Below are 144,179 nucleotides of genomic sequence, written 5' to 3'. Positions count from 1 at the left end.
TAAAAGAACACTGGTTCAATTTTCTGCTGTCATGGTGCTACCAGAAACACAAGTACTGTCTCTGATCATGTAACACATCTGTCTAAAAAATGTTCTGATGGCGAAAAAAATTGAAGGAGGCACAAGTGCTGACACACGTGAAGGATCACATGATAGGTGCACAGGTAAGGATCTTTGTTTTTAGCAGTATTACTGGTACTGCAGCCTGAGTCTTAAATGCTAAAGTTTCAGCCAGTCTTATGACTTATAATCATTAAAAGGAGTGTTTATCATAATCCAGCAGCAATATTTTTCCCTTAATTGAACTGATTCGTGGGGCATGTTGACACAGGTCATTTACAGGCAAAATGAAGTCAGTATTTTCGTACTGGTGTAGCTAAATGTGTGAAATTCCGTTCGTTAACAAAGATCATCATCAGGAATATCAATTCCAGTATAATTGTACAAGTACAATCCACCTGCGAGTTTTCTAAGGTATTGGTTGGAATATTCAACACAGACTTGCTGTCATTGTATTGAAGCAAAAAGACTTTGTATTATGTCATAGAGCAGTGTTTACATTTAAGAGTAAAAATTATTTTCTAATGTAAGTTTGGACCTTCAGACCACAGTCTCCTTTCTCTGAAATCCTGAGACTGTTCATACGCCTGTAATCTATCTCACAAAAAATGTTAACCTACTGTTGCTCACCAGCCTGGGCTGCGGCACCAGGGACGCTGTTGCATCTTCCGCAGCCAGGAGGAAATGGCCTGCCTCTTGTGGGCAGGATAGGTACCTTGAGTTGAGTGGTTAATTAGTAGTTCATTAGCTCAACTCAGTCCAGCTGGATAGGAATGATTAGTGCCATAATTCCCCCTTTTTGTTTTACCATTTTTTCTGTTTTCACAAAGGCTTTAAGGTGAGCAGAGACCCGGCCCATTCATCCAACTCCAGCACACTTCCCTTCCGCGAATACCACGTCGGGGCTTGCGGCTTTACCTTCTTCTCCGAAGGACTCTCGCTCGAGCTCCCGGCTCCGGCTCCGGCTCTTTTGGCTCGGGCTCCTTAGGCTCGGGCTCTCGGCTCGGCGAGGGAGTCGGGGCTTCCCAGGGTCTCATCGATGTATCACGTCGGGGTCACCAGTTGTTGCTCACCAGCCTGGGCTGCGGCACCAGGGACGCTGTTGCATCTTCTGCAGCCAGGAGGAAATGGCCTGCCTCTTGTGGGCAGGATAGGTACCTTGAGTTGAGTAGTTAATTAGTTCATTAGTAGTTCATTATCTCAACTCAGTCCAGCTGGATAAGAATGATTAGTGCCATAACCTACCTTTCAACCCTTATCTCCATGTGGACTGGGATAAACCTGTCATACTTAGAAGAATCACTTGATGGTACCCCAGCACATCATTGTACCTCTGTACACTTGTTTTTATTACGGTTATCTCAGTTAATATCTCTTATGCTACCACTCAAAAATTTAAAATCTGAGTTTACCAAGTTCCATATACTAAAGCAATGAGAACCAGTTCAGTTCATCCATCAAAGATCCATCTCAATGTGATCACAATTACTGTCACTAATTAGAATACAAAACTCAGGATTCCTCAGTATTTTGTCAAATCTCAACCACTGGCCCAGCTGCTCAGTTGCACATTCATTTCTATAGCATGAAATACAACATTGTGCAATTTGCAGTTTACTAACAGGCTTGAAATAGGCTTAATCCTAACATTTACAGTTAATAATTCCAAGAACAAAAGGTAAAAAGGAGGCACTGTTAATATCTACTCTAATCTTTCATGTAACACAGGGAACATGTCTTCTGTGAATAAATTCTTCACTGGACCACTGTGTGACTTTCAAGGAAAATACCTAGTGTTCATTAAAAATTTGGAGAGGCTGTCACAACTCTGGGTAAATTGTTACTGTAATCAGTCACCCAATTGTTTACTGTTTGCAAGCAAAACCACAAAACAAAGCCACCTGACATTACACTTTCAAGTGTGTTCTTAGCATGCGGAGATAAATAAGGTCTGTATCAAGTATAGATTTTCTAGGTAACTCTTAAGGCTTAAATCAATCCATTAGTAGCTACCAGTGCTGGGCATACTCCTACATTATGCAGCCTAATGATACAGACAGATTTGCCCTCACCTGCTGTGATTCATGCAGTCCAGTCAGATAGTACAGTAACATTATTCAGTAGAGTAAGGGTATAATCTACAGGTAAAAACATAGACAAATTTCTCTGTGCTACTCTGAATCCTGATTATGGACCCCAGCAGTAACAATACTCTGCTGTTACTTCTAATTTTGATATACGAGTGTGGAAGGCCTCCCTGAAAAGAGAATGAAAAAAATTCTAAGTCTGTGGAGGGCACTATTGCCAGGGAGAGCAAAGGGCAGGGCAGACACCATATCTAGCAAAAATGAGCTGCAGCAAGGTAGTCTCATATTGGTCTTTCTAGCATTGCCTTCTAAAATGCAGCCACATAACAAATGTTTTTAGTAAACAAAATAATTTTACTGTTTCTTTGATGATCTTCTTGCACTCAGTTCAAGTAGGTGAAATGTATACGCATTTATATACATATCTGCACATACACACGTACACTCTTCCTTTCTCTCTCTCTAACCAATATAAAGAAGCAGTTTATTTCTAGGCTCTTTTTCTCTCAATGTATATTGATATTCTGACTCCTATCATGTGTAGAGTTTTGCTGTAATTTGAACACATTTTATAAAGACTGCGTAGCAAAATCAGCAGACATCTTATGCAATTCAATTTTTTTCTCGTCACTATGCAATACTATGATGAGCAGCTATGCATATATTTTGGCTTGTTAACTAGTGTTGCTTTCCCTGTTACTTGACCATTCTCTCCTGAAAATGTATTTTCATTGCAGAATGCCAATGTCAGTATTTAGAGCATATCGTACTCCTCAGTCTTTAAAGACTACCTCTTGAAATTAGCAAGAATATTACACCAATTTCAATTTCATTAAAGACAGTGTTAGATTTTAAAATATGTAGTATTAAGGGATGCAAATATTTTCCTGTTAATTAGGAGTCATGTCACTTCAAAATCAACATTCGATTCCATGAGACATTGGAGTGTACTTGATATGGAGATCAGTTCTGGTGTTTGTAGGGTTAACCTCCTGAGTCGTGACTACTTGTAACTGTCAAATTCTCTCCAAGGATAAATAATTAAAGCTTCAGGAAGAATAAGCACACAGGAAGCGGTGGAGATTGGATGTACGTAGGTGTTGAGGGCATTCATTTTTATCCAATCGCTGAATAAAAAGCACATTATTCATGCAATCTTGTTCATTCACGGCTACGTGACCTGCACCACAATAGAAGACTGCAGCACCTAGTGCTGAATTGAGCTGTGTTCGAGGCAGCAAGGAGAGGACTCTAACAGTATCAGCACACATGAGCAAAACGCTACGCTGTAGGTGTATACACAGCCTTTGGTTAATGCTATAGCTCTTATGACTAACGCTGGAACAACATGATGCTGTTTCTTGTGGGATTTTTTTCTTTGGGTGCAATAAGAAATACCAAATATTAGCCTGAAAGTGGAATGACTTTCACTTTCTCTTCAGCTTAGATCCCCCACATGTGTTATTAATGACCATTTCCAGACGAAAAAAACCCAAATCCATAACAAGCAACAAACAAAAGTATTAACTAATTTGCAAAGCAAAAAAAAACAAAACAAAACAAAACAAACCCAAAAAACCACACCAATGCATTGTAGTATGTGTGGTACAAAACTTTTGAAACAAAATATTTCAATAAAGTGAACAGTGACAGGTGTAAAATCTACAGCAAAGCAAGCTTAGCTGTGAAGCTCAAAAAAACCTGTTGTATGTTCCTGAGGGTTTTTAAAGCACAAGAACAGCTCCCAGCTCTGAAATAGATTCCTTCGCCTCCACATTCCTATTTCTGTCCTGTGTTTACTCACTGCGAATTCTATCTTTGCCTTGATACCTGATATGCTTGTTAACTACTCTGTTAATTGTTTACTTGCTTGAATATTTGTATACCACATACAAAAGGTGAAACTTAAGACTCCAATGAAAAAAGAATCAACCAATAAACACTAAAAAATCAGATATCTATAATCCCATTTTAAGGACCATGGTTACTGGAAGACAAGGCACCTGCTAAAAGTGTTCATATCATCTCCCACAACTACCTACTCACTACGGCATTTTTAAATACCAGATTGGTTACATCATTCTTAGTAGCAGATGCTACAGCTTCATATCTTATACCCAAGCATAGCCACAACTGATGAAGGTTTTAACTCTCATTTATCATGAAAAATAATGATCCTTTAGAAAGGCTTGAAAGCTGACGAATTCCCTAATGACAAATTTCAATGTTTAAAATGTTACCAGAATAAAAACTCATTTTATTTTGACATGAAAGACAGAAGCCATCCAAAAACACTGTCCACAGATTTAAAGCATACTGGAATGAGGGAAATTGATTACTTTCTTATCACAAGCCAAAAACGAATCTGAAAAAGAACCAAAGTAGATCTATAAACTACAAACCTTGTTATTTAAATGTCCTTCCTTGGAAGGATAATAAAATGCTGTATCTGCATTAAAAAAAAAAATGGATGCATAGGAGAAAAAGAATGAAGGTTCTCACTTACAAATTAAGAGTAGGAAAAGAGAAAAATCATATACAGGCAGTCAGGAAGAAGAAGGTGAAAGAAGGAAGAAGAAAAAAAAAAAAAAAGATCAGACCAGAAACATAATTTAGCAAGAGACTTTGCAGAAATTTGGAAATACATTAATGGCTGTAATAGGACAAGTTTAATTTAGAAATAATCGGTAAACATACTGAAGTCCTCAAAGAAAAACAGGGGTTTTTGCCCTGGACAGAGCAAGTAGGTTTCTTAACATAGACTTTGTTTCTTGAAAAGGAATAGTTCCCTGCTTGCAAATTGCAACAAAGCATTAAAAAAATTATTGGAAAAAATTCATAAAACAAAACAAAGTAAATGTCATACTTCGTTACTCAGAGAGCGTGAAGAAGCTCTCATAGATGAGAATGGTCTTTTCAAAAGCACTGCTATCAGATACAGAATTAGGAATCAGTATGAAAGTTCGGATAACAGGTCACTCCTCCACCTGCATTAAAGCTAAGGAGAGCGCTGCAGAGAATTTGAAATAGCAAACTGAAAATGGAGAAGTTTGTCCTTTGTGCTCTTTATTGGTCACCACCCTCTTCACTGAATCTTCAGTAAAAAAATATATTGTTATAGTAGGAAACATGAGATACAATTATTCAAAAGAACATAAAATTGTCTGATGTCCCGATGATGTAGTACTAATGGTTACCAGTGCCTGACATTTTGAAGGAAATTAATCAACATATTGATAAATCATGTGATATAATTAAACATTATTAATGTTGCGATCTGAGATTACCTAGCTACTAGGTAAGGTCACGTCTGTGTGATGTTAACAACCGTGCGACACTACTCAGGAGAAAAGAATTTTCTTAATGTTAGCAAAGAATATAATATTAACCTCCCTCTACCGTTTCAAAATTCCAAAATTATTAACTGGAATGAAAGAGTATCGCAAGACTAATTCTTCATTTATCATGACCGGGTCCTAAAACGCCAGTCATATCCAAGCGAGGTTCATTTCAGGGCTTAGCCCAAAAGAGGTTACTAACTTGGGAAAAGGGCACTGCTGACACTGCTGGAGGCCAGGTTTTTGACTGCGTATTTTATGGAAAAGAGGATATTGTCTCAATGTTACTGGCATAGATGAATAAAGATTTTCAATTTTAAAAAGCTGGCTAAGATCAAGCAGCTTTTATAATTCATGACTGCGATTTGCAGTATTTGTGAAAAATAATTTCCTAGATAGTAAGAGGTTGATCAACACAAATATGTCTTTTCATTCAACAAATGCAAGGTGATGAATTGTTCCATTCTTTGTTGGTTTGAGACCATCTAAAGAACCTGAAGGTGGACAAATCCATGGGACCTGATGAGGTGTATCCACAGGTCCTGAGGGAACTGGCAGATGAAGTTGCTAAGCCACTATCCATCATATTTCAGAAGCTGTGGCAGTCTGGTGAATTTCCCACTGACTGGAAAAGGGGAAACATAGCCCCCATCTTTAAAAAGGGAATAAAAGAAGACCCAGGGAACTACAGGCCAGTCAGTTTCACTTCTGTGCCCGGCAAGATCATGGCACAGATCCTCCTGGTGACCATGCTAAGGCACATAGAAAATAAGGAGGTGAGTGGTGACAGCCAACATGGCTTCACTAAGGGCAAATCCTGCCTGACTAATTTGGTGGCCTTCTATGATGAGGTTATGGTATTGATGGACGGGGAAGAGCAACTGACATCATCTACCTGGACTTGTCCAAAGCATTTGATACTGTCCCACATGACATCCTTGTCTCTAAACTGGAAAGACATGGTTTTGATGGATGGACCACTCAGTGGATAAGGAATTGGCTGGATGGTCGCACTCAAAGAGTTGTGGTCAACGGTTCAATGTCCAGATGGAGGCCAGTGAAAAGTGATGTTCCTCAGGGGTCAGTACTAGGACCAGTGCTATTTAACATCCTTGTTGGTGACATGGACAGTAGGATTGAGTGCACCCTCAGCAAGTTTGCAGATGACACCAAGCTGTGTGGCGCTGTGGACACGCTGGAGGGAAGGGATGCCATCCAGAGGGACCTTGACAGGCTGGAGAGGTGGGCCTGTGAGAACCTCATGAAGTTCAACAAGGCCAGGGGCAAGGTCCTGCACGTGGGTTGGGGCAATCCCAAACACAAGCACAGGCTGGGTGGAGAAAGGATTGAGAGCAGCCCTGAGGAAAAGGACTTGGGAGTGCTGGTGGATGAGAAGCTCAACATGAGCCAGCAATATGCGCTGACAGCCCAGAAAGCCAACCGCATCCTGGGCTGCATCAAAAGAAGTGTGGCCAGCAGGTCGAGAGAAGTGATTCTGCCCCTCTACTCTGCTCTTGTGTGACCCCACCTGGAATACTGCATTCAGCTCTGGAGTCCCCAACATAAGAAGGACATGGAGCTGCTGGAGTGAGTCCAGAAGAGGGCCACAAAGATGATCCGAGGGCTGGAAGACCTCTCCTATGAAGACAAGCTGAGAGAGTTAGGGCCGTTCAGCCTGGAGAAGAGAAGGTTCCAGGGTGATCTAACAGCAGCCTTCCAGTACTTAAAGGGGGCCTACAGGGAAGCTGGGGAGGGATTTTTTACAAGGGTGTGTACTGATAGGACAAGGGGCAATGGCTTTAAACTGAAAGAGAGGTGATTTAGATTAGATATAAGGAAGACATTTTTCACTCAGAGGGCCGTGAGGCACTGGAACAGGTTGCCCAGAGAAGTTGTAGCTGCCCCATCCCTGGAAGTGTTCAAGGCCAGGTTGGATGAGGCTTTGGGCAACCTGGTGTAGTGGAGGGTTTCCCTGCCCATGGCAGGGGAGTTGGAACTAGATGATCTTTGAGGTCCCTTCCAACCCTAACCATTCTATGATTCTATGATTCTATGAATGAGATCTATGAATGTTTGCTTGGAAAGTTCAGATATGTTAATGAGAATTCAGTGTGTCTAAAATAGCCACAGAAAGTCATCTCAAGTATAATTATCGCATCTCAGCAGAAATGCAACGTGACCATAAACAGCACAACTGTTTTTATCCCACCCATATATAGCACATGTTTCTGACACGTTAATATACAGATTGCAGGTGGGAGTTTCCAGGTTCGAAGCTAGTTTTGTCACTGAGTGGCACGTCCCTTGAGTTCGTTTTCAACACACCTAATTTTAGGCACTTAGTGGAGGGGCTTAAGTTAGAAACCTAGTCATGCTAAACTCTCTCTACAGGCTATGGAAAGAGACAGTCAGCGGTAGAGGGCTGATTAGATTTACTGCAGCTGAATTACATTTAGTGAATGCCTGCTCAGTAATTCAGACTGAAGCTATCTGCATATTAGCAGTTCAAATGTTTGAATAGCATTCAGAACAAACAAATTCCATCTTATCATTAAATGGGCTGTATACTTCTCTCCCCTAATTCAATCTTCTCATTAGCTGTTTCTGTGAAAAGTAACTCGGTGGCCTTTAAATTATCATTCCTTCCTTATTTAATATCTTTTTAAAGGGAGAATTCTTCCTCCTTTCTCCTTCCATTTCCTCAGGTGGCAAGTAAGTAATAATCTGCTCTCTATGACAGTAGCACAACAGAGTTGGTTTTGTCTGATAACAGCAGGTGGGTGAGCAGCCTGTCCACCTAACGGCTTAGGATACTTCAAAAATACCAGTAACTCCCAAATACTTTGAATGGTGTTCAAGGATTTTCTGTTCTCACACTCAAAACCTTTGCTCCATCCCACATGCTATTTAGCAAGAGGAAGCCTGATACCTTCATCATTATTTATCAATTTTACTCCAAAAAAGCAAAATCTCTGAGAAAGAACTTGACAGTTACTGTTAAACATTTTTACAAGATGATACAGCAAGTCTTGGAAAATGGTAACAGGAAAAATAAGGGCATTTATTGCCTTTCCCATTTCAACCATCTACAATTTAAAAATATGAATACAGGAAGCTATCCAGTCAGTGTATATAACGTAATGGTACATTTTCTGAGCCAAATATACTTGACTAAATAAAGGCAAAAACATGGAGTGCAACTGCAAAAATAGAATCAAGCAAATGTGAAAAGAAAAATCCAACAAACCCAAACCTAGCTGAATTTTAAACATCTTTAGATATAATTATCTTCTGATTGCTAAGTTACAATATACATTTATTTAAAAAAAAATTGTTTCAGAAAAAAAGCTTATGTCCTGGGAAAAAAAAAAAAAAACATATTCCTACAGATTCAGGTCTACATACCATCATAGCTGCTCAGATAAATCTACCTACAGAGCCTTCCTCAGTACCAGTTTCTGCATTATAGAAATATCATACATAAGAGACACCAGGTATTTACTTTTTATATTAAAGAACCTGTTGTACAGGCTATATGCTATCTTTTTTTTTGGCGGGGGGAGAGGGGGAAGTCATGCAACTTCTCCTTCTTCATTACAACCTGTGAGAATCTGAAAGGCAACTCAATAGACTTATTCTCAATAAGTCTTGCAGGAGACCTTTGTATCTGCACAGGGCCCCACAACATTTATTAGAATTTATTGCAGATGTATATAGATATAATACTATAAACATTTCAGAAGAAGTACTATATTTTCCTACTTGCATTGTGAGAAGACAACAAACCTTTTGGAGGTGAAGTAGTATATAAATGAATAAATTAATGAATAAAAACACATTTCATGCAAGTATAAAATGTAATGATATTGCAGTTATCCCCTTAAATCTTTTACTACTCACTATTCACTAAAATAGGATTTTCTTTGTAGAATATTGAGGATAAAGATCCGAAGCAAGCAAATACATGCTTCTCTTATATATAATACTTTTGAGGAGCCAGTTAAGTCCCGTGAAGCTCATTAATTAACAACAATGAGCAAATAGTGCAAGATTATAGGAATCTTTCTCGTTTACTCAGGCAGCTTGTTTTAAAGTCAGCAAGTCAGGATGTCTAGATTAATTTAAAACCAAACTGGAACTCTGCTACCATTATCTTCCTTCTAATTATCATCATCCTCACTATTCGTGTTTCAGTGACATATGTCAGGGACCATAACACCATTATAGAAGATACTGCATGAAAACAGAAAAAAAAAAAAACAAAAACAATAACAACTCTGTAGTCCAAGAAAGTCCTAGAAAACCTACACCTATGCTGCCTCAAATCATAAATCTTCTTTCAGCACTGAGGAACATGTGTGCTAATATGTCATGCCTGCAGCAAAGGCAGCAGTTAATACTCAGTGCAGGGCATAACAAGAGTGAGAAGGTGACCAGAGTATCTCCAGGAACAGAACCAAGGTGGTGTTTTTCCTAATCTTAAATGGAGGAGGAGAATTGAATTCAAGGAACCTATTCTGTCCCTGGCAATTATTTGCACTGGGAAAATACTAGACAGTTGCTTTCCCAAATAACAGGTCTTGAGCATGTGGTGGCATGCATGATTGCACTGGAGCACTCCTGGTTGAATGACTAATATGAACTTGATCTCCTCCCCCCTCATATTTTGGAGCTGCAGAAAGAGACATCCTCCATAATGCCCAAATATAAATGGGGCAGATTGAGATGCAACAATTGAATGGTAAGGCACAATCAGTCACAGCTACAGCTCTCACTTAGAGTGTCATAAATATGACATCAAACTATCTCAAAAAAACTGCGATCGTGCTTACCAGATGCTAACAACATCCATTTCATTTAGTTTTGCCTTCTGTACAGTGAAAAATATTGTAATTTTGTAAGAATTACTTTTAAACTCATGGCTCTAATTACATTCTGCCATTTTAAAGCGCTTGTATACACATTTAATACTTCCAAAGGTGTTACGCTGAATACTGAAATTCTCTGTTCATTCACAGAAGAGATACAGTATTAATAGCCAATACAACAACACCTTAATGTAAGACAAGGTTCAAGCTATTGTTTTTCCAAGTTAAAATCTGAAGTACATTTATTCGGTTACATTTGTAGTGTTGCAAAAAATCCAGCTTGTTTCTTTCAATCTATTTCATGCAGCAGGAATAATTCTGACGGAACCAAAACACATGTTGAAGAACTGCTGATTTTAGACTGAGCTCCAGACTCTTCCCTCAAGTCTTCATTTTGGTCACCATAATCGTGAAGCAAACAGAAGGACAAAAGTAATTTGATCCTCTCACTGACTTTTCTTGTTCTTTGAAGTGCCACAGTAGAGTAAGTTCAACACTTGGTTACTGGATTGTACAATCCATGTTGCAATTTCTATACTCTCATTTAAAAAGAATTTCATCTTGAACAACAGCTGGAGCAAAACATATCCTTATCCTGTGACAAGTTGAAACTGGAGCATAGAAAGCATTCCGTACTGACAAAGCAGTATGTCTTTAACAAGTATGTTTTAGTTATAAAAGCTCAATCATATGATTGACTATATTAAAAAAAACCACGACGTATTTAAAGCCTCACTACCTAGCTCATCTGCTGGAAACATCACGAAACTGACACTTGGTAATGCACTTTGAAACTGGGCAAAGTGATGTAGTTTGGCGGTCATGAGGAATATGTGGTTTGGAAAATATGATAAAACTATGGCTTTGTTTAGGCATCTCTATCAGTCCTCAATGGATTGGAGAAGCCTTGCTACCAGTCAATACCCTTTGAGAAGATATTTTCCCTCTCACACCCCACCCCCATCTACAGAAAGGAGCTGACTGCATTAACAAACTGACTCTATGAAAATCTTAAATCACCACATTCCCAATGCTCATATTAAGTCCAATTGCTCTATTTAATTTTGCCTTTTGAGAAAGTACAATATTAAACACCCTGAAGGTTAATTTTTTCCACTCTTTCTTTCTTTTTAGGGTGAGGGCTTAAATAAGGGGATAGAGCTTCAAGTTAAGTAAAGGCTGTTATTAGTTGTTACTAATTTACAGTAATCGACTTTGGTTATGTACAGATAGATCAATGAGAGCACATGTTTAACTAACAGATGATACATTACAGGACTGTTTGCTTTAATTTATCATCAATCATATGGAACATTTTTATAACAAGTTTATTTTAGCATTATTCCATTCCAAAATTCTTCACTCAAATCTTTTTTTTCCCTTGTGGCTCCATCTGCTGATTGAAAAAATGTTACAAGGTACCATGGTAACGCTTGCTATGCTGTAAGACATATTGAAGAAAGTTTTCAGAGTCCTCAGGCATAACTAAGACATACAAAAATGCATGATAATGTCAGAGGAACACTCCAGATACACTATTTTTGGATATTTCAAAAATTTCTTATTTATATATATTGTACATTAAAAAATTATAATACACAGAGAGTGGAAAAAGCATCCGTCCTTAGAAAAGGCAATTTTGTATTTCACAGATGCAACACAGGATGGGTGCCCCATCCCTGGAAATGTTCAAGATCAGGTTGGATGAGGCTTTGAGCAACCTGTTATAGTGGAAGATGCCTCTGCCTGCAGCAAGGGTATTAGAACTAGATGATGTTTAAGGTCCTTTCTAACTCAAACTATTCTATGATTCTTCCTGTTGCAAACCCACTCTGCATATGATAGTAATATATAACAGTAATATAAAACAGTAATAATAGACTAGTGTCACGTGAATCTTTCCAAAGCACGGGGACTTGTTTCAGATTTGTTTTGCCATTATGCATACATACAAAATGCTAGACAACACAGGGCCTTTGAAATCCGCTTCTTTCGACATGAAATTTTTTCTCTCTATCAAGACCCAAATTCCAAGTATAACAATGTCTACTCAAAGCATAATAATTTTTGTAAGCAGCTTTTGTAAAGCTGAACCAAAAAAACTGACTCAATCTCAGATAACAGTTTACCTGGTATTCTGAAACACGCCCTCCTTCCTCCCAGTTCTGTTTCTGGTATCTTCCCAAAACAGACTTGTAAGTCTAAAACCCAAGTACATTCTCAAAGTTTTATGCATTTTATGGGTTTTTTAAACACTACTGTTCCAGATTTATATCCTTACCACACTGCAGTTGCAAACCAAGTGCAGTGACAATATTTATCCCAGTGCTTTCTAAAGACAGCTGTAGGATTTGATAGTAAAGTTATGGTCTATTGGAAAGCTACACATATCAAAGACCTAGCAATGCTCTTAACTGTACACATTTGTAAGGCAAGTTATCTAAGCTGAGGAGGCTGAAAGGGGTAGCTCTGTCCAGGTTTGGATGAGTACGGCAACCGTGTCTTGCAGATTACAGTGCTGCAAGCCATTTCCACCACCCACCGTAGTTTCCACAAGAAATAAGTTGCGGCACATTTTGGGTAGCCCTTGGTCTGCACTGTAGATGGCCTGAGAGCCCAGGAGCTGCATTCTGGCAGGCACGTCCCACAGGCATAGGTGTCTCTACAGTGCCACAGTGCAGATTTAGTCAAAAACGTGAATCAAGCTTACGCATCCGCACTCCTGCCCCTGCCAAACGTTGGCACTGCAGTGGTTATGTTACCAAACATCTAATTCCAGAATGCACGCAAACAGACAAACGAACAATATTTTTCTGTCTTCACAAAGAGTCAAGCTGGTGTTTTCCATAGCCTTTACTGTTTCATCTAAGATTAAAATCAGCATGGTCAGCAGTAAGTTTAAGGAGTTTCACAAAAAAAAACAAATCAAGAAAATATTCATAAAGTCACAGCTACCAGCAGTATTTTGAGATACTGTGCCTCATACAACCTCTGGCCTGAGGTTGAAGTCAGGGAGAGTCACACAGACACCAGCTCCTTGCTGTATGATAGGTAGGATGAGTGAGACCAGGGAGTCAGGAGCGGCAGAGCTGCGCTGCAAAGGCAAGTGATTCCAGCATCATAGAGGGTAAGGTGAGCTGGGAAAGAATTTGGAGGAGAGGGGAAACTAAAATCCCACTAGCTTCTCTGTGAGCTGGCGCATAGTATTGGCAGGGTTTGAACTTACAGTAAAAGACAAAAAAGGAGGTATTACAGACATGATAGTTTTAAGACACGGCTGAAAAATGTTAGAGTCGGGGAAAAGCAAGGACCAACAGCTAGCTCCACAAGAGAAAGGCCGCTGGGGCCCAGTGTGACCATGCAGCCAGCAGGTCCAGGGTCTCTGGCCAGGCAGAGGTATGCCTGTCACACAGTGGGCACTGTAGCTTGGGCCAGACCCAGCTGCAAGCAGCTCCTGCAGTCTGGGGTTGACCCTGGCATGGTCTCCCCACAGCACTGCCTGGGAACCTCTTCCCACTATCACCCGTGGGAAGGGGCTGCCCTCAGCTGCACTGGCTCTGTGCTGGCTCTAGTCCCTGCAGCCAGCTCCACCCAGAGCCGGAGCACTTCTACAGAGCTGGAAGTATCAGAAGACACAACTATATAGGAGAATGATTTCCAAGTCTGCTGTCAGTGAACATTTAGGACCTCTGATGCAAAGATTTTGCCCCAAAATAAAAGTTTTTAAAAATGATTTTACAAAGAGGGAGCCTTAAGACCCAATAGTTTTAGCCTGCATGCTTCCCCTGCAGCAATGATAGGTTATCACGGGAGGAACAGCAAGATGCAGGAGCTGCACTCCCTGACTAATCTAGCAGAAGCTTGAAGTTTGGTGTATTCCAGCATGAGAAAAAGTTCGTAACATACACATAATTTTCAACTGTGTAATAAAACGTAAAAAATATCTGACTACTATTGTGAAACAGAACATTTGCTGACTTTCTACTGCTTACTTAGTCCAAAATCTGTTGAGATGACCAAAGACTTTTCACTGATTTCAGCGGACTCTCAATCAAGTCCACAAGAATGGTTAACAGGTGGGAAAGGAAAATCCCATTTTTAGCACATCTGCAAGCTGGTAAAACAGGACCTGGCTCAGTATCCATGACAACACTGCTGATGTGCTGCTAAAAACAAGAAAAGGAATTAAGTTTTAATACCTCTAAAGCCAGTTGAATGAGTTTTTATGTGTTTCTCTTCTATGAATTTGCTGAACATTTTTTTTAAAAAAAAGGTAAGTCTATATATACATAGAATCATAGAATCATAGAATGGTTAGGGTTGGAAGGGACCTCAAAGATCATCTAGTTCCAACTCCCCTGCCATGGGCAGGGAAACCCTCCACTACACCAGGTTGCCCAAAGCCTCATCCAACCTGGCCTTGAACACTTCCAGGGATGAGGCACCTACAACTTCTCTGGGCAACCTGTTCCAGTGCCTCACCGCCCTCTGAGTGAAAAAAGTCTTCCTTATATCTAATCTAAATCTCCCCTCCTTCAGTTTAAAGCCATTGCCCCTTGTCCTATCAGTACACGTCTTTGTAAAAAATCCCTCCTCAGCTTTCCCTGTAGGCCCTCTTTAAGTACTGGAAGGCTGCGAAAAGATCACCCCGGAGCCTTCTCTTCTCCAGGCTGAACAGCCCCAATTCTCTCAGCCTGTCTTCATAGGAGAGGTCTTCCAGCCCTCGGATCATCTTCGTGGCCCTCCTCTGGACTCGTTCCAGTAGCTCCATGTCCTTCTTGTGTTGGGGACTCCAGAGCTGAACACAGTATTCCAGGTGGGGTCACACAAGAGCAGAGTAGAGGGGCAGAATCACTTCCCTCGACCTGCTGGCCACACTTCTTTTGATGCAGCCCAGGATACGGTTGGCTTTCTGGGCTGTAAAATTCAAGTATGGCAAAGCAAGACTTCAGTCAAGGACAGTTTTAAGATAACTGAAAAAAGGCATGCTCTCTCCTATGTTCTTGTAACTGGAATACTTTAGGGTAGAGGCAACTCCTTTCATTAGACAAAGGGATACAGCTGGAAAAAAAGGACGAAGTTTCAAACTGAGGATATTTCCAACATACGCCAGTTAGAAGTGAAGTCATCTGAAGAAGTTTTTTTTGTATCAGATTTGCAACATGGTCCTATGAACAGCAAGGGTGGGGCAAACGCAATGCAGAGATGAGTCTGAAGAATGCCTTTAGTCTGAGCGGTAGAAAGGACAGACTGACAAAATTTATTTCCAGGTAGAATCTTATTCCCATCTATGTTACAGCTGTTAAATTATTTTCTGTATAGATACTGCATGTTAGTGTATAATGGGAGAGTTTAGCTGGTGAGTATTTTGCTTCAGATGAATGACTAAAAAGCTGATTGTTAGGAAGATGTGGGTTAAGCACTAAGAAAGTGAAAATATGTATACTTCATTGTGAGTGAAAAAAAAGAGTTCTACCTGCCAAAACAAATTCAAAGTTCCATGTATCGCTTGCAACAGACTGACTGTTCTAGTATCTAAAATAAAGAAAGAAGAGAGTCAAGAGGTACACTGAAAGCTGAGAGATATAAGAAGAGACGAAAAAAAAAAAGATAGAATAAGCTTGCAAAACGTAGGATTCAAAATCATGGAAAAGAATTCAAATAGCTATTCAGTGCAAGGAAAATATTTGGAAATATGTGAAACTGAAAACGACCACTGGAAAACAACAAATCAGATGAGTTTCTATGAAATAAGGCAATAGACTTAGTGAAGTTCTGGGGTAATACATACTCATAGGAGCAGAAAGAATTATATAATCCCAAAAGATGATAGGCAAAATCAATCCAGGAACAGTGTATTTTGTTCAGCACATGTTTATCTCACAGAAGAGTGGTAAATAGTGCTGTGAACTCAAGCTATTATAAACTGTTTAGCTACATTTATTGTATCATGGATATGATGATAATCTACATATCCAAGAAATACTATTAAATAAAACCCACAAGGACAAAAGAAAAATTCAGGCTGAGGGAAAGATTAGAATATATAAGCAGAATTCATTGTTCCCAAAGTTGTTAAAAACTAAGTTCTGTTTAGCTGCAATGAATGAAAGAGTTCATTCAAAATGCCAGGAGAAGCCGACACCAATTAAATGTCTTGCATTTGATCCTAGCTCTACCAAGTAGCCCAAAAAGGCCTGATTCATCGCTGAGGCTTCGGTGTCACCCCCAGAACAGAGGAGGGAGGGGAAAATCTGTCAGATGTGTGGGTGGCTTCTCAAAATGGGGTATCCCTACTGCCTGACAGGACAACTTTTTAGGTTTCTAAGGTAAGGGAGTGGGAAATCCGATCCTTTGTGTTTATTCTATGACATTTAGATCCTCCTACCTTCCAAACCTTTGTAAACATTACTTACCGTGACACAGGTATTAATCACAAGAGTGCTATTCTTTGAGATGAAAATTTAAGTGCTCTTTGCCCATTATCTGCAAAAATTATCTAATCATTCAGTGTTCTTCAAACGGTTAGTGCACCAGTTAATACTGTCTTAGCCAAAAACTGCCAAGTACTGGCTTTTAGACCGGCTTATCATTTAACATGAAATCAGTGAGCCCTCCAGTGGCTATTTTAAACCTTACAATGTTACAATAGGCATAAGAAAAACTATTTGTATATATGTGGTTTATTCAGATTCCATTCAATTTCGTTTTAATTCAGGCACCTCCTACTACTTTAATTAAACAACACTTTGTAACAACCTATTAAAACACTTTATAATACTTGCAAACAGATGGATTTTCAGCTCATATACATCTACTTTCCCTCCTGTGTATGTACAAAATTTACAAGTGATTAATTTTAAACATTTGAGTAACTTCACAGAAATCAACAAGGAATGTTTACCTAAGGGGAGGGGAGAAAAAAACGGTCTATGCATTGGGCTCAAACTCAAAATCCTAGCCTATAATCCTCTAGTATATAAATACCACCTCTGGAAACTACAAACATATGGGACAATGAACAAATCATTCCTAAGCTCTTCCCCTTACAAAACCCAGGATGTTGCAGATTTAACATAAAAAAAAAAAAAAAAAGCTTGTTCTTATAAAGGAACTTGTTCAGCCATGGAACTCCTTGCAACAAGATACTGCGGAGACAGGATGTTTGGCCCAATGACAACTGGAAAATTCATGAAACAAAAATCCACCTGGGCCTGTTATTTACAAAGAAATCCCTCATCAGTAATCCCTAGAGTCTGCGAGTAGTCTGGGAACATATCATCACATATTTCTCTGACACTTACACTCTTCCATTATAGAAGGCATCCACTACAGAAAGCTGCAGAGATATGTTTAGCTCAAAGGACCTTTTCTCAGGTCTTGCACTGACACATTTCAGTTTAAACAAAACCTCTACTCAAACTATTTTAACCCCTGTGTCAAAAATATCCAGTAACTGAAGAACTCTGAGATTCCACTGCAGATTTTTTGCCATTGGTCCACTTTGAGATACTACGATGTTGCACAACCTACAGGAAAAATCTGAGCTGGATTGTGCCTCATATGACAGCATCTTCTTCTGCTTGTGATTCTCCAGTCATTATACAGTATCATTCTCAATTTGTCATATGAGCATTGGTTGCTATGGAAATCTTCATCTGCTATATTCAGCTTTATTGATTTTGTTTAACATAGGAATACTTTAGTGTGGCTCCTTTTCAGAGCTGAGCTGTAGTCTTTAGACAAGGTTGCACAGAAAGAAGATTAGAGAGAATTAAATCTCAGTGAAAACGACACAGACCAACACCAGCCTCCAAGCTCTGCTAGGCTGTGAATGGATCGCAGACATTCTGTATTTCTACCTCCACTCTGCAAGTTGGGCTCTTCTATGACTTGGGAGTAATTTATTCAAGAACGCCTTCAAAATGCAGTTCTTGAGTCAGTGCAGGTACTGGAAGGAACATGGATCATAACTGGTTCTATCTTTCAAGTCAATGTATCCTCTCTCAGATGGAAAGCCTCAGTAATTCAGCTAGATTATTTTCAACACTTACACTATCTTATTTACAGACAGCTAAACTATCAAATAGCATCATTCTTCAGTCTCTTCAAGATCTGGTTTACATTTTTGTGAAAACTGAAAAACAAAACAAAACTAATTTCTTCATTAATTGAGGGGAGGTTAATTAGCACACAAATAACTCCATGCTTATGAAAATGTTTTTCAAACTGATATAGGCAGTAAATCCAAACTGAAGTATCTACATTGAGGTAAACTAATTTCAAAGATCAAGTCTGCAAAGACAAATATTGTTCATTTTACACATATGAGTAGCCAGATTAAGTCTGGAGGATCAGTGTTCTGACAATTACTGGGGCTGCAAAATACTAGGCAAATATCCTCTAAAGCCAGAAAATAAAATCACAGTCAAATAAGAAGTTAGTTTACTGAATATCAGAACTAATTAAGACTGGTTTTCTACTGACTCATGGTTTGTGAATAATTGGCTTTGTTGTCTCAGAAGGGATGCATACCAAACACTGAAGCATATTTAGCACTGATGCATTAGTACAAAGTCTTTTTTCCAATGTAGATTCTTTTATGTCTAGTAATGTATGGGTTTAACTATAGTGTAGTCCCCCATCAGAGTGTTTCTACTCTGTATGGCCACCAGTTATCATGAAACTGGCAGTAATTTATTTATCAACATTTCTGTTAAGTTTGACCAAACCAGCCAATAGGTTCAAAAGCTGATTGAGGATCAAAACCAATGGAAAGTACAATTGTTTAAGCCTTGTTTCCACAGGAAAAGCACAGATAACAGTTCATCAATATATGTTATGAATGTGATTCACACTCAAATTATTCACAAATTATTAACTGTGCATATGATTATGACTCATGAAGACAGCACAAAAGGTTCCTTGACTGTGATCTTGCTGTTCTATTCAGGAAGATACATTCAAGCATTTGACATTAGTGTTCTACAAGGACATGTTTGAAAACAGAACTGCAGCAGAAGTACATGTAACTTAGATTTTTCAAATATCTCATATAACTGAATAGAAAAAGCTGCTGAGAATTATAACCAGAAATTGCTATGCCACACCACAGATGGAAAACTTTGCATCTTCGTCTTCTATCAAAAAGCACAGAAAATATTTTTATCCACCATAACTTACATCCTGGATTCTGTATACGCAATAGTGAGGTGCACATAGGTCCTTCATTATGACAGATTTTTATTTATCACAGCCCACATAACTCTGTGGATGGCCTTGGTCTCAAGCAACAGGAGGATTTAAATCTGCTCCTGTCTAGATACACAAAATCATCCAAAAAGCTCTATGTTCATAGTTCATGTTTAGTCCTGAAGAGGCTCTATGCTGACTACAGTCATGTTATTCTCATACAGAACGCAGATTACTGCTGCTCAAAATTATACATGCCTGTGTAACAGCTACAGAAGACAGACAGCGAAGCTCAAGAATACCCTCTTCATGCTTTTGCAATTTTAAATTTTTATCTTGTGTTTTAGTAGCAAGAGCTAATTAGACAGGGCTTTGAGCATGAGCATGCTTTCAGCTGGGCAGCTCCAGTGTTTCTCTTAACAGACCTGTGCCCCTGAGGCTATGCAGAATCCTTTTCAGTCTGTACTATGGCAAACCTCTTTGATATATGCTTCGATATATGCCTTCAACATGGTGAGGCATGAGTGTATGGAAAGAGCTAGTCAGCAGCTTTTCTCTTTAATAAATGTAGGTATTTGTGGTTTCATTCACTTCTGACATGGTTCAGAATCTTCAGAATCAGGATCTGGGTCCACCACCTAATAATCCTAATTCCAGAAACTAACTTATTTGAATATGAAAATGTATCACAATTCAAATTAAAAGGTCAATCTAGAGCACTGGAGGAAAACAAAAATTACTTTTATTCTACAGCTTAATACCAGTAAAAGTTACAATGGGAAGGTGTAACTGATGCAATCAGAGAAAGCAGGTCTCAGAGAAATCACTGATCAGATACAGGACCAGTCATACACAAAACATTCCTGCAGAATGTATTTTTCTCTAAAATGTTCTTGTTCCAGTGACTTTAGATAATTAAATTAGGTACTGGTAGGAAATGTTTCCGAAAGCCTGCCCCAAAGCTACCTTGACAAAGTTTAAGCACTTTTGTTCTCTCCACACTGGATACAGAACAATTTATTCCCTTCTTTGCAGTGTGACTGTCACAGCCTTTGGGTGTAACAATATTCTGAAGAAAATGCTGAAGAGCCCTGTTTCACACAGTATCACATAGCATGGCTGAGGTTGAGGTCATGACCTGTGGAGGTCATCTGGTCTGACATCCCTGCCCAAGCTTCTTGCCCTTGACCATATCTACGTGACTCAAACATCTACAAGGATGGACACTCCAGCAGCTCCCTGAGAAATCTTTGCCAGTGCTCCCCTCACAGTAAAAAAACGTTTCCTGATGTTTAGGAGAAACCTCCCATGTTTCATTTTGTGCCCATTGCTTCTGGTCCTGTCACTGGACACCACTGGAAAGAGTTTGGCTCTCTCTCCTTTGCACCCTGCCTTTAGGTTTTTATATACATTGGTAAGTTCCCCCCAAAGCTTTCTCTTTTCTAGGCCGAACAGTCACAGATCTCAGTCTCTACTCAGAGGAGAGATGCTGCAGTTCCTTCATCATCATCAAAAGTAACAGTTGTGCTGCCTAAAACTATGCTGAAAAAAAAAAACATACTCTGTTTTGAATATTCCAACCAATACCTTAGACAACTCGCAGGTGGATTGTACTTGTACAATTATACTGGAATTGATATTCCTGATGATGATCTTTGTTAACGAACGGAATTTCACACATTTAGCTACACCAGTACGAAAATACTGACTTCATTTTGCCTGTAAATGACCTGTGTCAACATGCCCCACGAATCAGTTCAATTAAGGGAAAAATATTGCTGCTGGATTATGATAAACGCTCCTTTTAATGATTATAAGTCATAAGACTGGCTGAAACTTTAGCATTTAAGACTCAGGCTGCAGTACCAGTAATACTGCTAAAAACAAAGATCCTTACCTGTGCACCTATCATGTGATCCTTCACGTGTGTCAGCACTTGTGCCTCCTTCAATTTTTTTCGCCATCAGAACATTTTTTAGACAGATGTGTTACATGATCAGAGACAGTACTTGTGTTTCTGGTAGCACCATGACAGCAGAAAATTGAACCAGTGTTCTTTTACTACAAAGGCCCAACAAGGAGAGGAGACAGCAGCGCACCACAGGCAGGGGACAAGCAGCCAGGGGACGCAGAATGTGGAGAAGAACGCAAAGGTTCTAGGAACTGCAGTGCCTCTTACCAAATCCTGGCTAGTTGCTCCTTGCAACCAGGAATGTATTTACCATCCTCTTTTGCTGGGCAAAAATGTTTGTAAGCTGAGATTTTGTCCACAAACCCCGTGCAGGTCTGCACGCACCATTGTTTGCACTCTGAGCCAATGGTACGGAAGCTCTACAGACGCTACTGCCTTTCCAGTGGTGGGAGAAGCCATGTCTGTGAAATAGCAGAAGTCCAGCGTACCACTGTCACCAAAAATTCGGACAGAAACTCTCTAATGCACCTGGCACTGCAATAAAGTAATGCCTGCTTTCTAACGCTACAAATTGTGGTAGAGAGTTTCTGTCCAGATTTTTGGTGACAATTTTGGTGACCCAGGTGGGACACTGCTCCTGAGACTTGACGGATCTGCCGGATCGAGAGCTCTCCAGTGCGCACCGAAGGATTTTCAGGGAGATCCTCTGGTGGTGTGTTCTGGTAAGTCTGGGTGCACTGTCTCTGATAATCTAGTAATATACTATAAGACACTACTTTCAGGTTAAGAACCCCTCCGTAAGCCGCGATGTGAGTCCCGTGGGAGAAAGGTTGTGTTTGGAGCTCTGGGTATGTGGAATCTGGAAGTTCTATACGTTACTACGGGGACGCCTGGAGTGTAAGGACATAACGGGGCTTATTAATCAGGAGGCATTGCATGTGGATTGCTGCAGCTTTTGGTAGTACATGACCTGATGGGCGTAAAACACCTGGAAAAGCACAGGAGTGGATTCGAGTCCCTCGGAAAATTTATGGTACAGTGGAATTCACTGGAATTGACCTGGAATCTGACACTTGAGATTCTGTTGCAGGAAACATGTGCCTGTTTTGGAAATTCTGAAAATGGGTTTGGAATCTTCATCAGAGAACGGAATTTTGAAAAATTCTCCCTTAGGTTGTATCCTAAGGAACTAGAAAGATCTCGGAGGCGACAGGCTAACTCACACTGTACTCTGTTTTGTGTCCTTGTGTTATACTCTGTGTTTCGTGTTGACTCCCACTCCTACCAATTTGATTCATAGAATCATAGAATCATAGAATGGTTAGGGCTGGAAGGGACCTTCAAAGGTCATCTAGTCCAACCCCCCTGCAAGGAACAGGGATATCTCCAACTACATCAGGTTGCTCAGGGCCTCGTCCAACCTGGCCTTGAATGTCTCCAGGGATGGAGCATCCACCACCTCTCTGGGCAACCTGTTCCAGTGTTCTACCACTCTCATGGTAAAAAATTTTTTCCTAATATCCAACCTGAATCTACCTCCCTCTATTTTAAAACCATTACCCCTTGTCCTATCACAACAGGCCCTCCTGAACAGCCTCTCCCCATCTTTCTTGTAGGCCCCCTTGAGGTACCGGAAGACCGCTATAAGGTCACCCCGGAGCCTCCTCTTCTCCAGGCTGAACAGCCCCAACTCTTTCAGCCTGTCCTCATAGGAAAGGTGCTCCAGCCCTCGGATCATCTTCGTGGCCCTCCTCTGGACCCTCTCCAGCTGGTCCATGTCCTTCTTATGTTGGGGGCTCCAGAACTGGACGCAATACTCCAGGTGAGGTCTCACGAGGGCAGAGTAGAGGGGGAGAATCACCTCTCTCGACCTGCTGGCCACACTCCTCTTGATGCAGCCCAGGATGCGGTTGGCTTTCTGGGCCGCAAGAGCACATTGCCGGCTCATATTGAGCTTCTCGTCCACCAGTACTCCCAAGTCCTTCTCCTCAGGGCTGCTCTAGATCCATTCTCCGCCCAGTCTGTATTTGTGCCTGGGATTGCCATGACCCAGATGTAGGACCTTGCACTTGGCCTGGTTGAACTTCATGAGGTTGACACGGGCCCACCTCTCCAGTCTGTCGAGGTCCCTCTGGATGGCATCCCTCCCTTCCAGCATGTCGACGGCACCACACAGCTTGGTGTCATCGGCGAACTTGCTGAGGGTGCACTCCATGCCACTGTCCTTGCGCCGACTGTGTTTGTTACATTTGTCGACTTTCTTATTTCTATATTATTGCTTTTATCTTGTAAAGGGAAATAAACATTTGGCAGAAGGGGGGATTTTAAAGAAATCTCCCTTGGGATGTAATCTGAAACATTGGAAAGATCTCAGGGAAGACCTTCTCACAAAAAATTAACAATATTGTCATCATTGGTGGCTATAGTATATTTAGAAGAGCCAGGAAACGTGGCCGATGAACGGCACTCGGAAATCTCATAGTCTTTTAAAATTAATGCTGTTTTGTAGGCGAGAAGGAAAGTGGAATGAGGTCTCATATATGGATTTGTTCTTTACAGTAATGGCGCAATGCTTACATGGAGACCAGTGTCAAGAGGTGTCCCTCAGGGCTCTGTTCTGGGTCCAGTGCTATTCAACATCTTTGTCAGTGACGAGGATGACGGCATTGAGTGCACCCTCAGTAAGTTTGCCGACAACACCAAGCTGTGTGGTGCCCTGGACTCATTTGAGGGAAGAGATGCCATCCAGAGGGACCTTGATAGGCTTGAAAAATGGGCCAGTGCAAACTGCATGAGCTTCAACAAGTTAAAATGCAAGGTCCTTCACCTGGGTCGGGCCAATCCTAGGCACAAATACAAACTGGGCACAGAGTGGGTTGAGTGTAGCCCTGAAGAGAAGGATTTGGGGGTGTTTATAGATGAGAAGCTCACCATGAGCTGGCAGTGCGCTCATGCAGCCCAGAAGCCCAACAACTGGGATGTATCAAGAGAAGCGTGGTCAGCAGGTCAAGAGAGGTGATTCTCCCCCTTTGCTCTGCTCTTGTAAGACCCCACCTCGAATACTGCGTCCAGTTCTGGTGTCACCACCATAAGAGAGATATAGATCTGTTGGAGCGTGTTCAGAGGAGGGCCACAAAGATGATCCGGCGACTGGAGCACCTCTGCTACGAGGACAGGTTGCGGGAGCTGGGATTGGTCAGCCTTGAAAAGAGAAGACTTCGGGGGGACCTAATAGTTGCCTTCCAATACCTGAAGGGAACTTACACAGGAAGGCTGGGGAGGGACTTTTTACAAGAGTGTCCACTGATAGGACAAGGGGAAATGGGTTGAAGTTGAAGGAGAACAGATATACATTAGATCTTAGGAAGAAATTCTTCAGTACGAGGGTGGTAAGACTTTGGAATAAATTGCCCAGAGAAGTTGTGGATGCCCCTTTCCTGGAGGTGTTCAAGGCCAGGTTGGATGGAGCCCTGAGTAGCCGGGTCTAGTTGAGAGACGTCCCTGCCCATGACAGGGAGGTTGGATTAGATGATCTCTAAGGTCCCTTCCAGCCTATGCCATTCTATGATTCTATGATTAAGAAAACTTCCAGAGCGGCAGAGGGATAGTGGATATGTTCCATAGGACTACGGTATTGGAATTAAAAAAAGAAAGGGGAAATTAAAAATTGAAATTAAGATTTGGAGTTGATGGTTGCTCCCTGACAGAGATGGAGAGATGCTGATAACTATGATGATATTGGTAATGTGCAGAGGGTATGTAAAATAGTGGTATTAGTGATAACGGTGTGACAGGAGAGCAGAGTGTTGTACAGGATGCTGTCAGTCTGGTGGCAGGATGAAGTAGAGAAAAAGAAGAAAGAGAGAGAAAAGCCTAAGGATAGAAAATTGTAGACGAGCCTGTTAGCCGCTACAATAGGAGACGCCTCCAACAGAGGAGAAAGAATAAAGTTTAGGAGAAATGCTCCTAGAGGAAGAAATCAAGGAGATATTCCTCTACCCTCGGGTAACGCCCCAACTGGGCAGAATCAGTAAGTATGAAGTAGGGAAGTAGGTCATAGGAAAAAGGATTGTCCGAAATTGAAGAATCAGGGCATAAGATCACCCAAAAAGGGCGTCCAAACACCTGAGGCAGACTTACTGATGATGGGAAATGATGATTCTGAATGCGGGGGACCGAGGGTGAATTTAAAAGCCTCCCCAGCAGATCTACTTGTTCCAACACAGCTGGGGAATGGAATGACTAACTTCTTGATTGGTACAGGGTCAACCTACTGGGTAGTGACGAGTCATCAGGGACCTTAAGTAAATTCCCTATGCCAGTTGTTGGGGTCATGGGAAAGACTGAGGTAAAACTCTTTTTACGACCAGTGGAATGTAAAATTGGGAAAAAGGTCTTCTATATGCTTGAATGTCCAGTACCTCTCTTGGGTTGAGTGGAAATAAAATGTACCTCTCTTTTGTTGAGTGGCTGGAGAGCTGCCTGGCGGAGAAGGACCTGGGGGTGTTGGTTGACTACCGGCTTGATATGAGCCAGCAGCGTGCCCAGGTGGCCAAGAAGGCCAATGGGATACTGGCGTGTATCAAGAATAGTGTGACCAGCAGGAATAGGGAAGTGATTCTGCCCCTGTACTCGGCACTGGTGAGGCCGCACCTGGAATATTGTGACCAGTTTTGGGCCCCTCGCTTTAAGAGAGATATTGAGCTCCTGGAGCGGGTCCAAAGAAGGGCGACTAAACTGGTCAAGGGGCTGGAAAATAAAAACTTATGAGGAGTGGCTGAGGGAGTTGGGGCTGTTTAGCCTGGAGAAGAGGAGGCTGAGGGGAGACCTGATTACAGCCTACAAATACTTGAGAAGGGATGGTGGGGAGGTAGGGGAAGGGCTCTTTACATTAGTGATGGGTGACAGAACAAGAGGAAATGGGTATAAGCTTAGTCAGGGGAGATTCAGGTTGGACGTTAGAAAGTATTTTTTCTCTGAAAGGGTTGTCAGCCACTGGAATAGACTGCCCAGGGAGGTGGTTGAGTTCCCATCCCTGGATGTGTTTAAGAAAAGGGTGGATAAACTACTTAGGGATTTGGTTTAATGGGAGATTAGGGACGGTTGGACTGGATGATCTCTAAGGTCTTTTCCAACCTAGAAATCTATGAAATCTATGAAACTGATTAAAGAAATCATGAGCACAAATAACTTTTTCTAATAATTCGATTCAACTTCATATCCTAGAAAATAATGCTTGGAGAGCCCAGCTGTGCCTGTTAGAGGAGAAAGAAGCTGAGAATCCTGAGGCACCCGAAGAGATTCTGAACGCTGTTATTCCTCCAGTCTGGGCTATGAAGGCACGCGGGAAGAGAAAAGCTGCAGTGCATTTGACTGGGGATGTCTGACTGAAGAGGCACCAGCAGAAGGACTCACCAGGGCTGGGGTTGTCAGCACAGCCTGTGTCCAAGGAAGGTAGGCGATGTGGCAACGTGCAGGTCTTGGGCACCCGCAGCCTGATGGCTGCTCAAAGGGCTTGGGCAGCCTCACACTGGTACTTGGAAGAGGGAGGCTGGGAGAGCACAAGGGAAAGATCTCCTCTTGCAGCAAACCAACAAGGGCTGCTGCTCTGGCTGCAGCAAAGCAGCAAGTCATAAGAGATGGTAACCCTACGTTAAACAAATTCATTGTACAGCCCAAGAAGTTCTCCCCTGGACTTTCGTGCACTGCTGAGACAGTGTTGGAAAGCATTGCCTACAGTGGGTAGCCCTTTGGTTTTGGGAAAGAAGCAGCCCCTGGAAAGCATCTGGATGTTTATTGGATCCAACAGCAGAGAAAGCACAGAGCTCGCCACACCGTTCTGCGGATGCGCCTGTAGGTCCGGCGGGGCGGGCGCTCCCCTGCGCTCGACAGGCCTCCCTCCCAAGAAGTGCTGGGTGTGGGAGCCTGCTGGGAGGAGGGCTGCGGAGCCGCACGGCGCGTCTGCCCTTGATGGCTCCCCACAGGCCCCCTTGTGCCAGCGGAGGGGGTGTCGTTGGTGGCTGAGTGGTGCCGCTCTGGAGATGGGCTCCGGGACCTGCTCTCCAACCCTCTGGCAGCCTCGGGATGAGGGGACCACATGCTCTTTGTAGTCATTGTCCGCTTGCTCCAAGTGCAGGAGCATGTGGAAAGGCTGCCTGCAGAGCAGGCAACTAGCTCTCTCTCTGGCCCAGTTCTTGATGCAGCCAAAGCAGAACTGATGGAGGCAGAAGGTGACATAGGCTATGTCCTCCATGTCTCCCAGGCAGATGGGGCACTGGGAGCGTTCCGCAGCCTCGTCCGGCCCTGCCGGTGGCAGCTGGCTGTGATTGGCCAAAGCTATTCCTGGGCATTTGCCAGGGGCTCCTTTTTGGAAAAAGGCTGTCCAGGCTTCCCCTTCAAAACAGGCTCTCAGGCGCTGCTACCGACTGCCCGTTCTTCCAGTGCTTCTGCCTGTGGCCAAACAGTGCTGTGCCTGCACAGTTTGGGGGTGATCCCCTTCTCGAATCGAGATATTGTTGGGGTGGGAAAGGTAGAGGAACAAGTTGTCTTGATGCAACCCTAAATCACCACCTTTGGACCCTCTCATCTCCCAGCAGCCAGTGGCCGGCATCAGCTGAGTTGACCTGGGACCTTCGGAGCTGGAGGTACCAAAGCATGAGTGTTAAAATTCCCTAAGCAGACTGAGTGGAAATAGAGAACTTGAAATCTGATGTCTGAGACTCTGTTGCAGGAAACCTAGGACAAAGATACAAAACACAAAATTGAGAGGTAAACGCGGCATAGAAAAGGGGATGCCCGTGGCTGAGGTGTTCTTGACCAAGATAGTCGGCTAATATGGGATCTGTTTCCTCTGCCAAAGTACCCCCTTGTACTCTATTAGGATGCATCTTGAAACACTGGGAAAAATTTGGAGGGTTATTGTAAACAATGGTGGCCAATATATAAATTAGGTGATGGGGAAAATGGCCTGACTCGGGATCTTTAAATTCTAATGTTGTTCTGCCATTAATACTGTTTTGTCGAAGACTGGATAAGTAGGAAGAAGTACCCTAGGAGGATTTGGTTTCTCCTTTGTGAAATGATCATGAGACTAGAAAGAAATGTAAATCCTTGGCTAATGGTTCTAATGGTATACTCGAAAGTGTGCAAAAGAAACAGAGACAGAGGCATTTTTCTGCATGTGCTACTGGGAAAGGGTATGTTAACGCTGTTATTCCTCCAGTCTGGGCTATGAAGGTACCTGGGAAGACAAAGGCTGCAGTGCCTGTTAAAGTGGAACTCAAACCTGATGCCAGACCAGTAAGACACCATGAAACTGGAAGCGAGCTTGGGGTTAGAATCTAAAATATGGACTTCTGAGAGACTATCCATCTTAATACAATACTCTCAGGAGTACCTGTTGGTGCAGGATTTAAGAGCAATCAATCAAACTGTACTTGATGTACACCCTGTGGAACCCAATCTGTACACGTTACTGTCTGCCATTTCACCTGTTTTACTGTGTTAGATCTAAAGGACGTTTTCTTTTGCGTTTCTTTTGTGTGGACAGAAAGTCCACAGTTGTTTGCTTTTGAATGGGAAAGCCCAACCACTGGGCGAAAAACGCAGCTTTGTTGAACGAGGCGACCTCAAGGATTCAAGAATAATAGTCCTGCCTTGTTTGCTAATGTGTCGGCTAAAGAACTAGAATGCTGGCGAGATAAGAGTTCTTCTCTTGATCTTTTACAACATGTGGATGATATACTTCTGGGAACCGATACAGAACCACAGTGTAAAGAAGCAACTAGCCATTTACTAAATTTTCTGTGACTGGCAGGGTACTGGGTATCTAAGAAAAAGGCAGAGGGGATACAAAAGACTGTTACACATCTAAGATTTGATATTGCGCAAGGAGAAATGCTGGGAACCTAACGAAAGCAGGCGATATGTCATACTGCCACTCCCCCACAGTCGAGGAAAGAATTACAGATATTTTTGGGGAATGGTAGGACGGTGCAGGTTGTGGATACCAAATTTTAGACTGATGGCCAAATCTTTTCATGAGGCCATAAAAGGGCCAAGGATTTGGAAAAATGCATACTCTTACTAGTGTAATGGCCTGCATACCCCTCCTCCAAGCAGCCAAACAAGTAGTACCAACACATCTAAAATTTACTAAAAAATCTTAACAGTCACATTACTAATCTGTTTGAACTGGTTAGGAGTACTATGCAGAGAGGAGGGTGAGGATAATTTAATTTTGGCTTCGATCCAAGGATTTGGAAAAATGCATAATCTTACTAGTGCAATGGCCTGCATATCCCTCCTCCAAGCAGCTGGACAGTCCATGGCATGGGGAATAATTCCTGTAAATCTACTTTTGTCAATTTGTGAGGCATGAGTAACATTCACTTCTTATTAGTTCATAGTAGTTGCTTTGCTTATGATAGTTTGATAAAAATAAGTTGTGTGAAAATGCTGTACAAAAGCCACAAAAGGTGAGACCCATCTAAATTGGTAAGTCTCAAAGAGAGGAATTGTTACTCAACAATGAAGGGGTAAAACTTTTGTGTAGGAACTTCATGAACAGTTTAGCAGGCGGTTTGCACATACCTAAAGAATACAACAAGATGAGCATCCTTGAAGCTGCCAGGAGTGATTAGGAGGGAGACTCTTTATCAAGAACTGTCTGCCCTTGGAGGGAACATCCCAGAAACGGCATAAACATTGTTATCATGTTTTTCTGAATTGTGACCATGTGCAGGAGTGACTTGGGGAACAGGTAATTCCAGCAGGGGGAAATCGCGACCACTGACTCATGGACCACCTACCCTAAACATAACCCAGACTCAAAAGAAAGGGCAGGAGGAAGAAGACTGAGCACGGGAAGTAAACTACATGTAAAGCCAGAGAAAATTAACCAATTGTTTAAGAGAATAACAATGGGTATACAAAGATGCTATGAATATGCACAATCACAGTGTGTAACTAAGTTTCTGTCCAGGGGCCAGGTGTCCATGCCAAGAGGAGATAACCCCTGTGCACTCGGTGCTGCAATAAAGTCACGCCTGCTTTCTGACACTGCAAACTGCGTTAGGGAGCTCCTGTGCGGATTTTCCGCGGCTTCACGAGTTCACAAAACCTTCCCGCCCCAGGGTAAGCAGTAGAAAAGCAGCACCGGGGCACGGCACACAGTTCATTGAAGACTGACGCTCCATTAGGAGGCCGGAAGAGGCTCCCTCCTGCTGCCCGCCATGAGCAATCCCCTGGACGCTCGGGAATACGGCCCCTTGTGGCACGAGGGTCCCGCGAAGCAGGTCCCGGGCAGCGCCATCAGCCACCGCCGGTCCCTACTGCCGCACCTCGGCCCCTTCTCCCCTAGTACAGCCCAGAAAGTGCTGGAACCGGCCAACCCCGACCCCGTCCCCGCGCGACCCATCACCGCGCCCCCGCGCCCGCCCCCCGGTAACGCCGCCCCGCCCCGCGCTGCGGCTCGCCCCCCTTCCCGCCGCGCTCCCAACCGCCACCCCCTTACGTAACGCTCCCCCGCAGCTCCCGGGGATTGGTGCGAGGTCACGAGCGCTCGAGTCACGCGGCGGCCGGGTGGGCGCGGCGGCGCGGCACGCTATTGGCTGGGCGGGCAGGGCCAATGAGAGTCGAGCTGCTGGATTCAAACGGAGCGGGGCGCGGAAGCGGGCGGTTAGTCCGTGGGGTTGTCCGTGAGGAGGAGCCGGTCCCGTCGCTGCTTCTGTTCGTGCTGCCGCTGCCGCCCTCGCTGCCTCTCGCCATGGCCCAAAAGCAAATCTACTATTCTGACAAGTACTTTGACGAGCAGTACGAGTACCGGTACGAGGGCGCGGGAGGGCCGGCTGGAGGGAGGAGGAAGGCGGAAGGGAACCCGGAGCGGGGCGGCTTGGGCCGGCGCCTCTCCCGGGGCCTGTGCGGGTCCCTCAGTGAGCGCGGCTCTGGCTTCTGTGGGGACGGAGGGGCTCAGGGCCTGCGGAGAGGGGCCGTGCCTTGCCGCTTGTGGCGGGTTTTCGCGTCGCTTTCGGTTGGGGGCGGGGGGGGCGGGCGGGCCGTTCGAGCGCCGGTCCGGCCGGCCCTTCCCGGGCGATCGTTCGGCGCGCGGGCAGCGCGAGCCCCAGCCGGAGGGCGCCGAAGGGAGGCGGGAGGCGAGGCCCGCTGCGCCTGCCCCGCGGAGCTGCTGCGGCGCCGGGAGGGCGCGGGCAGCGCCGCCGCCTGGGAGCGCTCGGCCTCTGCCGACGGGACCCGGATGGCGGCGGCCGCGGAGCGCGTGGGGGCGGGCAGCCCTTCCGCCCCGCCACCGGTCCCAGGCTGGCTTCGACGGCCGAAGAGTCCTCTGGCCCCCACGCCTCAGTCGCTCAGGTGCCGCGGGGAGCTCAAACCGCTCTGCCCGGAATGTGCTACACAGCCAAGAGTAGCGTCTTGCGCTATCTCAACTCGAGCTCTGAATGTGGATGAAGCATGCAGTTTGATTAACGCATCAACTTTACAGGCAGTTCGTAAGGCCACGTCAAAACACAGTACTGAGAAATGTAGTTCGTAAAGCCTTCGAGACAGTCCTCTATCTGCTAGTTTTCAAAGCAGTGCTACAGCACCAGTCAGTTGGATTATAACTGATACTGTTGAAATTCAGTCCTCTAAGCTTACTGGAAAGCACTACTACAAATTCGGGTTTTCTTTGCTCTATATCGAGGCCTAAGCTGGCTCTTATGATCGCAAAACCACAAGATTGGATGCTTTGCTTTCTATTGAGTGATAAAGAAATGTGGAGAGCAGGCTGTGTATTTCTCCTCAGCTGTCAGATCAGGCTCTGAAGTGGTGTTAGTGTTCTGTCTTTATAAACCAGCACTGTAGTCTCTGGAAAATATATTGTTGGTTGCAAAAGTCAAACAAGAATGACTTAACCAGCAATTCTAAAAGTCCAAAGTCCTTATTTTTCAAATAGCTGATGTGACAGCCAATTGCCAGAAACACATATTGTCATACAAGTAGCATGATTGGAGCATGCAGGGGAATTAATCTCTTCTAGGAAGCAGATTGACTGTTTCAATATACAGTTGTGTTACAGATGTAATGTTTAGTAGACAAAGTGGTTTTAAAACTAGGTTCTGGGACAGATGCTTCATCCAACTAGTGGTATCAGTCAGCACGATAGGCTTGTTTATAGGGTATTCTGGTATTCATAATTGAATTTGCGTACTGTCTTTCAGTGTAGATCTGTGCAAGTTGCCTAGTGTACATAAGCATTAGTGTATGTAATACGTTTAATTATTAAACCTCTACAGACATGTCATGCTGCCAAGAGAACTTTCAAAACAAGTGCCAAAATCTCATCTGATGACTGAAGAGGAATGGAGACGACTTGGTGTTCAGCAAAGTCTTGGCTGGGTTCACTATATGATCCATGAGCCAGGTAAGCACATCTGAACACTATTAGATGAATAAAAGAGTCTAAAATATCAACTGTGTGGTGCTCAACTGGAGTGTGTTGTGCATAATTGCTCCTGCTGTGGAATCCAGCTGGAATTCACTACTGAATGTTTAGACTCATCTTTATCTCCTTGCTATTTTAGCCCTTTGTCAACAAAGGCAATGTAACAGCCTTTATTTTAAACCTTCATATCTTGCTCCCAGAACTGCAAAATGCTAGGCTTGTCCTAGGTATGACAAAACATGCCAGATTGGAAACTGTTCCTACCTCTGCCTACACAAACAGACTTCTCGTGACCTCTTGAGTAATGTTAGTATCTCAGTGACTGAAGCAAACTTTATGCAGCAACATGTCTTCAAATCATAAAGCCAACACACCCACTTTTCATACAAATAGATGCTCATGTAGACAAGGTCCTGTATTAATTATCTGAAAAGTCTACAGTATAGTTTGAACTCTAGTTATACAGCCTGCTAAAAGCAGCACTTAAAACCAGTCTTTCAATTAATAAAGTGTGAAGCCCTAAAACTACCAACTCGGATGTGCTGAAAACATCTGTTCAAGATACCTTTTAGTCAAGCCTGTCAATGGCTTAAGTAACTGCTGATAGGTGAATTGCAGCAGCATGAGGTTCCAAGTTTATGAAGAACCAGGTGAAGAATTAGTGTAACCTTCCTATGTTTCCCTTGCCTGGGCATCTTTGATACTTGAGGCTTTTTTTGGAGGAGTTAGAATTAAGTCAGATCAATAATAACATCAGCCAGCTGTATTAACTAAAGTGGCTTCTGTTGGTGCTTGTCACTATGTACCAAATGTCATCAGCAGTTTGTTAGTCTAAGTTACAGTAACAAAGCTCATGGACTAGCCTAATGTAGGGGCACAGCGTTAGTACTGATACAAGCAAAAAATACCCTGTATCCAATACTTCCCTCCTGTAAGCCTCTTCAGTTTATGATGCTGCCAACATTTGGTATGAAACTTTCAAACACACCCGTTTGTTGTAAGGTTACTGCAAAGCTGGTCTGCAAGTATTACACATGAGACCATATCTGTGGACTTGACTTCTTAATCTGTTTATTATTTGACAGCAAGTTTCAACTATTGCCCAAGCCTTCTTAAATGGAGGAAATCCCTGTAATCAAGACTCAGGTGACAGACTGACGCTTTGTTCAATTTTATTTCCACAGAACCGCATATTCTTCTGTTCAGAAGACCTCTTCCAAAGGATGAGCAGAAATGAACCATTGTCTATAAATCTCCTCCTAAATCTGCTGCAACTATGTATATGAGTGTATATATGTCAGTAGTATTCAGTGAATACTTTAAAGTGTACAAAACATACATCCATGCCTGTGCATGAGCTGTATTATTCACAGCAACAAAGCTCAGTCAAATGCAATTGCAAGTAGGCTGCTATGGTGTTCAAAGAGTGAGGAAGTTTTCTTTTCTGCTAATGTAAGTGCCTATCTGACATTTCAATTAATTTTTTTTCTTAATTTTGTGTATTACATGTTCTGACTGGATGATTGTTTGCTACCTGTGTTCAATGACCTTTACACTCAGCTTTTCTGCTGAAGTGCAGCATGTTGAAATCCAGTCGCTCACCTGTTTAGTAGTAGGGATAAATAAATAAACTCTATTTTAATGCTTTATAAAACCTAAGTGTCTAGAATTCTAATTCAACAGACAAAAATATTCATTGTCTTAACATGTTAAGAGTACCTACTTCATAAAAAAATGAACTTAGTGACTGTATTTTGTTTCTCTACGAATTATTTTGCCCTACAGGCCGAAGTTCCTAACCTTGATTTGAACTGGGATCTGCAGGCAATCTGAAAAGAAAGCTGGCAATGATACGTAATACTCAGAGTAGCTTCTAACATGCTCAAATTATGGGACTCTTGATGTAGGTTATAATGAGATGAATTATTCTGTGTTGACTACTTGTCATCCTACTTATCATGAGGTGTCTGGTGATAGGATGCGAGGGAATGGCTTAATGCTGTGTGAGGGGAAGTTCCAACTGAGTATCAGGAAGAAGTTATTCACTGGGAGGGTGGTCAAGCACTGGAACAAAATCTGGGAAAGTGCTGGTGGCCCCAAGCCTGTTGGTGTTCAGCAAGTGTTTAGACAATGCTCGTAGATATAACAGTTTAACTTTGGAGTTGCCTTGTGCTGAGTCAGGAATTGAACTTGATCCTTTTGAGTCCCTCCCAACTTGGCATATTTTATTATGACATGACATAAACTTGTCTTAAGGTGTTAAGCAGGACTTAATGTCATAGAGATTTTTATGATTGTTTGATTTATGTTAGTAGTACCAGTTTATCCTTCTGCCACAATCTTTTTAGTTAAGCTTTAGCCTGCACTTCCTGTCTTGCATCCCATTTTTCCTGGGAAGCTAGCTTGTACTCTGTGTAGGCAGTAGGGTTTTAGAAGTGGTGTTGAAGTAAACCAAGTGCTTTTCACTTGATAAAAGCAGCTGCTGCTTGTAGGACGGTATGAACTCAGTTTCCTCACCATATAAGAGGTCAGGGATACTACAGTGAAACTCTGATCAGTCCTTTTCTTAGGAAGCTGTGTGCCAGCAATGGCAAGCTGGTAGATGGACTTGATCTGACAAGTAGTACATTGCATCAAAATGATCACTGTGGCATCTTGGGACCCTGTGCTAGTAGCCATACATCAGATTTTTCGAAAAGGTGCATCAGTGTATTCGGTGTTTGAATAACCATGTAGTACCAGTGGTGGTGCCTGGTTCACTTTGAAACGCGAGCTAGCCTAACGTCTGCGCAGTGCTTGGAAGGCCAACAAAACCGGGAACAGTTGCATGTAGCTTAGCTGATAAAGTGCATGCAGTCAAGGCTGTTTTGATGACAGACAGAGGTGAGTAACCTGCCAAATCTGGTGAGGAAAACAACCCTTATGGTCCTTCCTCTAAAGCTGCTAGAAGTTTCTGTCTTAGTAGTGGTCCAGTGATCTCCATGCTGAAGTGCAAGAATTCATGCTTTTACCCCTTAAGTCGGGTGCTCCAAGTGCCAGCAAGCACCTTAAATAGAGGAACCATCAGGATGAGCCCTGGTGAGCTGTGCTGAAAGCCACGTTTTCCCCCAGGAGTCTTCTTGGCTGTTGTCTTTTGACGCCTCAAAAGGCTTTCTGCTCACCTGTCGCCTTTCCGGTGTCTGTGCCCTTCTTTGGGGGTCGAAGATCAGCTGCACATCCCGGCTGGGCGGCTCGGGCAGGGACCCGACTGTGCCTGTTCCCCGACCGCTCCGTCGAGGCCGCTCTCGGCACGTGTGGTGCCGTAGCTCCCGGCTTTCTCCAACAGGCAGCCGCAGGTTAGGTGACAGCTGCAAGCGTTTGCTGTTTCCTCAGAACACTGCGCCGGGCTCGGGGCAGGCAGCCCACCGGGGACACGGCCCGCCCGCCACCGCCCCGCTCCCTCGGCGGCGGCGACGTCATCGCGGCGCGCCGCTGCGCCGAGCCGAGCCCGGGGCGGCCGGCAGCGCTGCGGGCCGCGGCGGGGCGGGGGCCGCGGCGCGCCCGCGCCATGTCCGCGGAGAGGCGGCCGGGCTCGGGCCGAGGCGGCGAGGTAAGGGCGGCGGCAGCTCCTCGCAGTCCCCCGCTCCCTCCGGCCGGTTGCGTAACGGGGGTGCGGAGCCGTCGCCTCCGCCCGACGCGGGAGCCGCGGGCGGCCTGCTTCGGCCCGCAGCGCCTCCGGGGCCCGCGGCCGGGGCGGCGGAAGCCGAGGTCTGCCCGCGCAGGGGCGGCTGCGTGCGGCCCCGCCGGGCCGAGCGCTCCGTCTGCCCGCGGGCCGCCGCCGGGGCGGGGCGGGCGGCTCGCACCGCGCCTGGAGTCGGCCTCTGCTCGGGCCGGAGAGCAGAGCCCTTCCCGAGGGGAGAACCACGGGGCGAGCCGCTTCCCGGCGCTGGGGACGGGGAGCCCCTGGCGTTGCCGCCGGAGAGCTGGAGTGTGAATCCCGCGTCTCATTCAGAGAGCGGCAATGCCGCCGGGACGGGCGGACATCCAGGGCTTCCGCGGGCGCGTCCGCGGGGTCTGACCGGCAGCAGCAGCGTGGCGCTGCGTGTGACGTCGTGTCCTGATCAGACCAGGGGGTCTTTAGAGTTAGTGATGAGCCTGCAGTCGCGCTTGGCTCCTGTGACAGGCTACGTGTTCGGTGAATGAGGTATTCCCGGTGGATGAGGTATTCCCAGTAGTCGTTCAATAACGCCTTGCTTTGATTAACTTCCAAGCTGATGTTTTTCGTATACCTTAGTGGGCTTCACTGCGCGAATTCCACGTTTTGTTTGTTACCGTTGCAATTGGTGTTCGTTGTGTGTTCGGACCTGCCTAGTAAACTCAGAAACGGAAGAGTTTGCAGTTAGTCGTAACTCACTGTAGGCTGTTGGAGCTCTTTAAATGTTTATGGTACAAGTGGCTGCTGAGCCGCTTGAGGGTGCAGGGGATCCAGTTCATGTGCTCAAGCATTGAAATTGGGGTTCAAATGTTGTTAAAAGCCTGGTGTGTTATTCGGTTATTGAAACTGTTTTTGACAAGTGAAAAATTGCACTTTTCTTGTAGTGTGTTAGTTACCCCAAAATACGCAATCAGCCATAGGAATGACTTGTGACGTGTATTAGGGTGAGTAAAGCCGTGTAACACTATAACGGCAATAAATACTTTGAGTCTCATTTCAGTGTCCTTCCGTATATACGTATCCAGTTTAGGTCGATGGTAACTCAGAACAAATGGAAAATCTGTCTTAGTAGGTTTGTGTTGTGCCAGAAACGAGAAGGCTGTGTAATTAAGTATTCTTTGCAGACAGACTACCTTAAAATACAGATGTACACAAAGCCATTATTGCTACATACTTCCAGAGTTTGATTTTATGGAAGTGCTAGCATAAGTTGGGAGTTTTATTGCTCAAATCCAAATTAAGAATTCATATACTAGCGTTTACTCCATCTTCAGTTAAGCAAGCCTCTGCCCTTTCTGTAACCGACCTTTGTGAGTACTTAATGATAAATGTGAGTATAAAAGGAAATAACTTCCCAGAGTAGTCATGTTTCTTTCAGAATTCCTTGGGTTTGTTTCTCTCTCTTCCTCCATTTCCTTTTGGTAAGCTTTATTGTTTTGCATGTTTTGTTAGAAGAGAGCAAACTAACACTTTCTTACAATAATTAAGCTCATGAGGATGAGTATTTTTCACTTATAACATTAATCTCCAAATGCATGTAGCCAAAAAACGTTTTGTTTCTCAGGGCATCAAGTTGTCAGCCGAGGTCAAACCGTTTGTTCCAAAACATGCGGCGGTAACTGTGGCATGGTCAGAACCCTCAGAAGCATGTGTCTTTCCTAGGTACATAACTACATGCTACCCATTTGTTCAGGAACCATCTTTGGATAAGTATGTATATTTTCTGAATCTTATTCCTTGGGGGATTTTAACCTTCTGGTTTCGGAAGTTGAGTACTCTTACAAAGTCAAAGCTCGGATACGTTAATACTCTAGTGGTAGAAACGCTTGTGCCTTGTCTTCATGATTTACACTTTTGCATTGATGTTCTTTGGGCATGTATCTGGTACCTTGTCTCTTGCTCCCAAAGGCCTGTATTGTTACAGAGCGTTAAGGAGGATTTCTTGGTCTGTAACAATGAGTGTGACTTGTTTGTGCTTTGGAAGGAGCTGAATCCAGTCCTTGGGTGAAAGAATGGTTGTGTTATGGTAAGGCTGTGGTAAATGTAGCCATGTAAAAGGAAGAGAAAGGTCCTTCAAGAAGGTTTCTCATGCTGTAGAACTTTTAAATAATGTATGGGGCTCCTCCTGGATCTTCTCTCCACAACTCATGCATCTCCAGAAAGGCAGTTTGAAGAGAATGCTACAGGTTTCTAAAAGTCTTTTTCTTATAAGGCCTGAAGAAAAAGGCATTGTGGTAGTATTGTTAACCCCAGAGCAAGCTAGAAAAAACCCTACCTAGTAGGATAGGATATAATCAAGTCTTGTAAGAATCTTGTGATGTTACGTAGTTCTCTAGTTGCTTCTCACCTTCTCAGAACTCTAAGCATTGGATTAATTTCGCAATTACTGTGAAGTTATTGGTGCAACCAAACAAGTTCAGTTAGAGCCTTAGCGAAAGTTCTTCACTCTAAGTGGTGAGGCACTGGAACAGGTTTTCCAGAGAAGCTGTGGACGCTCCATCCTTGGAAGTGTTCAAGGCCAGGCTGGATGAGGTTTTGACAACCTGGTGTAGTGGAAGGTGTCCCTGCCCATGACAGAGGGGTTTGAACTAATGATCTTTAAGGTCCCTTCCAACCCAAACTGTTCCGTGATTATATGATTGTAGGCCTTTGTTTTATCCTACAAGAAACCTCAGCATTTTCAACCCATTCTGATTTGTAGTCGAAATTTAGCATTGAGGTGAGTATGGCGTGTTCTATGCGTCAGGAAAAACACAGCATTAGCATTAAATCAGTTAGCATTTAAAAAACCTCAGCAGACGGCAGCAATATTCTGACAAATGTTTTGTCTTATTGGGACTGAGCCATAGTTATTTTTTCGACTTTCATTTGTTGCTTTTCTTCTCTGTGTGTAAATTATGATTATAAGAGTTGCTTTGACTGTGATCTTACAGAATTGCAACAGGCAGTAAGAAATGTGTTATCTGAATTCTCTTGTTTTGATGGGAAAGTTTGTCTGTTTTTTCTGTTATCTACCCAGGATTCAGAGGTTGACACATTTATAGTGTCACCTTTATAGCTTTAAAAAAATAAATGCAACTTTCTTAAGCTGAGAAATTTCCTTTCTCCCTAATCAAATTTGGATCTCGGCTTATAGTTTCTGTACGAAGTGTAGGAGGAAATTGGAAAGGAACTTTGAGTATACATTTGAAGGAAAAAGGCATGCCCCGGACATTTTTTCTTTTCCTAAGCTATGATGATTAAATGCAGGTCAGTTAATTATTATCTTACAGTTCTGTGTTGTGTTTCATACATGTCTTATACCCCATAACATGCTGTACTCCTGCTTTGTTATTGTGGCATTTTAAGACAGGTCTTACTCTTTAATGTTTGCATTTTTGCAGTCAAGCTTGTAATGCATGTCATGTAGTTAAACTGTGCTTTTTGGTTTGTTTCACAAGAAAAAGCCTACTGAAAATAAGTACAAAGAGTCTTGATAAACAGAAACAAGGACTATAACTGCAAAACAGACTAGCTTTGAAACTTGGAAACAGATAACATCTGTGTTTTAAAATATTTGCTAAACTGCATGTTTTCCCAAAACAAAATTATTTTTAAAGCAGTCTATAGCAGTGAGTAAATACTTAATTGAAGTAACATGGCACAGTTTTCTTTTGAAATACAGCTTTCTTGTTAAACAATTCCTTCAGCCAAGGAATGATATGTTTATCTAGGCAACAAATATATGCTGAAGATTTGCCCCGGGATGACTTCTCATCTCTTTCTCAATGTCCATTACATAGTGTTCTGGGAGATCCTGCCTTCCGTGAATACTCCAGCTGCTCTTACTCACCTGATGTTGTTTCAAATGTATATCCAGTAGCAGGCTCACGATATCATTCTAACAACTCAACACAATACAATGGTTCAGGAATAGTCAGTGAATCTGCTGAGCAAACGTATCCAATCAGACAAGAAAGTAAGAATCTTTCAAAGGTGAGCAAATACATGTTTTGAAAAATTAAAATTAAATTCTTATTTTAAATCAATCTTTCTAAATGTGTGGTTCATTTTTTGCAGTGAATAATCACTCTCTGTTCTTCTAGTGATAATGAATGGCTTTTAAAGAGGATGGTAGTAATGTGCCCAACTTCAAAAAAGTTAATGGAATTCTACAGTTCAAATTAGTACAGTTTTTCAAGCAGTATTTTTGGAACATGAGGGGAATTTAATTCTTTTTCCTCAGATAAAAGCATCTAGGAGGAAAATAAAAAAAAAAACAGCATTCATTTGTGAACTATGCTTTCCTTTGTTCACTATTTGGCCTTGGGGAGGATGAGAGGAAGGGCTTTTTTTGAGCCCAGGGGCAGCTTCTGTGAACCTGAGTTGAGAGAGACCTGGTGGCTGTGATCAGCTGTATGGCTGATAAGTGGTGAGACCACATCTGTCATTTAAGGATTTCCAAGACCTGCTACATGAAGAAACCAATCCACAAGAGAGCAGGAATTCATGTTGGTCTGGAGAGGGAGGAAAGGTTCCTGTTAGAAATGTTCTCTTACAGGCAAAAGTGAAACAGATGTTGGTAAATGTGTTCTGTCATTTTGTATGTGTGCCTGTTTGGGGATAAATTTTCTGAAACTTGGATAATATTTTCTTGCAAAAATAGACAAACTCCTCAAAATATAAAAATCAGGGAAAAAAACAAATGTATCTTTAATCCATTTCCTCTGTGGTTACACATTGTATCTCTTGGATTTGTAAGGCTGTTGTTGTTTCCAACAGGTTCAAGTAATCTGTTCTCCAGTCACATCCTTCTGATGGACCTTACTCCCTAGGCAGAGACCTGGTAACTTCACTGTGGTCAAGCCTGTGTAGAGGAAGTTGTAAGATTAGGTCCTAGGCATGCACTACTAGACATAAGATACAAAGGCTAGAGACCTAAAATTCGTACTTTTCTTGCCAAGAGAAAAATTAACCACTGGAGGTGTCTGGGGAGATGATTAGCTCAGTTTTAGCACAGGTGATGTAATGTTAAGAAACTCAGTGTAGCTCCAGGGAAGAGTTTTGTGATCCTTGTAGAGGCTTGGTCTGAGCTGTGTACTGTTTGACACGTTTTGCCGTGGTTCCCTGTTGTTTACTGTTTTTGTGAGCATGAAGAGAAATAATTGATCTTTGCAGCTTTGCATTAATTTGATCACATCTGCTAAAGCTTTAGTGATTTAGCTTTGGAGGTCAGGAAGCGCCTTCTCCTACCGCCAAGAAAATAACGTTGCTGCCAGACGTACTTGGAATTTAGGTCAGCATCCTGTATTCAGAAAGAGTTAAGCCGCTCATCTAGGATGATACATAGGTGCAAGTCTCCTGCTTGTTCCTTGCCTGCCGTACTGATCCCTGAGCCCAGCTCTGCCAGACTATGTATGTTTCTTGCAAGAATCACAAGGCTTTCAGGACTTGACAGTGTAGGTGAATGTCTTTCCTTTACTGGGATCATATAGGTGTATCTTTCATAGTTGCTTTCTGTCTGCTCCAAGTGTTTTGGATGTTGTGACATCAGTCTTGCCTAGTTTTGCCCATAATACGTAGTTCAGTCAAAAGGTTGGAATGCTTTTAAGATTTTAGCCCTCTTCTAGAGGAAATTCAGTTACAGAAAATCATATTAGATCATTTAAGACCAAACAATTTTAAACTATTGGAAATGCTCTGATAAATGACATCTTAAAAGTACAGTTGTCTAGAAACTTATGGAATAATTCCTCTTGCTTGGGCTATAATATGTGCTAAAACCAGCACAGTTAACGAGGCAGATAAAATTAAATAAATTTCTAACTGGCTGCTCCTGTTTTTATTGGTTACTTGTGGTATGGTATACTAACTATTTATGTCGTATTAAATTGAGGTCAAGCTCCAGAAGCAGAGGTAGTTAACTGTAACTCAAGGCAAACTTGATGACTTTACAAATTCGAAGTAGTATCTACTAAATATGTCACAAATACTTGCAGCAGAGGAGATCAAAAGAAGGTGAGAAAAAAATAGACAAGAAAAAGCATGATGGAGATGACTCGCCTGTCGGAATTGTGAACAGGACTTCATTCCAGACTTCCGAGTGCAGCAGAGATTCTGTGAAGCCAGGTACAAATGTGTTGTTTGGTTAGAAATACGTCAAGTAGATGTAAAATGGTTGACTGTGCTATAGCCTCCAGCTTGTGACCATGTTTCTAAATCCAGAATAATTAAGGAACAGCATTTCTTTCCTGTGGGACTTTTTGACAAGGGATGGTGACTTGCGTCTTTTGCTCATTGAACAAATTTGTGTGAATGAATACGGAAAGTTTCCTAAGCAAGCATCTGAATTTACAGTTGCTTGTTGAGTATGTGTTGTGAATACATGTTGATTATAATTGCTAGGCTGTTTTTTTAATACGAGCTATGCATAACAATAGTTCTTGTGATGATTACTGTAGTTTTGTCAACTAGTGTACTCTAAAACATTCCTAGAAATGAGTAGAACAATTAACAAGCAAGCTAATTATTGAGACTTTACATGCTTTATTCAGACAGGTTCCATAAAACTACAAACAAGAAGTCAACTCAAACTCCAAAAACAGATCCTCTTCCTGTACCCGCATTTGAAGCTACCATTCTGGATTTCCACAAGTCACAGAGTTTGGGAAGCGGTGAAATATTGGATGTAGAGCATAGAAGTGGACCAATACGTTCAGCGGAAAGTAATGTTATGTGCCTTAGTCAACCACAGATGTCTCTTTTGTTGAACACAGAGGTTAGCTGATGCTTTCATGTTGCAGAACTCATAAAACTTGTCTAAAGTTCAAGCATTTCTGAATGCAAGTATTTTGCATTCAGTATGGTAGTTTAAGACCTGTTTAAGTACCTTGCGAGCAAGGAGTTTTACAGTTCTTTTTCTGAATGGTGGTGTCAGTGCTTGCTGTCTCCTCTTTTGCCCTTTCTCACTATTCTTTCCTTGTCTGTGCTGCTAGTAGATAGGGAAAAGCCAAGTACTGTTAGAATTTAGATTGGTACTGCTATGATCTGGACTTCTAGCTTGCCTATACAACGCACATATGTTCCTGAGGTTGCTTAACAGCTGCTTGTTTTCACTCTCACCTTGAAGAAACAGGTAGGCAGTCACTTATCCAATACTTTTAACAGATTAAAAAAAAAAAGTCTGGAATATTGTATATAATTGCTTTGTGCTAAAGTATAAAAATGAGAAGCTGAGTTCCAGAAGGAGGAAAAAACATGTTGAGACATAAGTGTTTAACTTTATCCTTCTTCTTGCTTTCCTTGGTTCCCTGTTAGTAAATGGAATACTGACACTTTCAGCAGTATGTCACAGATATTAAATCAGAGTTTTCAGCAGTGATTAAAGATCAATAATTTTGAAGGATCCAAACAGCATAAGATTTCCACTGCCTGTGAATGGAAAACTGCCTGTGGTGGAAAGACCTTTCTGCTGTCACTTCAGTTTCCTTTTTCATTGCTAGTTTGAGTTTGTTAATTGACTTTGGCTTTAATGTAATTGGGACATTAAAATGTTTTCTTATTCATTCTTTGAATCATTGTTTGAATGCTTTTGTAAAATGTAAGAAGATATCATCTTGCTTGTACAGCAGTGGAGAGGCATCTTCTTATATTTTGTAATGGTATAGAGTTGAAATGATGGTGCCACTAAGAAAAGCAACAAAAAAAAAGTCAGGCTACAAAATTCCCTGCACCTTTACGTGTGCACAGATTTAGGATTTGTTTGAATTTATGGTTTTTTTTATGTTTAGCTCTGTTTAGGTTGGTGATTTTAGTCCTGCTGTTATGATACCTGACTGTCTGTTTTACAGGACGATACTTTTCTGGAAAGCAAAGCTTCATCAAAAACTGTAGATGAAACAGTAGCCAACTTAATTCCTTCTTCATTTGATGGTAGAGGTAAGTTTAATTTGGAAAACTAAAGTGTTGTGAGGAGCCACTGATGTGTGAAGTGAAAAAGGAATTAAACAGCAAGCAGTAATGCACATTGATTATTGGGAATATGTTGAGTCCTTTTCAGATTTTTTTCAAGAATAAATGAGAGGTAAATACTTGGTCAGTCTTGATAAGCAGATTTGTTTTAAATAGCTGGCAGTCTAGAGTCTTGTGTGTACCTAAAAATTATTCTGTTTTATACAGTATATTATATATAACATATATATATAATAACATATATGTTATTTCTGTCAAGTTTGTTAAACAAAAAAGGATAGCTGTGGAGCTGTGGAGAACTGTGATTCCAAAATACTCCTGTTTTTTCTTTTGTTTACCTCTTGTCTGGCTGTGGGGATGCAGAATTTATTTTGTTTAAATTGCCACAAACTATCAAGTGTCTAGTTTCAAGTAAGTATTTAAATTTAATTGAAATACTTAAATCCAGAACTCTGTGAAAAAAGGTTCTGTTCGTCAGGACTCAGTCTTGAAGACGTCACATGCATTATGCATTGAATTGTCTAAGTGCCACTCACTGGCTGTATGCACAGACACAGACCAGTCTGGACAGTTCGGTTCTTATCTTCCCGCTGTCAGAAAGGACAGGATAATCTGCTGAAGTGCCTTGAAGGGTCTTCTAAAGATAAACATTCCAGAAACTTTAAAGTCATCTGATAGTGTTTTTTCCTCAAACACTGTCCTCGGTTCCTATCCCCTAGAAAAAAATAGCAGTTTGTGGTGGGTTGACCTTGGCTGGTGGCCAAACTCCTACCGAGTGAGAGCTGCTCACTCGCTCTCCCTCCTCAGCAGGACAGGAGGAGAAAGTAAGATAAAAAAGCTTGTGGGTCAAGATAAGGACAGGGAGATTACTCACCAGTCACCCATCATGGGCAAAGCAGACTGGAGTTGGTGAAGATTAATTTGTTGCCAATTGAAAATAGGGTAGGATGGTGAGAAACAAAACTAAAAACGCTTTCCCCCCACCCTCTCTTCTTCCCAGGCTTAACACTACTTCTTTATTCCTGACTCTTCTCCCTTCACCCTGCCCCGAGTGGCACAGGGGGATGCAGGTTGCGGTCCGTTCGTAACAGCCCCTCTCTGCCGCTCCTTCCTCCGCAGGGCTGCGAGGGGACAGCCTGCTCCACCATGGTCTTCTCCAGCGGCTGCAAGGGAATCTCTGCTCCAGCACCCGGAGCACCTCCTCCCCCTCCTTCTTCACTGACTTTGGTGTCTGCAGAGTTGTTTCTCTCACATTTTTTCCTTCTTCTCCCTCTCACAACTCCTGCACAGTGTTTTTTACCCTTTCTTAAATGCGTTATCACATATGTGCCACAAGCATCGCTGAGGGACTCAGCTGTGTCTGGCGCTGGGTCTGTTTTGGGGTTGGCCTGGGGCTGGCAGTGTCTGTCTTTTCACAGAGGCCACTCCTGCAGCCTGCCTGCACTACCAAAACCTTGCTATATAAACCCATTGTGCTACTTAATTGTTCAATGAAAGTTTTTCTCATTCTTAAAGAAAACACAGAATTTCTTCTGTATTTGCTGCATTTTAGGAATATTTACAAAATTAATTAAGTGTGAGTTCTTTCAAAACATTAATACTTCTGAGTGTAGTAGTGAGTGACATTCTTGTTCACTGAGGCACATTGGAAAGTCTTTCAGCTGGTACATATGTCTGTAAAACTGGGAAATTTTTAGAACATAGAATATACTGATGGGGCCTTGTATATGAAAGCTGTATGACTGAGTGGGATAAATATTTAAGGAATTTTGTATATAAATATAGCAGACGTTAATTATTTTAAAGAAAAATAACTTAGCAAATGAGCATGGAATTATTTGTACACAGTTAGTATGACACGATATAGATTTCCAATTATAATTTAATTGGGCTAAATGTGTATATATATAATGCTGGATAATATACGGAATAGTTACAATTCTAGAAAGCTTTCTGGAGAAATTAAATGTGTGAGTGTCTTATTTCAGTCCTTCCTGAGAAGGAATATGACTTTCTGCTGTATTTGCTAGTCCTCGATTAATTCATTACTGATCCTTTTTCTTTTGAATATTTGAAAAATATTTTTTTAATATAGTTTTTTTTTCCCACCATGACATTTCCTGAAACACTTGCAGATGGCTCTGCTCAGCCACACGTGTCTTGGGCCATGGTACTTTCACAGCCCCCAAGGAAAGTTGTGTCATCACCAGCATCTGAAGGTCTTTCCAGAGGCAAAGGGAATCAGGATAGTGAATCAAAGGTACTTGCAAATTGTCTGCTCTAAACTAATTTCTATCCCTGATTGATTGTCTCTCTTGATGTGAGACATTGCCATTTTTTTCTTAGGCTCTGTACAATGTATACTTCTAATGTAGCTTTTAAGAAGTAATATAAAGTTACCTTGTCCTTATTATAATTTTTCTTCTCTAGTAGTGGAAAACAATAACAACATGTCAAAAAGACAGTGCTACTCTGGCAACACAAACATCCGAAATAGCTGATTTGAATACATTGCTTTTAGGCAGGACTTTTTTCAGATTCCTGACCCTCAGAATGAGACATGAAACATGGAACTCTTGCGTTGTTTGGGTGGATGTTTATTCCTGAGATCTCAGTAGTCCCAATGCATTCTGACAACTGTGCAGTGTGCTTCAAATGAAGAGTTTTTGCAGTAGCTCTGAATTTCTACAAGATCTTGAATTTCCTTGTCCACTTAATGTCCTAGCCTGGATTGATTAAGATACTCTTTAGTTGTATAAGCGTGGTCATTTGCATTTATTTTGGTAGGTGGTATTGAAATAAATCAATTTCTAATAGTCATGCCTCATAATTTTTTTCAGCAGTCAGAAACAAAAAATGATGCTAGTGAAACTGAGCCTGAAGAAGGGTCAGAAAAGAAGAAAAAAAAAAAGAAAAAGAAGAAAAAAAACAAGTCAGCCACTGAGGTAGAGAAACCTCAAAATGAATCTACTACAATACAGGAACCACCAAGGATTGAGGTACAGCGAAGAGTATTTTGTTGTTGTTTTTTTAAGTGTTATGAGCATATTGGAAGACCAGATGTTAGTCCAGCTTTGTAGAAATTTGAGTTCAAATCCCAGTTGTAGAGGATGTTGGTCCAGGTCCATTTCAGTTGAGATATTTGCCAGAAGTTACTGGTAGGAAACTGTTGTGCCTTTTGACTTACCGCATACTCATGGAGCACAGAGGAGTGCAGAAGAGACTTAGGAGTGAATTTGGAACGAAGCATCTGACAGTCTGGATGTTAACAGGTAACAGTAAAAGTCAAATTTCCTAAATTAAAAACTCTGTAGTAACTGTTGCAGAACGCAAAGTGCGCAAGGGACAGGGAATAGGCAGGATATGTTAGCATGCCACTATTTTAAAGAGTGCGGTACTGGTATTACAATTCTACCCATCTCATGTCTGAAAGCAATTTCTGTGTAACACAGTTGTCACTGCTTACATTCCTGATTGCTAATTCCGGGTTTTTTTTTAAATTCATATAGCTCTAATATGCATATCAATATCAGGATACTTTTTAGTGTCAGTATCATGAAGGCTTTAGACTCTCCCACATTAGAGAATTGTTGTATGGTCCGTGGTTTGACAGTGCTTCATTGAAAGCCCAGTATTGTACAGCACTATGTACATGTGTTGATTTATATATTTGATGTAGCATACATACATGATGTTCAGTCTGTGAAATGATAGCATAAGAAAGCCTTCCTGGCTGGCTTCTGCTCTGTACGTTTTAACATGGAACACGGAGCAGAACTGTGGCAACACATTCTTTTCATTATGTGTTCATTGTCCTGGAATGGCACAAGAAATGACTGTTTACAGATGTCGCGGTTTTTGGACTGAGGGTCGAGACAAGAACCGAAAGGGAGCACCCACCAACCATGGTCTCGGGCAAAACATGACTCAGGCTTACTTCTTAAAACGAAATAATTTATTAACAATTACAAGAGACACAAGGGAACAAGAAAACCGGTTACTTGAGAGGAAGAAGAGAAAACGAGGCCCGATCTTAAAACAACACCTCCCCACCCCCTATTTTCCTTTCGTTCCTGGCTCTGCCTTCCCCCCAGCGGCGCAGGGGGACAGGGAATAAGGGAGTACAGGTCAGTTCATCCATGTTGTTCACTACCGCCTCTTTCTTAAAGGAGGAGGAGTCTTTACACCATTTTTCCCTTGCTTCGGTGGATCCCCTACTCACAAAGAAAAAGTCCCCAAACTTTTCCAAAGTAAGTCCTGCCCGCAGGATTGCAATCCTCCCCATGGATCGCACCAGTTCGGGCTTTACCAGTCTCGGCCTCTTAGGGAGCTGCTGCCACTCGCGTCGGCGTGGGTCGTCCCACGGTCTCCAGATGCCTCCACGACCTCGTCGTGCATTCCATGCCCCATTATCAACAGTACCTGGTCGCGCATCCCCTGCTCCACGACCTCTCCTGGGCTCAGGCATCTCCTTCCCGACGTGGGTTTCTCCACGGGCCACGAGTGGGTCGCTGCTCCGCCGAGTACACCCTGGCTGCAGGGGGGCCGCCTGCCATCTCACACCGATTTGCAAGGGAAGCCTCAGCTCCAGTACACCTCCTCCTGCTCCATCTTTGCTGACCCGGTCGTTGTGGTTGTCTTCTCTTAGATATTAATCCTCTCTGGGGAGCTCGGCCCGGCGGGCACCCCGGGAGCGGGGCGCTTACCGAGTCCCCCATGCGGCTCCCCGGCGCCATCTTGAGCACATGGCGCCGGCCCGGGCCCGAGCGGCCGCTCGGCCGGGAGCCGGGAGCGAGGGCAGCGCCCTCCTGCTCTCTCCTCGCTCCTGAGCCAAAAAGCCCTTTCCCGCCCCTTTGTCCCAACTTAAATAGGGCAATTCGCAGAGGCGCCGCCTTGGCTCAACCTCCCCCGGGGGGGATGGGACTCAGGTCTGGTGGCACAGGGAGCAAATCCCCTCCCCTGCCACCAGAACACCCCCCCCCACATCAAACTATCACAACAGACCTCTTTGTTAGAGAATTATGGTTGCAAGCAAAGATCTGCAGGTTCTTTCCCTCATGAGAACATTTTTACTATTGCTGCCATACGATGTCTGACCTGCGAATGACTTACCATCTAAACAGAAGGGAATGGCAGGAGTCATGGAAAATAGTAAGAAGGTAATGGGACTATTGAAGACAAAAATGGGAAAAGAAGGCACAGAATCTTGAAACAGGACACATGCATTGCACTGAAATCTGTGGTGTGGATGCAGCACCTGTTCTGGCAGTGAGGGACAGCTTTCAGACCCTCATGGTTTACTGGGAGTGCTTGCATGCTCTTCAGTTTGAAAAACAGGTGAGATGCTTGTATGATGCTCTTGGAATAGAAGAGCACGAAAAGATCATACACATGGAACTTCTGGGCACTCAAGTTTTAAGAAGGTTCTGCTCTGTGCAGCAGCTCACAAGAGCAATGTATCAGATTGCTTACTAGTTTTATAAAAGTCACTCTTTTATAGACACTGTTAATGAGCATGAATGGATGCATTAGGGAAAAAGTAATCCTGTTTTCCATACCCAGTGATAGGCTCTCAGCTTAGTATTTTACCTGAGGGGAAAAAAAATTGAAGCTGTTATTGGTAATCAGGTCAGTGCTGGTAGTACTGGTCAAACATGCAAAAACTGCTGGGAATTACTAGGAAAATAGAAAAGAAAATGGATTATGACGATACATAAATCCAGGACGTGTCCGATCTAAATATAGTATGAATTTTTTTTACTTGTGTTTTCCCCACTCCTTTAAAAATATGCATACTTGAACTAAAAAAGACAGACGAAAAGGCTCCAGAAATAATCAAAGGTGTGAAGCAATTTCTGCAGGAGGAAAGACTGAATGGACTAGGACTTCTCGGTCTGTAAAATAGGTGGCCAAGTGGGAATCAGCATTGATAAGGAAATAAAAAGGGAATTATTTGATCTTTCTTCTATTTTTGTTTGATGTTCTCTGGTTTTTATAGATGGTAAGTTAAGAGCAGATATAGAGAAGTGTGACATCACACTGAGTGCTAGATTTTAATTATTCGTTTTGCTACAAGATGTTGCAAATGCCAGAAATTTATTTGAATTCAAGAACTGATTGGACAGACTGAAATATAAATTTATTCTAGTGAGGGCTGTTTAAATGTGAAGGTGCTATCTCCGGTTCAAGATGTCCGTAAGCTGGAAGAGTGTGTTTGTGTAACATTTTTCCCTTTCTTGCCGTTCGTTGTCTTTTGGCATCCTTTGAAACTTCTTTAAAAATAGGTCATCGAGTGAGGTGCATCTTACCTTCTGCTAGAGCTTTCTAAGCTTGGGCTTTTTCTGTGAAGTCTTTCAGGCTGTAGAAGTGTTGGCGTGTTGGGTAGTGTAGTGTCACCGCTAGAATGGCCTCTCAGAAAGTGGGAGGAGAAGCAACTGAATGAAAAGCAAGCTGATGGATCAGGGTCATTATCATTGAGATAGTGGATATGTGGTGACCAGTGTAGAGAAAGCTTCAGCCTGCCTGGGCTTAGTCGATCCCGGATCTGGGTAGTGTATCCATTGCTAATGAAATTTACTCCAGTGTCTAAGCCTACATAATCACTTGAGTGATTTATCTGTTTATTTCCATACTGTAGTCAAGAGTTACTACCCTTTGCCTGCCCTTTCTGTTCTTTACCACTCACACATTTAAGGCAGAATTGCACAGCTGGAGACTTCACTGGAAGAAGAGAGAAGTTGTTTGCAAGGCTGTTAAATGGTCTGAAAAACACTCCTTTAGGAGCCATTTACCCCTAATCATTTGTATCTGCTGACAGCAATAACAAGCTACTGTTGGAAGCCTTTCTCTTGTAAGCTCTTTCAGCCCTGAATTAGCTGCTGTAGATGACTTCACCGTTGTAGTGCCGATTATAGTTGGTGGCACTGCACTTGACTTCTGAATTTTTGCACAATGAAACGAATTATGATTAGTGTAAGCAGGCAGAACATAGTTTGAATGTAGAAAAATCAGTTTTGAGAATATGGACTTGATAGTTCTTATAAAATCATCTTCTGATTTATTTGTTTAGGATGCTGAGGAGTTTCCTGATCTGACAGCTGCTTCTGATAGGAGAAACAGGCTAGGATCTCAGAAATCATCGTTTGCTCCTGCTGTCAGAAAGCAGCCCGCAGTAAGTAATCTTATGACATTATGTAAACGTTAAGACAATAAGCAGGAAAAGACTGCAAGTTTTACATGAGACTAAAAGTAGAATTCTTTTGACTAAATACAGATGCTTATAAGGTGGGCCTGTGCCAGTGGCAATCCCCTTAGGCACTCTGTGGACAGTGAAGAGCTACTCGCTGTGTTCAGTAGATTCATATAATTCCAAAGGAGATGCTTTTTTGGCCTCTGAACTGCTGCCTCAACTCTGGACTACTAATTCCAATATAGAACCTGTTGTGGATGCTGAAAGTCAGTTGAGATGAATTGTGTTTATGATAGTTTATTTTCCTACAGGTAGTGTTCTAGTTTAATTTCGCATTTCATAAAAATAATGCGTTCAGCCTTTGCTGTTTGTTCATCTAATCAAATTTCAAGGACATCTGAACAGTGTAACTCTTTGTTCTCAAGCTGTGCAAGGGTAAGAATTCGAGTGTAACGTCAGTTGTAAATCCAAGCTTTTTTTGCCTTTTTTTTTTTTCTCACATGAGCGAAACAAATTCCAAGGATTAATTTGGAAATTCATCCAGTGTGGGAATAACTCCCAAACACAAGTCACAAGTGTTGGAGATACGATTGCTCTTGCAAAGCAAATAACGTAAATAAGAAAGGTGAAATTCCAGGTTTCTGTTTCTTTGAAACTAATTTTGCTGCTAGGATTTTTTATCCTTGGTTTTGTTTCACTGTGGATATTGGTGCTTTAAAAAAACCCAAACAAAAACTAAACCACAGAAAACCAGAACCCTTGTTTGCTTTGTTTGAGGCAGTAAATTGCATTGACAGGGAGGAATGAGCAGCAAAAGGCACAGTAATTGCTCCAACAGGATTTGTTACAAAGAAAGTGCTATACGGACTTGCACCTTAAATGAGATAAACCTTTTAGCTTTGCAGGCGAAAGTGGGGTATAACCTCTCAAAGCTCACGTAAGTTGTAGCAATCATTAAGCCACTCATACTCCTCTGTAACAAATATTTGAAGATGAAGCTGCCTTGTTGATTTTTTTATTCCAAATCTGAAAAAAAGAAGGAAATCATAAGTATGGCAGCCAATAGATAATTACACTTTTAGAAGGCCGCAATAAGGTCTTCCCAGAGCCTTCTCTTCTCTAGGCTGAACAACCCTACTCACTTCGCTTTTTATCACAGCAGAGGTGTTCCAGCCCTCTGACCATTTTTGTGGGCCTCCTCTGGACCTGCCTGAACAGATCCATGTCTGTCGTGTGCTGGGGTCCCCAGAACTGCACACTGGACTCTAGGTGTGGTGACAGAGGAGTAGAGGGAGAGAATTGATACCTGAAAAGGAAACTGAACTTTCCAAGACTCGTTTTAGGGTTTTAGAAAGCAGGTATTCTTTATTGCAGCGCTGGGTGCACGGGGGATTTCTCCTCCTAGCGTGCACACCTGGCTTCTGGACAGAAAATTAGTTATACACTACAATCATGCACAGTTCATAACATATTTACATCTTCTTAAACAGTTGGTTAATTTTCTCTCGCTTCACATGTAAATTACTTTACATGCTCAGTTCTCTTCCTCCACCCCTTTCTTTTGGGTCTGTGGTGTATTTAGGGTAGGTGGTCCGTGAGTCGGTGGTCGCGATCTCCCCCTGCAGGAATTACCTTTTTCCCCAAGTCACTGCATGTTCACAGCTCAGAAAAACATGAGAACAAAGTTTATGCAGTTTCTGGGATGTTCCCTCCAAGGGCAGACAGTTCTTGATAAAGAGTCTCCCTCCTAATCACTCCTGGCAGCTTCAAGGGTGGACATCTAGTTAGTTTCTTTAGGTATGTGTAAATCACCTACTGCCTACTAAACCCTTCATGAAACTCTTACACAAAAATTTTAACCCCTTTATTGCTGGGTAACAGAATCACCTCCCTCAATCTACTGGCCACACTTCTTTTTACGCAGCCCAGGATAGAATTGGCTGCGCATGTCCAGTATTTTGTCCATCCCCAAGTCCTTCTCTGTCAGGCTGCTCTCAATCCCTTCGTCCCCGAGCCTGTAACGATATTGGGGATTGCCCCGACCCAGGTCCAAAACCTTGCACTTGTTAAACTTCATGAGGTTCACGCAGGCCGGCTCCTCAAGCCTCTCAGGGTCCCTCTGGATGGCATCCCTTCCCTGGAGCGTATCAGCTGTACTACTTAGCTTGGTGTCATTCACAAACTTGCCGAGGGTGCACTCAATCCCACTCTTTGTTCCATTTGAATTTAATATCATAGTCACTTTACTCTTCTCCGTGTGTCTTTAAGTATTTTCTCTTCCTCCTTGTTGCCTTTTGTCTTTAAATTTCAAAGATCTATCTCCCTGAAGACACAGTGGATGGAACTTCAAAGGTGGATGGACTGTCAGGGAAGCAAGCTTCATCTTCCTTATTAGAAAGAAAGAAAATGCAGGTAAATGAATTCGTGTTTGAAAAGAAGTTTACAACTCAAAATGACAAAGGAAATTAGCATATTTAAATATAAGACTAAGTACAAGCTCATCTGCGATTGTCTTCATACTTTGTCATTCAAACTTTGAGATAAGTGATAAGGTCCTCTTGATTAGAGGCACTCAGTGGTAGTAATTGCTACCCCCCAGTTTGGCATACAGTGTTTAGGGAAAAATACTAGTTTTTCATTACTTTGTGTGAGTTTCAGGTATCAGGAGTTTTTCTTTCCCCTGTCTTATTTGATTGTGTCATAAATCCAGTCCAACCTGGTTGTCTTTAAGAAGTTGGTAACCTCTTAAAAGTGTTTCTGCCAGATTAAGACAAAGAGGCAAGGAGATCTGCTTAGCTTGGGGCAAGGAGGAGAAAATGGCGCAACAGTGAGGTCAGTAAGTCATTCCATGTTGCTAAGTGGGTTCTGGCATCGCTCTGATGCAAGATGTGATCCTAGGCTTGGAAGGAGAAGGTTGTATTCCTCAACCCTATTGTAACAGCTATAATGAATTGATCCTCCAGGATAAGACTAAGTACAAAATCTGTGAGTCATTTCTGTAACATGTTGTGCTATCGCGGTTGGCCCTTTTGTAGCCTTTGCTAGACTATGCATTTGTAATCTTTTTGTGTTCTGAAGCATTGAATGGGATGCCAAGTGTGGGACACCATTTTTGCCTTCTCTTCAAGGCAGATGGTCTCTTTTTAATGGAGATAATGATGTATGTGTATTGCAATCACATAGCCTGCGAGATTCACAGAGTAGTTTTTCTGTACTTTTAACAAAACTTTCAGTTCTAGTAAGCCTTTTTTCTTTTTCAAAGATAGGTGGCAGTCTGACCGAAGTGGGAGCCTGACATAAAGCACCTCCTTTTATTAAAGACTTTGTACTTTTATGCTTTATTCTGGTAGCTATTCAAAAGTTACTTGAACTGTTTCAGAATTTTTATTTTTCGCATTAAAGTTGATGTGTATTTAAAGATCAAATACTTTCATTGAATCAAGTTAAAAATCAAAAGTATCATGGGTGAAGATGTTAAGAGTGCGCACATTTTACAAAATACAGTCTTTGCATTTTGAAATGGAGAGCATTACTAATTAATACTGAACTTGTTCAGGAAACATCCAGAAGCGGTGGTAAGAAGAGTCAACTCCCTGTGCAGTTGGATTTGGGTGGCATGCTGGCAGTCTTGGAGCAGAAGCAGCAAACAGAGAAGTCGAAACAGTCTTCTAAACCTGTAGTGCTTTCAGGTATTGGTCACAGTGAAATTTCTTTTCTTTCAACCTGAGTTGATTTTAAGTATTCAGACATTAAATGTAGCCTGATTTCTGATCTGTAATGATATCATCTCAATATGCAGGCAGCAGCACAGTTCACAAGATACAACAGAAAATGAAGGTTCTTCTAAAAAAATTTTAAAGAGCATGGCAATCTGAATTTTTTGGAGGAAGACTCAGAGGAAGAAAAGTCTTCAGGACAATGATTTGTAAAATAATACCTCTTGTGGTTTAGCTCAGCTGGCAACTAAACTCCACACAGCCACTTGCTCACCCTCCCCCATTCCCAGGGTATGGGGAAGAGAATTAAAGGGGAAAAGGGAAGGAGACCCATGGGTTAAGATAACAACAATTTAATAACATAAAAAGTAATAATGATAGAATAATATATATTTATATAAAATCATATACACAAGCAAGTGATGCACGGTGTAACTGCTCACCACTCGGTGACCAAGGCCAGTCCCGTCTCCGGAAATTATCTCGAAACAGAGAAGTCCTGACACCGCAATCCCTGATGAGTGAGAACCCCAAAAAGAGAATGGGAGAGAAAGCACGCTCTGAGAGTGCAAGAGAGTAAGAGCCCTTGGAAGGGCAAAAGCCCTTCTTTCCAGTCTACCCTCATCTGTATACTGCGCATGACGTTGCACGGTGTGCAATACTTCATTGGCCAATTTAGCACTCGATCCTGGGTCTAAATTCAAATCATAAGAGCAATTGTGGGCCCGTTGTCCTGGCCATGCTCCCCTCCAGCCCGTTGTGCTCTTGCACACATTGCTGCTGCAAAACATTGGAAGCTGAAAGGTCCTTAATGTCTCAGCGCCAACTATAAACATCAGTGTGCTATCAACATTCTTCTCATAGTGAATCCCAGCCTAAATCCAAAACACAGAGCTCTTCTAGCAGCTAAAAAGGAAAGAACTAACTCTGTCCCAGTCAAAACCAGGACAATACCTTATATAAATGAGAGGTGATAGCATATTTGTCAAAGAAAAATTTCAAATGTTTGTGGAGGTTTTCACATTGTCTTAAATACGTGTGTTTCTGTTGTGATATGAACCTGCAGGAAGGGGCTATGCAGTAACAAGGCTTTCCTAAGCTGCTGTGATGGTGGAAATCTTAGAGCTGCAACTTCAGTGAAGAAGCTTCTTTGCGAACACTGGGTTTATATGAGAGTCAAACAGCCCAAGCCAAAGGATGAGTTGTGCTGTGCCATAATTGTGAAATTATTGCTGTTAACAAAATGCTAGGTTTTGGTGATTGGGAGAATCTTTCAGACCTTGTGGATGCATAGCTAGGAAGCAGAAACAAATAGCTCAGTGTATTTTTTTATTGCAAGTCAAAATTTATCCTTGGTTACGTTACTGCATTACATTTTGCATAAAGAAGCATGATGTTTGTTAGAATTTAATGGTGATAAAATTTCTCTCCTTATTTCAGTAAAGATTTTTTTTTATTATTTCAGAAAGTGCTAATCAAGAGAGAATTAATCTTACAATGTTTAATATGACAGTTGAGCTTTTAAATAAGTTCAGAATACCAAGCATCAATGAGATTTTTCCTTCACTAACTGAGAGAACTTGTAAGATGCTTTTTTTAAATTAATTTTTTGCAACGGATCTCTTTTTTGCATTTGAGTCAGTCAAACTCAATGCTGCAGAGGTGCTAATAACCAGTTTTGTTTCTGTAAAATTATACAGTGCGTGGATTGGTGAGTAGATGGTGAAGTACAAAGGTCTGGGTCACAATACCTGTTTTCTAATACTAAATTGCCTGTGTCTGATTCAGCTGCAGAAGAGAAGTTGGTGTGTCACGTTCGTATCCTGGAAGTATGAGTCAGATGTTACCTCAGCTTTATACTCCTTTTTTAAACATTCAGTGCACCCATTAAGTTGGTGTGTACCAAAACGTAACCTGAGTCTCTGAAGTGGCATTGTGCTGACCTCTTTAACCAGAAGAGAAGGCAGGTGAATAAGAAGGGCAAGGAATGTGACTGCAGACAAAGTTACTTTATTCCTTACTTACTACTTCATTTGGTAAATAACATAGGGATGGAACAGCTAGTAAAGCAGTAATTATTCAAATTTAAATTACGTTTTGGAAATGCATCAGTCATGAAAAATCACACAAATTGTTAAAGCCATCAAGTTCAGGAACATGATAACTCTGTGAATTTGAAGTGAAGAGGTGATGTGTCTGTGGGATGTATACTTATGTACTGCTTCAATTCTTGTAGCCACCTATGCGAACTCACTGCACAACGTTCTTGGCAGTGTTCTCAATTTGCCTTTTGTTGCACAGAGACAAAAAAGTTGCTTCGGAGCAGTTTTATGAAGTAAACTGTTTATGCTAATAGTACTGTATGTGGTTTTGGAGGCTTAGCATATAAATACTTTATAAAACAAAGCTGGTTTAAGACAAGCCGCCAGGAGGTTTGAGTGTTTTTCAGGAGAGAGATTGCCTGAGGCACAAAGGTGTCAAGCTCATTCCACTGATACTTATGTCATCCTCGTCATTGACTTGCTAATGTAACCTGGTTTATATTGCAGGTAACTGAAGTTTGACAAAGTGCTCTCACAGGATACAGCAGTTCCTACTGATAACAAATTGAAGAGAGCGAGTAGTTCTTAGGGTGTGAGGTCATGGTTTGGAAGGTCCGAGTTCAGTGACTTGGCCAATCGTTTAAAGCTTCTGTGCTCTAAACTACCTGAAAAATGCCAGTAAAGTGGACATCTCCTGAGAGCTGTGCTGGTTAAGCAGAAAAGAATTAGCTGTAGCTTTGCATTACTCATTACCCATCTGCAAATGAACTTTATCCAACTTCATTAAGGTGCAACAACTGGTAGGAGTAAGTGCTGCAGATTATTTACAGCAATTAAATCTAAAATCTGTAATACTGCAACTCAGTATTTATCTTAACGCAGTACAGAATCTGTGGAGGAGGAAATGCTGTTACCATAAAACATGGAGATTCCTGAAGGTTTGCCAAGCCGACATGGTGTGGTGTTGGAGGTAGCTTCGAGTGCAGTGTTTTGCCAGATGCTGCTTTTGAAAGTTGAGGGACAGAACTTGTGATTCTAGTTGTATAATACAAGTGGAGGACATGTCGGTCTTTTGGGAGGAGTATCTTTATGAAATAACATTGTTTATTTACAGGCAATCCTGTGTCATTGTTCTTAACAGCAACACAACACAAACCTAATATGTGGATACAAGTCTTAATCCGGTCATTAAACTTACATTGATTCTAGTTTAGGTACTTGTTACAGTTGTCTGATGCAGATTTTTTTTTTATTTTTAATCGCAGTTGGCGGTGCCATACCATTGCTTTCTAAAGAACCTGCTACAGCCACAAAGAGTCACCGGTTAAACCAAGGAAAAATGCCTCATAACCCTTTGGATTCCAGTGCTCCTTTGGTAAAGAAAGGGAAACAGAGAGAAGTCCCTAAAGCAAAGAGACCAACACCTCTTAAAAAGGTGCTTATATTTTTACTTTAAATGGTGCAATATAGGCTAATGTAACTTCAATATTACTCTGAGTCTGTTAAACCCTCTGGTATGCAGATCTGCATCTCAGCATCCACTTGTCTAAATTGAATTTTAGCTTTCCTTGGTTTAAAAAAGTGGAGAAGGGGCAGAGAAGAGGAGAGTCTTGCTAAGCAGCATATACAAATTCCCCCCAAATATATTTTCTTACTTAAATCACTTGATAGCTGAAGAAGTGCCACTGAAAAAGTGTCCACATGTCATTGGTACAGGGGGACATATAAAGAAATCTTACTTGGTTTGGACAAGAGATGCTTACTTGCAGGACTGGAGAGAATGGTTCAAACAAAGGTAGTATTTGATGTTTCTGTGCTCTTCCAAGCCTGAGCTTCAGCTGATTCTGCAGTAGCCTGCATTAGCTCCACCTGACAATTTCTCTCGTATCTTCCCTCATTTCCCATTCATGTTGCTTCTTGTCATGTATTCTGTACAGCGTATTTTGAGATACCACTCCATTGCTAGGTCACTTTTCGGTCTAAAACAATTTTTACAGAGCTAGCGAAGGTAGTTTAGTGGTCATTCTGTGCTGCTTCATTGAATTAGAGAACTGTACAATATAAACAACGTGTAACATAAAACAAACTCTGAGGGCTGATGCTAATTACTGGGTCTTCTGGCTGTTCTATCTTCATGCCATCAATTTTCCAGAGTAGGTTTAAGAAGACAAAAATGCTGTCTGTGTAATATCTGTGTTCTCGGTATGGTAGGGAGCTTATTTTTGTTCTGTGTTCCTCTTTGACAAATGCACATGGAGAAATTTACTTTTGCAATTACATTCTGTGATGTAATTAATTACAAATTTTGGGTAGATTAACTGAGCTAGTGGTCATATATACCATAACTGCTTCTTAGCAGCTATGACAGCAGGGAAGGAAGACAAGTTTCAGGAAACTGATTATTGCCTTCACCTAGGTAGCATGTTTGGATCCAGGGTATGTCCTACTTTCCTTCCTTCCATGTACCATATGGCTTAGCTATCCATGGTAATTTCTTCTCCTTTCTTCAACCAGCAAATTCATAGACAGCGATCTATTAGACTGACTCGAGATTTTTAACGGGAACACGAGGGAAGTGTAACTGCACATAAATATGTATAGATATAGATATATAGGTATGTTCTTGAATGTTTGGCTGAGTTTGCTACAAATCAACAGTCTGAAGAAGAAAGGTAAAGAGTGAGACTTTTTCAGCTGCTTCTCTGCATTGAAGCAATTTGTCACTTTAACTTCAGTTCTGCCCTTGTAGTTGGTCTCTAGTAATTATTTTCTCCGCTGGTAATCAAGGAAAAATTCCTTTTCTACGTAGATTTAGGGACTATCTTTCCTTCTTTTTATGTGCAAATTGAAAAAAAAAACAAATGTTGTAAACTTTGATAGTGCTGAACTTGTTTATGAATGGTCTACATGTACGCACTTTGTAAGAGGAACTGTTTTTTTAGCTATGTGATGTTGAATTGATTTGCGTTTATATATTTATTTTTTTTTTAGATTATTCTGAAAGAAAGAGAACAACGAAAACAGCAACACCTGTTAGAACAGACAGCAGTACCAAAAGATGAAAATAATACTTGTCAGTCTGCAGAAAATATTACTGAAGAGGAAACGCTTCTACAGGATAGTAAAGCAGGTATCGTTCAAGAGAAGGGCATAATACAGTATGTAGATGGAGATGTAAGAGCGAGCACACTACTCTCAAAAACATGTACCAAATACTGCCAAGTTCAGAATTTTCCAAGATTCAGCTTGGGCTTCTCTAGAGTTTCAAGTGTGCCAAAGCTAATAGTCAATGTAGTTGAGTAATTGGGCTTCTGATGAGTGTTCCACACTTCTATGCCTGTTGGATTTCTTGTGTGTCATAATGAGAGTCCCTGCATCTCTCTGGCAATCTGTTTAAAAAAAGGTAGAATAATAAAATCTAAAAATAAAAAAATGTAGGACCTGTTCCCCTACTACCTCAGACTGTTGTAATAATGAAGTAATGAGTCTTCAAGACATATTTAACAAGTTAGTCCCTTCACAATGCTTTTTGGTCTGTCTGTTCATTGAAGTATCTTTATTTACGATAGCTGTTCCTCTAACGCAAGTTGCTGAAGGGTTTCTGGAGAACACAGGGATCAAGGACTCTACAGAAGGTTCTATGACTTCAAAGCAGCTAACCTCCAATCTTCCAAAAATCCATAGTAGGAATTTTAGAGAGTAAGTATTGATTGTATCGATGTCTGGTTTTCACCATATGACCAATTTTTCAAATGAGATACTTCAGTTGCATTCTGTGCAACACTAATGGGAGTTTAGACTGAAGGTTCTGATATTTTTTTCAGTTTTTCTGTAAGCTGACATACAAACAAAGATATCCAGATAAATAGTCTGTATATTGTAGTAATTCTCACTTCAAAATGCATGTTCCTTGAAGGAGAAAAAGATCAGGAAATCATTTGAGGCTGAGGAATGAAAAGGAGCTGCTCTTAAAGTATAATTACCTTATTTTAAACAAATGGAGTACCAGCTTAATATTTAAGAAAAAGAGCAGTACACCTTACTTAGCTTTAGTGTGTTTTCTGCTGCCAGATCAAATGGGAAAATGTAAAGAATGTGACTAGCCAGACAACATTTTCATGTGGTGACTAGGCATAGAAATAAAGGGAAGATTTATGGGTTATTATGTGCAAACACTTTTAGTTTTGCTTAAATGGATGTGTATACATGGTTCCTTATAAAAGAAGAAATAGTCTTTACTGTAAGTGAAGACATCAGAGATCCAGTCATGGCAGTTTAAAACAGTTACTTTAGGTAAGCAGCGTTTTAACTTTTAGTTTTCCTCCCATAAAGGTGCCACTGGCCTTTTTGCAGTTCACGTTGTAGTAAATGTTAATATTGATACAGCCATTCTTTATCTTCCTGATGCTATGTGTTAGCTCTAATTTAACTTTTAATTGCATTAAAAATTAACTTAATTTGTGTCTATGCAACACTGTTTTATGAAAGCAGTTTGGACTGAATATGTACAGGGCAACTCAGTCTGACCTATTCTAGGATGCAGACCATTCAGCAAAGCTTAAAATATCTTGTGTCTTTGGATTAGGTTTTCAGTGTTTGAGTAGGCTTGTCTTTGAGACTTAGAGAAATGAAATGGAAATACTGAATAAAAACTCCTGTAGCTTAAATAAAATTTTGAGATAATTGTGCCTCTAAGATCCAGGATAGATCTTGTGATCTCTTCTCATAATCTTATGTGAATTTGCCACTTGGCATCTTTCTGTTGACTGTGCGCTTGAGATATCTTTAGTTTTTCTCTTTGAGACCCTTCTTTACTGAACAATTCTTTGTGTAAAAGATGGGAAGTAAATAATTTGGAACCTTGATCTTTCCCAGGAAATACTAGAAGTGCACCTATTTTTATCCTTTTCTTATAAACACCACAAGGCTGTTGTCTGGTAAGTGAAATAGTATGACAGTCAAAAAATATGAACCTGGGGAGGAGAAATTTGATCCAGATCTCCATCTTTGTTATAAGTAGCCTTGTATTTGTAGAAATAAATCAGAATTTTATACTTTCATCATTGCACTTCAATTTATATAGGTCAAAATAAATGCCCTCAGAGCAATGTTTTAATAGAAAAACATATGCTCATATGTGTTTATTGGTATAAAAATTACATACATAGTTTTATCATACGTTTGTGTATGTATTTTTAGTATTGTTTCATAGAGGAGCCAGATACCACAAGTAACAAAACCTGTAAGTTCTCAGACACTCTGAAAAAATCCTAAGTAAATTTTTGTTTTCATGTATATAACAAGTGTGTTTGAAGTGGAAATAGGAAAAAAGACAATGACTTAGAATATAAGGTAAACTGTTTATATTTTACATATTACATATTTGTGTGTTACGTGTTTGTAATTTTAGTGTTTTTAAAATTTGATTATTTCTTCCAGTTATTGCAGCCAGGTACTTAGTAAAGAAGTTGACAGTTGTGTGACAGATCTCTTAAAAGAACTGGTTCGTTTCCAAGATCGCTTGTATCAGAAAGACCCAGTAAAGGCCAAGATAAAACGCAGGCTTGTTATGGGTCTTAGAGAAGTTTTGAAACATCTGAAGCTGAAAAAACTGAAGTGTGTCATCATCTCTCCTAACTGTGAAAAGATTCAGTCAAAGGGTAAATAAGCTTAAAAAAAATTTTTTCTTTAATAAAAAAAATGTGAAAAAGCAGACTCAGTATACTGCAGCAGCACTGTTATTGGAGGAACTTATTTGGGTAACCTTTGAAATCCAGTCATATAAAGACTCCTGCCTTGTTCAGATTGTTTCCTGCTGGGCAGCTGAAGCATGAACTGAGTCAAGACCATCTGGGCTGGGGAAAGTTATCTGAAAGTGGGATCTGTGAAGTTACTGATTTGCAGTGCAGCCGCACAAAAGATTGCACTGGCACAGCTGAGAAGAGACGAAGGTTGCAGAAGCCAGGTGTGCCACCACAAGAAGTCCTTCTGTATCAGTCTCTTTTAGGCGACAGACTGACAATAAGTTGTCAGTGATAGGTTGTTTAAAAATTGTTGTAATTACTGTCATTACTTTCTGTCAACTCCTAAATAATTTCTTAGCAGCTGGGTCTTTCTTTTTTTAATACTAGATCAGACTATACTACACATATAACAAAATATGGAACAGTAGCAATGTAAGGATACTGCTAATTCAGAATTAGGAAAAAAATGTCCAGTTCTCCCTTAAAAACGGAGATATAACGCTATTATTGAGATCCATGTATTTTCTCCTGTGAACTCCTGTAATTTCAAAACACAGCCATCACCTTGGGGTATTCTTTGTCTTATTTAACAGTACTGACCTTTAGTTACAATCCGCTTGAATAGTGTCATTCTGTGCTGATTCTCTTGTCTGCTCCAGGTGGGCTGGATGAAACTCTGCACAACATTATCGACTGCGCCTGTGAGCAGAACATCCCCTTTGTGTTTGCCCTGAATCGCAAGGCCCTGGGCCGCTGCCTGAACAAGGCAGTGCCTGTGAGCGTGGTGGGGATTTTCAGCTATGATGGGGCTCAGGTAAGATGGAACACGTGGGTTCGTGCTTTTGGTTTAGCTTTACTTTTCACCTGCAAGGGGACAAAAAAAATACTGTGGCTTTAAGGTTTTGTTTGTTTTGCTTTTGCACACTTACACTCTTTATCACTCTTTATTGTCAGTGGCTTATATGGCAAATTGGTTTTAGAAGTACAGCCACTCTGCACTGTTCAAAAAAGTAGTTAAGCCATCTCTTCCTGACGTCTTCTCCATCTAGATCTCTTTCGAAAATTTTTTTTTCAAGAGAATTCATGTTTTTTTAAATGCTTATAAAGGGTTTGTTTTTTCTGTCTGTGTAGGTACTTAGCTGCTAAACTTTTATATATGAACATACATGTTCTGAATAAGGAATATTCATTACAGATTTTCATGGAGATGTTAAAATTTCCTGTGTGATTTAAGCTGTACTAATATTTTATATTTCCATAGGACCATTTTCATAGAATGGTACAACTGACAACAGAGGCCAGAAAGGCCTACAAAGATATGATAGCAGCTTTAGAGGAAGAAGCTCAAGGAGGACTAAGAGAAACCAAACCCAGCATCCTAACCACTGCATATGAAAAAAATGGCGTATCAGAAACTGGTAAAACATCTTCCAAGGACTCAGATGAGGATGTACCAAATTATAGTGAGTATTCACTGGCTTAGTTTTGGTTCAGTTTTCATTCAAAGTGCTCTTCAGTTCTACCGTTTTCACTGAAATAATGACACCTGACAATTTAGTGGTTAGTAAAGGGGGAAATTCTGCTTTTCTGTTATTTCCCCCCGCCCTCCTAATTTTATAAACCTGCAGTCAGCTCTTGCTGAGAAAGTCTTAGAGAAAATTCCTCTCTGAAATCCACTGATGACAGGTGGTACTCATTGCTTTATCCAAGAAGGTTTAACAGAGCTCCTTATTATTTCTATTTGTTAAATATCCTCTAAGTTAGAATTGCATACTCTTTAACTATGGTGGACTTAAGTTTTGTATTGAAGCCTGTTTGAGGTGGATCTTCCTGTCCTAAGGTGTTCGTTTTGTAAAGGCCTTCCACTTTTCTAGAAACACATTCCTCCAGCTCTGCTCATACAGTGACCAGACAACAAGTTATCACAGATACTAGGCAACTTAAAACTTCTTCGAAAGTTTTGAAAACTTCTGAGTTTTTTTTACAGTTGGACCCACCTTCAGAGTTAGCCTTACTTGAGCAGGGGGCTGGACACAAGGACCTCAATGGATCCCGCCACTCCTAAAGTATTCTTTCATGTGTCGTTTGATGCTGCGTGGTGTACGTGCCAATGTGCCAACTCGTCTCAGCACTTACTTTGAGGAGGAAGTAGAGAATCAGTGTGATTTTTCATTTTAAGTTTTCCCTCAAGTATTATACAGTAACTTATTTGTTGTTTGTTTGTTGTTTTTTTTTTTTTTATTCTAATATTCCCTAGTTAAAATCTGGAAGAGAAAACTTGAAGAAGAGTATAACCCTTACGCATTGGAACTGGAAAAGAGTGCAACTGCTGACACGGTGATAGTGGATTTGGAAGAACATCAGTAAATCCAGATCTAAGTTTATTGGGGGTTTAATTATTTATTTCTTTGGACCCCTAGGAGGATGGTATCAAAATGAAATAGTTTAAAAATATCTGAGGGTCAGGTAAGAAAGCTTTTCTGAATCCCTTTAAGCAAAATACACACTGGAGCACATGAAGCATTGGCTAATGCTTCTATGTATTTGGCTAGTTGCTATAGCAGATGACAACAGCAAATTGCCTTAGCCCTGAACCACTTGAATTGGCTTGGCATACTTTAATAGTTTTATTGACTAGCATTGATTTGTTAGTGATACAACATACCAAAAGAAGTTGCTAGAAGGATAACTTTGTTTCAAAAGAGATTCCATGAGCCGGAAGGTTGGGGCTTGCAGGGAGTTGCTGTTTAATTTTAACTGTTGTTTGAAGAACTTAATCTGTTTTTCAGTTGTGTGGTTTTGTGTTTTTTTTTCTTCTAAATGAACCCGCTTAGGTGGGCAGGCTGGCATCGATGTCACTCCAGTCAGCTTGATTGAAACTAATTAAGGAAGGCCATGATGACAAAGTTCCCAATTAGTTGGCTCTTCTGTGTGGTATTTTGTTCTTCTGGGATCATACAGCAGGAGATAGCATGGACTGCAAAGGTCTGAAACCCCTGAAGTGAAATTGCTCTGTTTAGAAATTGTGTAAAGTTGATTAAATGTACCATGATAATGTTTCTGATGCTACAGAGACTAGTTCATGATAGGTCCTGCTTTGAAGTTAGAGGATATTGAAGGACAGCAAACGTGCAAGCCTGCTAGCCTATCTGTACCTTCTCTATGCCGACAGACTCCTTATTTTGTCAGTTTGGGGTTGTGTCAGTGTATATATGTAAGAGTTTTTGATCAGTCTCAGTTTGTATCTGAGGTAGGGAAAATTTTTATCTTATATAATAAATTTTTTATCTTAGAGGAAATAAAATGTGTATCTTTAGAGAAAATAAAATTTAAGAAACAAAATGTGCCCATAGTGGTGGTGGAGCACCTTGGTGGGAATGTCCTGTAATAAATACCATTGTTTACAAGTTGCAGACATAAGAAGATAAACCTAAAGAAAGTAATCAGAGGATGGACATGTAGCTTCTGTCAGCTGTTCTGAAAGGTGATATAGATGCCATGTGCTATTGCTAGCATCTCTTAAGCATGTCTAAGTGCTTCACCACATTGAACATTTGAGGTGCAATACTTTGGAAAGTAGCTGCCTTGTGAAATTAGAAGTGATATAAAAACTTTAAATTATTTTGAAATCCAAACAATTTTGGAGAATGTAAATTGCGTAAAATGTTACAATATATGGATAATATAAAGTATAGTTGTGATTTAAGTGCCCACCAGAAGAGTTTAATTACTTAATGATACTTGAAATGTCAGTTTTGAGGAAGAATATTGGTCAGGGAAGTCAGCCCAGCCTTAAGTTGAAGTGCACAGTTGGTCACTAGTTATGATGATGATCTTTTTGTACTACTTTCTTCTGATCTTAAATGGAAATTGAGGGTGAAAGATCCCAGTGATGAAAAATGGTTTGGGCCAGCAGATATCCTTGATCCAGAGGTAAGCTGTGGTTTATTCATACTTGTGCCACTTTGATACATAGCTTGAACTCTGAAACTGCTCAGCCTAGTTGCTGCATGGAATGGGGACCAGTTGGTGAAGATCACATTAACAGCTTTTTTTTTGGCCATATTTTCTGTTTTATCTTACTGCAGAAGAGCATGAAAAGGTACTTTGGAAACATTACAGATTGTTCAAACTCTTAGGCAGTTATTTCTTGTTCTTAGCATGTACAAAAAAAAAAATACACTATAAAAGGGGTCACAGCTGTGTACATTAATTTTGGTTTAGGCTGGCAGGCAACTAACACAGCCTCTGGCTCACCCTCCCCCACCCCCACAGGATGGGGAAGAGAATTAAAGGGGAAAAGGGAAGGAAACTGTGGGTTGGGATAAGAATTCTTTAATAATAATATATTAATATTTATGTGTATAATGATAATAATATATACAAACAAGTGATGCACCCAGTAACAATGCCTGTCCCATCCCAGCAAACGATCCTAAAACAGGTAAGTCCCAACACCATGATCCGAGACGAGCAAGAGGCCCAAAAAGAGAACAAGAGAGAGACAGCATTCCAAGAGAGCCCTCAGAAAAGGAAAAGCCCTTCTTTCTGGTCAACCCTCATCTATATACTGGGCAGGGTGGGGGACAATATGGAATACTTCATTGGCCAGTTTGGCCTTCTGTCCTGTGTCTAAGTTCAAATGATAAGGGGAGTTGTGGACCCCTTATCCTGGCTGTGTTCCCTGCCAGCCTGTTGTGCTCCTGCACACTGGCAAAAACACAGGAAGCTGAAAGGTCCTTGCTGTCTCAGTACCAACTCTAAACATCAGTGCACTATAGCCATTCTTGTCATGACAAATCCCATACTAAAACCAAAACACCGAGCTCTTATAGCAGCTAAGAAAAAACTAACTGTCCCAGTCAAAACCACAACAAAACAAAATATAGATGTTTTTTCAAAGTTGAGCTAAGCAAAAAATCCGGCAATCCTTTTTGCACTACTTTGCTGCAGAGACAAGGCTGAGCTAGGCCCATCTGAAACTCTGACCTCATTTTTACAAAGGCTGACCTTCCCACTCAGCATCACGGATCTGAAGTCTGCTCCAAATCTACTGAACAAATAGAGGAGGGGCAATTCAAGAAAAGTCTTTTTATAGTTGTCCCTCAGCCATGAAAGATGTCGTAGGAGAAACACACTGAGGAAAATAGTCCCTCCAAACATTGGTGTCAGAATTCTGCATCAGCTTTAATTTTTGATTGGCAATGTGAAAAATAGGGAAAACGGTTTGCATATGAAAATTTTTGCCCTGCATGTGTTGACTACAAGGTGAGCTGGTATTGGGAAAAAAAAAAAAAAAGGATCATTCAGAGTGAGGAGAATGCGTTCTTCAGTGTAGGAAACAATCGTCTAATTTAAATCTTACAAGTTAGGGGATAATTTGAGGATAAGTATGAAGTTTTCTGCTATTGTTAGGATCAGCTGTCCCCATGGACTGAAACTATAGTGATTCTTAGGTGGTGTCTTGCTTCCAGATTGTTGAAAAACATTGAGAAGGTAAGACAGAAAAATTTAATTATGCTTCAGGCTTTTGTTTATTAGATGCAGAAGGACAAAACTCTGAACAGCAACGCAGTAAAACAATTTCACTGTGGAGTAAGTAGGTCTTCAAGTTTTCAATCTGCATTTGTTCACTAGGAGTATGTGAACTTGATGCAGTTGTAGTCTTAGAATTCATTCAACATAGAATCTTTTAAAGCTACCACAGTTATCTCAAATATAGAAGAATAATTTGCAAAAACTAAAGAGTCTGCTTTAACTTGGGTGCTTTGTAATCTATCTGTGTTTTGAGCGTTAGTCAGGAGTTCTTTGTTTGGTACAGAAACTTTATTACCAAAGGAAATGTGTTTGAACAAATAAACTTGCTGACACCAGAAAGGAACGCACTTCAAACTGGGAACAGACTGTAAGGGTAAACACGTTAAAAGAAAACAAATGGGCCAGTTAAGTGCCTTTAAATAAATGTGATCCACATGTTATTATTAATCTCTAAATCATATGCCAAGATCCTCAAGACCAAAATCAACTGAATTGCTTAATGAACTCAAAACAGAAGCAACACATCATGTATTACATTGTTTGAGCAGCACAAGTCGTACTGAGACCACTTTTGTTCTTCATTAAGCTGAAATAACTGGCATCAGAAAACCTGAGATAGTTCCAGCATGGCGTGGGTGGGCTCTCTTGTGGCGTGTAACTTATTCTTTGGTGCAGTAAGGGCATCCTCTTCCACCTCCAGCTTCAGCTGATTCTTCTGAATATCATTTTTAATGCCAGCACTAGCACTAATAATTACCTCTTTAAATGCTGTAATATTAAGAGGGCTGGATATTCTAACTTGCATACGTTTTTCCTTCTAGCCTGTTGTTCATTATTTGTCCGTTAGAGGCTGTTTTTCTTGTTGCAGCTCTCCTGAAGAAGAAAAAGTTCAGAATGATGTGTTAACATTGCTTTAAAAATTAAAATGGGGTTTAAAGTTTGCCTGTACTAACTGTTCCACGTGCAACAAGCACATGTCATATCCAGAAGTTAATCAAAAGTACTTTTTATTCCAACTTGGAGAAAAACAGTAAAAGCTAAGCATGGAGTTGTTTGTTGTTTTTTTTTTTTAAGGAAGGCCAGCTTTGATGAACAGTACCATTTATGAAGTCCAGTAGTCTCTGCAATCCAATTAGTCTATAGATGCGATGAAATTAATCTACTATGTTCAGTATACACAGACTTTGGGCAGGACGAGATCTACTGACTGATTAGCACTTCGTTAGTGGACTGAAGGAGCAAGCTGACATAACCGTAATATGTGTCATAGATGAAGCAGATTTTACGGCTGAGAGGGTCGAGAATGATGACGTTTACAGAAACACTAATCACAAATGTTATATAAATACATTTGGTTGCAGAAGCATCATAGGCTATTTGTAAACTGAGGACTGTGGTGCATCATGTAGAAAGCACTGTAGGAGATATCTTTCCCAAAAATTCTTACCCATGTTTTCCTCCAGCTTTGCATCATCTTGTCATGTTCACTGATGGCACTTCTCCAGATATCAAACTCTTTGGTCCATCCATCCTGACCAGTGCTATCTGAGAATTGTACATGGGATGATTACATATCTAAAGTAAGATGGCATCTATTCAGTTGCAATACTTCCTGTGGAGGATTGGGCTAGAAGGAACAAAAGCCACCATCTTGTCCTTCAGCTTGCTCTGCCTCCTCTCATGTTATTTGGAAATAAGTTCTATGCGAACCGTCAGGTCTCTTGCCCTCTGCAGCAAACTACAGCCTCCAGAGTAAACAGGTTCAGTGCCTTTATCTGTCTGTGATTCGAGGTCTAGAAAACACAACCTGCAAGTTAGAGTTTAAACCCATCTAAGAAGCACAGGAATGCTCCAGTTAGATCGTACCAAGCCTGGGGAGAAGAATGACATGATACAGGTGACTATGTCCAGTTTGTAATTTCCCCATTTTTCAATAATGTTACATAGTTATTCTTTATTCCATTGAGAAATTAAGAAGGGCTATTTTGCTGGGTCTTGATAAAATTCTAGTTGTAATTCTGTCTGCCAGATTTTCTTGCAGAGTGCAACGCTGTGGTAGTGACATACACAGATGCAGTATTTTCTGGTTTTCCTTCAGGACACTAGCAACAGCATGTAATGCTTTTAGAACACAGCGAAAGCCTCCCTCTGTTTTACATTTACAGTAGTTTTGTTGAGATGGTCTTCATTCTGTTTCCAAGCCTGACTTCAAAGTAAGTGGAATGATGGCAAGACAACTTGTGTAACTCGTACTGCCTTTCTCTGTCACTGAAAAAAAGAAGAATTGAGCTCTTCTTGACAAATTAATGTTTGTTATTAACCGGCTAATTAAAAATAATTCACTTTTTTCTTCACTCTGCCAAGAAAATTCATACTATGTCATTTTCATTGCTCCTGCTGTCTTTTTAAAGACCATTCAGATGTTCTCCAGGCCTGGATGAGTTCTCAAAATCTAGTTGCAAATGATGCTCAAGTTCCATTGGTCAGTTCTGTGTACCCAAAGATCTTGCACAGCTGCTGAATTCAGCTAACTGACCTCCTGCCCAGTTAGTGTCCAAATCAAGAGGTAGAAACTGACCTCACCCCACTACATGTCATTTACAAATAATCTGATTTTTAAAATCCTGCGTGGAGGGGTTTATCTTCACCATCTGACTTGCTTGGCATTAAAGAATTTTTCTACATTACCCTGTAGAGTTCTGGCAGCATACCTATTTTTATCTCGCTAGTACTCATCTGACTTCCAATTTGTGTGCATTGGTTAGCAGTTTTGGTTTCGTTTCTAAATCATTACTGCTAATTTGCAGGTTAGTCCTTTGTGGGAGGGGGTAGAAGGTGGCGTTTTTATGACTCTCAAACCTTTTCATAAACAACTGAAGTGGATACTAGTACACTAAACAAGAGTTACCATCTTCAGATATGCACGTTTTATAGGTGAAAATTACAGAGCTTTCCTCCTATCAGGGTCAGGCTGAACATGGCATACATTCCAAACCAGCCTACCTTTATCTTCCACTGTGATGTGCACTTCTGATGTTCTGTTCCCAACTTTTGAGATGAATGAACATTTATATTCTGTATTTTCTGATATTGAGTCTTTCACCCAACTCAGAACATGCACTCTGCCATCACACAGCATATGAGATTGCTCAGTGATGCATGCCTTCATCTTCTGTCCGTTCTTCTTCCAGACAAAATAGGAGTCATCTGGACCTGTAAAAACATCAGTCAGCTTATTTTGTAAGAAAATACAAGATGAGTCTTTGAACAGAAAACAAAAGCCCAGGACCTCAAGATTAGGTTCAAAAGCATAAATGGTTTTAACGTTGATTACTGATTTTTAACGTAAGATTGTAATGTTTCTTAGGTTCACTCAGCTGAAATTCAGGGTACCAAAAACCTGGGATAGAAAGGAGCTAGCACTAGTAATTTAGGTTCAGGCCAAAGCTGTAAATGAGCTCATATGTATCAAGGAATTCTGTCTGGCTTCTCACAAGGGGGAACTTACCCCACAAACATGATAAGAGCAGATGATGAACATCAGCACCATTTGCCTATACAATTTCATGTATATCTAGGCCATGTTACCTACTGCTGATCAAGCTAGCTTCTGGTACAAAGATGAAACCATCTGAGACATGCCTTGCAAAATCTGAAATAAAGGCCAAGAGGGGGAAAAAGTTCCAGAACTCAGTGTGTCAAAGATGCTGGAAGTAGCAATGAAGCAGCAGAACTGGAAAAAGCACAGAACCATTAGTCACACCAAGCAGTTGGGCAAGACAGAACTTGGAAGAAGCCTGGAACAACAACAAAGAGCAATCTAATCTTTTAGCCTTGTTGCTGTTATTCATCTTAACCTGTGAGGACAGAACTTGAATAAATTAGAGATTGACAGTAGCCCAGAGGACAGAACAGCTGTTCCTGGAAAATTAGCAAGGTTGGCTGAAGTGTATTTGGCAGTATCAGACCCTTTTCATTTAAAAGACAGGCAGCTGGGCCAAGCTGAGAACTTTGCAGTAATTCTAATGTTTATTTCTCCCTCGGGGCCTAGGATCCAGACTAGCCTTAGCAAGAGAGGATGTAAAGAGAAATTTCATAGAATGTTAGGGATTGGAAGGGACCTCAAAGGATCATCTAGTCCAATCCCCTTGCCTGACAAGGACCACCTAGATCAGATCACACAAGAACACGTCCAGGCGGGTTTTGAACATCTCCAGAGAAGGAGACTCCACAACCTCTCTGGGCAGCCTGTTCCAGTGTTCTGTTACCCTTACTGGGAAGAAGTTCTTCCTCATGTTTAAGCGGAACCTCCTATGTTCCAGCTTATATCCATTTCCCCTTGTCCTGTCATTGGATGCCACTGAGAAGAGCCTGGCTCCATCCTCATGGCAGTCACCCTTTCCATATTTATAAACATTAATGAGGTCCCCCCTCAGTCTCCTCTTCTCCAAGCTAAAGAGACCCAGCTCCCTCAGCCTTTCCTCATAAGGGAGATGCTCCACTCCCTTAATCATCTTTGTGGCCCTGCACTGGACTCTTTCAAGCAGTTCCTTGTCCTTCTTGAACTGAGGGGCCAAGAACTGGACACAGTACTCCAGGTGCGGCCTCACCAGGGCAGAGTAGAGGGGGAGGAGAACCTCTCTCGACCTACTAACCACAGCCCTTCTAATACACCCCAGGATGCCATTGGCCGCCTTGGCCACAAGGGCACATTGCTGGCTCATGGTCATCCTGCTGTCCACCAGGACCCCCAGGCCCCTTTCCTCTGTGCTGCTCCCCAACAGTTCAGTCCCCAACTTGTACTGGTACATGGGGTTGTTCTTACCCAAATGCAAGACTCTACACTTGCCCTTGTTGTATTTAATTAAATTTCTCCCCGCCCAACTCTCCAGCCTGTCCAGGTCTCTCTGAATGGCAGCACAGCCTTCCTCATTTGAGGTACAAAGAAACTAAATTATTTTTGCAAGTATGTCTTAAGAGAACAGGTAAACTACTACAGAAGTCAGCTTTTACCCTAAGCATTTAAGATTGCAAATCTCTAGAAAAGATTTGATTCTAGGTCAATGTCCTGAAAACTAATTAAATTTTAGATAATCATGCAAGTAGACAAAAAAAAAGTGGTCTTTACATCTGTGCACTTCCTCAGCATGTCACGTTAAATTCTTAAATGGTTTGGAAATAAGACTAATATACTACAAATATGGAGACATAAATTAGTAGCAAGAGTAAGGGTGAATGATAGAGAACGTGATCTAGTTAAAGCCTGGTAGAGTTTATCTCTGAGAGAAAAAGGGAGGGAGGGAACTGGCACAACCTCTCCAAAGACTGATAATAGCTTTGACAAAGTGGAGAGGGCAAGCATGAACTGAAAACAGCTAGGCTAGCACACACTCAGTTGTTTTTTTTTTTTTTAAAAAAAAGTGTTTTATGGCTGATTGTACTCATTCCACACTTACCAGTAGATAGTTACATGTCACTAAAATCATGGGAAGTCTGGAACCAGGGACAAATTATTTCAGTAAACTAATGCTGAAGGTGGAATTTGGACAAACGGGACGAATAGTCAGTAAACACAAGTACAGCAGTAAGATAGAGATCTCTAGGTTAAAAAAAAAGGCTTCAAAGAATAGAAACCTACCTTCAAAAACACTCTGGATTGTAATTTCTAAAAGATGCCACAATAAATCTGACACAGCATTAATACAGAAATGAAATTAAGCTATAATGTGTCTTTTCCCATGGCAAGGGGGTTGGAACTAAATGATTTTTGAGGTCCCTTCCAACCCAAAGCATTCTATGATTCTATAATGTATAATGTTCACAGAGTTCAAGCTGACTTGGAGAAATCAAGACCAACTTGACCACAGTGAAGACTGGCAAGATGAGGGAATACTTCAGCACAAGCCTCAGGATAAACTTTTCCAAGCATAGAAGAGTTACTACTCCAGCATTGTAAAGCTAAAAGCCAGGTGCTCAAGTAAAGCCAGAAGCTCTCAAGTTTTACTTGCAGTAGTTCAAGCCATAACACATGGGGACAGGGCCATTACCTGACACCCTGAGCTTGAAAAATGCCATTTTAGGGCCATGCAAGGACATGGTATGTTCAGTGCAGGACGCTTCCCTAAACCAATCCCAAACGTTACTATTCACGCCAGAGAACCGGCTCTGTTTTCTGATGCTAAAGATCACAGTTGTTCTGGAAATCTGCCAAAAGCTCAGTTTAGACACACCTTTGGCCAAAAGACTAAAATCCACCAATTTCCGAACTCGTAAAGTTTTGCAAATGGCATCGTTTCAGGTCAGCTCCTTAACAAGTTCCAGCTGGGTAATTTTACCCTACCTTTGTTTTCTGTGCAGTCAGAAGCACTGGAAATCCCCATAAATTTGTGTGTAACACTCGCACAAATTAGTCGACAGCAAAATCTAGATTCAAGCACTAGCCAGGGTTTTTACTGATCTTTGTGTTTCATTTCAGTTTATTCCTGATTTTCAGGCACTGTGCTACTACTTTCTCTACTTTGATGTCCTTTTCAGGATTGAATAGTAGAAAAAAAAAATACACTGTGACAGTTTCATCTGCAAAAACTCTCAATCATATCTGTTAAATTCACATTTTCTACAACTCTAGAGTGAGATTTAATTTTTCTACAGACTCAGATGTAATGGTTACAAGTATTTATTGAAGATGAAGGAAATTAATATGAACATATCCCCTGCATTTGCTACTGCTGCTATAATACAAATGAATTACATGTCTAGTGCAACCTTTAAAATATGAATTTCTAACACATTTGGTCTACTTACTTTGCCATCCGTTTTAAGAATGCTTGAAAGATTAAAAAAAGATTAAAAAAAGTCATGTTATTAAAAACGTAACATTCAAGCAGAGAATTAAACAGCAGATACAGATACATAAGCAGCTATGTTTAAGCAATGAAAGATATTTCAAACAGTGAGCTTTGAAAACATTACTTCAATCTCAGTAAATACATTTTACTGAGAATGTAAAAGGAATCAAGTCCACCACCTTAACTTTGGAAGGGGAAAAGTTAACAATTACCAAACAAAATGAAAAAGCTTTGCTGCATGGTCTGAACTACCCCTTTTCTCTGCATAAACTCTTCATAATTTCCAGTGTCTGTGGAAGTGCTTGCTACTTTTCCATACAGATTCCACTTTCTGTACCTCTGCTTTCAGTGCTTTGAGTGAAATGGTACTGTCCAGGTAGTTTCCACCAGAAAAATAGGTTCTCTGACCTTTGTCAAGTCAGGCAGGTTTGCAAACTGTGTATTTAATAGCCAGATGATTTTGCCTCAAGATTTTTCCACAAGGAAAAATTTCAGCAGCTATAGGTAACATTAAAAACTTAAATCACTGCAGCTCCTTGTAAACTTACACCCACAGTCTAAATGCACCCAGTGAATTATTGGTGTAAGTTTGATCTTAGGGTAAAATAAATCAATACATAAATAAATCCAGAAGTAAAAAATTGATGTATACAGCTACAGCTTCAGAGCAGCACGCTGGTGTGCACTGCTAAACTGTACCAAATTAAGCATTTGCCATATACACATCAAATCCTAACAGACGTATGGCTTTCAAGAAAGCTTGGAGATACTAATTTAAAAGCGAGAGATTACGGATTAAGTAGAGCTCACTGACATAAGGCTGGGGTGGGGGAGCAAGAGGGAGTACTGGCCAAGCTAGCTCCTTTTGCCAAATGCTGCAACTTGCACAGCTGCGTAGACACTTCAAAAGGTACCCAGTAGTGAAACACTTAGAAGTGCTTCCCCACTGCTGTTGGTTTAGCACACTGTTTTTTTCCTGATTTTTAAACATGGTTCTTGAAGGGTAACTTTAAAACAAGGCTTCCCTATAAATTATTCAGAGAAACACTTCAAGGTAGAGGGAGGTGAGTTGGGTAAAATGAAGCATAACCCATCAGCAAGCCTAAACCTCTTAAAGATTTCCTCGTCTCTGAAAGCTGACAGCAAATTGCAATCCAATGGAGAAAACTGACAGGTATCCCACAGAGAAATTCTAGCAGGGTAACAAAAGTCTGTTTCACAAATGCCTATAATCTAGGCACAGAACTGCTACCAGAGGTTATCCTCTGTGACAGGAAGTTTGGGAAAAAACTCCCCTGTATTCCCCAACACATATCAAAATCCCTTCCAAAGCTCACAACATGCAGCAGATTTAAAAAAAAAAAAAAGAGTGGCATCTGGATTCAATGCTTGTTACCTAGTTTGCAGCTTTCACTTGTACTTAATGCTTCTGAACTACACGTTTCAGTTTTCCAAAACCCAAGACCATATAGGAAACTCTCATCCACAGCAGGGATTAAGTTTTAAAAAGACACTATAATCTGGGTGCAGAAAGATTATTTTAAATCAGAGATCAAAGTTAGCACAGGAAAATTAATTAATCATTAATATGGAAAACAACCACTAGCACTACCCAGGACGTGAATGAAAGATTTAAGGCGGGTCACAGTTTCTTGAATTGTAGGAGTCTGAGTCACTGTTGCCAACAAGCTAGCAAAATAATAATAAAATTTTTTTAAAAAAAAAAGTAAATGAAGCAATCAGGAGGGTAACAGACTGAAAAAGTGGGGAAAGAAAGAATCTTTAAATTGAGACAAGTATTGCAGTTTTCTGAAAACAGTGTATAGGGTAGACGACCTACATCATATAATAGGTTTTTTTTTCAGTTTTGGGTTTTGGGAGTTGTTTGTTTTTTGTTTTTTTTAAATAAGGGCAATATATTCTAGAAAACAAACTGGAAATAGCTTGACAGCAATTGAAAAAAAAAAATCACTTGAAAAGCCAAAGAAAACAGACCTCTCTGAAATGCCAACAAAGAACATTACTTCAAACACCAAAATAATTCATGCTGAAGAGCGCATGATATACTCCTTCAAAAATCTGGTGCATTTGTTAAATTACTAGTCCATTTGTTGGACCATCAACCACAAGTTGATGCAGGAGTTACCAAGGCAGATGAAAAGCTGGAAGTTCTTCCTGTGAAATGGGAACCACAGAAAACCTGGAAGAGGTAGCCGGTTACCAGAGGAGGTGATGCACAGTTCAGATGGAAGTAGGACGCGGCACCTGCCTTCTGGGAGTGGAATTTAAAAGCAGATGGGGAAAATGGCTGAGTTACCTGTGAGATGAAAACGCAATTCATAACTGTCCATAACTTCCCAGCATGAACAGCATTTATTTAGATATTCTCTGAGTGGGTCCACAAAAAGGTTTTGTAATCGGAACCCAGGTAACTGCCTCTGAAGAGCAACCAAACGAAGCACTGGCAAGCTAGAACTAGCAACTGGCAGAAAATATGAGTTTCCAGTTTGAGTTTGCTTACTTATTTTTGGCCATCCCATCAGCTAACAAGGCTACTATGTTAAGTTTTAAAAGAAAGTGAAGAAAATTGGAGAGCGTCTTCTAGGGAGTTAAGATGCTTTCCAGAAATCACTCCTGCTCTCCAGTGAGAGCAAGCGACTGCTTTTGCTCCTTTTTTTGCCAGAAAGATCTAGCAGGAAGATGACTGGAAGAGATGGAAATGACATCCTCATGTCCACTGAGAGGACAATGCACACAACATGTTGAAGCATCCCTGGTAAGCAATTTCCGCTGAAATAGTTAAAAAACTGCGACAGTTATGTTCCAAATCAGTACCCGGTTAATTAGCCATCACACTGAGGAATTATTACAAGTCTACAGGTTGTGGCTCTCATGGGGAGGACAAGAAAAATATGCGTACAGGTAGTCAGCTTGCAAACAGGGCTGGTGGGGGTAACAAGAAGTTCTGAGGAAAAGAGCATAAAGTTGGGATTACACTCCAGAGATTCCGACACCAGTCCAAACCCATCACACCTCACTAGGCAGGACTGGGAAATCCAGCTTTTCAGCTGTGGCCAGGGTTTAGGAGTTAGTACCAGTGCACCACTCCAAGCTGAGTGTGATTCATTACTGAATCTCAGTTTGCCTGTTGGCAAGGAGAAAAACAGCGTAAGTATTTATGCTGAATTGCCAAAGAGGAAGGCCTAAGCTGGGAGGTCAAGTAGAACCTGGTAAGCAAATGGCACATAGCAGAAAATACAGAGCAAAGTGAATCTCCTAAGAGAAGACACACGCCAAAAGTAATTCAGAAATTACATTTGGATCTCGAAGACCCTGACGTGAAGCAAACATCTCCTTTTCTACATACCTTTTCTAGTCATACTAGAAAAGCTGCCATGGATTCTGCAATAACCTCTTTTTCTTGCACTTTTGTAGTTCCCCCATAATCACGTGTATGTTAAATTCAAATGCAGAATACTGCCTGTTTTGTGACCACATCAGTTTGTCCCTGCAAACAGCCCGTACAGAACCCGATTCCAGAAGTAAGATGAAGAGCTGAACTAAACATCTAAGCAGCAAACCTGCTGCTTTGCAGAGTTACTCCTTCATGTAGGCACTGGCTGTTTTCCCTAGTCTCAAGAGACCTTTTGACAGATTGTTTTCTTAAAAGGATGGCTTATTCAAACTGTGCAGATAACAAAAACTTTTAAAACCATGCAATGGGCTTAATTTACCTAAGCCCTCTGCTGACATGTGATGCAGCTGATAGAATTTACCAATGAGTGTACAAGAACAATTACTGGTGTATATGGGATACGCTACAATATGCAGTTTGAAATGGTTTAAGCACATTACAACAGTAAGAATTATTTGCAGGCTGCAACTACTAGTCCTAAGGATTTGGGGGTGTTTATAGATGAGAAGCTCAACATGAGCCAGCAGTGCACTCATGCAGCCCAGAAGGCCAACCGCATCGTGGGATGTATCAAGAGAAGCGTGGTCAGCAGGTCAAGAGAGGTGATTCTCCCCCTTTGCTCTGCTCTTGTGAGACCCCACCTCGAATACTGCGTGCAGTTCTGGTGTCCCCACCATAAGAGAGACATAGATCTGTTGGAGCGTGTTCAGAGGAGGGCCACAAAGATGATCCGGCAGCTGGAGCACCTCTGCTACGAGGACAGGTTGCGGGAGCAGGGATTGTTCAGCCTTGAAAAGAGAAGACTTCAGGGGGACCTAATAGTTGCCTTCCAATACCTGAAGGGAACTTACACAGGAAGGCTGGGGAGGGACTTTTTACAAGAATGTCCACTGATAGGACAAGGGGAAATGGGTTTAAGTAGAAGGAGAACAGATTTAGATTAGATCTTAGGAAGAAATTCTTCAGTACGAGGGTGGTGAGACTTTGGAATAAATTGCCCAGAGAAGTTGTGGATGCCCCCTCCCTGGAGGTGTTCAAGGCCAGGCTGGACGGAGCCTTGAGTAGCCTGGTCTAGTTGAGAGGCGTCCCTGCCCATGACAGGGAGGTTGGATTAGATGATCTCTAAGGTCCCTTCCAGCCTATGCCATTCTATGATTCTGTGATTCTAACTGGATGGATTTCCTCATGGGGAGAAAGATATTTAGTATCTCTTCTTATGTTTTTGGCATTTCTGAATTATCAGAAGTCGCACAAGAGGTTTCCAAACTGCACCTTATTATTCACTGTGCAGGACAAACCTGTACAAATGCAGTCAGCTACACACTATGCAAGGTAAGATTTTAATCAGCAGAAAGAAAAAATGAAGGAAATCTTTTGAAGAATTACTAAAACATTCTGGTTCTACTTCTCCTCCTTACTCTCCCCTTTTTTAACTCCATGTGGCTTATGCTTAAATTATGTTTCCATTGAGTTTATTCTAGTCCTTACAAGAAAATGATATAGGTTTGTGTTTGTTTTTTTTTTTAAATAAAGGGGAAAAAGGTGTTCTTCCTGCATGTCTTTCCATGTGTTTCTTAGCTTGACCATAGACTTTACAAGTAACAGTGCACAGCAAAAGAAATTTCTACAGGAATTTTTCAAAATCTGCTGTTCACATCTTTTTAAGAATTTATTAATTTAAGGTGATGAATTTAAGAATGCAGCGTCCATGTCATAGGCCTTACGGAAATTAATTTTCACTTGTCCTATGGAAGTCACCATGGAGGAAGCCATCAGAGCCAGGATAGCACCCACACTTACAAAGGTTTTTAATGCTGCTGGTTTTGTATGCAGGATGGATGTAAGAGGGCCACAGCAAGCCCTGGTGTCTGGAAAAAAAACAAAGCCAATGTTCTACTGAGATAACTGCAGCCCTAAAATACTGCAATCTAAAGTAACAAGAAGGATAATTTCAATGTCTGTGATTTTAATGCAAAATGAGTCTGCAATATTTACCGGATTTTATAACCTTAAAACTTCTAAATTACTTTCTGTTAATATACGAAAGAAACAATCTTAATTTTTCAAGTTATCTTCTAGATGCATCTCAAATAGTAAAAACTGGTGGCATGTCGCAGATCTGCACAAAGGAATGGTTTCATCATACCAAGACGCCTTTAAGTCAGTGTAGAAATCGCTGAGAGAAGTGGTACAAAACTACAACTTAACAGCTACTAACAGATTACTATAGCCAAGGGTGCTGAAACTGAGTTGTAGGCAGAGAGCATGTGGAAAGGGACCAAAGGTCTGCGGAGAAGCTAACTCATAAGACAGGGTATGGAACTGTTTAACAAGGTACAAACTTAGCATTCCCAGGTGAGGATAAAGATAAACCAGCCACAGACTACTAAACAACCACACAGATTAAAGTCAAGGGTAGCACTTCAACAAAGCGTCACCAGGTAAATCTGAAAATACACTGCAAAAAACCTAAAAAATTGGTTTAGAAAGTTTTAAAGTATTTGTGCAGTGCATCGAATTGTTCTGGGAGATGCAGGGCTTTTCCGCTCCAGGCTACCAGTTAAAACAGTTTGTTTTCAAGAACTAACGATTTATCTATCTACAGGCATAACAACTAAGAAACACTCACTAACGAAAGTAGGAAGAAGAGGTGTTCTTGGAACTATTTTATACAACGGTTCACAAGAAGAAAGGCTAGAAAACTGCAACTCGTTATAAAACACAAATGTATGTCCATGGAAAATTGCTATTTGATATTCGTGTTCTTGCAAGAGTAGAAAAAAGTAACAACTGAAGTAAACTCCATTTTAAGATACTGACACGCTGTAATTTAAATGCTGTGATCTGTAGTCCTAGACAATGTGTTGTTCAGCACAAAGCACTTTCCTGTGCAGGCTCATTCTGCTCCAGCTGCAGCACATCTCCATGCCTCTCCTGAGCTCGTCATGGATTGCACCACGTCAACCAACCAGACCACCCCAGGGCATCACGGGTGATGCAATTAATCCAAACAACCTCATGCAAGAATGATTTATGAAGCTACTTTCAGAGAGAAAGCTTACTCGTTTCCGCGGGTTTATCAACGTCTGACAGATGAGCTACTCCTCCCAGGGGCAAATGAGGGACACCTCGGGGCGTAGGGACTTTCGAGCCCTACTGCTGACACCATGTTGCACTTGGTGACACCAGTACAGCCAACCCTCAGACACGTGGGGACAGCCTCAGGCAAGGCCTGTCAGACTCGCTCCGCAGGCGCTTTGTGTGGAGTTTTACCCAGTTTGCAGCAGCGCTCGGCGAAGCGCAGTGCATCGGATATTGCCCACCCTTCTGCACGCCTTCCAGTGCAACCTCCAGCTTCACCAAAGAGAGAAACTCTGTGGGGAATCACTCACGATTCAGACTCTGTGAGAGTTGTGGAACTTTCCCCGCATGGACGTGGGAAGCTCTCTTGCACTCCCTTTACAATGGCATAACCACAGGGAAGAGGTATTTTACATGTGTTATCAGATACTCATCTCAGTATCTCCATGAAATAATAACTCCTTTAAAGTATATTGCTGAGTTTGCAGAACTTTTATGTTCACACTCCCAAGGTTATTTTAATGAGACTGGGAAGTTAAGAAACAGTTATGGAAAAACTCTAGCTTCAGACGAACTAAGGGAGGAGGTAAGACTTCTTGACACTGTGGACACCGGGAGAGTCTGACTCTGCACGCCAGAAACACAAACAAAGCATGCTGTTTTGCACCATTTCCGATTATAAATGCATTTAAATTGTTGCTTAGCACACTCAGGATATTTTAGTATGCTGTTCATCTGTGAAGCTAAGGTCAAGGATACTCTACAGCTGGGGGAGGATGTGTCAGTAAAACATCTTAAAAGCAGAACCAAAACTGCTAGAAAAAGCCTGTTTCTAGTATACCTAAATTCCACACCAGAGAAATTACAGGTGTAGGTGCACACATTATCAACTCACTGCCTCTCCCCTACACCAGATGGTGTAGTATTTTGTTCAATTTATTTGAAGCCTGCCTCAAATGTCTTTAAAGGGTTTTAAAACTCTGTAATGGGAGAAAAGTTCTATTACAGAAATTATATAGGAAATCTAATGTTTGCCATTGCATATCTAGCAGGCAGGTCTTTGGAGAAATGTGAAGACGCGAGACTCTTCAGGGCAGTAGAGGGAGGAAACTGGAAGGCAATTTGTGAAGGGAGATGTAGTTCTTCCTTTTCAGGAAGGCCAGGAGTACTCCATTCTTGAAAAAACTCATCTTCCAGAAAAAAGTAACAATATGCAACAAGTAGTTGCATAGTCTGTGGTGTATCCACTTCACCTTAAGGTGGTTGAAATGAGCCAGTTACAAGGTTGTAAAGTATTATCCTTAGATGAGCTTTCAGGTTAAAACATTCGGGATGAGTAAGAGACTAAGAGAACTCACCAACTCCTGCCGAGTTTCCAGACAGCTTGGAGCAGGCATTTACAATTAAGAAAAGGAAGAAATTAAGTAATTCTCATAAAAATAACGTTAGAAACTCGATTAAAAATAAGCTTCAGGTTCTTGACTGGACTATGTGGCAATCTGTGCATATGCATCACACGTTTGCTGATACCATATGCTTCACACAGAAGACCAAGTACAATGTTTATCTGTGCCAGTCTCATTTTACCCTTCTGCTCCTTGTGAACACATTTTTCCCTTTATTCATAGCTAAGGGAAACAACAGTCCATTACATCTATGTTTATATAAAGAAATATCAACAGGCACTAAAGGAATGTGAACAAATCCAAGTAGAGAGCTTCCTAGTAAAGGCATTTACCTAGCCACTCCCCACCCAGGATAAATTTACCCATCCTCGCATGCAGGCCCCAGGAGGCTGACGAAGATCTACATCAGTTTAGTATGCTGTTTTGCATTTGCTGTGTTTGTTTGATCATAGAATCGTAGAATGGTTAGGGCTGGAAGGGACCTTCAAAGGTCATCTAGTCCAACCCCCCTGCAAGGAACAGGGATATCTCCAACTAGATCAGGTTGCTCAGGGCCTCGTCCAACCTGGCCTTGAATGTCTCCAGGGATGGAGCATCCACCACCTCTCTGGGCAACCTGTTCCAGTGTTCTACAACTCTCATGGTAAAAAATTTTTTCCTAATATCCAATCTGAATCTACCTCCCTCTATTTTAAAACTATTACCCCTTGTCCTATCACAACAGGCCCTCCTGAACAGCCTCTCCCCATCTTTCTTGTAGGCCCCCTTGAGGTACTGGAAGACCGCTATAAGGTCACCCTGGAGCCTCCTCTTCTCCAGGCTGAACAGTCCCAACTCTTTCAGCCTGTCCTTATAGGAAAGGTGCTCCAGCCCTCTTATCATCATCTTATCGTCATGATGGTTGGTGTTGTTTTTGTTTGTTTGTTTGTTTTAAATCAATGGAATAACGTAGTTCTGGGTAAGAGAAGGGTATGTTGTATCAGCCAAATCTCACGTTTCCCAAAGGAAGTAAAACCCCCATCCATAACTCAAAAGTCCAGTCCTTCACTGCTTTGAGAGAGGAGTCAGAAATGCTTCCAAAGCTGGCTCATCTTGCCCCTGCCTGTGCCATCACTGCATCTCTTGGATGTCTGATTCTTCTTACAGACTCTTCCAACATTCACCCCCACCTTCTCATGGCTGAATCCCGCAGGCTGACTTTCAGACACCGCTCCTTCTTGCTTAAGTTCACTGCCAAGGCAATTACAATTACTGACAATTTTTAAAAAGCAGCACATGAGTATCATGTTAAAACAGACTTTGCTGGATGAAGGAAGTAATTTTAACATATATTTCAAATCTGTAGCACAATTATCAAACTGTTTAAATCCTTTGTGCTACTTATGCCATTTTTACAACTTTTTTCATGGCGGACAACAAAAAGTTTCTGAATTGTCTATAGCAGCAGTGAGCAAATTATTGCTGAAAGAACTCTGATCCCGCTGTTGTTCTTTTTCACCACGGAAATACAAATCATGCCTTTTTTTAAGACCTACTCTAATAAAGAGTTATGCATTTTGATCTGATTCCATGTAACATTAACACACACTGAGTCACAGCCAGACCACCATGAAACAATGCTACTTTCCAAAATTAATCTGTATCTATACTCTCTTCCTTTAAGGAATATGGTTATATTTTAAGACCTGTTTAGATCCATTAAATCTCACTTAGCTTAAGTAGGCAACTACTATCCAAACAACAGCTGAAAGACAAATGTTGAATTTCTATAGAAAAAACAGCTTTGTCCTTCTCATGTACACTTCAGATATGAAGAATATATTAAAATGGAAGTTGCCATTACTGACAGTACTTTACCACTTGAAATAAATTAAGACTAAAAAGGATTAACTGACCTGATCCAGAAAAATACACTAAATTCAAATCCAATAGAACTGTAGTTTTTAAATTACAAACATAACACACTGACAGTGAAAATACCTACCTGCTAAACATCCATATGCAATCATGACTCAGTGAACTCCTTCAGCATGCAAGTGAGCCTATTAAGTCAATTGACTATTAATATACTGAAGGAGGCTGCTAAATCAGAGCCTGCATTTTACAGCACAGTATTCGCAGTGCCAGATTCCTGGTAACAGCATGTTCACAATACATCCTGAGGTGGTCTTTTTCTTCTTTTTTTTTTTTTTTAAAGACATCAAAAAAGTAAAACTACATACAGTGCATGGTGACATATCTAAACCTATAATGCAGAAAATGCTGGTTTATACAGGTGTCTTCCAACTTACCTGTGGCTTGGCAGAAGAGGTGAAAGGGTCCCCGGACACTAACATGCTGTGCCTGGTCACTTAGGAAAGGTGGCAACAACATGACCTTTACAGGGTCTGTGCTAGACCAAACATCAGGCTGGGTACTGGTGGGTGAAGGAGGTGAATCACTTCCCACACAGGACAAAAAGGAGGTACCAGTAGGAGGGAAAGGTATAGGAGATGAGGCTGTGTGACAGAACAGGACAGAAAAGAAAAAAAAAGAGGGTACTAAGGAATAAAGTTGTAAGAAATACATCACACACTGAAGAAACAATGCAAAAAGACAAATGAATTTTAGAAGCGTAATAAGAGGAAGTGTCCCTAGGTGCCTAGAGAAGAGAAAGCTTTCCTCCTTCACCCATGTTTCTTTCTCTGTCCTTCCAACCCACCCCCACCCACGCCTGAATGGGTTATAACCCAGGGCAAATAAAGCTGAGAAAAGAATATGCTTCAAATTAATGACAACAGTTTTCACTTTTCCCCCTTTAAGGAAACCACAAGGAACACGAGCACTTGCAATATGGAAAGCAGCGTCATTGTGTCATTTCATAAAAGTCAAGATGTAATACAATTTATTTTAATATTTATTCTGTTATATGTACATAATTAAAAATAGAAAAATAAAACCAAACTGAATCTTATAAAATATAAACTGTTTACACTAAGATGGTCTAAATTATGTTCGCATGAATTTCAACATAGAAAAGCAGCCCAGGCATAATGCTTTTTACTGTTAAAATGTACTCTACTTCTAGCAATATTTACAGAAAGATGCAGTGAGAGGAACAATTCTCCAGGACTGTACCGCACAAAATGCTTTTACAGACAAACAGTGCTGTTGTGAACCAGGCTGAGAACAAATGCACACTTTCACGTTTGCAGGCATGATTCACATAGAGAGTTCATCAATGACTGATTGTTTGAGCAGCTCCAGTTTCAGTCTCCAGTTGCATTGGAGATTGGAAGGTGTCATCCAGAAAGGGTGACGCTGCAAAGATTTGTCACAAAAAGAAGCTGGGTTATTTCTGAATCTGGAAAAAAAAAAATTAAAAAAATCGGCAACGTTTTCTCATCAGGCTGTATCCTAACAGTCCACTCCAGCGAGTCACTAGCTGAATTATGGTAGTTAATTCTTCTCAATTCCTGTTTCGCCTCCTCAGTGCAAAAAACCTCTCTCATGCCACTGCTAACTGACAGCTGCTTGTCTGTACTGTTTCATTCCCAAAAAAAAAATAATAAAAAGACAGAAAGAAAATGGAAAAAAAAAAACAGTTTTGTATAGAAGATAGAATGTGACTATGTCTGGCTTGCTGGTTGGGGGTGGGGTGCGAGGAGCGAGTCAAAAAAAAGGAAAGCATTTCTAAATCTACTATTTCTTCCCCTCACTTACTCCATGTTTTGTACTGATATTGTTGTATCTATGATTCTAGAAAGCAGCGAAGAAAACAACCTTTAAACAAGATTATCCCTGAGAGTCTTACACAAATCAAGCCGCCGTTATCCCCATTATACCTTAAAATCTAAGATACTTAAAAAGCAGTTAAAAAAATTAACTTTAACTAAAGAGACCTAGTGTGCCAAAACACAAAGCATAAACCTAAAAATAATCACTAGAAGCAAAGAAAAACAAATGTCCCAATGGACAATAGTCTATAATTTACCAATCTGATAAACTAAACTTAATTTCCAATTTGGAATTAAAATTAAACTAGGTCTTTTTTAATGGCAGCTAAAAATATGTGTAGACTGAAGTACTTCTGAAAGCCAACTGAATTAGAAAGTTACTTTTATCCTATGCAACAGGGCTGAAGAACAAGCAAGTAACTGTTCACCGGAGCGAAGCGCTCGGTGGGGGAAAAATTTGGAACATGAAAATGGTGATCTGAAACTGGCCATTTGGGAAGAAAAAAAAAAAAGACAGTACAACACAAGATGCTATGGTCTGCAGACAGGAACACTGCTTCTCTAATCTGGCAAGATCTGAATGCAAATTGGTTTGCTGTACAGCTTAAGCATGTAAACCCCACTATGGCTCAGTTGTCACATCCACACTCTCCATGCTCAAATAGCTAGCCGCAGGACCAGAGCCGATTTCCACCACCGAAACGGACAAACAAGTCCTTCAGTCTCCCTCTGCATCCGAGTCGGCATACTTGAGCTCACACTTGACATCGAAGGGCTTGTCCTTGGCCTCTCGGGAGGCCTGCGAATCCCCAGGCTGCAGCTGACCATTCCCACAGTCGGGTTCAGTCTCGTAGCCGGTGTCGTGCGCTGGCTTCGGCTGCTCCCCACTCTGGTGGCTGACACTGCCTTGTTCCACCAGCGTCTCCTTCACGCTTTGCTCACAATCAGAAAAATCCGACTTCGTTTTCTTCTTGCCAAGCAGCATGACAGAGCGAAATTTCAAGCACTGCCCTGGCAAGTACCCTTTGTAACAGTTGTAGGAGAGCAGGCACAAGAAGAGAATAAAAAAGAAGAGGAAGAGGAACATCAACAGGAAGTTATCATTTGACTTGAGGAACATTGTCTTTTCCGGGACCGCATCAGGAATTGAATTTAAGAGCTCCGTGTTGGAGGCTGCACTTGTTAGGACAGGGCCAACAGGCTTTGTTACTATCCTTGCTGTCGTTACCGGTACCATCTGAGTGGTCGAGGTGCGAGTGGTAGACCCCTCGGTTGATACGGCTGACACTTTTGGCACATCGCTATTACCTTCTGTTGGTGCAGCTGCCATGGTGGGGCCCACCGTGGCATGCTGGATCTTTTTCAGTTCCAAAACATGCTTAGCCAGCACTTGAGAAAATTTCTTATTCTTCACTTTTTCTTCTGACAAACACTGGTAAACACCGCTGTCTCCTTCTGATAAATTGAAGATGAGCAGCGCCTTTTCCAGCAGACGGTACTTGGGGCTCTCCACTCTCAGCACATCATCCTTGAACTTCCAAACTACCTGTGCCAGATTGGACTTTTGAGAACACTTGAGCTCTGCTGTGCTCCCATGCTTGAATGTATGCTGTAGGGAATTCTCTTTTACTTTATCTGGAACATCAAAATAAACGTGCAGAGTATCAGCAATGATTCCCGTTTGCTTTAATCTGTACAGTTTCACGAGACCGTGCTATACTTAACAGAAATGTAAGGATTACAGCATTCAGTTTACCTCACAAGACCAAGATGACAGCATGCAAGAATCTCAGTGAAATACCAAGCTACAGCTGCGTGTGAGACATCAAGACAAAGAGAGAGGACACCTCAAACTCTAAGACAGCCTCCCCTTCTAGATAAAGATGAGATCCTGTTGATCCACAACTGAGCGTGCATCTGAGACGAGCCATTGTTTGAGACAAGATGCTGAACTTGGTATCATTTTAGATGCAACTAGTGCATCTTAAGTAAATCAGCAGCTACAAAATTCCAAGAAGAAATTGAACAAAGTGCTGTTACTGAAACTTTCTTCTTAAAAAAATAGTACTTAGGGCACATTCACAGTGCAACACCACAAATTAACAAAAAAACTAACAAGCAGAACTCTCATGGCGGTCCATGCTTTGCTTGGATTAGAAAGAAAACAGGAGTAAATCAAACTCTAAAGAGCTTCGTTTATGGCAGTACATCTCCTGTAACACTACTACTCTTTAAGATCTCCTTGACCCAGTGGCAGCAGCACGCACTATAAAGCAAGGACTTGTGGTTACTTGCCTTAAAGCACTACGGAGGGTACTTCGGCTGCTCTGTATCATGTTCTGAGTCCCCCTCCCCTCTCACCATAAACCCAGCTTTTTTCAGGATCATTTCATCTGATCCAGCAATAACCAAGCACTTAACAAAGGTCACAGTAGAATGTCAAATGCTGCATCACAGAGACAGAGGCCTCTGCACTAGAAGTACTTATGGCAAATACTGCTTTCATTCACAAGTTGCTGTTGAGGTGCCCCGTTCGTTTCAGAGGTTTGTGCACTGCACACTGAAATGTATACAAATACAGACATTTTAAGACAACATGCAGGCTGTACAGATGCTCAAGTATTCAAAAGCAGAATCTCGTACCTATTAAAATATAAATCAACAACCAGATAATCACAAAAACAAAGTCAAGCTAAACACAACTCTTTCACTACTCCACTTAGACATGTGAAACAGCTTTTCAAGGACTAACTCACCAGAGCAAGAAGACGCATCTCCACCTATGTTCTGAATCCAGTTCCTGTAAAAGGAAGTCCAAGTATTACAGCTTCAAATGTTTTTTCCTACAGCCTGCCCATCCTCTCGTACTAAGTAAGATTCATCTTATCTAAACAGGACAAGCAGACATAAACGGATAGGAAAAATCTGTACTTGAAAAGATTCAGTTAAAAAAATGCCAGTTATCGCTAAGGGGCAGGACTGATGCAATACTGATTGTAACGGTAAGGTAATCAGAGGCTACCATTACCTTTCAATTTCACTTTCTTTAAATATATCAATGCAGGAAGCTTCAAGGGGTTTCCAAGCACAGTAAGGATCCCTTGCTAAAACACAGTCAACACAAGTGGTGTACTTGTCACAGAATGCCACCGGAGACTGAACCACACCAGAATTTGAACCAGCATAAAGGTATCTTCTTCCCTGAAAAATACAAAGCACAACAAAAAAACACAGCCAATCACTATCTCGAAGATGAATAATCCAATTCATGAAACAATTTAAAAACTACATAAATGTAAAGAGTTGCATACATACAGCCATGTTTGTAAAAACTGGAGCATGAGGGAAATAAGCATTTCGAGTAGCTTTTATTTCTAGAAAGGAAAGGAAACTTCTCTAGAAAATATTCAGTGACGCTTCAAGTACAAAAAGACAAAAGAACAACAATCTGAAATAAACACAGTTTATGAGAACGGAAAGTAACCGTGCCTAATCATGGCTTTACCACACAGTTTTTCCACAAACACCAACGCACAGACAATCCTTGTATGAGGCAGGACAAGCCTGTGCTGATGACAAGGCTGCAGCAGGAACACGAGAGCCTGGAGAGGCAAGGCATGCTGTGTGCAGGACCTGCTCCTGTTAACCCAAAGCAGCCCTACTGCCCTCAGCTCTTCCACCAGGTCTCTGCAGCCACATCAGCACCAGCCTTACAAGAGTCAAATGCAGCTGCATACTTGCTACTCAAGGGGGAACACTGGATAGTATGCAAAGGAAACAGCACCTACATGACACGTTGGAAAACAGAGACATGAACAGAACAGCTGTTGGCCTTGCTGTTGCTGGAGATACCCCAAACAAGTCTCACTCTAAGCATGGCAGGAAAAGACCACACTCATCCTGAACATCCTTCTCATAAAAGGTGGAGAGCTGCGTTATTTCACTCATCTGTTCCAAAGCTCACGGAAACCGAAGACTACAGGTACACTGTGAATTTACAAAATATTCTGCAAAGCCTCAAGAAAGGGACCTGTGCTGCAAACCAAAACTGGTACCAGTGACCAACCCTCTAGTCCTTTTTAGAAGCTGTGCATACAAAGCCAAACAGCACACCCCACCTTGGCAGTGGGCTGGCTTCATCCTGAGCAGAATACCGAGTGGATTTATCAGCACCCTACTGCAGTTGTCATGGCAAATGAGCTGGATCCAAGCACAGAGCTGCTTTTCCTGTACTGCAACCATACGGATTTCACTATGTAGAAATGTATTCAGGGGTCGTGTCTGCAGTGAGACTGCTTGACTCCAGCAGCATGAAGAAGGTCACAAAGCGATGGGCAGGCATACAAGAAAGATTTCTAGTACAGAAACATTCTTCAAAAACCTTATGTTTGTGGTGCAGACTTTTGGTCTTGACATCAGAAATAGCCTCAAGAAAACAACTAATAGGGCACCTTAGGGCTGAATTTAGGTTTGGGGGCTCACTGTCACTCTTTTACTAAGGATGTAAGGAGGTTTTGCCATGAGGACTCAGAACAGGTTCTTCTCTTTAATGCAGTGATCATGAGGAAGTCTGTCTTAAAATCAAGCTAATGAATGATGTGTTCTGACTAACAGCAGCCTCTAGATGAAGCTACAAGACCAAGCACAAAATTCAGTTTGGATCTGTCTCATATATGAAGTGTGCAGACAGCTTTTCTTGGCACTGAAGATAAAAGACAAAACTGGATCAGAGAAGAATCTCCTAGCACTGCCAGAAGATGGACTTTGAAAGAGAAATTAAACTTCAGAGACATACATTCAAATGCAGTCTTTCATCCTGAAATTTAACTTAGGTTAGTGTTGGGCTATGCTGGAGTGCCCACAGAAGGAAGTCTGTAGCAGTGGAGACGTATGACGTCCTAGGAAAAGCTTCCCGCTCTGCTGGAAAGCTCCCCTGATGCACTGAGCACTGCTCATCTCTCTTGCGCTCTGCTAGCTAACATCCAAGCCAACAGTGCAACGCTGCACATGCGTTGGTAATGTCTCGGCATGGTTCCCAGCTGGCACATCCATGAGTTCAGAGAACGTTCAGCGAGCTCAGCAGACCATTTTAAAAAAATCCAGACACATCCTTCAGTCAAGTACAAGTTACAAGGATCTACTGTAGGCTCATCTGACTCTGCCCACCACCCTTCACACAAGATAAAGGTATATGGGAAGGGCCTGAAGACTACTGCAATAATGTCTTCAGAAAGGACTCTGACTCCAGAGGAGTCTGAAGCCCACCATCAGGGAAACAACTATTACCCTCTTCCCTCTTATGGTTAATCCATCACTGTGGGATACCACCACACATGTCACAATATCAGCTCTACAAAGGACTTCAGTAGCAAGTGACTGATAGCTACTGTGATGTCCAAGGAGGTAGAAACTTGTGTTCTCACACTGGTGAGCAGAAGTAATCCCCTGCTTGGCTGGTACCACAATCATATAGCTTTCATGACTCTGGCACCTGACTTAACCTCCAACTCCTCATTGCTGAAAAGGACTGCTGCTTTTATGGGAAAGTACTGGGCAGTGCTGCTCCAGTTTTAGGTGTTAGGTTTACGCGTCAAAAGTTACTTGAGCAACATGGAAATTTTCCCTTGAAGAAGATACAAGCTGTTACTCTCCACAGTGTCATGCAGGAAGCAGTGTTTTGCTTCAATCCTAAGCTTTCAGAGAAGTCTCTTTGTGAAAAGGCAGCAAGTTCCCTGTGCAGCCCCTATGCCATGTCTCACACTGCCCCCTTTTCAGGATACTCTTGAGAAACTGAGAATGAGGCACCTGGATTCAGAGAAAAAAAATTTAGTACCATCATTTCTACACTAGTTTGCCTACCAAGTGCGAACTGAAACTGCCAGATTGCGTGTCTTTGCTACCAGGCTGTAATGCCTACCCCTTTCCTTTCACTTGCCAGAAATGAGAGAATCATAATTAAGCCAGTGCATGAATGATCCTACAATTTACTCACAATTAGAAGAATGGGCATTAGCATATTTATTAGAAGAGTTATCTATTACTATCTTCTATCACAGGGCAAATGCTGAAACCACTTGTCAAAGCAAGGTATTGAAAGCTTTCTTGTAGATAAAGGACAAGAAACCAGCAAACATTTATTTTTTTAATCTATTATATTTATACACAGACACACACATAGACACAGTAAGTTGCCAGTGTGAAGCATCATACAAAAGTAATAAAACCATCTTTACTGAAATCTATGAGCACAGAAGCTTTTAGTCACTGATTTTTTATTTGTCTATCGAAAGTATACTCTGTCCTCAAGACTTTTCTATAATAAGCATGAAAGGATAAATAAGTGTCCAAGGTGAGCTTGAAAGAATTATGGCATAAAGCTCTCTTCCATTGAGTTGATCATGTTGGCAAGCAAAGTTTTATTAAATATCACACAAAAATAAAAGCTGTTTCTTAGATATCTTGGCAGTATTCCTAAATCCTAGCTGCAGAGCAGTTATCAATCACCAGGTAGCTACTGAATGCCAGTAGTACTACCAGACATTTCAAAAGAGTCATTCTTTCCTTAAGAAACTCCCAAATTTTGCCAGTTGAGCAGTCTGATGCTACAAGCCATTGCTTAGGGTAGTAATTTCAGAGACATCCACTGATCTGCAGGTCTGAGCAGCTAGGGCCAGAAGCCTAACTCGTGTACAAAGTAAACACAGTAATTATTCTCCCACTGTCACAAAACTACTCCAGGACTAAGCCCAGTGACTTATTAGTAGCGCAGAATGACTGCTGGGTTTTGAGCCTGCGGCAAGGCTTGTGCTTCCCAGCTGGAGCTGCAGCTGGTGCCCTGTTGGGCAGAGAGGACCTCATCAGAGGCCCTCACCCGTAGATACACCAACGTGACTGCTCTCACAATGCATCTGGCATGCAGAAGCCTGTGAGATTTGGGACAGCAGAAACCAATTAGTTACACAGTTATGAGTGTCTCTGCTAGAGAAGACTCTTCTCTTTTCTTAGGTCTATTTCCTCAGAAAGATATCCTCTGCTAAGCCCTAAGTATTTTTCCTCATGGATTTGCAGTGGCCACAAGGGGTCACGATTTTTACATTACTCCTAACCTTAAAAGACATCACAGCTTTCAGCTTCTGCACATGGAATCTAAGAGAAGACCTGCACACTGGTGCCTCCCACCACCATCTTCCCCATACATACACACCTTCAGAAGCTTGCCACCTACCAAACACACTGAAATGCTGCAGGCAATACCCGATACTGCTGCAGCACAAGGAGTTAAGAGATGCAGCCTTTTGCTCCGTGCACAGTGACGGTCTACTTTCATCATGACAAGGTTACAAGGTGCTACTAACAAGTCTTGTGGAAGAGCAAAGTGAGGTGAATGCTGTGATGCTTATAGCACTTACTTTTTTGGATGAAAGCAAGAGAGTTTGGACCGGCTCAAAGTTTGGGAAAAGCTGTGTTTCTTCAATAATATGCATTCCATTTTCATAGCTGATGGCTTTGTGCAGGGCTCCTCGATCTGAAACAAAGCAATATATTTAAGTAACACCTTTAAAACAAAAAGGCAGGAAAAAATTGCACAATTGCTCCAAGTTGTCTTAATAACCTGCTTGCTGTTCAGCTGAAGACTTCACACAACTCTGTGCTAATAGCAACCATTAAACCTGCCATCATAAGGAACTCTGAGCAACAAATAACATTTTGGGACGAAGAATGACCACTCAGAGACTATCTTATGTGTGTTTTTGATGCACTCACCGCAGTTTTGCAGTTCTTTTCCTGCAATACTTTTTCAAAGCATGTAAGATTCTCCACTTGCTCACCACAGCCCCCTACCTTTTAATGAAAACACCAGCTGTGTAAAAGTGCTGTAAATATGGAATCTCAAGAGTTTCTCTTAGAACACACTTCAGCCTAAAGAGCCAATGCATCACTTAAAAGAAAAAAGTGTTTTGCAGAACTTACCTGTACTGATGAACATAACATCATATATGGTGCCATTGAGAGCTCTGACTCTATCTACTACAATCTGGGTATATTTCACATCCCGTTTTACTAGTCGAGGTCTGTCTCCCAATGGAGTCACTGAGTCATCCATTAGAGGATGATCTTTAACAAACTGCAACGTTTTGTCTGGTAAATTTAGAGAACTCATGTAGTTTGATGCTCTGGCTTCATTGTTTATACACTAGTGAGGGAGATGGGGGGGGAACAAACAAACAAAAAAAGAGATAACCAAATTATATAATTTACTTGTACAAATTAGAGACAATTAACAGCAGCTACATGCATTTTCTTCTCCGTATTATTTTGGCCAGCAAGCACACTTTTACATTATACTCATTCTTCCTAAAGGAAGGTCTTTGGGTCTTGTAGGACTTTGGCTTCTGTGATGTACTAATCCCTGAGCTTTGGGCTAGTCTTTTGTTTGGGCCCAAAATACATATTCCGAAAATATTCTTTATGGACTTTCCTGCTTCTTAACTACTTTTAACTGTCATCCCATTCAGCAGTAGCAACAAGATGACTCCAGGGAACATAAGAAAGAGAAGTGTGAAAGAGACCCAATACTACGAACATTTTGCTTTGCAAAGCAATGCACTCCATTGAATAAACTTGCTGAACCTACTGAGACAATGCAACAATTGCTATACTTCTGTTCATCTGAACTAAAAAGTATTTTATGTTGACTAAGGTATACTAACATCTACTTCACCACTAGAAAATTAGTAACAAAATAATGAAAATATAAAACCAGCAAATAACTCAATTATAAATTAAAAATCCTCACTTTGATTCCCAGATACAAGGCTCAGAATAAATCACTTGAATGTTTTTCTACAAAGTCTTCACAACAAAAAGTACCCAGATCAAAACAAACTACAATTAGGTTTTAGTAGGTTATCCAGTATTTTCTAGTTTCTTTACTCCTGAGCATTAAAAAAAGACCAGTCATCAGATTCAAGATTACAGAAACTTACCGCACCAGGTCGAGGATTAGGAATTTCCCCATTGTATCGTACCCACTTTGTATGAGACTGTTCTACTGTAGCACTTTGCATATATTTTCCTCTCGAGAAAACCTCCTCTACAGTAGACAGATTGTATGCACACACCGCTGACAACCCCACATTATTCCTAAAAGTTCAGGAAAAAAGAAATTAAAAATCGTAGGAGCAATTGTTACTTGTTGTAGAAACCAATCAAGATCAAAAAGTACAGATTTATCCAGGAAAAGGCTATATCACACTTACAGTTGTGGGGTGAAGACTCCATATATTACTGGTTCCTTTGAAGACGGAGACTTGAGAATAAAAACATCATTGATAATATTGAAAATTAAATTCTTATCAGGGATGGTACAAATCAATCTGGCCTTGAGAAAGGAAGTCCATTTTTTCTGCAAAGTCCTTAATCCTCCTTGGTCCCTCTTTTGATATTAAAAAAAAAAAGAAGTGTTTGTGAGGAGAATTAGCAGCATTTTTGCATGTAAAAACCACTGCTATACAGCATGAAATTTCTGAGCCCTGTTATTTTCTAACATTTCACCTATAGCAACATAAAAAAATGTTAACACATTCACAAACAGAAAAGTCAGGAAGGCACAGGAAAAATAATTGATTCAATAAAAATAATGCAGAATATTTTTTATCAACACATAGAGGTAAGATGATATATGAGACTTAGAAAAGAACCATACTCCAGCAATACTCGAAAAATTGAGACAAGTGATGTACCCTTAGAAAAAAACTGCTTATTAGAACAATTAAAATGAGCATAGAATTATTATACTGTCCCTTAAGAGAAATAAGTAATGTTGCATTTGTTCTGAGACATCTAAACTGTGATTTAAATTCTGATGTTGTAATATGCACTTAAACTTGCCTGAGATTAAAAATTTCATTAGAAGAAATGCAGCAATGGCTCAATCCTGCAAGCAGTTATCACCTTTATCAAGGATTTGCAGAACCAAGGCTTAAAGATGGAAAGATGTATCGACTGGAAATGTTTCAAAATATTTGATACTGAAGCTTTAGTTCCGTTACTTCTCATCAAAAAGCAAGTATATTTTGACATTACTAATATTTTCCAGTAATTATCCAATGCTTTTATGCAAAGTATTAAAGGAAATCTGCGAAATTTATGAAAACAATGAAGTGTAAATGCTTACAGATTTGCAGTCTGCCATTGATTCCTACTTCAAACAAACAGCAGCAATAAAGCTCTCATATTCCACGACAGTCCCTTTTTAAAGTGCGCACAAGCTGTCAGTGGGCAGAGGGCCATAATAACAAGCCCCGTATAAATCTGCCTCCAGCTGCTTGTTTAATGGAAATCTCAAGGGCACCAACTTGTTATTGATGTTTTGACTTCTGTGTTCAAACATAAAACAGTAAAGTCAAAATAAAACATTTCAACCTCATCATCAAAATGGAACTGCTACTTAAATTTCCTGTTCGAAAAAAAAGTCCTAAGGAAATTGATACATTCCACAGAAAAAAAGTTTGCGTTAAATCAACATTTTCTCTTGGGAAAAAAAAAAAAAAACAAACCTCTTTCATCTGCAAGATTTTTAACCAACACTCCTGAGTATGTATTTGAATCAGCCTAACACACTGAGGTTTAAATACAGCAAGCGTGACAGAATCAGGCTGCTGGTGACCATTTTCCTTCAGGCTCTGGCAGCTTAAAAAGCTTCATGGAAGTCCCATCTGCTACGCTACAGTCCAGAGCTATACAGTAGCGGACACAGCTACAGTTTCATTTGTATACAGCTGCTTGAAAGTAGCTTGACAAACATCCTATCCACTTAGCTCCAACCAAAGACAGTCCTTCCCAGGGAGCTGTACTTAAACTTGGAGTTGTTTAAAAAAAAAAATAAAAAGGAAAGCTAGGGGAGACACTTTCTCTGTTGCAGGGTTTTGTGGTAGTTGGTTTTTTTAACCCCAGGGGTCAGATGTACTGAAATTCCACCACCATGCAAAATTAAATCAAGTATTTGCTCTCAAAGCAACAATTAGGCTTTCTCAGTTCTGAAGAACTGATTGAAACTGCTGATTACTAAGATTGACTCAGTTTGACCACTTCCATTTAACTGGCAATATGTCCACAATAATAACTGCTTTTTAACACACACCAAAAATTCTAGATGAATTAGTAAAAATACGTTGAACTATGTCCCACCTTGCATACTCTAGCTATTCTTGGAATCATCAGTTTTCCGACAAATTCATACTCCACAGACACCTCGGTGAAAAAGAAGTAAATCTTGTCATCTTCTCCATCTGTGCTGTTTTGATCTGCTCTTATCACATCAGCAAAAACGAAATTGGGCTCTACAGAAACAAAGAGAAGTTTATATTAGATATAAGTCTACCAACTTGATACCCTCAAAGACCCTCTAGAAGTCCTCTCTCCACCAAACCTCACACTGCATTTACCTACTCTCCCGTCACTGACCTGCTTACACAGTTTGCTGTTCGTATTTAGAAATACGAATAGCATTTCTAAAAAATTAGAAATAGAGGAAAAAAACCCAAACACACAAACCCTATGCAAAAGCACCAAGACACTTGAGAGATCTCTATGGTCTGATATCTCGTTACTTCAACGCTCTTCAGTCCACATTCAAGCGTGGTTTGCTAGTGGGCCTGGAGAGGTACCCTTCCCTTGCCCGCTTCTCCTCTGTTTCAGCTATTTCAGGTATTAGCTGAAACACTAAAGATGACAGTATTGTTACAACATGTATTACAAAACTCAGTATCCCGTGCTTTTTGTACATAACCCATCTTTTGGAATATGCAAACTTCACGATTTTGGTTCTTTTTGACAGAAAGCCACAAACCTCTGAGCATTCACAAAACTTGGTAAATTTCAAAATTCAGGAACTGAAATCGTCAGGGATGATGATCAGCTCAAATCGAAAACCCAGTAGAAACCAAAAACATTCCCTTCCTTACTGTATCATAACTATGCTGCATTATTGCAAGGATGAACAAGTAGATATAAAACAAACTGCAGTCCTTTAACTTCAAGTTGAAGCTTGTATGTCTTGAAGCTGTTTTCATTGTCAATGCTGATAAGAATCTTGAAATTTCACAATAAAATCTCTTGATCACAGACATGAGGGCACACACTCACATGTCAGTGTATGCCACTATAACAAAATCCATTCTCTTGGACATAAGACAATTGCCCTTTGTCCTGGTTTTGACTGGGACAGAGTTAGTTGTTCTTTTTAGCAGCCAGAAGAACTCTGTGTTTCAGATTTAGTTTGGGATTCACTATGAGAAGAATGCTGATCACACACTGATGTTTATAGTTGGTAGTGAGACATCATGGACTTCTCAGCTTGCCGTGTTTTTGCCAGTGTGCAGGAGCACAACAGGCCAGCGGGCAACATGGCTGGGACAAGGGGTCCACAACTCTCCTTGTGATTTGAACTTAGACGCAGGACAGAGGGCCACACTGGCCAATGGAGTATTCCATATCATGCAGTGTCATGCCCAGTATATAGATGAAGGCTGACCAGAAAAAAAGGCTTTTGCTCTTCCAAGGTCTCTCCCTCTTGGACTCCGAGTGCTCTCTCTCTCTCGTTCTCTTTTCAGGCCTCTTGCTCATCCAGGATTGTGGTGCCAGGACTTACTTGTTTCGGGATCATTTGCCAGGATGGGACAGGCATTGGTCACTAGGTGGTGAGCAACTACACTTTGCACACTTGTTTATATGTAAGGAAGAAATTTTTCACTCAGAGGGTGGTGAGGCACTGGAACAGGTTGCCCAGAGAAGTTGTAGATGCCCCATCCCTGGAAGTGTTCAAGGCCAGGTTGGATGAGGCTTTGGGCAACCTGGTGTAGTGGAGGGTTTCCCTGCCCATGGCAGGGGGATTGGAACTAGATGATCTTTGTGATGCCCCTTCCAACTCTAACCATTCTATGATTCTACATTGTTAGCATTACACATATATATTATCATTACTGCTTTTAATTTTACATTATTATTAATTAATTCTTATCTCAACTGACGGGGTCTCTTTCCCTTTTCCCCTTTAATTCTCTTCCCCATTCCCTGGGGGTGGGGGAGGGTGAGAGAGCAGCCATGTGTGGCGTTTAGTTGCCGGCAGGGCTAAACCACGACACTTCATACTCCAGGTAAGACACTTAAACTCTTTGTCTATAACCATGACACTGAAGAAGGAAAAACAATTTGTTTGGGCCAGTTCTCATGCTCACTTACCATTAAGCCAAGGTATCGCATACTCTGTTCTCAGAGGGCTCTGATGAGAGTGCCGTGAAATGATAGGTTCGCTTCCCAAGAAATTGTACGAAGTCCCAGAATAAAGCTCCTCATCTTTAACACAAAACCAAGTATTTTAGACTTTCTTATACACTGGATACTGAAAAGGACACATACGTATTTCGAGAGACTACGTAAGTTTAAACTTCCCACAAGAAAATATAAACAAGGATTTCCTCTAAATTGCCCCAGATATGTCTTCTATGTATACATTTCTGCTGACCATTCTCAAGGCTAACACTTCCAGGCTTGGGTTTATTATTGCTTTAACACAAGCAACTGGGAAAAGTCAGCACTACTTCTGCAGTACTTTGAGACTTCAAATGTAAACCTGAAATTTATGTACAAACACGCAAATTTACTTAAGAAATGCCACAGAAATTTCAGAAGTAATTATTTTACTCTCTTTCTACGCCACCATTACTCAAACTCAAGCTTTTAAGAATTTAGGCAACAATGCAGGGAGTGTGTTCTTTTCTTTCTCGTTTCCTGTTTCATGTTACATGGAGCTTCTCTTTTATGATCTTGTGACACTAGGGAACAGCGATGAACTCTGGTTTCAACAGATCAAGATTCAGTGGTGTCTAATCATGCAGTAATACACTCATAATAAGTACCGCACTTCCCTATTCTGTCTCATGGATATGTCTCCAGGACAGCTAAAAAATTCTACTTGTTAAATTTACTGAAATGACAGTAATCAATACCACAAAGGCAGCCTAGTCTACATTTAGACTACCTGGACTAAATACGTTCAACACCCATAAATACAGTTTAAAATTTAGTATTTCAAAAGTTGCTTCCAAAACAACCTAGAGTTTTAAGTTCTTTTTAAGAAATATGCTAAGGTTGACCACACAAGTGTTTCAAAGCCTATCTAGATAACCAGTAAAAATGTAAAAATATGGACAAAATCTACCATTTTGACATTGAGAGACTGAAGAATGACAGTGGAAAAGATCGAATATTTTAATACATAATAATGAGGTATTGTCATGGTTTGATGTGGAGGGGGGGGGTGGTTCTGGTGGCAGGAGAGGGGTTTTGGTCCCTGTGACCTCCCTGGTCTTGGAACCGGGTTAGGCTTAGTTCTGGCCACCAGATCAGACTGCCATCCCCCTTGGGATTGAGCCAATAGGGCGCCTCTGCGAATTGCCCTATTTAAGTCAGGACAAGGGAACCGGAAAAGGTGCTTCGCCCAGGATCGACCAGAGAAGGGAGGAGGGCACTGCCCCCGCTCCCTGGCTCCTGGCCGGGCGGCTGCCTGCGTCGGGCCGGCGCCGCCCACGGAGAATGGCGGCGGCGGAGCCAGCTGGGGAACTCGGGGGCACCCCACTCCCAGGGTGCCCACTGGGCTGAGTTCACCTGGAGAGGACTGAGATCTGAGAGAAACAGCCGCATCGACAGCAGGTCAGTGAGGATGGAGCGGGAGGAGGTGTGCCGGAGCCGAGTTTCCCCTGTGGCTGATGGGGAGATAGCAGGCGGCCCCCCTGCAACCAGGACGGCCTCGGTGGAGCAGAGACCCACTCGCAGCCCGTGGGGAGAAGATGCCTGAGCCTGAGGATGGTCGTGTTGGGGTGCACGACAAGGCAGAGCAGCATCTGGAGTCTTCGTGACGACTCACGCCGGAGCGAGTGGCTACAGCTCCCTAAGTATCCGAGACTGTGGTAAAGCCCACACCGGAGCAATCTGTGGGGAAGGATTGTTTCCAGTGGGCTGGACTTACGCTGGAGAAGTTTGTGGATTTTTCCTCGTGGGTAGGGGATCCATTGGAGCAGGGGAAAAGGGTGTAAGGACTCCTTCTCCTCTAAGAAAGAAGCAGCAGTAACAGCACGGAATGAACTGACCTGCACTCCCCCAGTCCCTGCCCCCTGTGCTGCTGGGGGGAGGAGGTAGAGCCGGGAGGAAAAGGAGGCGGGGGGGGAAGGTGTCGGGTTTAAGATCTGGTTTTGTTTCTTTCTGTCCTCTCAAGTAATCGGTTTTTGTTTCCCTTTGTCCTTCTAAGTAATCATTAATAAACTGTTTTGCTTTGAGAAAAGCTCTGCCTGTTTTGCCCAGGACCACGGTTGGTGGGTGCTCCCTCTGTTCTTGTCTCAACCCTCAGTCCCTTTGGTTTGTTTTTTTTTTTTCTCTCCTCTCTACTTTACTGGAGAAGGAGAGACTGTGTGAGTTTTAGTTGCTGGATCAGCCTAAAACCACTACAGGTATGCAGAGTCTGAACTTACCAACCATAACAGATGTGTAGCTTTGAGCAGGATCAAATGGACATCTACCCTTACCATCTTCATTTTTACCTCCAAGTTCAAATGAAATCAAATTCTGCAACACATTAAATTGAAAACCACAAATCAACTGTTAGCATCTTTTGTTTCAGCCACTTTACTCATGCAAAGGTAACTGAAAAATTAACACTAAATAAGGGATTATATAATCAACTTCCAGCACCAAAGGTATTTTTTTTGTAAGATTATAAAAGGCATATGCGTTTTCAGAAAATCTAAACAAGTCTACCAGACAGAGAGGAAACGTGATCTTATGATTTGTGAGGGCAGAAGCAAAAAAGCTAGACAGTGGGAAAGGCAGAGAAGTTAACTGATATATGGAAAGAGATGGCAAATATTGAACTAGCCTGCATAAGAACACGGCATTTTAGAAATCAAGAAGGCTTTCTGAAACGGATTTAATAATTTTTGAGATTATGTTAAATTTGTGAGATGAATTTTAAAAAGCTACAGAGTACTTTGCCTGCTAGTTTATAAATCCCTTAAAAACTGAGGGCATGAGCATCAGGAAGACGACGGAAAACTGTAGCCGCAGTAATGGCGAAGCGATCAGTTATACTATGTAATGAAGATGTTGGAGGCTAAGGGCAATGACTTCTGGCAATGTTCCAGAGGTAGTGGCAGGCAGACGAGACAAAAAAGAACAAACAACTACAAGATTTCTCAATTTCAGAGTTGTTAAGAGCTGCAGTGAGGAGAATGATACGAAGGTCAGCAGCGAGAAAAGGGAGTTTTGATTTTGCGCCAAGACTTCACTCCGAGGCATTCAGCACTATGAAGCTGTCTTGTCTCTGCTCCCAGCTATGCCACAAGCAGGGACAGGAATCTGAGAAATCTCAGGGAGAGTCGGTACTGGAAAGAAGTTGCGAAGAATGTAATTTCAGTTTTAGGAATTGTTTTTATGCTAACACAGAATACACAAAGAATTACGAAAGCTAAGAAAAAGTAAATCCGCAGATAAACAAGATGAATCAATAATTCACTAAGTGCTTTTGACAAAGGAATGGTTTATTTCCGTACTCTGTCATTACTGTGCAACAGCCTAAACGACGCTCCGAACCTTACAACCGGCACTAAAATTGCAACAGTCTTTGGGAATGGAGATGACTTGCTGTTCAGACGAGTTACTTTTAAGTTACAGCTGTTGCAGGGCCAAAAGGTATGTACATTCTTACCAGGTAATCGCATGTTGGCTGAAAGGCATTAGTTCCACACACATAGAGGAAAGTATCGTTCAGTTGTTGCAAGACACGCACGTAGTTCCGACACTCTGTCTGTAAAAGAGGGTAAGAAAAAGACCAGTCTGATAAATCACAGCTTCCACATCCCAATAAACAATTAAAGTTGTGCTGTCAGCTCATCTGTTGCCGTTACTTATGACACACCACACCAGTAAGGCTGGGTGGTGCATCACCACCAGGACACCATCAGTCTCCAGGAGCTCTAGTCCTGCAGCATCTCGTTTCCTACAGCCAGTCGTGCGCAGCTGCCTCAGTATACCTATCAAGGCAGCGTGACCAAGTACCACACGTCTAGCAGGGTGCATCTCAAGTTGTTCCACGAAAGCACAAGCTTCAGGCACATCGAATCCATGGGAACAACTACTTAAACACAGAGTAAGTTTTAGCCTTTGTCATCCCTTGCAAGTCTAGAAGAAACAGTAAGTCATAGTCAAGGTTGCTTCTTAAGAGAGAAACCTCTAATACCACTAAATTAGCTACAATGTTTTGTCATTCGTATTTGTCCCTTTTTTTTTTTTTTTTTTCAGTCCCTGATATCAATTCCTCTTTCATCCAAGCAAGCTTCTTAATTCTTTAGGCTCTGAAATAGAACAAGGAGTTTTGAGCAAAGCCTTGAATAAAGGACACCATAAAGTTTCAGAATAATAACAAAGAAAAACAACTCTAAACGACCATTTAGAGGGAAAATACAGTATTAGCAACACCCATTGATTCTTGCTGGTACACAGTTAGATACCATCACTGTACTGTACTTCCATAAACTACCCAAGCAAACACAAACACTGTCTTTACGTTTCCTTCTTATGAGCAAACCAGGTATTTCTGTGATTGCACAGTAAGTTCAGTATGGCAGAAAACTGGAGGAAAAAAAGAGCAAAATCAGTTTTCTGCCAGATGAAATCCTTGAACAGCTGCATAAATGCTTTTTGCTGGCACTAAACAGCATAGTAGTGATTGGTGGGGAAGCGGACTGCCCATTTTAGCGTAAGAAATAGCAGTAGTGGCTTAATACCTTGACCCTTTTGAAACAATTGCACTATGTGAAACATCACGGCTACAACATAAATGCAACTTGTAAAAGGTTATGAGTACAGTGAGGAAAAAGCATGTCTGGCAATAAGTGTGACTTGCTAAACTGGGGCAGAAGGGAAAAAAAAAGGAAGGTAAGTTTGGAGCTTTGGCAAAGCACTATTTATGAGGTCTAACATCCCTTCTAACTAACACCAATAATCTCTGCAGAGGACTGGTGGAGTCACACGCACCATCCGCTAAACTGTATGCGCCTGAGAGAAATACACATCTCATATTTATCATGGCAGTACGTTAATATTATTACCGGTAACCCTAACTGAACTTGGAGAACACAAATAACATTCTGAGTGCATGCTGAAGAGGCAGACGAGGAGGAAATGGCCCTTAAATACCCTCCGCACCTCCTGTCAGGGTAATGTATTGATGGCTGTCGGCAGAAGGAAAGGCAGTAAGCTGAGCCAAGGGAGAGAGGGCCCACTCCCACGAACCCAGGATGTCTGCCAGCCCTGATTGCAGCACCTGGGGCTTTATAACAGTGTTACTTTTCAGGTATCAGTGTGAAGGGAAGAAGATGCTGTTTTGGGGGTGCTGATGTCAAATCCCTGCAAGCGTAGAGCGGGACTATTTTTTTTTGTCTTCACAGGGCTGGCAGACTTCCTCCACTAAAGGCCTGACCACCAGCCTTGCCCAGCAAACCCTCACCTGACCGTACCACTCAACAAAGTGGTGCTACACAAGGGGAAAGGTACATCCACCTACAGTCAACCACCTCAAGTAAACCGTCTCCACAGAAAGGCAAAATGAGCAAACTAGTCTGTATGCTGGCGGTCACGAGGAGTCCGTGGTTCCCAGAAACACAGAGGGATCCCAGGGGCTGAGCCGCCTGGGCAGGAGATGGGGCTGCTCAGCTGCCGCCGGGGAGCTGCCCGAGCAGTCACGCCAGAGAGGTGCTGCCATAAGGGGCACCTCCGCTGGGCACCATGGTAAGGATGTAAGCAGTTAGTGAAAAATACACTGGTGTAATTTTTAATAATGAACCCTGGTGTAATTTTAAATAATAAATAAAAATAAAAATAATAAACTCTGATAAATTAACCCTATGCCCGAAAGCAAAGCAAACAAAACCATCAATCACTTTGTAAAAAAACAAACGCGGGGGAGGAATTATTGCAGTATCAAAACACAACAGTTGCTATGAATTACCTCAGCGAAAGTAATATTAGTTTATCATTTTAACGGAAAAACTTGTAACATTAAGCATATATCAGGGTGTGTTCAGAGCTTCAAATAACATTCACCAGCAAGAAACAATAAATTAAGATTTTTAAAAAAAAATACTAAACATGCTGCAGTTTCTAAAGCTCGAGTTAATTAAAGAACTTAAGTGATTATTTGAAAATTTTAATTTCAAACAGTTGGAGCCTTTCTTCTTTTAATACCACTCCTCTTGAAGTGAAATGTATAACACCTTTCTCAAAGTTCAATAAAAGTACATACCTGTTCTGATTTGCCCTTGACTGCACATTTAGTCCTTTTATCTTCGGTGACTTTCCAGTGTAACTAAGTGAAAAAACAAGCAACAAAAAGGCACATTCGAAGCACTTCTAATTCAATGCAGTCTGAATATCTTGCAGTAAACACAACAAAAAAAAGGCAATCCTGAGACTATCAGCAGCAAACGCAAGCCATTTTGCAAGTAGCTTTCAAAGGTTCAAAGACATTCTTTACTGGAGAGGTGACACTTCCAAATGCATGTGCCTTAAGTGGGGGCTAAATCACTGCTATTATCCTTAGGGTTCATCATGACGTTTCCCCTCAAATTGCTAATGAAGTTCCATTACCATATGCACTAGGGAAATGCAGCTGTAACTGCTTTAAGTACCTCTCAATTTTAAGTACTTCTCGATTTCATTCACACTTGAATGAAAAACACTTGGGGGGGGGGAATCAAAGAAAACTTACTGGACCAAGTTACATCATACAAAGAAGTACAATTTTGACAGTTACACACACTCATAAACCAAGTTTTATATGCTGGTGATATTGCCCACCACCACCCGTGAACATTTTTTTCAGATTAAAAATTATACAAGCATCCTCCAAAACTTCCTGAGTGGGACTCCATGCCGCACCTCTAAGCGCCAGCCTGTGCTGCTGATACGATGAGAAGCAGGGTTCTGGGAAAAACTGGAAGCAGTACAATGTTAGCAGACTTCTGCATGGGCTAACCTACTCTGAATACTTCTCTAAGCAAGCTGGATCAGACTTGTCTGCACTGCCACTTACTCTGTGCAGACATGCACCTAGAGACACAAAACAGAAGCTGAAACTGAAGGGACAGGGCCCTCATTCCATTCGAAGCACATCTGCAGCCTGCCACTCCTGAGCGAGCTCCAACTTTGCTTATGTTTCAGATTAGATTACCTTTCAACTCAGATTAACAGGAAATGGCCCACTCCTAGTAAGAATAATATGCATAAGAACCACCATTACAGATGACACCCAAAGTGCCTCCAGTCCAGCATACTGTCCACAAGAAGAAAATATCTAAGGAGACCTCTAATTATTCTTCTATATCCAACTTTTCATTTCTTCCTCTCATCTGATGGCATGTTTTACTCTACAGTGTCTTCCAGAAATAACACGGGAGTAGTCCATACAGAGTATTTTCTCTTTAAGGTACCCACCACCTACAGCACAGTGCTACTGGTATCCGGAAATGAAGTCAAATTCAAAGTATGATTTTTACGTGGAGGATAGTGTATTAAAATGCATACCTCGTGCTGCTTTTCAGCAATATTCACTGCATTTAACGCAAAAATCACTTCTCTGGCTCCTACATATAGAACATCTTTGTCTTCGTTTAATAGCAAGGTTGAATAGTTTGACACTTCTGATTCATGAAAATGTATGAGCTGGACCTCTGTTGAAATGAAAGAAAAACAGCACCACATGAAGAAACATAAGCACTTAGAGTCGAGTTCATGGGATGTTTTCCTAAGTTGTCTAACAGCTGTTGGATATCTTGAAAACAACAAAGGTCAGTTCGGACAACCCATGCAACAGACCAGAGGTCCTTCAGAAGCTTGGTTCAGCAGAAACAGCAGCTCTGATCAACACCAAAATCACTGGTCCTTGCTTTCTCGTTCAATTTCAAATGCCTAAATTATTTCCTCTTGTCGTGATACTTACAACTCACTTCTTCCTTCATTTTTTTCTACCTGTTAATTCCCTTTTTTCTAATCTTCCATTTTACACATCCACTGTCAGGTCCTCCGTCACCTTTTCCCTTACACACACCCCACCAACTCCGGAAAATCAAGTCAGTCACCATGTCCCTTGCGAAGGCCCCAAACAAATATCACAAAAAGTCCTGCACCTTAAAAGATGACACTTCTGCATATTACCATAGCAGAAAGAAGACACAGAAGCTTAAAATGAACCATTTACAGAGGGTCAGTAAGTTGGTTTTGAAGTGGAGACCAGAGATGAAACACATATGACAGAAGAAATAACATGAGGGAAAATCAAGACAAAAAGGAAAATGAGAGAAAGAGGGAGACACAAGGGAAAAGGAAGTGTAATGAGGAAGCGCACAGACTGGAACAGAATGGCTTGGAGAAAGATGACACAAAATGACTAATATATAAAAGTATTTTTACTGCATGTGCAATCATAATGGAAAAATGACTGAAAGCTTGGGAGACCGTGTTTTGTGCAAGAGGCCACCACAAGATTAATTAAGCATGGCTTTTTAAGATACAGGCAGGAAACAATTTACTATCATTCTCAATTTTACAATTAGAAACTGCATATTTTTAACGATAATACTCTGGAAACATTCATTTTAAACTGAATTCTAAAGAATGTCATTTTAAAATCTGTAACTTGGCAGTAAAATTTTCCCTAATTGGATGAATTGGTTCATACAACTCCACACGTTCATTCCTCCACAGAACTAAATTCCCCCTCCTATTCAAAATAGGCTTCCCATATTAAATGCAACAATCTTTAGGAGACAGAGAGAGGGAGAAATAGAAGAAATGAAAATAAATTCCATTTATTTTGAAGTAATTTGGATGTAGCTCCGCAGTGCATTACTGTAATACTGTTAAACAGAAACTTGCCAAATTTAACTATTATACAAGATAGGTGCATCAAGGAGCCTGAGCAGGAACTACAAGCCTGTCTAGATCATTCTTTCTGAAAAGCTACCTCAGCAGCTCACTACACTTCCTACAGTCATCTCATAAATCAGCTTATTGTTACTACACTCTTAATCTCCATCTATCTTTTCCTACACTATGACTGATCAGTATTTAATATCCATATTTTTCATACTGCCCACATATTTGTTTGGTTACAGCATACTTGGCTAAGTAATTGTTGCTGACTAACTAGTAGTAAAGGAGGACCCAAACACAAAAGCTTGTAAAACCTAAAGCATCCATGCCACACAGAGGTGCAAAGAGAGAAGAAAGGGAAAAAGGAGGGGGGGGGTAAGAATTTCCACAAACAACAGCAAATAACTACTCTGTATTCCTCGCTCTAGAGTTCTCTTCAGACCCAGGCTAAGTTACTGAACCAGAAGCTGAAGGATTCTCTGATCCCTATTATTTCGCTTTGTGCCACATTTGCTGATTCCCTCTAATTGTATTGGGAGGTTACGAATATTTGCAGCAACTTCACATACAAGGAAAGTGGTATTCTGTGAAAAAGATTGTGTCAACTCTATAACACTGTCAGAAGAGAGCCAGATGCTTATATCTGCTTCACCTGGCCATTTATTTTGTGCACAGGATGAGTTAGTGTCAAAACACATCTCAGTCTGAATGAAGAAAAGATTATTAGATGTAGAGGTGCATTTTGCTAATAAATTTAGACTCAAAGTGAAAATAATTTGATTAAAACAAAATACAGCTATTAGGTTTTTCTCTTGAAGCAAGCTTCAGCTGCAAGATCCTTTAGCTGAGAAAGCCAAATTTGAAATTGCTGCTTCAAAAAGCTATGTATTCAGAACTACTTGAAGGACCTGAAATCACTTAACTCAGTGCTTGGGACAGTTTTGAATAATCTGGTCCTAAGCACTTCATAAGCTGAGCAAAGCCAGCAATACATGACCAAACTCGCAGCAAGCAGGCTGGAAGAACATACAGCCTCAAGGAGTTTCAGATCCCACAGAAACCCCGAGGTTGTGGCAGTGTCCCGTATTACGCTACCAAAGTTTCTCTTACCTCTGTGTTCCCAAGTGATCCTCGGTACCGGGCCAAATGCCACTGCCATTTCCAGTAACAAACCCCAAACTGCATAAAGTGCACACAGAGCCATCTTCAACGTCCTTGCTCTTTGAGGCTCCTCAGATATCCGCAGTAGGTAGCGCTTCTTCAGCAGAAAAAATGCAAATCCCAGGGAGTATTAGAGACCAGGCATTTCAGACCTTGAGAGCAGCGCAACAAGGCAGGCTGAAACAACCGTACAAGTACACGCTTTTCAGCAGATCACTTCAAGGGAACGCACGTTTTCCAGGATGCTGAATACAGAGGCTGCCCACACTCTCCACAGGCTGCAGAGCTGCTGAGAAGCGCAACTGAGCACATTCTTCTGTTTCGTTGCAGAAATAAATGATGCTGTGGAGAGAGGAGGGGAGCAAGAAGTAGAAGAGAAAGCAAACCGAGTACTGCCAAAAATAGTATGTTGTGTGGACTGATCTTGCACTACTTCTACAGCTGTCTGCATAGCTTAATCTGGAGAGAAGAGTACATTAATAGGTGATTCTCGAAAACAAGCCACACATTACATGGCAAATAGGCAGTAATTGAAGCAATCACTTCAATCTAGAATGCCAAGTATAAATATTTTGAACTTTCACTTATGTTTAATGCACAAAATTAAACTCTAGTTTAGGTATTTTCTTACTTTTAATAGTGAGTCAAAGAAAAACCCACCTCTCTGAAAAATTATACAACAAGATAAGAAAAATCACTATGGCTAAGTTCAGAGAGCAAAGGACACAAGAAATGCAGCATTAATCTTAAGCATCCTTGGGATCTTACGAACAGAACTGTCATTTTTAGCAAAGTCTTTCCATGCTACTAATGCACTCAAGATGTGCAGGAGCAGAAAGAAATACAGCTATGGAAACAAAGAGTTAGTCCACAGCATACAAAAATAGAGGGAGAAAATGCTTAAATACTAAAACTGTTAGACAGTCCTGTGAAAGTCAAGTCTGTGAGCCACCCGTTACTCTCAGGCCTTGTCCTCGGCAATCAACAAAACCATTCACTGCTTTCTACACCACCTTCCACGAGTCTCCACTCACTGCTCCTGTCTTCCTACAATCACTTCTAGGCCAAGGCTCTTACTAGTATTTACCAGGAGAAACAAGTGCATTCGTCAACCACCGCACTACTGCACATGGATAAATTCTGGAGGCTCTACAGCCAGGGGGATTGGGGTGGGTGAGAAAAGCACATTGTCCTTTGCAGCAGGGCACAGAAGGTGCTAGGCTTACACTGTGCCATAGCCTGAGACACTAGCATGACACTACTAAAATACATGCCACAATCCAAGATAACCTTAATACCTAGAGGTTATCCAGCATGAGGGCAAGGGAGGGCTGCAAAATCCTTATTAGCATTCAGCTGTAAAGAGGCAGCACTTGAGAAGGACAGAAGTAAAAGACTAAAGCAAAGCTGCAGCAAGAACATGTCTAAGGACGAGTATGATGTTATTGGCATCGCAGAGACATGGTGGGATGGCTCCTATGACAGGAGTGTTGGAATGGAGGGATGGAGAGATACAGGTTCTTTATGAAGGACAGGCAGGGGAGATGAGGAGAAGGTGCTGCCTTTTATGTCAAAGACCAGCTGGAGTGCACAGAGCTTCACGTGGGTATGGATGAGGAGCCAACTGAGAGCTTATGGGTCAGAACTGAAGGGAGGGCAGGGACAGGTGACATTACAGTGAGGGTCTGCTACAGGCCACCTGATCAGGAAGACTGAGCAGATCAGGCCCTCCACAGACAGATAGGAGCAGCCTCACGTTCATGAGCCCTGATTCTCATGGGGAACTTCAACCACTCCGATATCTGTTGGAGAGACAACACAGCAGGGCACAAGTAATCCAGGAGGTTCCTGGAATGCATTGATGATAACTTCCTTCTCCAAGCGACAGAGCAGCCAAGAAGGAGAGGTGCTATGCTGGACCTTGTTCTCATGAACAAGGAGGGGCTGGTGGGGAATGTGAAACTCTCAAGGGCAGCATTGGCTGCAGTGACCATGATATGGTGGAGTTCAAGATCTTTAGGGGGGCAAGAAGAGCACACAACAAGCTCCCCACCCTGGCTTTCAGGAGAGCAGACTTCAGCCTCTTTAGGGGTCTGCTTGGTAGAACACCATGGGATAAGGCCCTGCTGGGAAGAGGGGTCCAAGAAAGCTGGATAATATTCAAGGATCATTTCCTCCAAGCTCAGGTTGTTGCTCAACCCCAACAAAGAGGAAGTTGGGCAAAAACCCCAGGAAGCCTGCATGGATGAACAAGGAGCTCCTGTACAAAGTCAAACACAAAAAGGAAGCCTACAGAGGGTGGAAGCAAGGACAGGTAGCCTGGTAAGAATACGGAAAAATTGTCCAAGCAGCCAGGGATCAGGTTAGGAAAGCTAAAGCCCTGATAGAGTTAAATCCAGTCAGGGATGTCAAGGGCAACAAGAAAAGCTTCTGTAGGTATGTTGATGATAAAAGGAGGATGAACGAAAACATGGGTCCTCTCCAGAAGGAAATGGGAGACATGGTTACCCAGGATATGGAGAAGGCGGAGGTACTCAATGACTTCTTTGCCTCAGTCTTCACTGGCAAGAACTCCAGCTGCACAGCCTAAGTTGCAGAAGGCAAAGCAGGGACTGAGAGAATGAAGAACTGCCCTCTGTAGGAGAAGACCAGGTTTGAAACCATCTAAGGAACCTGAAGGTGCACAAGTCCATGGGACCTGATGCGATCCATCCATGGATCCTGAGGGAACTGGCGGATGAAGTTACTAAGCCACTATCATGTTTGAGAAGTCATGGCAGTCTGGTGAAGTTTCCACTGACTGAAAAAACGGAAACATAACCTCCAGTTATGGAGGAAAGGGAAAAAAGGAAGATGCAGGGAACTACAAGCCAGTAAGTCTCACCTCTGTGCCCAGCAAGATCATGGAGCAGATCCTCTTGGAAACTATGCAACTGCACATGGGGAAAAAAAGAACTGACTAGTGACAGCCAGCATGGCTTTACTAAGGGCAAATTGTGCCTGACAAATTTGGTGGCCTTCTATGATGGGGTTTCAGTAGCAGAGGAGGGGCTGCAGATATAGCCTCTGTAGGAAGCTGCAAGAAGCTTCCCCAGCTCAAAAACCAGTTGAACTGGTCTCTGGCCAGGTCAGACTTCCCTCTTCTCTGGCCAGCGCCAAGCCAACCAGTGCCTCAGCGAATGCCCTATTTAAGATGGGGACAAAGGAACCTGAACCAGGCAGAACCTGCAGCGAAGGTGGGGGTGGGGGGCCCAGGGGGGCAAGTGGCTCCTGGGCAGGTGGCTGGCCACACTGGGCCATTGCCATGTGACCTGTGATGGCCATGGCAGCGCGGCTTGGAGAGTTCCTAAGTGCCCTGCTCCCAGAACACCCGCTGGGCAGAGATTGCCCTGGTGGGGCTGCTGAGGTTGGTTGGGCTGGTCAGGCCCAGGGCAGCTGCAGCAGAGAGAGGAGTGAGATCTGAGAGAAACAGCTACACAGACACCAATGTCAGTGAAGATGGAGCGGAAGGAGGCGCGCCAGAGCTGAGATTCTTTCTCCTGCAGCCCGTGGTGAGACAGGAGGCAGCCCCCCTGCAGCCCGTGAAGATTAATGGCAGAGCAGAGATCCAACCAAATCCCATGGGAGAGGACTCCACGTAGAAGCAGAGATGCCTGTGCCCAAAGGAGTTCTTAGAGGACTGTCTTCATGGGAATGACATCCACTCCACCCCACCCTGCTAGAGACTGATGATGAAGCAGAGATGGATCTGACATCCATGGGAAGGGACTCCACACCGGAGCAGGTGGTTGCACAGTAAGAAATCATGACTCTGTGGAGAAAGCTCATGCTGGAGCAATATGATGGGTAAGGACTGCATCCTACAGCAAGGACTCACACTGGAGAAGTCTGTGGACTATTTTCCCATGAGGAGGGGCCCTACGCTGGAGCAGAGGAAGAGTGTAAAGAGTCTTCCTTGAGGAAGGGGCAGCAGAAACGATGTGTGACTAACTGACCTGCAATCCCTCCATTCCCCATTGCCCTGAGCTGTTGTGGGAGAGGAGATAAAGCCGGGAAAGAAGGGAGGGGTGCAAGAGAAGGTGTTTTTAAGATCTGGCTTTGTTTCTTCTTATCCTCTCTGAAGTAAATTGATTTGTCCCCAAGCTGAGTCTGTTTTGCCCAGGGCCATGGTCGGTGGGTGATCCCTCCCTGTTCTTATCTTGACCCTCAGACTTTCTGTTACCTTTTTCTCCTCTCTACCCCACCGAGGGGGAGGAGTGAGTGAATGGCTATGTGGCTGCCTGCTGGGCTAAACCACGGCAGAAGGAGAGGCCCTGGGTTAAAGCAGGTAAAGGCAAGGAACCTCTGTGAAGTGCAGCCAGTGGTTCTGCTACAAATACAGAAGTAACATGGCTGAGAAGAAGACGGACAAGTACATTAGAAGCTTTTACACCTGCTGTACTAAATGATCACAGGCAAAGTTAAAAAAAAAAATCTTTTATTCCTATAAATCTGTTGTCTACTAAGAAAAAACCTCTACAAAAGCACAACTTTCTCAAGCTGAATCTGGGACTTAAATATTTTTTCTTTCTTTTTTTTTTTTCAGTTTTAGTAAGCACTTTGAAACAGATCCAACTGTTTGCAATGGATCGCACAAATAATTTGTGTTTTTAAGGCATCATATTTTCAGTTAAGCTCACTAGGCTTGTTTGTCTGACTTGTACCCTTCCTGTTTATTATCATACATAAGCAATTCCAGGTTTTGCTCTCCAACATGTTAAAAAGTGCCCACTCAGAGTTGCAAGTTTTTATCATCTAAACTTATTCCCAGGCAAATAGCTTTACAAGTTAAGAGTGAACAGTAGTTCAATGATTAAGTTCAAGGCAGTTTAGCAATTTTATTTTAATGGAAATGCAAGGGGAAAACCAGCAGTTTGAAGAAAGATCTTTGAGCCATTATTTCTCCATACTTCTAATTCTTTTTTTATACCACCTTTTGTTACTGAAAAGACTCCACATAATAGTCAATTCCCTGTTAACTCTTGATCTATTTCTAAAAAAAGAGACAGCCAGAACATCATTATTCAGTGCCAGTCCTAACGATAAGCAATCATTTATGTACAATATCATACAGTAGAGATGTCTCCAGAGAAGACTTCTGAAGTCCTGTAAATTTTCTGGACTTCAAAACAGTTTTAGCAAAGCTATGCCTCGTAAAGGAAAATTCTACGTCTACGATAGCCACAGCTGCACTCCTACCCTGGCTCACCTACCCCAGAAAACACAAAATGACAACAAAATCTGAAACAAATTACATTGCCTTCTGAAGAAAACAAAAGGTCTGGTTGGGTTAGTTAGTGCCTACACTGCTGAGAGAATTACTCTGGCCACTAAAAGCAGAAATCTGCCATCTCATTCCCACTGTATAGATTTGCAAAACAGGCTCTTTTTCACATTAGAATTGACTTATGGGACATTTTTGTCTATCTAAGGTAAAATTCTGCATGTTAAAAAAGGGGGTGAAACAGACCACAGTGAACGTTACAGTGAACGTTACGTGCCCAATTGCACTTTGTTCTCACTCCTATTAGTTTAAATAGAAATGAAAATGCACTCCGGACCTTGTCCTTTAATTCAGTCTTCAATTTAATTACTCTCTCCCCACCCAGCCTTCCCTATGCTGAAAATTATGTGGAATAACTCCTTCACTGACATCCACTGGGAAGTCATCCATAATCTAATATGAACCTTGTTTTACATAACACAAAGAGTAGAAGGAGGGGGGAAAAAAAAGGCCCAGACAATGTCCTAATTTCCAAATTAACTCAGCTCCATCAGTGTTCACTGGTTTTGATGAGATTTGAGTGCTTTGCACTTCTGAAAAGTTAGGTTTTAAAAATGCTTTAAGTTTTACTCCTAAAAATGAGCCACAATTTGCTTGAAAACAAGAACATTCAAGAAATAAAGCAGAAAGAAACTTGAAATGCTTAGTTACATAATTAAACTCTAATTGAAAGTGATCACAGGTCTACTTTTCTGTTTTCTGTAAAACTGCTAAAAAATTTCTGAGGTAAATCTAAACCAGGATTTTTAATTTAGGCACTCTGTTGCTGCTGATTTTAAATCAAGGTATAATGATGAACTGGAGCAAAATAATATTTACAATACTTGCATGAGTTTTCCACAATGCTTGTATTTATGGTGACTAAAAACAGGGCAACCATAGAAAAAGCAGAAATTAACAGAGCTCCTGTCAGTTTGGCAGAGCACAGCTGGAAATTCAGAGCTGTGAACATTCCCATTGACACGCATAATTTTAGTGCACAGGCAGAGAGAGAAGAGACAAGTTTCTACTCTTTCAAAGCACAGAAAAATCAGAACTGTTAGAAAGAAAAAAATCAGGCTGCCTAAGTACTAATAGGGAATACTAGCACAAATTATGAAAGCAAGGAGTTGTGATGGCACATCCTGACTGTTACCAGGATGGAAAAACATCTGGGTCTCACACTGCCCATGCTGGTGGGCAAGGAACAGTGCTCTGGTCCACCTCCTAGCTAGCTGTGCAACAGGAGAAGCTAAGAAATCAAAAACGGGCAGAAGACCGACATCTTTCCTACCCTCCAGGACACACAGGCAAGGTAAGCACAGAAGTACTCGTGAACATGAAATGTCATCTTTTACAGACGTTAATTCAGCAACTCTTATCAGTAACAAATTAGGTTTTTGGTAAGTAACAAAATGCAACATCAAAAACCCAGCAGTCAGTGTCTTCTCCCCCAGTCAGCACAGTAAAGCTGGATTCAACTGTGCATCTTGTATGTGTGGTATTTGCACAAGCTATCTAAATTCTGGAATTTAAAAAGTTAGGAAATGCCTAATTTTGCAACCCTAGTTTTAATATGTTTTTTTCTTCTAATAAATATTTAGTTGCATTGTGCAACTTCTGAATTCAGCTCAGTATTACACAAATTGGTAAAAATGTATCTATCTATCTTCTCTATGAAGGTGAAAACAGTAGGAGAATTTAGAGACACAGCCACAGCAGTCAGCATGCTCACTGGGGAAAAGACACTGACCTCTGGGTTTTTCGTGTTACATTTTATGACTCGCCAAAAAATTAATTTGGTACTGATAAGGGTTGCTGAATTAACATCTGTGAAAGATGACATTTTATGGGATGCAAGCCCCAGTGGAGCTGCCAGACAAAAGACCACCGCCTTCCTTCGGGCTAGAAGGAAGGCCTTTTACCATACGTACTTCCTTACCTACCTCTCCATGAAACTACTTTCACATCACTCGTTGTCCAGGCACAGCAAATGAGGGCCTCACAGTAAGCAACTGACTGCAAGGTACCCTCCCTTTCTGCTGCCAGGAGTGAAAGAAAAAGTAATAGCAAGTTTCCCAGGCAGCCTACTCTGTTATTTTTAGATTTAGAAAAAAAAAAAAAAAAAAAAATTATGTGTTTGTGAAACTTGTGAGTTACTATGATGAGGGATATGAAGCTCAATATGTGGAGACAGACAAATTTACAAGCAAATTGCTTCCTCCAGCAGAAAAAGCGAGGGTTAAAAGACTCATCTGTCAGAGGGCATAAATTGCAAGTTCTTTCAAAATAACTTTCTTCAGAGGCTTTTGAAAGCTTTAACAGAATACAGACTTGCTTCAGCATTTACTGATGCCTATTTGATAACAAAGATTTTTAAGGTTTTCATACATGAAAGAACAAATCACAGAATCCCCGCTGTGATATTTTGCTTAAAACTGATTTTTTCAATTTGCCTAAAGTTTTGTTTCCAAAAGTAGAAAGTTAGCAATGCTTGCATTTTAAGTCATCAAAATCACACAGCAAGAAGCGTACAATTTACCTTTTGACAGCTGAGTTTCATCTACATAGTTGATTTATTTTAGACCAGCAAGGACAGGCCACATGTATCTTTTGCTTTAGTTCTCACCCTTTCAAAACCTCAAGCACAGTCCCATTTTCAGACCTTCTCATGAAAAACATCGTTTTTACAATCTTTTTCTTATTACGCTATAAATATTAACTCATTTTCTGCTGAGGTAAGTTAAAACCTCAAACTAGCAGACCAGTAGCCCTCTATGACTAACATACATGTAGAGCATGGGATTATTTACATTTCAAACTGTAACCAAAGTACTTTGTAGTTGCTAGGCACTTACAAATTAGATGAAGCTTTTTAAGGTAATTTGATGTGGTCTCTACCTCCACCACAAAGCTTTCTAAAGGAGGTGTACTAGTGCTGAAAGAGGATAAAAATTCTGAGGAAATTGAAACTCCCAGTTTTAGGCTGAAACCTTCTGTGAAGATAGAAATTTCATGAGTCCCTGATTCCACGTGATAAATATACCATCAACTAATACTCAAGAAATTAATGCCTGAGCATAGAGCAGAGAATATTTATTATCTTCAGTGGAATACTTCACCATTGATTTATTTAGTTTAAACTCACATTCTTGTTCTTTTCTTTACTATCATGCGCTCTTCTATTTGGGCAAAAACTACAAGAACACAAAGTATTATGACAAAAAAAGGCAAAGATTACTAGATGATAAATAGAAAAAATACAATTCTTATTTTTCAGATTACAGCTGGACTGTTAGAAACATCGTGTTAGCCTTCAATTCTAAAGAGCAACAGGAAAGAGCAAATGCGTTTGATGCTGCTTGCTTTGTCTTTCTTTCAGAAAAAGAAAGCTAACTCTAGCCTTGAACAAGTCCACCTATAAGCTATCAGAGGTTGTAGGCACTGTCTTCAGTCTGGCTGCATAGAAGCAACCTGAACCAAAATTATTACTGTAAAACTAAATGGATGATCAGTGAGACTCGACCACAGCTGCAGTACCAGCACCTTCGCTACCTTGAGCTACCCCAAATCCAGAATTCAAGAGCTGCCCAGGGGAGATACAAGTTTTAAGATTCTCTTCAGGATTTTCTGGGTTCTCCCAGATATTGAATGTGGGTTGTGACAATGTCAGTGCTGCAATGAGAACTGCTTAAATGACCAAAAACTAAAATCCCTGAAATTTCAAGTCCATCTTCCTCTATCACTTAAACATACTCTCACAAAAAAATATATTGCTCGGCTTCTTCCTCATGTCTTCTTGGGCTTATAGGACAGACTGAGTCAGTCATTCAAAGTTATATGAAGGTGCCTACTGGCAACTAATGGCACTCACAAAAGTACCTGAGTGTCTAAATCAACACGCACACATGCTTTAAAAACAAAGAAAAAAAAAACACACCAAAAACTCTACTAGGTGTCCAGCAACACTTTCAAACATCTCTGAAATCAAGCCCAATACCCACTCACACACATAAGCTGCCTAACACCAGAGAGCTGCAATCCTGAACGGGACCTTTGAGTTGTAACTAAAGCACCAGTAAACATACAGTATGTTCCTTCTCTGATAAGTTTCTTGAGAAGTATTCTAGTCTTAAACTAAAACAAAGTAATAAATTGAGCTTATCATTAAACCCTTATTTATGTTTTCCCATATGAATTAAGTCCCTAGTGTTCTGGCAGTGTATGTATTTGTTTTACTAACAAAGACATCGTCTGTAACCCAGCCACCACAAATCCACCACAGACCCCTTGCTGCAGGGTGTGGGGGGTATCCTTAGTTTCATTGTACGTACCTGCCACCCCTTGGAGCCTCCTGCACACCCCTGGAGCTGGGGAGCCGTCAGAAACTCGTCTTTTCTGCAGAGATAAGAACAGGGTTTGACATCATTACCACATAAACCCGAAGGGCAACTTCTGATATGGGAATTATAATAAATCCTCCCCCAAAAGTTTGGCTTTTTATTTCCCAGATTACCAGGGCAGTCCGTTTCTGACAGAAACCATAACAGATATTTTTGCATCCAATGAGCTACGATCCTGGTGCTGCACTTAACACGAAAAACTATTAAGCAGTCCTGATAAAAAAGCATACACACCAGCCCGTTTCAAACTCAATTTGTTTTCCCTATCCCAAACTGGCCAGTAACTACTCAGTAAAAAATTATTTAGCATTTGCTTTCATTAGCAATTATTGATCCCAGTACGACTCTGGGACCCCTCTTACAGTGGTCCAGGACGTACAAAGACAGCTCAGAAAGGTTAGACACCAGCCAGCCCACAAACAATTACTTCTACTAAATCCATATAACTGCATTACTGAATGATTGCATTATGCATGGTCTTAGAACAAGAATATCTGGATATTTATGACAAAACCTCATGTGTTCACATTTATTTTGGTGTTATCAAAGGAGGACAGTGGGCCACTCCAAAGCAACCACAACAGGGCACACGATGCGCTTACGCCAACACTATTCTAGGTAACATACTTCTAAATATGCAGACTTATAATATTGTTACATCAGCTTGTATTTAGCATACACACTTCCTACTGTTCACCCAACTGCTTGTAGAAGGGTGTGGGCTACCTGAAGGGATAACGTTTTTTAAATGCAAGTCACTACGGGTCTGATCTGGATTTCACGGAAGTCGGTAAGAGGGTTCCCACAGATCCAAGAGGGAAGAGAGTGCACAAAAAAAGAAAAAAAAACAAGCAACAAAACCCCCCAAAACAACACTATATCGCACATCTGAAGGCTTTATTGTTGATCCAGAAGATTGTAACAAACGGCTCAGAAGGCCCCACAAGAAACAGGCAAGACAAAATTATGAGGAACGGCTCTATTGCAGGTCTCTAATGAAAAGGAGAACAGTCTCTTTTCAACGGCACAGCATCTGCCCTGTCCTTCAACAGTGCACGTTTTGTGGCTGCTGGTATGGTAGCAGATATCAACCAGGTACATCAAATGCACTTTTGCTTACAAAAAAATCTTTTTTAAATCTTTTGTATGTTTTGCATTATAGAGAAGGGAATCTAGTCTGGCTCTTTCCACCATGTTTTTTCAACAAGATACCTTATGGAAATCCATTGCCCATCTAATGCTATTAACCAGTGGATTTTTTTCACAAGCACTACTGGGATATAACTAACTTATTTTTGCTGCAAAAACCACTGTCTGTCTTTCATTCTGCTGGAGAAAACAGAGCAGGCAAACTGTGAATCATCCGAGCAGTTACAAAGCTCTCTGTGAACTTACACCAGATCATCTCTAAGGCTGTAGCTACTCAATATTTAAGTAGAGAGTTAAAATTTACCAAAATTGCTGCTTGCCACAAGAGGCCATCGATTGCCACAAACCACTATCACTAACTTCAGATCTTATTGCATGCAGAGCAAACAAAGGTATAATCATCCATTTTAGGTGTAGGTACCTTAAGGGGAAAAGAAAATTCTCTTTTGCCTCTTCTGAGAAAGGACTTTTGGCAGCCTGTGGCTTGTATGAGCACTTTCAGTATAACGAAGCACTTGCATCTAAATAAGTAGCTACAGTAGATGTCAAACTGCTCACAAAAACCCTTGCAGCAAATTAGCTGACCTGCAGACCTCACTAGCTCTAAAAAACGGCCTGTCACGGAGATTTCCACATCTGCCGAAGTGGCTCCAGGTTTCTGAGCTAGGGTCTGAGGCCACCGGGGACCCGAAAGCAGCTAGGCAGGCAGCTGGCACCCAGGTCAGCTCCTGGTCAGTCGGCGGATCTTCGCAGAAGTGGGGAGAGGCAGAAGCGCTGCAGGGATTTTGAAGCTGCAGCACCTCAGCTCAAGAACTCGCTCCCAAGAATAGCGCATTTCTCCTCAGTTTGCACCTCGGGAAGGAGCCAATAACTATCCGTGTTTCTGGCAGAGAAGCCCACGGACGCAGGGCTGGGTGCGAGGGGGGCTGGCTTCAGGTGAAGGCTGGTTTGCAAGTAGGGGCTGATTCTTCTCCTTTGATCACGCTGCTGCTGGCTGCCTGTCTGGACAACACCTGTAGTCATGCTACGCACATGAGTAACTACTCACGGCTTGCCAAAAGCTATGACATAATTAAACCCTTTAATCCAACCTGAACTTGAGTATGAAATTAACATCCGTGTAAGCACTGTGGGTTTGCAGGCACCCTTCGGGTCCTCTTGCTTGACCTAAGACTCGCAGGTGATCCTTTAAAGTGGGCACTGCAGGAGCTCCCTAACAAGCCTTAAACGCTGTCGGGTTTTAAGAGTGAAAACCGTATTTCAGTGTAAACTTAAGGGGAAAAACAGTCTGTTTCTTCTGGTAACAATTACTTAAGCTTGGGAGGAAGGCACGGGGACAAAAAAAAATTACACCACGAAAAGCTCATTATTTTGACAACTGTGACTAAGTCCTCAAAGATTAAAGAAAACACCGACTGGATTTTAAATGAAAGACAGCCTGGAATATATTATGTAGAATAACATGATAGTCACCTTAAGGAAATTTTTATAAAAGAGCTTCAATCCTTCATATATGTGTGTTTGCATATATTTTATTTATTTACTTGATGGCTTTCTTCTAATCTGTGACATTCCAATGCACATTAATCTATTACAACATACTTCTGGATGTCACAGCCTACTTGCTTTAAAAGAAAGAAAGAAAAAAAAAAGAACAAAACCCACAAAAAAACAACACTTAACATGAACTACTTCCTTCTGCATATCAATTACCACCCAGATCAGAAGCATTTCTTTAATCCTCTATTCAAGCATATGCCTGCTGTAACCAGGTCCCAGGGATTCTAAATGAGAAGGAAATAAGAAAGGAAATACAGAAGACGACTAGCTTATGAGCGGATTTTAATTACTCAGAGAACTCTTTGGGCAAACCACGGAGGCAAGTTTTAAGTTTGGGAATGTTTGTAGTATTACAGCACTATTCACTGACCTTACTGAAACACAATTTATAAATCAATATCTTGATGAGATGATCTTTGAGGTTCCTTCCAACTCTAACCATTCCATGATTGCAAATAGAGGTATATTTGCTACCCGTATCTCGAGTCACCCACAACTTATACGTGTTGTCTTTCTTAGAAAAACTATTTTAAATGCTTGTACGGAAGCCACAGGTAAAGCCGACATAGAGCTATGAGTAACTAAGGCTGCGTACACTGCCCACAGACAGCATGTCAAAAATGTTTCTGTGAATGCTCTGTATGGTTTTAGAGTTTTAAAATAGTTACATTAAAAAGTAGGCCAGACTACAAAATTAAAAAGCTGTGTATATTATCAGCACTTCATCTTAATAATTGGGTATTTGACATATCAAAATAACTGTTGATGACTGAGTGATTTCCATAGCTCCCACCTTCTCTCGATGGGACTGGTGATGGTACCTGCTAATCACCTGTGCAAGACATTGGGGGGAAAAAAGCCAAATAAGAAACACACTACAGGATCCACAGAGCAAAGCCTCCAATGTTTTTCTTCTTTCCCACTTGTTAAGCTTCCCTTTTCATAAGAACAACTTTGTTTCACAGAACCGTTTACTGGCCTATCAACATCTCTCAACTTTTTCTACACATTATGTTAAAGGAAATACAGGTTTGCCTTGGGTCTGACTTTACGCATATGAGCTTTAACCTGCAGCAGAGACCCATGCTAAACTAGGTTTTGAAACAAAGCAGAAAAGCCCTCTTATGTCTCAAACAGTCATTTTAATTTGGCCCAAATCGCACCGCAATCTTCAGCTTTCAGTTCCCCCATCACCCTGAAGCTCCTCAGATCTCACAAGCACTCTCAAAAAAGCCGAGAACATAGAGACTATCACGGAGCCCAGGACTACTACAGATCCCTCCTGCGTCCCAATGACAAAACACGAATACTGAGGTTAGGCCAGCTACTGCTGAGAGCAGAGTTCCTCTGGTTTTAAGCATGTTAAGAGAAACTGTAATTAAGCAACCTAATTTCTACAAAATTGGATGGGAGCATTCATGATATTATCTATGCATTCCTACCCTTCTTCAGGAAAGGATTTCAGTGTATTTCACAATTCCAACTTTCCTACAGTTACAATATTACACAATCATCAACACAATATTATTTTAATAACATTTTAAATCGAAAACATGGCAGTGATTCTGAATCAAATTTAATAAGGACAGAGAGCATCAGCACTACAAATGTGTTACATCAAGAGCCACAGAGCACTAGAGAAAGGAAAGGAGGATGAACAAATGCACAAGGAAAAGAGCAAATACCAGCACTTGTCTTCAGATTGAACTTTGAAAACCACCACTTCAGGGACATGTAAAATGTATAAGTACTCACAACAGGGTGCATTTGTTTAGGCAAGCAAATGTTCTTTCAGAGACAGCATTAGAGTATTTTGGTCAACAAATAACAGTCTTTGAAGAGGAGAAGTCATTGGAAGCATTCAACATTTTTACCCTGACAAGGTCAGTACAAAGGAGACAATTAAGTTTCCTCTCACCATGAAGTATCATCCCTTACCATCCTACAAGATCTTCATCTATCAGAAAAAAAGCAATGCAGAAAACAATTTGCTGGTGCTAAAACCTGAACTAGAAGAAACAGCACACGTACCTCCAAATCTTACTCTAAGTATTCAATGAAAAAATTACAAAAAAACCCCCAAAGTTTAAATTTTGCCTGTATTTTTGGTTAGTGTTCTTTAAACAGAATGAATGAAGCACACTACAAGAAAATCAAGTGTAAAAAAATCCCAAACCCCAACAACTAGGAAGTCTGTGCCACAAGCTTTGCTACACAGACATGTCTTACTCAAAAGACTATCAGCTGCCAGTTATGTGGAAACACCTCATAACATTAAAGAGAAGTGAATGAATGTCATGTATTTCTGCATTCACTGTGAAAATATGGCAACCCAGAAAAGCTAAAGCTAAAAATCAACATGTTGTATTATAACACCTAACTGAAGAGCTAAGATTACATCTTTTGTCACTTTCAGATAACACCTTTTGCTGCTTTTCAACTACTTATTACTCCAGTATGTCCTTTTTTTAATTTCTGATTCTTTACATAAACTGCACTTACCACTGTTTACGGGTGATAGTCTAAATACATTCAAGACAGTTGTCTGAACATTGAGATTACGAAACACTCAGGTGTTACCTTACAGTGCTCCATTTAGCATTTTTCAACGCTGTCTTGACATTTTTCTTTCTCTCTAATGCCTTGAGAAAAGCATGGCCTCTTCCAAAAAATACAGGCAATGAGAAGACATAGAAGTGAGTCTTTAATGCATAAAGAACAGAGTATTTTATCATCATGATAGTGTAGAAAAACCCTGTTATTCAGTTAACAGATTCAGGTTTTTCACTCTTTTGAGACAGTTTAACAAATTATGCCAGTTACTGATAGGTGCCAGACCCTGAAGTTTCGTGACTCTCAGAAGAGGCAAATACAAAAGCCACCACATCCACACAGCACAGGTTTTCAGTACCAAAACATCCTCAGCCAGTTTGCCCACTGAAAACACGCAACTTATTAAGTTGTACATACTCCTACGCACTGTGAGTGGCATGCGCTGCTCAGGAGCACCTACAGTGAGAAGGCAAAATGCAAAGACAGCATTTTTAACAAACCTTAAAAGTGTGTCCAAATCACTGCCCTCCTCATTCTTTTTTTTTTTTTTTTTTTTTTTTTTTACCCTAAAATGAACTAGCATTAGGTGAATGCGGAGGAAAAGGAAGAGTAATTTTCATCTCACCACGTAAGATCAGGAAACAGCACTTCTCCAACCTGCACAGCAAAACATTCTGCAACTTTACTAAAGAGAAGCCTTGGTAGAGGTTACCTGTCCGTCCTGACTAAAGGCTCCCGTGCTGAGAAAACAGGCAATTTCAGCTCAAGGAGCCAGACCATCAGCTCCCTGGTTGTGTAAGTCACAGCACAACCTCCCCCAGGGAGCTGCTCGAGATTGCTGAAGTAGGGGATTTGAACCAAGTTATTCAAAACAGCAGAGAAATAACAAAAACAAAACCTCACTGTGTTTGGCTATATGAAATTCAGAAACCGAACCTTGCAGCGGTATTTAGGATTAAAAAACAATTAAAATTCACAGGTGGAATCTACCCATTTTTTGTAAAAACAAAACAAAATTGTTCACGTCCAAAAACAAATCCAAAAAAGCTATAAAAAGGGATTTCCTCAAGCTTTACAAGTTATGTAAGAACATCTCTGATTTACGAACACAGATAAAATTTGTTGTGCTTCTGAATACCCTTATCTTACTGATCATGCACTACAACTCCCTTATCACGCACACCCCTTTAAAACTATTTTCCTCTCCCTCATGTCCAATTGCACAAAGTCATAACATAACGAGAATGTCATTAGACTGGTTAGGGTGATACTTACATCGTGTTAAAAACATGCCCACTTGACGGCAAAACAACCAGAAGGACTGCAGGAAATCCATACATTCCTGAATCCTCCTGTATCACATTCCCACTTTCATTTGGGACAAAGAACTACAACACCCAACCAGCAAATGAATCTGTGATAGTAATTTTGAGATCTCAGTGTTGGATGCACTACTCCCAGCACTTCACCTGTCCCTCCACAGAGCTGCTTCTGCTGCCCACCATACACAACCAGCTTTGCATTTGACATGAATAGCACTGGCTAAACAGTAAGACCTGTGCAACTTTTCCTACCTCAGGCATGTACATCAGTTGAACGTGGTACAGTAATGCCTTCTTTTGAAACACCAGGGGTTTATATATTGTATTTATATGGCACCTACTTGAAGAGACCCCATGAAGTGCTGTCACTTGTCTTTTCTAAGTATCCAACTGAAGCCAGTGCCTCCACACAGGCGGTGGTGTTTTTGCAAGCTGCTTTTTACGCAGCAAGTTTCACCACTCACATTTCCATATGAGGGACAGAGACAGGGGCGTTTTGAGTTACACAGAACATCAACCCCTTCTTCCCCATCAACCAGTTGTGGGATGGAAGTTGCACAGGGAACCTTCTCAAACTAAAACCAGTCAAGTTTCCAAATTTACTTCCACTGAGAACCTGCTACAGGTTGAAGATTAACAACAAAAAACCCCCGACAAAAACTGGTAGTTTCCCTTAGGTCTGCTCATCCCCACATTAATGGAAAAAAAAAATGTAGAAAACATCTTGTTTTTACCTTCCATTCCCATTCTTTGTTATCTGACCCTCAGACATCAAATGTCCTTTTATTTTCAGGAACAGCATCAACAGCACCAAGCAGCAATACAGTTTTCCCTGCACCAACATGAGCAGCATTTGACACCGTCAGCTCTCACACCTGGTCTGTCACCAGGTCACTGCTGTTTTCCTCTTGCCCCTGCGGTATTCCACTTCTAGTATGTGGTAACTCCCTCTTCTACACATAGTCTTATTTAATTACAGCTCATTCAGGCTTTATAGGTCCTAGACAGCAATCATGCACTGATAAGAAATTATGCAAACATCTTAGTTTTAAGACACACAACAGAAATTTAGCCATGTTCCAGGCTTAAAAATCACCCCCTGGATCCCAAAAACAGGACTAGAGGAAACAAGCCACATAACTGCTCTCTCCCCTTATAGTTACGAGGGGTCCAGCCTGCTTGCTTAAGTTCTCCTGCTTACCTGCTACCTCTGGACACTTGTGTGTCCCTCGGTCTCCATCCATCCCCCACTTCCCAGCCTAAACTTGTGCCACTGTGCAAACAGTTAGGGAACTTGATCGATCAACTTCTACAGGTTAAAACCTACTTTGCGGAGGGGAAGGATCAGAGCAGTTTAAATCCATCCACGGTGCCTCTTTCAGTAGCAGTGCTAGCTTGCGTCGGATGAAATACATGTGCAGCACCATTGGAGTCATTAAGCCTGAGCCTTCCTTGGGGAAAAAAAAAAATGGGAGTAGGAAGCCCATTAAGTGCTACACTCACTCTGAGTCCTCCCAGTCTCATCTCAGGGCCAAAATAAGAAAAAAGCGAAGAGTTTGAAAGATCTTAGCCTGAAAAAGAAAACCCTGAAGGACTGAGGGCTACCTGGGATGAGGCCTGTGACGGACACAACGCAGGTCTTCCCTCCGGTGCTGCACAGCACCTGCTGGGGGACTGAGCTTTCTGCAGGACTGCTTGCTGGTAGAGAACTTGCAAAGACAAAAGTCAGAACCACCTGAGGGTAGGGCTACATCCCCAACGGTAAACATTGCCCTTTTCCTGCTGCAGCATCATTATGAAAACAATTTACTTTATTCTGCCAGTGGTGAGTAATGGACTACAGTTCCTTCTCATCAGCTAAACCCTGGCCACAAGGGTGTTACCCTTATGTTTACTTGCATATCCAAGAGACTCGGCTGCCTCTGAAGGACTGGTAAAGAGCACGTACCGTGGGACAACCGTGTGTCCCAGCCAACCTCATGTAAATCAGGATATACGGGGTTTAGGGTCAAAATCCAGAATTCACACCACACTGCAAAGGTCATTTTAAATATCCAAGACCTCAACAGGAGACTAATCTCCAATAGCAAACTGAACTCATGTTTTCTTGGCAAGCACCATGGAAATGCAGTAAAATAGCCTTAAAATTTCAGAAATCATCATTTCTCTATAACAAAAACACCTAATGCAAACAGCTTCAGTAGAAAGCATTTTCAAAGTTTTGGGGTTTTGCTGTGTTTAAAGTTATGCTAACTCAGAAAAGAGTTCTCTTCTTCTTCCATGTTAAAACCTCTACAGCAACCCTGACACTTTTTATGCTGAAAAGTAACGGAATCATACTTTTGAAAAAAGCTGCTAGTGCTTTTCACAGATAGCAGAGACACAGATTTTACTAATCATCATTAGATTATTACACTGTCACTCACTAGCTTTTGCTATTTTTTAAACTAACTGTGTACAGCCAGGGAGTCTGAACACTTCTGAAACATATGCAGAGAACAGCAATTACAAAAAAAGTTTGTGCAGAGCAGAACTTGTTAAACATAGGTGTTTCGTTGCAGAATTTGGTTAGCAACAACTTAAGTCAGCAATGACTAACTCTGAAGTATGAAAAAAAAACACAAACAACTCTGCATTTGTGTAAGTTCTCCCAAAGTCAGTGATTTATCATGTGTTGCGACATCTACGGTATGACACTGAAGAGCATCCTGCTCCTACCTCAATACAACCCTTGTGTCAATATCGACAATGTAAAGGTCATTTTGACCTTTAGCTGGTAGCTGAGTATCGGTTTGTGCCTATGTTACTGCTTTCTGTACATTCAAAAACACAGGTGCAGATCTTTCAGTAGAAGTGCTTCAGATTTCACATCAAATTATGTGTGAGCATATCAGGAACAGGATTAACAGAAGCTTTGCTTGCAGAACATTCTCATGAGCATTACTGGGATTTTAACTCCGGCCAAGCCTAAAATGAGCTTTTTCTTATGCCAAATAAAATGTAGCAGAGAGTCATTATTACACTTGATGATTAACTTTAAGAATCTTGTTTGCACTATCATTAAGAACATTATGAAAGCGAATGACAGATGTCAGAGCTGCACACTACAGAGATTCTGTCTCAAAGTTTCTTGACAAAACGGATTACTATGAGTTTCTATCCGCAAAATGCTAAATTTGAGGGTTTTAGTATTACAGAAAAGCAGAACTGTAAAATAATATGAAAGCATTAGAGGCAAGTCAAGATTTATGCGATTCCTTCAAGGCTTAGGGCTCAAGAGTGAAACACAAAGCCTTCCATGGCGAAGCTGACCTCCAAATGCAGGAGCAGCCATCCACGTCTTATCTCAAACCAGAGATCTCCATCCCAGACCACTCATAGCTTTCACAATTCAAATGTCATGGAGGAAAAATTAGGCTAAGTTCAGCGATATGCAAAAATTAATCCCAGTGTAGAGAGATATGTCAGAGAATTCAATGGCAATTAATGACACTGCTTCCCTGTATCCCTTTGCAACCTTCTGAGGTTGGCAGCTACAGGTATATCCTCACCAAGAGATACACGAAGAAAAGAAGAACATCCTTGAGACAGGTATATCCTCTTTCCTGATGCATGACCCAGAACAGTCAGAGACAGGACTAAGAATTGTCTATACTCCGAGTGTCAATCTGCATCACAAAATACTACTTCTTCTAAAGCACACTTAATAGAGCAAGAAACAAATCACAGTCCCCATACATCCTGTAAAATAAATGGATATTTCTATTAAAAAAATCATAATTCCATATTAATTCAAATCTATTAAACTTTTAAGTTCAAAGTTCTCTGTGGATATATCAATTTCCTAAATTTAAATTTCAATTGTTGTGTAGCTCATTTGCTAAGTTTCCTGTTTTGCTTTGGGTTTTTTTGTTAATAAGGACAGATTTAATACAGTAAAACAAAAAAATGATTTTTACTAAACATCATTTTCCTTCTCACTCTCCCTTGATGCTTCCCCTAATTTTCTCTAATTGGAATATTAGCTTTAAACTACTCCAAGAGTATACAACAGCAAAGCAAAACAACGGCCCAGTATTAAGCTAAGCCCGAGCTTAGCTAGGTAACGTTATTTATGAACACAGGAACTTCTCACATACTGTCTTCTTTCCAGCAAACTATTATTTAGACTCCTTTAAGTCTAGAAAAAAAATTTCTCAGAAATTGAAAAACACTAATCTTCATATTTCCTACAAGACGTGCAGACTTGCATTGAGAATTTAAGTCTACTAACAATCAGCCTGCTTTTCTTAAGTAGCTTTTGCAGATCTCCTAGAAGTCCTCCATGGTAACTAGTAGTATATAGACTACAAGCTCAGTATCAGTACTTTAGATTAACAACCATTTATTAGCAGTTTTGCTACTGCTTTTCTACAATTAAAGACTGAATGACAGTTTTTATTATTTTTGTTGCTAAAAAAACAGTCTCCTGTCGGACTGTTTGCTGATGGTCCTCACTTATTGCGGCAGATTTTAAACAGCAAGTTTCATTTAGGCTTTCTTGTTCTTAAAGGCTGCAGACGTATTTCTGCTTGGCAAAAACGCTTACTGTCTTTAGTAACAGATTCACTGTTCAGTGACACACAAGAAACTGTGCTACCATTTGCGTGCAATGGTCTGAGAAGTCCACCAGCAAGGTCAGCCAACTGCACACCTCGAGGCACAACACAAGCTGCTCCTTATTGACCCCCAAACTTCCACGACTCTCCTCTGAGAAAGCCCAAAACTAACAGTCATTCTGCAGAAAAGATATAGGTACTCGAGTATCTATGCTTAAACAGCTTCTCTTTCTAACACGGTGGGTATCGTGCATTTTATGCTTTTTTGAACCAGGGCACTTTAAAAATATCTGAATAGGTTACAGTTTTTTAAATCCTAACATGCTTCGAAAGACCGGTGGCACATCCAAAGTTTAAGTGACAGCCAGCGGTTATGCAATTTCACTACAACTGACCCATCCTTCAGCACTGCTGGCAAAACACTGTCATGATGCGAGTCATCTCAGATGATAAGAACTGACATCACTCTTCAGCAGGAAAAAAACCCTTGCTTACTTATCTTTTTGTTAGCATGAAACAAGGAATTCAAACATTACCATTTGAAAGTACTGCTCGAAATTAACCTTCTGCAAGACAATGGCAAACTAGTGGAAAGCTAAAAAATCAGACTTATTTATATCACTGCTGTAACACATGAGAGATTCTTCGTCTTGTTGACATTCACACCTAGGTTCACCACACCACTCCTGACACACAGGGAACCAAAGATCTCTCATCTCCTACTGCTTCTCAGGGTATGAAAACAACTTGCTTAATTCCCCCTACTACAGGATTTTTAACAGCATTTCCTACTGGAGTCCTTCCTGTCTGATGCAAGTGAGGTTTCACAGGACTTTTCCTGAGAAAGTATGTCCTAAAGACATTCTGGTCAGATCCTGGCCAAGATAAGCTGCTGACTAACAATCCCTCACACTGCTCCGTAGGTGATGGGTCTTTCCATCCAAGGCCCAGAACTTCTCAATGGCATTTATCCCCTGTCCAATGCTTTGGTACGTTTCCAGCTCTCACAGACATATGTTAGGTTTAACCTTCTCTGACATGTGCCAGTGCAGTTGTCAGTTCCACGCCTGAGAAAGTGCAAGCACCTGGGATCAACCGCTTCACCTCCAAAGGACAAAGTAACTGCAAAACCATGAGAGGGTGACCACGCCTGGGAAAAGCGCTGCTCAGAGAGCCCCACCAGCTCCTGTGGTACACAAAAGCTCCTGGTGAACGCCAGGCTTAGGAAGCCAAGAGGAGTGTCATGATGGACTGAAGGAAAGGCTCCTCTTGGTAGAGTGCAGGAACAACAGTTCAAACACGAAAAAATTTACTTACCAGGAAGACTTGAAAAGTCTTCAGCAACTCCAATGGAAAGAAGGTGAGAGGACTGCCTACCGAGATCCACAGCACTGTAATAAGGATTTTCACGTCACTTGTAAAAAATTACAATTTGCACTTGCCAGTGAAAGTCTGTACTAGACAGTTTACGCCACTTTCAGCTTAAACATCTTAATGCTTATGTCACTCACCAAATAGTTTTCTCCTACATCTAAAGCACTTCATAAGTTTTCAGGGATGAAAAATAAGTTTAATAAACATTATTTTTCTGGCTCTTTTAATGGGCTGAGTCAGAAGCAAAGCCTGTGAGAATCTCCCAGCCACTCGCCATCCTCCTCCATGCCTCCCAGAGCCATCCCATCCTAGCAGCCCCTCCTTTGCCACCACAGGGCTCTTTCAACTGCACCCAACAACCCATGCCTGCCATGGGGCTATGTCACCGTTCTTTCAGTATTTTTGAGCATATGAATATAAGCCCGTTTGAAAAGTGACTGTTCTCACAGTATCACCCTATCTGAGTCTTTAACGGCTTGCACGTGGAAATCGAACAGACTAACACTGCACCGTGTACAAAAATATCACAGCAGCAGCGATTAAATTCTGCCACCACTTTACAAGAGTGGGTATCAGCTACCTTCTTCCCAACACATCATTATAACACACACTAAGAGGAGTGGCTGAAGTGGCAGTGTGTCTGCTTCCAAAGGGGTTGTGGCTAAAATGGCATCCTCAGACTTGCCCTGTACCCTAAATAAACCCATCTCCACACACTTTGGATAAGTGAGACACACGGGTGCAAGCAAGGGCCCCACGCCAGCCCCTCCACTGCCTCCCATGCTGCCAGAAAGGGAGGCCCATGTAGGCAACTCTCTCCCACTGCTTCACAGGGTCCAGTTTCACCATTTTGACTCCTGGATGGGTGATAAATTTTAAGACCCACAAGCAACAAGATGCACCGCTTCTCACACAGCAAAGCACACTGTCTATTCTGGGACACCTGCTGTCATCAACAGGCAGAGACACACGATTTCAAGAAACAACATGATCGTTTGGTTCAACTCACTACCTGGGCAGGACAAAGGCACTACAAAATCTTGAGCTGGACGTTTCTCAGGCTAAAGGCTCATAAAATAAAAATCCTGTAGTCCTCCACTCCTTGCCCTCAATAGCTGTGAAATTGCGACAAATAAGATTACAAGATCTTAAAGTGACCTATTAAAGCAGATGAAGAAAACACTCCAATGCGTTACTGCAGCAAACCAGAAAACATGACCAAAACACAAATCCTGTTTCTCAAAGAGGTCCTCAGAGCTGCAGAGTACTGCAGAAGAGCATGTGGTTGTTTCTGATGTTGGTTTGCCAAATTGAAATGGAAAATCCAAATTAAAATGCATAGGGAACGTATATTATTGTCAAATCTCACTTTAATAATGTCTGTTGTCCATAGTCCAAAAGATTAAACTCTATTGGATTAGTAAAGTGACACGACACTTTTAGAAAAGCCTGGCTGTGACAATTAAATCCACGAAACTGTAGAAAGCTGACTACCAGCAGAGGGAGGGTAAGGCAAGTCTCCAGGCTGGAAAGTCAAGTATTAGCCAACTCTTGCAGACAAGACTACAGTCAGGCCAGGGTTCAGACAGCATCCAGGACAGGGAGCACAGGCCTCGGTTCATACTCTCAGACACTTGGTTCAGACACTGCCTGTCAACCAGGACTTGAGGAAGATGGTGTAAAACTGGCTCATTTTTTTCACCTGGAGAGTAAACAACTCCTTGCTGATTATCAGGACTTGCATTCAGCAATAAAGAGGACTCTGCAATACAAGAACAGAATAAGCACAGCATGCTTGGGCAAGGAATCCACCACACAGCAATGGCCACAGACTATGGTGGGGGTAAAAATAAAAATAAAAAAAAAAGGAGGGGGGGAAAAAAGGGCAAAAAATCAGCAACCTATTTCAGTGGAAAGCTATTTCGGGGGAACAAGACAAAGATTACAATTCTAACCAGGACACTCCACAGTTCCATCATCTTTAAGATCTCCTTCAAGGGAAGCAGCAGCAGCACAGGTCAGGGAAGGGAGGAACAAGACAAGGAACAGGCAATTGCAGTTCCTTAATTATGCATAACCTGAAGCCACAACTTAAGGCTGCACCCCTGAAGGACTGGCCCTCCTCCTGCCACGCTCCTGGCCCACTTCCTGCAGCAGCTCAGAGCAGTGTGAAGCTGTTCCCACCTACAAGCTCCGGCACTAACAACTGGCTCTGAGCTGCAGGAGATAATAGGAGAACGCCAGTTATGTTATGTTAGGAGAGGTCTGGAAACAAAGCAGACTAACTCCAACTGAGGATTGTTTACACTCCAGTTTTAATGGACATTTTAACATACAGGCCGTTATTACAGCTCCAGTTTCAAGGAAGATGATAATTTACTCCACCAACACAGAAAAACACCATTATCACCAACAAAAGATGTTTTCAGATGTTGGTTATTATTGGGTCCAAACCAAGGCTGACCAGACATGAGAGGCACCTGATCTGCAGACAGTCTTCCCTCTTCTGCTTATAAAGGTTCTACAGCTGGCAAAAGCTACTTTTGCACTTGCTCTGTTTAGAGTATTTGCATGGGTCTAAAAATAAAAAGAAAAAACAAAACTAGACTGCAAAGTGGCAATCATTTCCGCCTTCATGGGAAAAAGCCAGAGTCAGAATAAGCTGAGTGAATTTAGTTAATCATAACCACATTAAGCCGTTCATCACTGTGGCAGAACGTCCCTGGCTTTGCGGCTAACATTTCACTATGTGAATGGGCAGAAACATTTGCTCACATAAGCTGGTTAAATGTGATTCAGCCCAGATGTCCGAATGGCTTAGCAGTCTTTGTTGTGAGATGTTTGCAAAACATCAGAAAAGAATGACAGACACAAATACATGACCAAGTTCCTGTCCAGCAGACGTGCAAGGCCTGGAGTTTAACAAGGCTATTTTTGGTAGCATGTATTGCTAAACCTCATTGATGTGCCACAACTGTAGTTACATAATGTTCAGTTCTTGTTCAAAGGAAAGGTGAAGATGGGATACAATCTGGGCTGTGAAAGACCTGCTCATTAGGGTCCCCTTGCCCCTAATACAGCACTGCTGCACCTGTCAGCAATAAGCAGATGGAGCAGAGAAATGAGGTATGAAAAATGCTGCCAATCCTGAGCATCTTGGAACATACCTGGCTACATCACAGGGTGGGGGAAAACATTCCACTTACAGCCTTGATACAGATCCTCAGGTTTGATAAAGATGTATCAGCATAAGTCCGAAAAGTTTGTCTTACAGATAGTGGCAGGTACGAGATAACTAAGGCCAGAACTGTATTTACAGTGAGTCTGCTCACATAATTCTATCAAAATAATAGTATCATCCAGCTCCTCTTAGCATCACACAGTTCTGGAGAACGCATTGAAAAGACAGTGTTTTAGAAGTAGGTATCATAGACATACAAAACTTAACAGAAGTCCTCAGGGTGAGAAAAACGCAGGGAAAACCTTGGAACAAGGCCAATAACTTGCCAGTAATTCATCCTTCCAAATACAAGGTCATTTTCTTCTCTCATTGTGGAATGTATTGATTCTAATTAAGCACAAATTTTCCTGCAGCGATAGTGGCTAATATGATGTCTGGTTCAGACGGCTTCTGCCATGCATGCTTACACTACAAATTTACCCTTAGAACGCAACTTGGGGAAAAAACACAGGCTTGTTCTGTTACACAAACATGTGTAAACATGACACGTACAAATTTCCACACAGCTATTACACAGAAGTATTTGGTTCAATATGGTTAAACAAACTGATCTACAACCACTTTCATAAATAAAGTCATTTCCTCACTTAGTGGTATCAAACAACAAATGCAACTCAACATCACCGTCACAGATTACCTTCTGCAGGCATCTTAGCAGACTATAGAGCTGAAACCAGCCAAGCAGCTCGGTTAGAGCCCAAGTCTTCCCTAGGATATACCATATACCAAGAGACAAGCCTCAACACAGGAGTTCAGACCTACCAGCAGCAGACTCATAAGTCCTCCTCTGCTACTAAAACAGACTAACTTGTAATAAAGGAGCATTTCACAGGTAGAAAGAATGAATATGCAATAATAAGTACTGATAAAATCTGCCATTACAGCAGGACACTGTCTTTGCTGCTACCAGGCCTACTGACTCCAAATTTAATTTTAAAAACAACAAATTAATGGAAACACATAACTCTGAAAGGGCTTAACAGGTATAATGTTTTTCCACATCTCTGAATTCTTGCCTAGAAGAGCAAAAGCGAGCTTCATCCTTAAATCCATCCCCATCTTTAAAGCCCAACAGATATTTTTCTCCTTTGAGCAGGCTATTCGGCCTCAAAAAGCGGTATCATAACTTGAGAGTATTTGCCTTGACTTAAACCCCAGAAATTTGGGTTTTAAGTTTGGAGATGAAAGGGTAGGGGCGGGGGAAGGAAAAAAAAAAAAATAATCAAGCATAAAGTATCTATTAGGTTCAAGCAACACAAAAATTTACTCACACTGTCCATGTGTAACTTTGGTCCACACAAGAACATTGAAAGCCTGAGCAACCAGACTTGATATGCTTCTGCCAGAAGTCTTTGTGTTCTACAGGAAGAAAACTACCTTTTGTATATGACTCTCCTTCACAAGTCATTTATGACTACATTTAGTTATAAACGTAGTTTTCCTCAGTGTTCTCCAAGAAAGAAAGCAAAAAAGCAAAACAGGAAGATTTTGTGGCAAAGAGCAGAACTATATGAAACGTTGGGGGTTGAGGAGCAAAAAGCAAAGCAACTAGTAGAGCTTCCACTGCCCAAGATTTAACACATGTGCAGGAAGATTAATGATTAAATATTCAGTCTTGTGTTCTAATTTGTGCCTGTCAGTTTACAGAACAGAGGCAGGACTGTCCTGCACCTATTTTTTGAAGGTATACAGACCGATTACTTTACATAAAATATTCTTGCTACCTGCCACACACTTAGGATGGCAGTATAAAAGCATTGCTCTAGCCAATTTTCTTCCAAAAGCAGCAACTGCTCTCCTTGCTCCTAAAGAGAATTTAATGAAGCCATCTGCTCACAGTTGAGACTATTCTAAAAACATCCCGCGTTCTTTATGCTCCCTTTTACAGTTCAAAGCCTGGCTAGCATCCCAAGGCTACAACCTTTGCAAAAAGCAAAGCAAGAAGCAGAAGGAAACATGACTGAAAACATTTTGCTCATATGTACGTTAAAATACTTCAGTATCTGCATGTATCATATGCAGATATCATATTACTGACCACATTGTTGGCAGTATTTGTATTTTAAAGAAAGACGACAGAATAGTAAATTGCAATGCATAGACGATATTGAATCTTGTAACTTTTTAAGTATTTGAATAGGTTATTTAATAAAGTAAACAAATTTCAAATCAAGGAATCTATCTAACATCCACAATTTTAAAATATCTCAGTGCTACAGCCTCATGTAAGCATAACTAAGAAATTAAGAACTTATGTTCATTTACTTGCCAAAAACTCTGTCCAACCCATCTGTAAAATACCAACTAGGAGATACAGATTTAAAACAACTGCTGTAACACAGACTATAGGAAAGGGCTGTCATACCACTCAACTGCCACAAACCCGCAGCAGCCAGTTTCAGCTGTCGGGATATTGCCAATCCTTCAGGGACATACGAGATAAGAGTACTGGAAGAGGCACACCCAGGCGAGAACAAATCCTGAGCACAGGTAAGTCTCGTACATGAAGTTACTGCTTTTACACAGAGTAGACATACGTAACATATTGATTTTTAACACTTCCACACTCACAAAGTACATTTCTCCAATTTCCCATATCTTAGCACCCCTTTGGCAGCAGATTTAAAACATGATTTTTCAAGAAGATACACTGCAGCACAGGATTAACTTCTGCTGCACCTGGTAGCATAAATAAGCATAAGTGTGCTTTTCCAACTGAAAAATACACCCTTTAGTCACAATGCAAGTTCAAAAAGGTAAAAACCTGTTTTCATTGTGTTTCCAAGACGACTCTGAAACTAAGACTGCTGCAAGTCATCTAAGAACAGAAAATTCATTCATCACGGTACCAAGCACAATGAAGCCTTTAATTTTGCCTGGGGCTTCTAGATGACTTTCCAGCACAATTAATCACTGTGTTCAATTACAAACAAAACATCATCACCAAAAACACCGCCGAAAAACCTGTGAGGGGTGTAATAAAAAACACAGAACTTTATTTGTAGGGGAGCAAAGCCTACACGAACCAAGAGCAAGAGACTGAATATACAACATGCATGTTTGGGGTTCCACTGTTTCCACGGCAAGACTTTCAGGGTGGCAAGGGACAAGAAGAATCCCTCTTCCAAACGTTTTTGGTTTTGGTTTGGTTTTTTTTTTAGGGCAGTTTTCAAAAGGCATAGTTTCTCAGTAGGAGTCACATCTAACATACTAAGACTTCATAGTCAAAATTTCAGTGCTCAGGAGAGTTACGGCAGTCACACAGGACGGGCAAAAATCAGAGTAAAGCTGCTATAAAAAAAAAAAATCAGCAAAATTCCACACCAAAACGTGAGTGTGAACAGTTGCTCTACTCTTGCAGCACTGACAAACTCCCAGTTCTGCACTCACACTTCAGAACATTTTGTCAAATAGCTGCTTCTTCAGAGCCAAGCCTCTTGCAGCATGAAGACAACCAAGAAATAATCTCGATTTAGTTTTTTCTCCCAGATTTCTCTGTAATAAAACCAATTCTTGACTTGCATTCATTAAAAAAGTGTGCCTTCTAAATTTGGCCTTTTCACATTCATAGAGCAATGAAAGCAAGGCTGTCATTTCTAGATTTCATAGCAGGGAGAAGTAGAAGTAGTACTGCAGTGACTAAGACATCATTTTTTTCCAGTGCTAGGATTCTCCAAAAGCAAGCAGACTGTTGCTGTCACAGGCATAGTTAACTCATCCGAAATAATATGTGGCTGACAGAGACAGCTCCCAAACTAGGCCAAAGCTACCAAAGAGACTTTATAAGCCCAAAACTCAACTTCCACAAGAAGTCAGTTTTCTCTGCTATTTCCTCATTCTGCATGTGACTGAAACATGAGGTTCATGAAAACCAAAGCAGAAAGCACCAACAGGGTGCCACAGGTGTTGAAGACACAGCATCTCCTGTTCTAAGAAGCAAAACCACCCTGTAATTCAGAGAGAGTTTGCTACACTCAATGATTTTAAACATATGAACACACATCTCCTCCTCTGCACTGGCCTGAGGAGCTGTGCCCTGATGGCAAAAGCTTTCCTAACTGGCCCACTTGAGCCTCTTTCTCTGTGCGGTAAGGCACATCCGGCAGACTGATGGCAGCATGGATGGGGCTAGCTGCAAGTCATCTGGACACCAGCACCGTGAATGCATCCAGCACACTGCACGCTCCATTTCCATGAAATGATTCCTGAACACTCCTGGTTTCAGTCCAGAAAAACAGGCAGTCAAAACCACACATCTCATCACTGTGCAAAAGGGAAGCAAAAGAACTTCCTGTCAAAGGTGGCACGGGAGTCTGTGCTTGGTAGTCAGTGGCAACATAGCAAATGACAACTCAAACAGCACCCTCAAACTCTTTTTCCTCTTTCACATGCAAGAGAAATTCCCAGCGTTGTCCCTCATCGCATACTGTACCAGCTTAGGCTGCATGAGGAGAAAGCTGGCTTTCTCTACCAACACAGCCAAAAGAGAAACAGGGTTCCCCCCCAAACACACCTTTGTAACCAGGGATCCTAGCTAAAAGGATTAAGGCAGGAACCCATACTACTACTTGTTTTAGCACTTCTCAGACCTGACATGCTCTAGAGAATATCCTTCTGGGATATATAAAAAGAAGTTAAGCAAAGACATATTTTCCAGGCTAGAATCACACCTGCATATGCAAATTCTTTTCTCCCCCTTGTTGTCTGGTGTCTGATCAGTGTTATTTATCAAGCATTAAAGAGGTTGTAAACTACCAGCTGCTTGAAGCTTGCTCTGTTGGAAAAACCGCAAAGCTCACTTCTTTGAAATGTATCAAGCAGGAGAGGGAAGAGAGTTTGAACAAATACTAGCAGAGAGTTAATGGCGATGCAGAGACTTGCCAGCAGCAGACATGATCTCCTCTCCACCTCCACAACCAGGGACAGAATGTCATCATCCAAGGGACCAGAAGAACAGGACCAGGCACACAAGCATAAAAATTGACAGGAGACTTTATACAACCACCAGGCTTTTAGGTCCTCGAATGACACTTCAACTGCAGAAAATACCTCATTTATATGCTAGTACGACAGATGCAGAAAGCTACATGTGCACAGGTTTTTTCCCTTTGTTCTTAGAGATAAATGAAAATACTAAATTCAAAGTTTATGTTGGTTCAAGAAACTTACCCAACCGAAAAACTAAGCCATTTGCTTTCATGGGGAGAAATGGAAGTGACACGTCATTTTTCAGCCAGATCAGTTTCTGCATGTAGCTCACTGTTATAGCCAGCAGAGTTTTAATTCTAGCGCAGGAAAACAAGTAAGAGCTCATTTAACTGCAGATTTTCAAGAAAATATGCTCTGTGTCTTTCACTGTGCAGAACTACAGTTTTGGAAAGTGTTACGGTTTTGACTGAAATTCTGCCAACCACAGAAAATAGACTGGAAGCTACCAGACCAGTTGCTGACATGGAACAAAGCACCTTTAATGCGTTCCTCACAAGTTGGGGTTTCCACTGATCCACCTGTCTCCCTAATTTGTACCTGCATGAGGGTACGTTTTGAGTCTCTTGTATATAATTTTCCTTCTGGCACTTGGACCAGAGACTTGACACGAAGTCTGAAGCACATCTCTTTGGCTCACAGCACACACAGGGTTAATCGGCTCCTAGAGCACTCTTGCTAACTAAGTGAGAAAGCCCTGCCAAACACCAACCTATTTTATTTGAACTCTGTGTAAACTTGTGTTTGAGCTCCAGTGAAGGTGAGAAGCATACAGAAAGGCTGGACCACTCAGGCTCTGAAAGACTCCTGCTGATGCCAGAGGACTGAACAAACAGGAGAGCTTCTGTGCCACATGGGTAGGAGTGCAGTTCAAAAATACCAGCCTTAGCATCACTGAAACGCTCTCGCCACACACAGTTAAAGGCTTCTGACCTACAACAGTATCGACAACACGCCAAAGCCTGTAATGCAGATGTACTAAAAAGCAGAAGACCTGGACTTCAGAACAGGAGGACTTAAAGCGCAGATCACAGCACCTTTGCCCCCTTCACATCCCACACTTTGTTTCAGTCCCTTAAGCAGACAGACAGCATGGGCTTCAGCTGCCTCCAAAGCCTGTCTCTGCAGCAGCACACAGGGATGACCAGCCTCTGTTCCTCCATTTTCACCCCCATCTTCAACATTAGCTGCTCACAGAGGATTACAAAATCACTGAACAGCAGCTCTCCCACAGCCCTCTTGAGTTCCCATGCTGATGAAAGCTAGCAGCCTGTGGCAGGGACATAATGCTTCAAAATGGACAGCAGAAGGACCCAAAAACAACCACTGAGGAGGACGACAGAGGGACAAACCACTTGTGCTGAAGTCTGTTTGCTTACTTTTATTTGTCTTCCAACTTCACTGACTTCAGAACACCAAAAGCCGTTTGAGTGCTGTGAGATAGAGCAGATAAACCCCTGAACCACAAGTTTAGCAACTACAATTTCTACCACAAGTTGGTTTCACTACTTGGATATAACAAAAAAGCACTGTTTGCATGTTTAAACTTTACTTGCCACATGTTGAAGATTGAGAATGCACCATAAAGGATCATTTACAAAACCAAGGCAATTGGTATAGCAAACACACAAACTATTTGCATTATAGTTATGCAAGTCTCTCAGCCCTCAGCTTGAGGCAACTTCAGGCAGCAAGCAAAGTGTCAAAGTGTACAAGAAGAAAAATCAATCTGAAAGACACGGTTCTTTGAAGAAACGATTTTAAATTAACTAATTTGAATTAAACTAGTGTTTAATCAAATACTTCCATCTCACTCTACCAAAGTTCGACTGGTATTCTGCTCAGAAGACCCTAAATGCAAAACTGCTAGAGAAACCGGTAGAGAAATGAGTAATTAAAGGCTGCCCTCTCCAGATCAATAAACAGTGATGAACTGACCAAAACACATGGTGTAGCCTCCATGGCTGCAGCAGACAGAAAACATTGCTTTCTACCAAAGCTATCATCAGGAAAGCTTAGAGCTGCCAAAGAAAAAGTTAACATACAACTAAGACCTTCCCACACAAGCATTTCGTTAACCTTTGCTTTTCATGCCATACACCCCTCAGTAATGGATATGTGATACTCTGTTTTAAAAGGTATGTCTACCTCATGGTAAGTGTACACTATCAGGGGGTCCCAAAGAGGATGCATGACAGTTACTAAATTGATTTAAGTGGGTACTACCATCTTGAAGTAGAACCAGGAGTCTGTGATTAAAACCCTGCCTAAGGGGTTTACTTCCCTGTCAGAAGAGCTGGATGCCAAGCCTGTCACTCAGAAGTGGAGCTTCAGAGAAGATATATCATAATTCACAGCTACTGGCACAAGTCTAACTTTTCTTCCTATCAGTGGATTTCTGATGTTGCAATTCATACAGCAGTCTGCAAAGGAAAGTTTCCAAGGCAGAGGACTAAATATTCCTGTGGGTTAGTGTATCACTGAGCAATGGGCCTCCTAGCACTGTTCAAACGAACAAACTGTACTAACAGACTGTCCATTAATTAAAGCTGACGCTTCTTTGCCCATCAGGCAACAGCTCATTCCGGAGCCATCACATAATGAAACCATTGTTAGTCTTTCCTTTACATATTCAACCGCAGAACAAAAGGTGACGGTTGTACAGTCAACAAGGACTTGAACTTCTGCAGGTATTGCTTCTCAACAACAAACACAACAGCAAAAAAGATCTTGCACTGAAAGAAGCAAAAAGTCTTAGTGAAAAAAAAACCCAACCCTAAAAGCTTTCTCTAACAATTTTGTCATTGAACAGCATCCTTTCAGCACCATCATTTTTTAAGTTCAACATCATACCACTTAGCCGCTATCATTAGCTACAAAAGATAGCACAAAATGCCTTGCAAGGAAGGACAGTTTCCTCTTCTTCCCTCCTCCCAGGTCATCCCATTTAGTACTCTTTTGCAAGTTTTCAAACATATGCCTAAAATACAACATTTTGACTTCTGAATACGAGAGAAATGCCTCAAAAAAGGAGATAGCCGCTTCTTCCAAAACGTTCGTGATATGACAGAGTTATTCTTCAATAAAAACCAGACATAACAAGAGTTGCAAAACACTTGCCAGAAGGAGAAGGTAAAAAGAAGATTTCTTGCATGAAGGAACATAAGAGAGATTTTGAACTTGTGGTGGTGTTCCATGAATTTGTGCAATACATTTAAAACCAAAAATCGATTCATATTCATATCAATGTTGTTTCTAAACTGTGATGTTTTATCAACCGCACTAACTACAAATAGCAATCACAACTGGCATAATG

The 144,179-nt window shown here is 41.4% G+C and overlaps 3 protein-coding genes across 5 annotated transcripts; 2 read left to right on the top strand and 1 right to left on the bottom strand.

Moving 5' to 3' along the window:
- Positions 1 to 31,157: 31,157 nt before the first annotated feature.
- CKS2 (CDC28 protein kinase regulatory subunit 2) lies at positions 31,158 to 34,499 on the top strand. Its single transcript, XM_086629566.1, has 3 exons — positions 31,158 to 31,282; positions 32,746 to 32,873; positions 34,079 to 34,499. The coding sequence occupies exons 1-3, from the start codon at positions 31,224 to 31,226 to the stop codon at positions 34,129 to 34,131; spliced, it is 240 nt and encodes a 79-aa protein (XP_086485692.1). The 5' UTR covers positions 31,158 to 31,223; the 3' UTR covers positions 34,132 to 34,499.
- A 1,942-nt stretch (positions 34,500 to 36,441) lies between these two features.
- SECISBP2 (SECIS binding protein 2) lies at positions 36,442 to 67,445 on the top strand. 3 transcript variants are annotated; one of them, XM_086628960.1, is made up of 18 exons: positions 36,442 to 36,483; positions 38,153 to 38,298; positions 40,371 to 40,563; positions 42,567 to 42,696; positions 43,122 to 43,345; positions 44,418 to 44,505; positions 46,653 to 46,798; positions 47,379 to 47,537; positions 51,608 to 51,709; positions 54,041 to 54,139; positions 55,284 to 55,416; positions 58,751 to 58,920; positions 60,477 to 60,615; positions 61,055 to 61,184; positions 62,925 to 63,145; positions 63,889 to 64,043; positions 64,491 to 64,692; positions 65,487 to 67,445. In XM_086628960.1, the coding sequence occupies exons 1-18, from the start codon at positions 36,442 to 36,444 to the stop codon at positions 65,594 to 65,596; spliced, it is 2,589 nt and encodes an 862-aa protein (XP_086485086.1). In that variant the 3' UTR covers positions 65,597 to 67,445. The 3 variants fall into 3 exon arrangements, with proteins under 3 accessions (XP_086485086.1, XP_086485085.1, XP_086485084.1); XM_086628959.1 differs by having other exon boundaries at positions 46,650 to 46,798; XM_086628958.1 differs by having other exon boundaries at positions 40,302 to 40,563; positions 46,650 to 46,798.
- Positions 67,446 to 87,951: 20,506 nt separating this feature from the next.
- Positions 87,952 to 110,418, bottom strand: SEMA4D (semaphorin 4D). The gene is made up of 14 exons (XM_086628957.1): positions 110,325 to 110,418; positions 107,868 to 108,013; positions 106,588 to 106,650; positions 103,993 to 104,091; positions 102,761 to 102,854; positions 100,476 to 100,589; positions 98,424 to 98,575; positions 96,494 to 96,669; positions 96,221 to 96,377; positions 95,205 to 95,427; positions 94,643 to 94,758; positions 90,262 to 90,434; positions 89,990 to 90,033; positions 87,952 to 88,868 (listed from the first exon to the last, which is right to left on the bottom strand). The coding sequence occupies exons 1-14, from the start codon at positions 110,416 to 110,418 to the stop codon at positions 87,952 to 87,954; spliced, it is 2,568 nt and encodes an 855-aa protein (XP_086485083.1).
- Between the last annotated feature and the right edge of the window lie 33,761 nt (positions 110,419 to 144,179).

This window comes from Tauraco erythrolophus, chromosome Z, assembly GCF_009769465.1.
Source record: "Tauraco erythrolophus isolate bTauEry1 chromosome Z, bTauEry1.pri, whole genome shotgun sequence".
NCBI classification, from domain to species: Eukaryota; Metazoa; Chordata; class Aves; order Musophagiformes; family Musophagidae; genus Tauraco; species Tauraco erythrolophus.
Note: the sequence above shows the minus strand (reverse complement) of the source record. Positions and strands in the feature narration are given on the sequence as shown.

Bases quoted from the DNA above. Each gene is read 5' to 3' on its own strand.
- CKS2 (XM_086629566.1), top strand. From the start codon at position 31,224: ATGGCCCAAAAGCAAATCTACTATTCTGACAAGTACTTTGACGAGCAG. The intron at 31,283-32,745 runs GTACGAGGGCGC...AAACCTCTACAG, and splicing joins GACGAGCAGTACGAGTACCG to ACATGTCATGCTGCCAAGAG. The intron at 32,874-34,078 runs GTAAGCACATCT...TTATTTCCACAG, and splicing joins CTATATGATCCATGAGCCAG to AACCGCATATTCTTCTGTTC.
- SECISBP2 (XM_086628958.1), top strand. From the start codon at position 36,442: ATGTCCGCGGAGAGGCGGCCGGGCTCGGGCCGAGGCGGCGAG. The intron at 51,710-54,040 runs GTAAGTAATCTT...TAAATTTCAAAG, and splicing joins CTGTCAGAAAGCAGCCCGCA to ATCTATCTCCCTGAAGACAC. The intron at 63,146-63,888 runs GTAAATAAGCTT...TGTCTGCTCCAG, and splicing joins TGAAAAGATTCAGTCAAAGG to GTGGGCTGGATGAAACTCTG.
- SEMA4D (XM_086628957.1), bottom strand. From the start codon at position 110,418: ATGGCTCTGTGTGCACTTTATGCAGTTTGGGGTTTGTTACTGGAAATG. The intron at 104,092-106,587 runs GTATGTACTTTT...CCTCTTTTACAG, and splicing joins TCAAGGGCAAATCAGAACAG to ACAGAGTGTCGGAACTACGT. The intron at 90,034-90,261 runs GTAATGGTAGCC...TTCCTTTTACAG, and splicing joins AAAGAAAGTGAAATTGAAAG to GAACTGGATTCAGAACATAG.